The sequence below is a fragment of the Diadema setosum genome, chromosome 2 (assembly GCF_964275005.1).
Source record: "Diadema setosum chromosome 2, eeDiaSeto1, whole genome shotgun sequence".
Classification (NCBI taxonomy): domain Eukaryota; kingdom Metazoa; phylum Echinodermata; class Echinoidea; order Diadematoida; family Diadematidae; genus Diadema; species Diadema setosum.
In genome coordinates this window covers 24,908,623-25,035,807 of record NC_092686.1, presented here as the reverse complement: position 1 = coordinate 25,035,807, position 127,185 = coordinate 24,908,623, and the positions used below count along the sequence as shown (strand labels likewise).

At 38.5% G+C, this 127,185-nt stretch overlaps 4 protein-coding genes across 4 annotated transcripts; 3 read left to right on the top strand and 1 right to left on the bottom strand.

Moving 5' to 3' along the window:
- The first annotated feature begins 14,847 nt into the window (after window positions 1-14,847).
- On the top strand, window positions 14,848-44,971 carry LOC140241162 (uncharacterized). Its single transcript, XM_072320926.1, has 16 exons — window positions 14,848-15,050; window positions 18,519-18,869; window positions 20,264-20,653; window positions 21,150-21,536; window positions 23,821-24,192; window positions 26,537-26,653; window positions 27,324-27,437; window positions 28,205-28,318; window positions 29,129-29,242; window positions 29,653-29,766; window positions 32,073-32,189; window positions 33,637-33,753; window positions 36,393-36,509; window positions 40,695-40,811; window positions 42,331-42,896; window positions 44,480-44,971. Exons 1-16 carry the CDS (start codon window positions 14,975-14,977, stop codon window positions 44,600-44,602), a joined length of 3,306 nt encoding a protein of 1,101 aa, XP_072177027.1. The 5' UTR covers window positions 14,848-14,974; the 3' UTR covers window positions 44,603-44,971.
- A 4,669-nt stretch (window positions 44,972-49,640) lies between these two features.
- On the bottom strand, window positions 49,641-82,039 carry LOC140243483 (transient receptor potential cation channel subfamily V member 5-like). The gene is made up of 14 exons (XM_072323158.1): window positions 81,713-82,039; window positions 66,039-66,288; window positions 65,300-65,431; window positions 64,289-64,530; window positions 63,560-63,785; window positions 58,598-58,713; window positions 56,934-57,107; window positions 56,091-56,201; window positions 54,890-55,041; window positions 54,314-54,423; window positions 53,919-54,007; window positions 52,842-53,006; window positions 52,107-52,373; window positions 49,641-51,196 (listed from the first exon to the last, which is right to left on the bottom strand). Exons 1-14 carry the CDS (start codon window positions 82,037-82,039, stop codon window positions 51,062-51,064), a joined length of 2,496 nt encoding a protein of 831 aa, XP_072179259.1. The 3' UTR covers window positions 49,641-51,061.
- A 4,357-nt stretch (window positions 82,040-86,396) lies between these two features.
- Window positions 86,397-100,451, top strand: LOC140243473 (solute carrier family 15 member 4-like). The gene is made up of 8 exons (XM_072323148.1): window positions 86,397-86,889; window positions 89,824-90,031; window positions 90,989-91,164; window positions 91,868-92,319; window positions 93,728-93,914; window positions 94,638-94,841; window positions 98,101-98,232; window positions 100,231-100,451. The coding sequence occupies exons 1-8, from the start codon at window positions 86,397-86,399 to the stop codon at window positions 100,449-100,451; spliced, it is 2,073 nt and encodes a 690-aa protein (XP_072179249.1).
- Window positions 100,452-105,969: 5,518 nt separating this feature from the next.
- LOC140243467 (uncharacterized) lies at window positions 105,970-123,027 on the top strand. The gene is made up of 8 exons (XM_072323145.1): window positions 105,970-106,474; window positions 108,267-108,474; window positions 110,510-110,685; window positions 113,512-113,963; window positions 115,205-115,391; window positions 119,348-119,551; window positions 121,352-121,483; window positions 122,804-123,027. The coding sequence occupies exons 1-8, from the start codon at window positions 105,970-105,972 to the stop codon at window positions 123,025-123,027; spliced, it is 2,088 nt and encodes a 695-aa protein (XP_072179246.1).
- The last annotated feature ends 4,158 nt before the right edge of the window (window positions 123,028-127,185 follow it).

Genomic DNA, 127,185 nt, shown 5'->3' with positions numbered 1-127,185 from the left:
TTTGATGGTCTTTTTAGTTAGAGAAATAGGAAACAATCAAATCTATTTGGTGTATGGTGCACATTTATTATGGTGGTTGATAATCCCAATGTACAAGAAAATGTTGCTGGTACTAGAAGATAGAAATCTTAAATTATCACTGGTGTACCAATATTGTTTGAGAAATTTCCCTTATATGATCACAGTCTCTTAGGCAAATTCATTAAGAAAGGTTGTAATTTTCTTGTTTGAACAGAAAGATGGCGATGATGCAAAGCAGGGTCTATGACCCTGGGATAGGGGTGGTGAATGTTGTCTCAAAGGATAGACTCTAGATAGTCTAATAATTGTTGTTACCCAGATTGTTGTTAGAATTCTAGTTAGTGTTGTCTAGAATCTAGTATTGCTCTCGTTTTGAGACATTTGAGACTCTGACATTTTTCAGAGAAGTGTGAACTTAGAATATTTTTTTTTTTGGTGTCAGCACTTAGAATTTTTCAGAGAAGTGTGACTTGGAATATTTGACAGTGTCAGCACTTCGACATTTTCTGAGAAGTGTGAACTTAGAATATTTTACGATGATAGAACTTAGACATTTCCGGAGGAGTGTGAACTTAGAATTTTTACGGTGGTAGAACTTAGACATTTTCAGAGGAGTGTCAACTTAGAATATTTTGAGGTGATAGAACTTAGACATTTTCAGAGAAGTGTGAACCTAGAATATTTTGAGGTGATAGCACTTTGACATTTTCGGTGAAGTGTAAACTCAGTGTATTTTATGGCGATGGCACTTCGACATTTTCAGAAAAGTGGCAACTTAGAATATTCTACGGCGATAGCACTGAGACTTTTTTTGAGCAGTGTGAACTTAGAGTATTTTACAATAATTGGATGTGAAGTGGACTCTAGGTAGTTTAACATCTTATGAAGACGTGACGTGGTATACTATAGTACATGTAGTGCTCTTTTTTGAATACCGTATAGGTTACATATGTTGTGATGATGTTTGCAGTATCAGAGACTGGGTTCGAGATGAAAGAAAAGTTTGATGCTTAGCTGAAGGTTGAGTCTCAATGATGCTGAAGGGTTTAGCTGCAATCTGGCGATTGATGTCCTGTGATGTGATTATGGCAAACTGGAATTCTTTCCTTTCTCCCCCCCCCCTTTTTTTTTTTTTTTTTGCTAATTGTGTTTCTGTCCTTTCACCCATTACTATTAATGAATTAGTGTTAAAATCGATTGTGCCTAGGGCAGGCCTGACTAGTGCACAGTGACGGTCAAGGTGCTGAATTAATCTCAGAAGATGGTTATTTGAAAGCGGTGTTTGTGTCTCACCAGTGATAGGTAGTTTACTTCTGAGTGTGACCCACTTGACGTCATATGCTACCACCGAGATACCTAATTTGCAGGGTCTGACACCGACAGAGTGAGTGCAGAACTTGCAGGAACCGTCGTTGATAGGGTTTAGATATGTATCTGTGGAGTGTGTGCTGTGTTAAAATCCCGGCAGGGTGAGATCCGGATGGTGTCATGAGACTAGCAGAAAGACGTGTGTTATTTATTCTTGTTATTTGCGTATTTTATTGAGCCGTGCTTTATAAAGTCCTGAGAAACCAAGGAAGACTGCTTGCAGTCTGCAGATTTGGAGACAAATGCCAGGAACCGAGCAAAGTAACATCTAGAATGATGGACCAGTAATTCAATGTAACTAAACGACACTTTAACCAAAAATCAATGAAAGTAACCTTCTAATCTAAGTTCACACACAGTGTGGTGTGTCCTGGTAAATTATTATCTAAGTATGTAAGCAAAGAAATAAGACCTTATGCACTCATACTTCTCCAAATGGTGATAAATAATCATAAGAAATGGGGTGATACAGGGTACAAAATATTGGTAATAGATTTTATAAAAATGGATACGATTTTAGTGTAAGGGTTTGAGCTGTACAATACTGTGTTATATGAAAAGTGTACAGAGTATAGATATGTAACCACATCAATGCAGTCGAATGTACATAGAAGTTATGGAATTAAATGTTCAATTTTGTTGTGAATTCAATTCCTGCTGGGACAGTTTTTGGAGGAAGTCAAGCATTGTGTAATGAATGACTGAAGGTATGTTTAGTGATCTTTGGTTGCAGTTGTGATGTGTCTACATAATCTAAGAGTAGCAGTAACCATAATCTTAGAAAGTAGAACAAGACCATTATCATCCCACGACCGCGTCCACATGCTGTGGACAAACGAACCAGTCATCGACGCTCGAGCCAATCTAAGTGATCAGTTTGATAAGAAGCTTGTTACTGAGAGCGTAGAAGGGATTAGTTAGGATACGCTGTAGGAATGCCAGAATTGTGTGTGCCGCGATTTAGAAGTGAATTCTACTGTACATGACACTTAGGCTTGCTGAACTTATGCTTGAGAGTGATTGTGAATGCTTATACCCCGGTCACACAGCACTCCACGTCCAAATCACGTACAGAAAGTTTTGAAAATCTGGTGAACGTGGTCGTCAGTGGTAATTTTTGGTCAATTTTGGTTTGGCCGAGCTTTTGTACGGGGTATGGCCGTCGGCGGCTGCTCCACTGCTGAAACACTGCCTAAGCACGGTTAACCACGTCCAGCCACGTGTATGTACGCGGAAAAAATCCATTTGTCAGTGATAAGCCGCTAAACACACGCTATTTCCCGGGATACCAACGCGTAACACGCTTTAAGATGACCGTGCTCTGCCCGTGACAGACCGCTAAACTTTAGCGTCTTACCGCGTCTCCCCAAGCTTCTATCACTGCTGGAACACGGATTATCACGTGCGTTGCACGTGTGTTGCACGTCTTTACCACGTGTGCCGCCCGTGGTTGTCCGCGGAATAAAATTTTGAGCAGTTCAAAACTTTTTACCGCGTCCGATGCCGTTCCGATTTTTCCCCGCGTCCTGCCACTTCTACAAATCAACCGTAGCTCGTCTTAAACTCGACATCAACGCGAACAACATCGTCTACTTCACGGGAGACCACTTTTTGACGTGTTTTGGCCGTGATTAAGCCGTAAAGCGCGGTGTAACCGGGGCTTTAGAATGCCAGTCTGACGGTGTGTTTGAAACGCGACTGGTACGGAGAACCTGTTGTTGTGTGGAGTATTATGTGGTGTACTTAGTAATGCGTAGCTTCTATACTCTGGTAATGATCGAAACGTGCACAGCTGACTCGTGGTTTCTCAGTTATGTTTGTGCGCATCCTAGCTGCGCAGGTTGGTCAGTGATGAGATACTTCCTTATCGAGCTGAGCTGAGCTGCGAGCTGCGTGCTGCGATACTAGTAGTAGATCGAGCTAGAATGTATTGTAGTACGTACGGATATTGTACCCGACAGATTCCCACCGCGGCCGCGCTGGGTGGCCTCGCTCGGCGCTACATACTACACACAGTTCATCGGCCCGAGCCGCACACTGTATAATACATGGTCCTGGTAGCACAGCACTGATCGGCAGAATCGGGAAGCTTGAAGGTGGAACTGAGCTGTTTCCATTTCCATTCCGTAGATCTGTTTTGTGACATGCAGGTCATTTATCTGTTCATCAACATGATCAAGTCGATTACTACCTTGTCGGGGACTACAACTAGACTACAGGTGTTAAAAAACACATATGGCACACTTTTTATCTTTAGGTTTAACAAAAAAAAAAAATGCAGTATCTCTGTAAAATCTAAATCAGATCTAAACTTGACATTACTAATATTTCTTTCAATTTTGGTTACAAATACAAGGTCACGAAACTATTACCCGACATGTATTTAGTACTTATACCATTCAGATATTAATTTTGATTACGAAATCTAGTGTAACAAAAGAAAATTAAAAGAATTATTTTTTTTTTCCGGGGGAGGGGTACTCAAGGTACATCGCTATATAGTTCACTACATACTAACTACTGCAACAACCAACAAATGCAATCTACAATCAACGCTATTATGATCAGATTTTTTTCCCCTTTGGAGGACAGACAGTAATGTAAAAACTCCCATTTCCTTACATTTCTTCTTCTTCGTCTAGTATCACTTTATGCACAGTTACAGCAAATGGGTGAATGAAAAAGAGTAACAAACACGCACATGAACCTTCATTTCAGAATATTTTCCGACCTCTCACTGCAAAAAAAAAAACACAATTTTTTTTTATTTTTTTTTTAATACATGGGGTTTTCAGTGTTATACAGCATGAGATTCATGAACCCATCCTATCAGGGTATCTCTGCATTGGTTCCTGACCAGATTTTGGGGTCTCACAACGATTTCTGTCGCACGGAGGCGCTGCTAGCACAAAATCGAGCACACGAACCCCCCATTTTGACAATTGTTCTGCATTAAGTAACCCCTCTACTACAATTTGATCAAGTTTCATGAAAATGACATGGGTTTTGAATGTACAGCATGACATTCAGGATAGGTTTATAACCAGATTTTGGGATCCCTTCTCCTAGGGTGATTACTGTCATAAAAATAATGGGGGTGCTGCCAGCACAACAAAGGAGCACAGGAATCCCCCATTTTTATTGTGTTATATTATCACTCATTTGAATATTTTTCTGCATTTAGTAGCCCTTATGACTGATAATAATAAATATCATTTATAAAGCGCTTATAAAAAATTACAATGTTTATAAGCGCTGAGCGTCTCGAAGAAAAAAATTAGAAAAGAGAAATTCAGCCATAGAGTAGATACAATTATTGTAGTACGATGAAACACGATACAAAATACATAGAATACACATTGTAAATTATAACTTAAAGAACGAACGTAGCATATATATATGTATATATATATAAATCAATATAAATTACATGTCATGCGAGAACAGATGAGTTTTCAGTAATGTTTTGAAGGAGTCTACTGTAGGAGCTTCACGGACGTGGATGGGTAAGTTGTTCCAGAGTGTAGGTGCAATAACACTGAAGGCACGGTTGCCATAACGAGTACGGGTGCGCGGTGCCGGTGTGAGTTGAAGGTGTGCAGTGGACTGAGAACGAAGGCGTCTGGTTGTTGAGGAAGAAGATATAGTCCGGAGGGAAACCAGATGATGAAGGTAGGATATGGTGCTAGGTTGTGGACAATCTTGTACGTGAGGAGTAGAACTTTGAAGATGATGCGGTTGTGAATTTGTAGCCAGTGCAGTGATCTGATGACAGGTGTGATATGTTCATGTTTCTTCGTGCGTGTGATGAGACGTGCAGCAGTGTTCTGGATGCGTTGTAGCGGAGCAAGACAGGAGGGAGGAAGACCAGCTAGGAGGCTGTTGCAATAGCCCATGTGTGAAGACACAAATGCATGTACGGCACCAGCTTTTCTGTAGTTGACTCATTAAGGAATCTCCCTGTTTTCCCAATCTTAGCAATACCAAAGGAAGCCGATCTGCAGACATTTCGAATGTGATTAGTAAGAGTAAGATGCTTATCAAGAGTAACACCGATATCCCTCACACAGTCAGAGGAAGGATGCATTATCCAGCCAAATCCACAGAAGGTTGAAATCCTGGTTGCCTAAACTGGGATGAGATGAATAACAACTCAGTTTTGGCTTCATTCAGTTTGAGATGGTTACGGGAAGACCATGACTTAATGTCTAGGAAACAATCATGAAGTTTCTGCATGGAAGCAGCCCGATGGTTGTCATCAGCGTTCATTATGACATACAACCGAGTGTCGTCCGCGTAAACTGCGTGCTGCACTCCATGGTGTGAACCAATGATGTGGCTCAACGGACCAGTGTAAAGGGAGAACAACAATGGTCCTACGACGGAACCCTGCGGGACGCCCCAATGAAGAGGAAACTTAGTGACCTGGATTCCGTTCCGTTCACAACGATCTTCTGACTGCGATCAGTGAGGTAAGATTCGATCCAGCGAAGCACAGATCCATCCATCCCATAATGCTCTCTCCAGGCAGTTGGTGAGGTTGGTGTGGTCAATAGTATCGAAAGCCGACGAGTAATCCAAAAGAATGAGGGCAGCTTCTTGTCAACCCTTGTCAACCCTTGTCAATGGCAAGAAGAAGATAATTTACTATCTTTACCAAGGCAGTCTCAGTAGAGTTACACTTTCGGTACGCTGACTGATGTTGAGGAAACAGATTGTTTGTCTCAAGGTATGGTTTGAGTTGAGCTGACACACATATTATGATTTGAGTTGAGCTGACACAATCTTCTCGAGAACCTTGCTAATAAATGGCAAATTTGCGACCGGCCTATAATCATTTAAGTAATTCTGAATAGCTCCTTGCAATCCGCAGAAGCAATCACACCAGTCCAATGTTTTGACTAATTGGATTCCTTCAGGGCTGCATAGTATGATTTATATTGCTGGCGATAGATGTCTTTATCAACTGAAAGGCCAGATTTCTGCATCTTACGCTCGGCGTACCGTCTGTTCTGCTTAACTTTTCTTAATTCCTGCGTGTTGTCACAGTCTTATTCTGTAAGGGCGCATGTTTGTCCAAGAGTGTAGTCATTGTATGATTGTAAAGATCCGCAGCATCAGAAGGACACATAGCTGCCGAAGATGATAAAGCGGACTCACGAATATCCTGCTTGAATGATGATACAATCTGTATATCAATATCTCGAAGCCTTCTGAAAGATACGTGTTTCGCACTGTTCCGGTGCCCCATCATGTTGACAATGATGACGATCGCAGAATGATCCGAAGGGAGACCAGTTTGAATTTGGTCAAGTTTCATAAAAATGACATGGGTTTTGAATGTACAGCATACTTTTTTTGAAGCTTCTCCTTTGGCCCACCCCAAACAGGGCGCTGCTTGCTCAAGAGTGAGAGTGTAAACCCCAACTTTAAAATTTTTCCTCGTTTGGGGTACCTTTTTCTGCAATTCTTGCAATTTTGGAGAAAATAAAGTGGATTTTGAAAGAATTGTGGGGATTTAAATTTGCCATTGCAGATTTTGTTGCATATCATGGCTTTAATCTTGTAACGCTATCATTTTGTACTGAATAGCAGAATAACATATTATGCGTGAAAGTCCCGTAGAAGAAAAACAAGCACACGAACCTGTGGTTTTTATTTGCATATTTGGGCTTTGGATGGAAGGTTTGAAGAAAATGACATGGACTTCACTTCATCTGTGAAACGTCCTTAAATGTCCACAATAGCAATCCCAACAGTCACGATTATGCACACAGACACTAAATATTGAATTATCAACTCACCTAAAGACTCATTAGTATGCTGAAGGCTTGAATGATGAGATTGATAGTAACGTAACAAAGAAGTCTTGTTGAAACAGGAGCGACATACGGGGGACTGCGAAGTACCTGCGTTACAGCTGCGAAGTACCTGCGTGGGAGTTGCCTGCGAGGTGCTGCCGCTAAGGGTTTCCTACTGGTGTTCTGCGTGTACCACTGCGGGCAATTACCCCCGCGACTCACCCGGCATGCCAGGAACGAGTTTTGAGCATGCTCAAGGCCTTGTCACACCGTCCTTGGGGAAGCCTTGCGGGGATAAATGTTTGCTACCCGGACCTCCCAGCAGTTGGTACGCACCTGACAGTACCTAGCGCGTATCTCGCCAGGAGTTGCCCGGAGGTGCGCACGCAAGTCCGATTTACGCGCAACCAAGTTTTGAGCATGACTAAAACTTTTTCCGGGTGAGTCGCGGGGATTGCCCGCAGAGGTCCACGCGGAACGCCAGTAGGACGCCCTTAGCGGCAGCACCTCTCAGGCAACTCCCACGCAGGTACTTCGCAGCTGTAACGCAGGTACTTCGCAGTCTCCGTATGCGGCCAAGAAAATGACATTCGGTGGGACTTCTGCCATTCCTTCAGAGGGATTCCTTCACCGAGTTGTCAGCCCTCACTCGCCACCCATGCGTCTGTTACGCAGGTCACACGGAAGTAGAACGTAAGTAGCACGGGTCCAGCATGCATATGAGACGCATGCGAAGCTTGCCTAAATCCTTGTCCGCCTGCGAAAATTGTTCTGGGTGCTGGAAAATCCCCACACGCAACAAGCCCGCCTAGCTTGCCCGGAAAGGTGTGACAGGGCCTAAACTTGGCTGCGGTTGAATAGGACTTGCATGAGCAACTCCGGGTAACTACGGGTGAGATACTTGCTAGGTACTGTCATGCAACCTTGCTGTCATGTGCGGGTCAACTGCGGGGACCTCCGGGTAGTAAAAATTGTGCTTTGCAAGTCGCACGCAAGGCTTGCCCGAAAAGGTTTGACACGGCCTTTAACAATGGCCTAGTAGGACTGTTTGGCGGTCAAGTCAGTTATCTCATTTGCATGTACGCACTTTCAACCAATAACACATATAGTGTGATAGTGGCATTCAGGATCGATTAGGCACTTATAAAAGGAGCTTTTCAATTGGCCAGTGTTTATTATGAATAGATTCTAGTTATTCTCTCTCTCTCTCCCTCTCTCCCCCTCTCTTCGTAGATCTGCTGACAAATAAGGAAGTTATGTTGTTGGCAACGTGTGGTTTACCTCAACAAACCTGGTGGCAGCATTACCTTCGAGCGAGAGATATTTGATGTGATTTGATTGATTTAGCTATCTTTACTTAGATCTATATAGCCATGCTACTTGTTTGGTGGCAGAAAGGAAAATCTTGGAAATCACCACCCCACGTTGGTACATGCTTACGACTACCGTTACAGTGCGAACCTCTTTTCACAAGATATTTTACATGATTTATATGATAAAGCCTCTCTCCACCATCCAAGAAAGAAATGTGAGTGCCTTGCAATGTAAATGCAATGGGAAAAAAAATGGCAGAGCATTTTGGAAGATCGGTGCAACTTGTAAGCTTCCTGAAGGTAGGGGCTGAAATGTGTTTGATATCTAGTTTTGTTTCGACGTTCTCCAAGATGCTGCCTAAAAAGAATTAAAAAAAATGCACCTTCCCTTCGACTCAGCATAATTTGCATGTTCCCTCGCCATGCCTTTTGTTAGTCACATTGATATGACAGAAAAATGCAAGTTTTGCTGAGTCGAGAGGAAGGTGCATTCCAATGTCTTTTGTTAAACATTTCAGTACTTTAGCAATGATTGACAGATGATGTCATTTCAAGGATATTAATATTGATTGGTTTGGAAGGATTTTTTGTGGGCGTTCCCAAGTAATCTGAAGAAAAATAGAAGAAAAAAATCGTTAAAAATATCCGGAATGTTTCTAGATATTTGTTTTACCGCAAAAGTGATGTTGAGGGCATCATAAATCAACAGTAATCAACATGCATTTGGATTTCAGGGCCCCTTTAAATGTTTGAATTGATAATGAAGCAAATAAAAACTGATTTATTAAAACTTTCGTACTCTGTCAAATGTCATTAACATTTATGCACAGATTATGCCAAAAAATAATACTGTATGAGTTATATGTGTATCCAAATATAACATATAACGCCTCGTCAGTCGATAGATTGTGTTTAGAAAGGTTAGCACTGCTTGTGAACAGTCACATAACAATGGGGATATATGCACGTACTCATTATGTGCATGTTGGTGTGCGTACGTTAATATAATGTAATTGTAACATTATGAGCGTTGTCTCTTCGTTCAGTTTTTGTCAACTCACGTTCATTTATTCAAAAGAAAAATGAAACTTATTCGTGTCTGTGCTTTTATTCGTCTCTTTGTTTGTTTGCTTGCTTGTTGTGTTTGTCATTGTCAGGCAGATCTGGTATTTTGCTAATGAATATATCAGCGTATCATAGTTGAGTGTAAGAATATTGTTACATTGTCTAATATGAATATTTCCTCCCCGAAGAAGACCTTTGGTGTCGTGCACTTTTATGGTTAACTTTCCTAATGAGTAAACCTTAGACTCGGAATACGGTTGCATGCATTGATTACTGCCATGTCTGGTAGTCATGGGGTGGGCTTTCTAATAGGCGTAGGCGTTCTAATTGTTAAGAACAGCCTCCGTTTTAACAGGTGTAATTATGCGTATAACGCTGTGTTGTGTTTGTGAACGGTTTTAGAATTCCTAATTTCGTTTTTGTAGGCCCGTCTGTTTGCCCTCTATTTTTGATAATTCAACTGGAAATGAAATATTTCTTTCAAGATCTTTGTAATACAAAACTATAAAGAAAATTAAGTTTTTTGCATCATAGTTGTGATACAGTACAGATATAGGATATAAAATTACATATACAATACATACATTTTGTTCTGGTCTGTTCTTGATTACTCCCAATCTTCATTTTGATACGAAGAGACGCCATTTCCATGGAGACCTGTAATTCCTAAAAGCTGTAAGGTTTCGTTGGTTTTCTTCATTTTTTTTTTTGTCTGTTCTTTTACATCAGTAATACCGGCATAGTATGGCTGTTAAAGTACAACTTTACAAGTAACTTTACAAGTAATATTTCCCCCTTTTTTATACCCAAAGTGGATTAAATTAAAGCAGCAACATTAGTAGAACACATCTGTGAAATTTTGAGGAAAATCGGACAATCGATGCAAATTTTGGTGTTGGAACCGCTGGATGAGGAGACTACTGGAGATTATGACGCATGTATGGACAACAATAAATATAAAGAAAACGAAGGGAATTCCACAAAAATAAATTTTTCATGAAAATTACACATTCCATCAACTTGATACTGACATATGTTGAGGGTAGCAATTATTCCCCCTGCTTGCTGAAAGCGATTAGTCAAATGCTCTTTCATAATGCCAGAAAAGTGATTTTTTTGGAATTTTCTTTTTATTTTCTTTATATTGTCCAATAACGTCATAGCCTCATAAACTCTTGAGTTTTTAACATGCATAATGATTTTACAATATATTAATTGCAATTTTTCTATCAAAGGGTTATTTCCAAACCCCATATTTTGCAACCACACAGGAGTATTGGAACAACAAGAGAATAAAAAAAGGTATATTTGAATATCAATTGGCAATTGGCAAGTTTAATTTTCTAGATTTACTCAAGAGAGCATGCACTTCCCTTGTTGCTTGATCGAAAAGGAATTTTTTAGCCTTATCAAAGTTTCCATTGTAAGTAAATATAATACCCAGATACTTATACTTAAACACAAATTCTATCTTTTCATTCAAGAAAGTAAATTCAGGAATGTTTCTAATTTTTCCCTTGAGAATACTATTTTTTTATATATTAACTGTTGGATCCCAGATCGCACAGTAGATTGCAAAAACGTTCAATGCGTTTTGCAACTCATCTTTACTTTCAGCTAAGACTATCATCTGCATATAACAATTAACGTATTGGACTGTAAATAAATGACAATGTCATCAAAGTCAATTTTCTTCTCAATTAATTCAGACAAAGTTGTGAGAACCAATTACTTATAAGCAAGTTCAGATTCAAGATCATTTAAATGCAGTCCAAAAAGAAACGGAGAAAGATTATCTCCATGTCTAACACCTACTTGGGAGGGAAAAATTTGTGAAATAAATCCACTGGGGTGCTTAACACAGGATCTGATTTATTATACAGAGTGGCAATCGTGTTTAAAATCTTACCATTAATTCCATTCCTATAAAACTTTAATATGCGCCAGAGCTTATTTCTACTTATTTAATCACAGGCTTTTGTTAAGTCTATAAAGGCACAATATAGTTTTGTATTCTTTTATCAAATGATATCAATAACGCTTTTCAAAGAAAACATATTCTCAGTTGGTGAATATCTTTGCTAAGTTAATCGATCATTTAAAAGTATAGTGAACAATTTACCAATGCAACTTAAAATTGAAATGCCTCGATAATTACAGGGATCATCAGCAGAATTACAGGGATCATCAGCAGATCAACTGTTTTTATACCCTGGGGGTAATACCAATACCCCCTACATCAGGCACTATGCCAGCACTGCTTACAATACTGAATAGTTTCACAAGAACAGATTCATTTTTTTTTTTTTGTTTATTACAATCCGTTTTCGATTTTAAAGAGGGGTTCATTACGATACTTATTTCTCATTTTATAAGAAGTGTCATGAAACAAAGGTTGTATAAACTTATTACTAACTTTTGTATTCACTTCATTCCCAGTGTGCGAGTAGCAATTAGAATCCTTGGCAGAATTTATCAATAAATTGTTAATAGACTCAACTGCTGCATTAATATCTATCATATTAACTTCTTCCATGTTATTAATAAGCTTATATCAAGGTTCTGCTCAACAGAGCATAATATCATCTTAACTCATTCTAATTTTATGATCAGGTGTTAATCTAGGTCGCACAATTTTATGGGCCTTCCTCAGGCTCATTTGCAAGAGTTCAAAGTCGCCACTACATCTACAGTAGCATTCTTGGCGGCATGTTCATAAGAATTACAATTAAAAGTAAACATATAAGATTATGAGCATCAGAATTAAGTGAATCAAAATCAGGTATTTTGAAACTGGAGATTTTACAAAATCTCCGGAGACACAATAAAATAATCCACACCAATAGATTCCTTGCAGATAAACCATCCCAGACAGTCACCCCTAGTTCTGCCATTGGCAATGAACAAATTCATATTTTTACATAACTAAATCAACCTATGACCTGTACTCGTTTGTTCTTTTATGCATACTATTTCTTCTAGTTTGAATGACAAGAGTGTGCAAATTTGCAATGCTATTCAAATAAACCAGTTCGGAGTAAGCTCATCGACACATTGGTCCGAATGATCTTCCCTTTTTCTCAGTCGGTTAGGGGCACTTCAATCGTTTTAGAGCAACATAATGCATAAACTTTACATAACAATTTATGGAAATCATTGATCCTGTTCAAACAAAGAATGAACTTACGTAGACCAGATGACCAGAATGATCCGTCAATTACATCCATTTCATTATTTTGCATTGAATGCATTAACAATCTTTTTCTATTGATATTGCCAAATACCACTTTTGTCAAAGTGTTTGTTGTCAAGTGGATGTCCTGGCAAGAAGCATTTATAAGGATTACATGAATAATCATTACATTACAAATGCTTCTCCCAGTGAATTTAAAAACCCACATGCCTTTTGGTACGTATGACCTTTCTTCTGCTTATGCATTATGTCGCTCTGAAAACGAATGAAGTGCCCCTAACCGACTGAGAAGAAGAAAGGTCATTGGTATCAATGTGCCATGAGATAAAACTCCGAACTGGCTTATTGTATTCGTATAATGGAAATCACAGAAGAAAATGAATTACCAATTAACGCAAATAGACATCGTACTATACAGAACATTTCATACAATGATTCATGCACATGCATGTGATACTCATGTTAATGATTTCGACTTATGGCTGCTGCATGTATATTCCTAGTAGTTTCTTAAAGGTATTAGCCCACATTTGTAAACCTGCAGCAATTGGTCTCATAGTTAGCATGGAGTTTGGGTATGATTGCAGTTCCAATTAGTCCATTACTTTCATAAAAATAAATGAAAATGCACCGTAATCCGTATGCATGCGTATAACGCTCGCTAGCTCCGGTCCACGTACGTGTTACATGTACAATGTACGTAGCTATAGCCCGCGCTCGTAATTCGATTTTGGGTCGGGTTGACTCGGTTTGAAAATTGATTTTAAAACGATGATTTTTCTCTCTTTTATCGAATGGTATAGACAAAGAGCGACAGGTGAGGTATGTTACTGTTATAACTTGTACTTGAAGTCATATTGGACCTGTTTTATGCAGTTTTGATTTTCGTGGGTTTGCAAATGTGGGCTAGTACATTTAACAATAACGACAAATGGATTGTAATTCCTCATGCGCTTGGAAACACGGTACATTTCGCAATATTTTGTCATAAGCCGTATACTATAACTGTAAATTGTACTATTGAATGGTGCGTCAATTTGTTTTCCTGTGTTTTTGACCCTGTACGTGTTGGTTGATAAGGAGGAAAAAACCCTAGATAACTCCCATCCCCACATTCACGCCACGCACACGCCAAAAAAAAAAAAGAAAAAGAAAAGAAATGGTAATCAATTAAATTGATTAATATACACGTTCCACGAAAATGCGTTTTTTATGACTGTAATATCAAGCATGCTACCAGTAAAGTGAAGTGTTTTCATCGTGTCTAAGTGCTATAATCTGTTTGTTGACCAGCATCACAAGAAAGACTATAAGTGTATGAGGGGGGTTAAAGGGAAATTCCCCTTCCACGAAGTTCCATGCACGCACTCATCAATAACTTCAAATGCCACGGACTTTGAGCATTTCAATTTTTTAACGCCCTCTCTAGTGAGACCATAATAAACAATAAAGCAGTTACCTTCGTCCGTTCTCCCTTGTAACTCTCTCAAATATTGCATGTAATGTACGGCCATTTATTTTTTTATTTGTTTTGACGAAAGATAGCGTTATTTATGATGATGTCCTCTCTGATAGGAGCTTGAAAAAATCTAAACGAATTATAATCAGCAGTTAGACTTTAAACATCCTGTTTCACTGTTAGAACACGCACGGTGAACCAAATTCGTTTCAATAATTTGTAGATTTAACGGAATAGTAAGTTCAAGCAAACAAATCCCATTACATTTGGCAATCACAATTGTGTAGAGGTTGATTATATCAGGGACATTGCGGAAATTGTCACCAAAAAGAAAGAGAGAGAGGAAAAGAAATCGGTATAAAGATGAGAATTATGTACACTAAACGATATTTCAAAATCCCCAATGTGATGACGTCATTGATCGGTCATTGAGGCAGCGGTGGATGGCTTCCACTATGTTTACTATGTACACTGCCATAAGGGGCGAATCGTATAAACTGTCATCAGCCCCAGCTACAAACATTGAGGACAATATTGTCCCTAATACTTTGATTTGCCCTCTGCCTTACATCCTCACGCAGTAAAAACCCCCCTCATCAACCCTCGACACTATCCCATATGGTCTGTGTTTCCCATCAGTGGAAGTTGAGGCGAATCAGTCACGAGTAATGTTGGTGTCGTCAAACGGCTGAGAGTGCATGCTTACCCTCCGTCACAAAATGGTGGAACTTTACTGTGCTTGACGCATCGGGCAATGGAGCTAAGAATCGTCGACAAAAGCCTGCTCGTGCGAGCCCAATTAATCCTGTGTGTCCTCCACATCTTATTTTGTAAGTATAGACATCGAAGAAGACTGATGTAAATTCATCTCATTCATCCAGTCGAAGTACAAGACTGATATTTGAATTTAAAAAGAAACTGGAAATAAAGTCGCCAGAAGAAGTGAATTGATAATTCGTCCCACCATGTGACTTTATTTTCGGGTTTTTTATTCAAATGATTATCGACGTCAATGAAGATTCCTGTCTTTCTGATCAAAATTAAGATCTCATGAGTTAATATGATTCGCACAACTTTAAATGGTCTTTGAACATGAAATATTGCAACTCGTCTTGATCAACATAGGCCTACCGGTTGAGGTAGCACCCGGCCCTTTCTTTCTGTTCGAAGTGTCGAAAGAAGAACTGAAGTGGAATTTTCTTGAAATGAAGGAAGTTCTCAATTTTGTGCGTGAGTGTGTTGATGGAAATGTGCAATATCTTAAAGGTCTTGTTTACCTTTGGGAGCAGCGATTTAAAAAAAAAATCAAGATATCATATTTAATTTTGTTTTGATGCATAAATATGTGTAGGTCTGTTGTATCAAAAAACATTCTACCATATAACATTTTCACAATAAAGCTTACAATATAAGGAGATATCAGTATTTTTCTCAATAAACCATAGCTGTAAACGGTTTAATCTGGAAACATTTTATTATAACTATTGTTCACATGTTGTGTATTTAACAATACTTAACATCGATTATACGGATTCAAATTTTTACAGTAGTTGTTTCTATACTCAACTCGCATTTTAGAACTATTTTAAATCACTAATGCTGGGTTTTTGTTTCATCCGCAAATGGGAAATTATGCCTTTAAACTGATCCATTGTGACAGGGCTTCTCTAATGAAAATGAATAGACATCAGTGACATTATTCGTCAGGGTCGAAAACCATTAAAACGGTATACGGTAGCTTAGCGATGTCATAAACAATTTCTGTTTGTAAGCATTTCTATTTAGGTTTTGTGGAAACTTGATAAATGAAATGACATGACATTGACAGTGTCATACTCTCGGGTGACCACAACTGTCAAAACTTTCCAGTTGCATTTCGTTTTCACTTATCTTTCTCCTGTCTTTGAATGGTGATATCAACGAGTATAGTATCACTTACAAACATACAGAATTTTATATTCGGTATAGATAGTCGAGGACACACATACACACAAACCAGTTGTATAATTGCCATATTTTGAATTGTTGATTTTCTTTCTCTTATTCTCAGATCGATTTCCTGTTCTTTTTGGGGAATATATTTCTATTGGGATTTAGATCTAAACAATTTCGTGCCCTTTTATAAAGCTTTGAATTGATTGGAGGATCGGATAAGTGCTGAATGATCATTCAAGTCTTTCAAGATGTTTCCATGGCAATATTAATGTGACGAGTCCCTTTATATCAAACTTGAATCAACACCTTAAGGTCAAAAGAATCGATATCATGAAATCGATGGTGCAAAACAAACAAACAAACAACATTTCTGTCATCCTCTATAAGCGTTGATTTCAAGTGAGAATTTTTAACCATTTTATTGAAACTTATCTGCCAAAAATGATGATCAATTTAAGTATGTGACTAACGAATCACAAGTGAATGGCTTGCAAATTGTGACGCTGGATATTAGCTCTCCAAGCTTCTATATTTTAATAGTCCTTTTACATAATTCTTTCGTGTATGTATGTGTTGTGAATTCGAAATCAGATTATTCAGGATTTCTCTCTCTCTCTCTCTCTCTCTCTTTCTTTCATTGCCCTCATCAAGGCGTATGGTCAACGGATTGTATTTTTTCAGCATCATAATATACCGCTGTTTATTAGACGGGGGGGGGGGGCGCAAATAAAATGGTGCCACTTCCGGGTTTAATCAGCTGAAAAGCAAAACAAAAAACAAAAGAAAAAACAAAAGAGCCTCCCATGCAATTTTCGTTCCTCGTGCCACTTCCGGGTTTTATCGGGGAAAAAAAGGGGTGGAGGTTTCAGAACGCAATTTTCTATATTCATTTGTTTTATTGTAATAAAAATTGAAGGGGGTTGCGCTTCTGATGCGCCCGCCCTCCCCCGCTTGGATCCACCACTGGTCAGGGAATTTCTTAAACTGTTATGACTGATGTAACCTGAAAGATGTGTACTTATACATTGAACTTATGGGAAGCATACAGTTTGAGAAGTCTGTAAACCAGTATACTGAACTTCGAATGTTATTGAGTTGGATGACATATTCTGGGAAACAGGTCGCGCCTTCCAGAGATGTGGTTGAAAAAAAGAGTAAAGAATAGTGTAAAATATCTAATATTGTTATAAACAATAGCAAAATCACGTCATTTTTTTTTTTCGCTGTCAGTCGGTTACAATTTCCACTTTCGCGCCTTTTTTTTTTTCCTGGGACATGAAACCATTCTCTGAAATTTTGAAATACTTGTGACTTTCATCATGCATGTCATGAGTTCAAGTTGACTCTGATGAGAAGAGTCGAATAACCATAAAAGTTTTAAAAAAAAAGTTCTCAAAATCTGTGAGAAAATGGATCGGTCTTAAAAGAAATATGAAGTTAACAGGTTTCTGATAAACGGTGATACCTGCGACTGTAGCTACACATCAAAATTGATTCGAACTTTGTTGATAATTCAGGAACCATTACACGTAGAACTCTCTTCCTTAGCACGGATGCTTAATTTCTTTGCCTTTGCGACTTTTTATGGGGAAGACAACTTCTTTCAAGTTATTTGAAAGAAATTGTTTTGAGGCCATGACCTCACCACTTTCCTATCAAACTTGCACATCTTGTGACGGTTACCAATATTGTTTTTTGTATTGTTTCTTTGTTTGTTTTCTTTCATTTGAGCACGAGAAAAATGCCCTCGATCAGCCAGGTAAGGCTCTTTTTCAGAGAGGCCGTGAATACAATGTCTCAACTCCAACAAAAGCAAACACAAAAATGCAACAGAACAATGAGCAAATCAGTCAAGTAAAATTAAGAACAAAACACCCATATGATGATTACATACAGCAATATTACAGAAAGCTAACAGTTAACAGAAGGCGTAGACAAACGTTCACTAAACATCAAATGCTACAGAGAAGGTAAAACCGGCACAGTGAAGCGTAAACATGGTAAATGCAAGCTAGAATTGCACTAGCTTTGTAGACCTTGCACTTCAGAGGCAAAGTACCTCATAACCATGTTTTCTTTTTATTAAAAAGAAAGACTTTGAAAGTGTGTTCTTTCGGGAGATAATCCACTATCTACTTTCGGGAGATAATCCACTATCAGAGCATTGTAGATGGCTTTTGTATGTTTGTCGAATTCTTTTTTTTTTTAATTCGTTCTGTTGGTATTATTATACTGGAGCGAGGTTTCACTAAATATGATTTGCTGACAGGTTGATTTTTTCCGTAGATCTAAATGACTAACCATAATGTCTTGCCTCTCCGTCGGTATAATATTTTCTTCGTTGTCCATGCATTCACCTACAGACGATCAGGGGAGCGCGAATGCATGTGGGAGCAACATAACCCTCGGTCCAACGCATAGTCACGAGAACATTGTGTACGATGGGTCGAACTCTTGCACCAGCTGTTCTTGGAGTATATCCTCGACTTTTTCCGGGATCGTTCGGGCAACTTTCGTCTCCCTTCGCATTCCCGGTAATGACGAGATGGAGATTCGAGAAATGGCGAGAGACAAGTCTGTAGTTGTCATCTCCAACATCTTCATCCTGCTTGATCCCGTCTTTGTGACCCTGCCCAATACGATGACTTTGACGTTTGCTAAGTGTGGCGGGAGCAGCCGCCAAACATCTATGGAAGTGGATTTCCATTACTTAGGTATGTACTTCACTAAAAATCAGTTGTATTGTACTTATAGTATATAAAAGCGAGTCATATCAATCGTGAAATATACAGATATATTTCATGGCACGTGATGGCAATTGAAATTTGAACGGTGTCAAGCCATACGCAAATGAATGCTTCACCAAATATTTGGATTTGTAAGATTTATGCGTTTACAAAGGTATCCCATCGAAAGGAAGGCGTTATCCAATGTGTCTTGGTCGATGGTGTATGTTTCGTGGGCATGTCCACATTACTTTCCATCCCCTAGCTACACTGTATGTATGATCTTTGTCCTCCTGGAACACTGGCCACGCACACTCACAGACACACAGACACACATACACACACACACACACACACACACACACACACACCATTCTTCAAAAGTTATCTTATGTTCTCCGTGGGCATGTCCACATTACTTTCCATGCCCTAGTATATAATAAACACTGTATAATCTTTATCCTCCTGGAACATTTGTCCATCATGGGCACTAACACACACGCACATGCATCATTCTTCAGAAGTTATCTTATGCTCTCCGAGTTCTCTTTATGTATCCTAATTACGTTCTGTATAATCCCAAAGAGAGTCAAAGTGTTGTTTTTTGTTTTGTTTTGGAAGGCTGTTTTTATTAAGTCAGTTTGATGAAGTATAATAATGAAAAGATGTTCTTTTCGAGAAAATCTAAAATGTGTTCCATTTAAGACATAAAATAGAAGAAAAAGAATATACAATTACAAGACCACAACTTCGAGTATTATTCAACTGAAATATTATCTCAAGTGTTTCTAATAGTCGCATGCATTCTAAATTCTGTTAATAGGATTATCAAGACATAAGGAAGTGATACAATTGACCCAAGTTGTCGTGGTTCTTTTTTTTTTAATCGAAAAGGAAGTTTAGTGGTGATAATGACTAAATTTGTAGTTTAATGGAAATGCGTGAGACCGGCCACCATCACATTACATTCTCTTCGATACATAATGTTCTGTTTACCTTAGTCTCTGTTGTCAAAAGAAGTGTAACTTATATGTTTTGTCGAAAAAATGAAATAAACTTCGAATTGAATTGAATTGAATTAATACAATGCATCACCCTTCTGTGAGAACATAGGCCCGATGAAAATTTTGAAATGATATGCCTTTCTTCGTTTAGGTCCGGTGCTGCTTATTCCTATATGTACCATCCTGTTTGCATGATTTTCCTCCATAGGTAATTTAAACATAGTGTGGAGTTACTTTAACTCTTGTTTTTTTCCTTCTTATTTAAAATATCAATTACATACTGTAGGGAAATATGTCAAATTCCAGATCACAGTGTCTCCATACTGCACGTGTACTGCGCAAAGCATGTCCTCATCAATGAACTAATTTCCTTTACAGATGACGTACTTGTTGCAGTTTCGGACGATCGTTTGCTGGCCGGTGGAGGTACGTTCTCGCTCTCAGCATCTCTTCCCTCCCTGATGCTGCACAGCACCGACCTCTCCTCTGTAACCACAGCCGACATCGATCTCAACTGGTATTTCTTTGCTCCAAACCCGACCGATTGGCTTAGGATCGACCTTATCAGCATGGACGCCGGCAGTGGCCCGCAAATTAATATCTATGACACGAACGACGACGCTGGGACTTGGGTCAGCATGACCGGAAGTCTTCCTTCGACCACTACCACCACCTGGTACTCTTACGGCGAATTGGTGTGGTTACATTATTGGGTCAGAAGTGTGCATACCCTCGGTACTGGCATGGTCGTCAACATTTCCCTTGCCGGTGAGTCTCAGCAAATAGTTTATTACTGCCAACTGCAGTTTTACTATTACTATAACCCACTCTTACAGACTATCATGCACATTCTTTAAAAAAAAAAATATTTTCGTCTTCAGATTATTTTCTTGGCATATTTTCATTTGGTTAAGGCATATAACCACATGATTATTGGTGAAGCTTTGCTGATGACGCTTTTTTTTTCAAGATGCAATAAATTTATCTTGTATAAGATGCCGATGAAGTTGAGATGGGTTTATTTGGGGGTGTCCCGAACGAAATCTATGCTCTGCAGACAAAAGGTTGTAATAAATGTTAAAAAAAAAAAAAACCAAGAAGCACAGAAATGACATCTATTTACCTTTATTTCATGTTGCCAAGTGGATGTATTAATGATATGTCCATTACTAACAGCGTCAAAAGCTATTATTCATTAACAATTACATTAATTGACAACAATTACTATATATTTTACAGAAATATGTGTTTGCCTCATTAACAGACTCATTTTCTCTAAGCAACAATGGAAGCGTCCTGCCCTCCTGCAACCCAGAAATAACGCTCGAGGAATCCCGGTCACTGAAGATCGCTACACCTTTCTTCGGCCATACGGTCTCTGACGTCAGATACCAGTGCATCATGAAATTCCGCAGCAACAGCGCGCAGCGCGCAAAACTCGAGTTTCTGGCCTACGAACACGATGGGGATATGAGCGTGTACACTACGGAAGGCGAGGAGACTATTATTCTTGCGACCATCGACAATGCAGTCATAGCCACGGATTATCAATTTCCATTGACGTCGATCTCACCGAATGGAGAGCTGACGGTCAATATTAAGAGCAGGAATGACCTAGAGACAGGAGTGTTAATGGAAGGAAGCGCAACAGGTAAAAGAAAAAAACAATCATGGTCATTATTGCCTTCATGTTGTTATCATATATATTGTCATTGCTGACATATCCTGACTACACACAAATCACTTAACACACACACACCCACACACACACTTATCAATCAATAACAACCATTTTTTGTGTTGCTTTCTTATGGGTAATATAACCAATTTCTCTTGAATGTTTGGTACGCCTTCATAAGAAATATTCATGCAAATATTTAAACTAATAAAAATAGGCTTTTGTTTAGTCACACGCTTCAAAACACTCATGTAAATAATAATAATTATATATGCTGAAACTTGTCTGGTATTCTTATGCATCTGGCCTCGTATTCTTGTGAAACTTGTCACATATTCTGATTACGTTATTAGAAATGGCTGCATCCATACTACCACTATAGATATCAATATGCGCGTGAATTTCAAAAGCATTCTGCTTGATTATGATATTCGTAAGTACTGAACTATTAACTGTTACCTTATGTTGTCGTTTGTTTTGTTGTTGTTGTTGTTTTGTTAACGGCACGTTCCCTGAGTGATTTTTTCCAACCACTCATAATACATAATACATACATGATACTTATTCGTGTATTCGCATAACGTATCATCACCACGGTTTTGGTTTTTCCGTTAGTTTAACTTGAAGTTGTTAATCTTTGCACTTTTCGCCCCCGGAATATATTCTGAGGTAAAGTGAAAATGCTATTCTCAAATAGGATGCTAGCATCGAAATATATCGCATAAAACGATTGAAAGGATAGTTTGTCTCTCTCTCTCTCTCTTTCTTTCTCTCTCTCTTTCTGGAGTAACTATTAATTTTAAATATAATTTACCACCTTAATAACATGCTAATTAAGTGCATTGATTTGTTGTTATCAGAAATCATATATCATCGAATCATTTAATGAAAGATAAGTTTCTAAGCTTTACTTTTAACTATTGAAAACAGTATAAAATAAAGCAATCCTATAAAGATGACTACCCTTGTGTTAAGTTGTTATTTGATACAAAACCAAACATGTAATTAATCTTTGCTTATGCGAAGGAAATTGCCGAATAGCACTATTTCATTTCATTTCATTTATTTCCACAGTAAAAAAACAAAGGTAAAAACAGAAACATTGGATTACATTGGAATGTACTCTCAAGAAAAAAAAAAGATACTACACGTATCGAGAGAAAAAAAAAAATGAAATTCAAAGAGAGGATGTGGAGGAGCCAGCTGAGGCCATTGCCTTTCTACGGCTGAGCTCCCACTTGAAATTGTATATATAAGCCTATACATTTTAAAATGTACTGAAGAGAAAATGAGAGAATCTATGGCGGGAAAATGACTGACACTGCAGCAAATGTATAACTATTTGATTTTGTGTTTGCCCTTGTGCTTTCGTTTCTTTGTTTACTTTCCTTTCAGTGATATTGCTCATGCAGAACAATGTAAAGAGTAAGCTCTTTTGGGGGGATTCCTATCTCCTATCAAAACTTCAGCAAAGAAATCTGTGAATTAGAACTTCGACTGTCTCTACGACAGTTTCGGCTCCGTATCTTGGGTTTCCCTGCCAATGTCATTGTTATTGTTGTTGTTGTTGTTGTTGTTTTGTTGTTTGTTTGTTTTTTGGTCTTAACAATATTGCGTTTTAGAAGCAATCATTTTCGCCAAATCCGCTCATGCATCGAAATATCATGATTCATTTTTCTTTTTTTAAATTTTCGGAGAGTACCTGATTTGGCAACCGGTTTCGCATTGCGCATTGTGATTCATCGACTGCGCATCCATTTTTGGCAATGGTTATTCAACTTCGTCTTAACCTATCGCCAGCTTATTCTGAATATCAAAATTCGCATATACGCAAATAAGTTCATGGTAGGAGCTTTCAAAGTAAATCTGTATCCATTAAAAAAGTACACTACTTGTACTGTGTTTCAAATTGAATGTTAAAAACGTCTATATGATATTGACACATGAAGAAGAAAATAGTTATTATGCAGATTGATGATTTAAAAGATATAACTATCAAAACGAAAATAAAGATACAAAATGAAGAGAGCAAACACATTATGATGATCATGATGAGAATAACGATTCATTTTGAAGGTCACGTAAGATGTTGAATGAAGTAAGAAAGATGTTCAAATGCAGCAAAAAGAAAATCATTCACTTCTGTATAGTGACAATACAGAATAATGATTACTCAATAGTAATGCGCTTTTTTCCTCATTCAAATAATAGTCACTACACGCCACATTTCGCGTTTCCTTTTCGTGTATACACGAAGGGCAATTTTTACCAGACAGTGTGCCAATCCCGTCCCTCGGTATCTCGGCCACCCTAAAAGACAGCTCGACCACGGCAGTGCTCACCACACCTGGTTACCCCTCGCTACCAACGGGAGAGATCAATGTGAAATGGATCATGGACAACGTCGACACTCTCGCCGACATCGAGCTGGTGTTCGTCGATTTCGACATCAGAGATCAGGACGAACTGATCGTCTCCATCATGGAGTCGCCGAATCCAGTTTGGCAAGGAGGGGGATCAACATTACCGGCGAACATCGTGCAAAATACGCGTCGTATGACCATAGAACTTGTTTCAAATTGTGAAACAGCTTTAAGAGGAATACATTTCAATGCAACGAGCGTATTACGTAAGTTTCCAAAAGATGCCGGAAATGTCACATTATCAATGTGGATTTCACAAAGATGCATTTTCTGCTCCCAACTTATTCTTGTTTTCACACTTTTCACAAGTTAGCGTGACTTCATATGCTTCTTTGGCAACAGTAAACATAGAACTGGGGCAACCAGTCGTTCACTGATTTCCATAAAAACTTGAAAAATATACATTACAAACCATTGAACAGTCTTGTTCCTAGCAATAATAAAATTACATATAATAATACTTTTTTGGGGATCACGAGTAGTTACAGAATAGAGTTACAGAATATTCTAATGGGTTTTACAGGTTGTAAAACGTGTATACCATAACAACCCATCGCTGTAGTCACCACACGTCAACCCTCATTATCTTTCTCTGTAGATATCATTGCATTCAATCGTAATTTTGTCATTATACTGTTCTGTTTAAAATCAAGCATTAACCTTCTACATGTATTGTAAGTTGCATAATTGCACTCTAATGGTATACGTTAACCCTAATTTATGTTCCCGGCGACAACTGCAGTCCCATTCGCTCAAAACGTAGTGCGCCGTGGGTAAATGGGATATTCTCCTGTTTTTCCTTTCTCGTATTCTAGTCTTGTTCGTTCCAGTCCTCGCTCCGGTGAACATAGCTATCAGACGCTGCTCTCACGGCGTCCGGTAAAGCAAAGCTAAACTGCATAATATTTTCGGTCGCTTTCCACTCATCGGACCGCCTCCAAGTTTTGTTACGGCCTATAACGTGAAGTCGCGTTTTGTTGCGTTAACTCATTATATCACTGCCTGCAAGGTTTCTTGTTAGAACCGGGACTGCCGTAACATTTTTTTTTTTTTTTTTTTGGGGGGGGGGGGGGGACAGTGTAAAAATCTGACACGGCATCCACGGCAAGCACGAACTGACGTTTGTCTATTCCGTTCCACCGCATTGTCTTCGAAAAGTCCATCCCGTTTTGTCCATGGATATAACGTATATCCATGCTCAAAAGTATGGAACGAAAGCAGTGTCATCTGTAATGACTACTTGAGTGTTAAGATGATACTTTTTTTTTTTGCGTGCCATTGCTATAAACATTGCTTTGCAAATGTACTACATTCAATAGAAAATATCAACACACTTTATCGTGGGAAATTCTGCTTACTGGGAAGAAAAATTGCCTCTGCCCAAGGCAAAGGGTATAGTATGAACGGTTGTGTTACCATTGATTGCTGACGGAAAAATACCTCTCGGGTAAACTGTGGGGATTATTTTTAAATCTAAAATGACTTCGCACTGTAAACCTTGTCCTTGTCAGTAATTTTGCAGTACATTTTTTTTTTTTTCAGTATTGTAAAATCTACTTTTCCAACTCATGCAGAATGTTTCATGTAGGCAGGTTGAGCTATTACAGATAACAGTACTCATTATCGTGATTACTCTTCATCAACTACTACAGAAGTGTGGACTGATATCTGTTATTTCGCTATTTACATAAAGATCGCAGCTATTGGTTGAAAGAGGAAGTTGGGTGCGAAGAGAATGTTTGTGTACCAGCCATATTCATGCCGCTGATACTTGAACTTTGTACATCATGAGGTGTCACACGTGAAATGGCTCGTTCACAAGACTGAGGTAATTTTAAGAATATTGTTCTGTGCCACAAAGCAAGACAACCTCCTACGTAAGAAAGGACAACCATGCATGACGACTAGGATTTTGTAAACCTCCTTGATTTGGGGAATTAGCGACTTTGCTCTCTATAATGTGATAAAGTATAGCACTCCCGCAACCTTTAGCGGATCAAATTTGGCGATTAGTCTGATCTATATAATGGGAACAATTTGCAAAGATGCAATCATCTATAGTTGTATCCCGATGGTGGGAAATCAAAATGCTTAGATAGTGTGCGAAGTTGGAAATACACAGATTAAAGAAAAATGTTGGCCGAGCTACAGAGACGGAAGTATTAATCATTTTGCGCTTATGGTGGGCTCCATAGAAAGGAGGCCCTCCAAAATAATTGTTTTGATGAATTTTCTTGGCAGATTTTGAATGTAAACTTGAAAGAAAAAAAAGTAAGTGTGTGACACAAATTTAGGTCTTTTTTTTGTAGCCAATATAATCATGGAAAGAGGGAAAGTCATTATAGATATCAGTTTGAAAGGAGCATATACGTTCGAATCCTGCATAACCGGAAAGAGATTTTGTTTCATATCTTCTTCTTCTTCTTTTTTATTGGCTTGCGCATATATATATATATATATACACATATATATATATATATATATATATATATATATACGTCTTTCAGTATACAATATGTGCGTTGATTATGTGCTTCCTTTTTTACGCAGGCTCTGCTAGTTGCGCTGATGCACCTTGTCAAAATGGAGCAACCTGTCAGGATGTTGCTCCCGGTGTAATTAAGTGCAGTTGCCCTGCGGGGTATGAAGGGGACACATGCAGCTTTTGTAAGTGTAATGTAAAGCTTGTTTTCACTTTATCTATCACAACTATCATAAATTGGCTTCTGTGAAGGAGCTTTCTTCTGTTTAGCTCGCATCACCATGTCTCTAGACCAAATATATTATCATTTTACACTTTGAACAGCGTGAATAATTATCGGTAGGAAGAATGACCTGCATATTCTAGATTAGCCTCTTGGTCATATACAATTCCAATTCATATTTTGGGGGTTATGTTTAGAGTGCTCAAACTTGAATTTGAAGTCATGATTTTTTTAAAGTAAAGTGAGAAATATGATTATGCATATAAGTCTTTTCGAATTTTTGGTTTCATATACTCTTGCATTTGTCATTCATTGTTGCGTCTGATTACCATTCTGAATTTGACAATGTATTTACTTTTTGTTCCTTGATATCAATAAAAGAAGTGCGTCTTCTAAAATGCCTCCCTTAACCTGATCATAATAAGTGCATCTTCTAAAATGCCTCCCTTAACCTGATCATAATGAATAATCGAAAGCAACAACACTGCATAAAGATACTTCGTGAGGTTACGAAGATGTAACTCTTTTATCTAAGTGACAGTGGGGCGAAGGTATTCATGAATAAAACACTTTTTTCCCCTTTCTAAAGTAAACTTTTCATTGTGTCATTGTGTGTACGTTTATCATTTTAGTGCAAGATGCATGTTTGTCAGAGCCGTGCCAAAATGGCGCTACTTGCACCACGTTCGAGACTGGATATAGGTGCACTTGTGTTGATGGCTACACCGGGAATGACTGCGACTCAGGTACTGTACATTAATCTTGTGCTTACTTACGATGATTGGTATTTCCAATTTCAGTGACTTACTTCAGTTATCTTTGGTAATGGCGCATTTGATTTCCGAGGTTGTGATGAATAGAACCTGAGGGATCGTCCAGTTTCTTTGCAGAACAACACATTCCGCTTCTATAGAAAGTCAAGATACTTAATCAAACGTAGTAAATTTATCTCCGTATGTAGTAAACGTAGGAAATTTATCAGGAATACCAGTTCCGTTAATTAGATTCTAAAATTTACTTGCAATTACCTTCGAAAAAATGTTAACCTCATGTGCCAACATGACTGCGCTCTCGGGAAAAAGTGATATTCCGACTTGCATAATTTCGCAGTGTCTAGATTTAAGTTTTTTGTAACTGGAGATGTTGTAATTCTCATATTCTCAGCCACACAGATTACACTGCATCACGAGTGTTGTCGATACCTCAGAAAAACATAAGGAGCTTATACGAAAGACAAAAAAAAAAACCACCAAAAACAAAATCGGGAGGACGAAAAAAAAAAATCCGAAGTTCTTAAGATATTTTAAAAGTGCATTTTTTAAGGAAAATGAGATATTTATCTTATCTATGAACGTTTCCTCATATGCAAGTATTGCATCGGTCAGAATATTTTCCCACTGTGCTATATATATATTAGATTTCAATATACACGAAATTGAAAATAAAATTTTTCTCTAAGTGTTGTTTCAAAGATTCATCATTTGTGTGTGCGTTTATCCATTGTTATAAACAGATATCAACGAGTGTGAAATGGACGTCTGTCTAAATGGCGGCACTTGTATCAACGTGGACGGGGGATTCAGCTGCTCTTGCACACAGGGGTTCTCAGGCGATACCTGTGAAACTGGTATGACACAAGAGACAAAAACGAAAATGTCAGCATAGAACTATGATTATGCTTCAGCACATGTTAAGGAGATGAATTTGTTGTCCTTAAAGTCGAAGGGTTTTTGACTGTCTTTCATATCTCCCACCGACGCTTAGGATGCTACTATGAAGATTTTAGTTGCTGATTCCAACGACATCTACTCGCATTAACAAGGAAGTAAATTGGAAATTTGTGACGCGGGTAGAACTCCTCTGCAATGTAATTGCTATAATGTTCAGAAAAAAAAATCTATTCTAACATGGCAGCCATTATCATTTAGGCCTATGTACAGAAATTCACAAAGTTAACAAGTTATTTATTCGTCATTTATTCGGTGATTTATCTATCTAGAATTGATCATTTAACATGCATGTATAACACGTCTACCTAAGTGAAATGCCCTCTACCAACCCCTATCCCACCCCGAAGATCGATCGTGCTTTATCCATTATTACTATTATTACAGATTGCGGCTTGAAAGTAATTTGAGGGCGCACACTGCACCCTATGTTATTTGCGATCCATCGGTATCTATGACTTAAATATTGATTACCATTTCATCTGTATCAACATTTTATAACAGGAAAGTTATTTTTCCCATACTCTGAAAGCCAATTCCGCTGGCATTAAATGAAGCAACGAACACGGCATAGGGCAAATTAAAACGCATTTTTGGGGAAAAAATAGTTTGACTTGCAGCTCTTCTTTACCATCCATTTTGCGCTCAAATAGTTAACCTAATATTTTCCCTGCCTTTTTTTTTTTACTTTCATCTTTTTTCTATTACAGACATCGACGAATGTGCTACAGTCACCTGTCAAAATGGTGGTACATGTAGCAACTCTTTTGGGAGCTTTACATGTTTTTGTGTTCCAGGATTCATTGGTACCTTCTGCGAGGAAGGTAATTGCAGCTCAGGGAACTTCTGCTGTATAGAATGCGATGCCGACTTCTTTGATTTGAAATGGTATTAAGTGCACAAAGCAGTATCCAAAACTTAAAGTATCAGATGCCAGTTGTATATCTTTGATTTTGAAATTAAATTGTAGGTATAACTCTTTAATGACATCAGTGGTATGAAATGCAATGAAGATTACATTGATACCAGGTTTGTAACCTGCGTAGCACGGTTAAACTGTGATGAGCCCATATACTCCAAAAGAATCTACAAATTACACACGTATTCAAAACGAACAAGGGAAAGAAATCTCTCTCTCTCTCTCCCTGTCCATCTAAATCTATCTCTCTATCTATCAATCTGTATTTATTTGTCAGACTGAATGTCTTTTTTTTTTCTTCTTTGTAATAATTAGATGTAGACGAATGTGATACCGATATCTGTGACAATGGGGGAATATGTAACAACACAAAAGGAAGCTACAGGTGCATATGCCCCAAGGAGTACCAAGGAGATAACTGCGAAAATGGTACGTACTTCATGCGAGTGGGGAAACTCCCTATAAGATAGTCATAAAAGTATAATTATGATGGAATGCATTTGTTTGGTATTTTGAAAACCGCCAGAGTAAATAGTGACAATTTCTACTGAATTCGAAGAATACAGTTCTATATAGTCCGTTATAGACTGACTTTACAAATGATACAGTTATACAACTTGATGTCAACCTTTAACATTATTGTGTTCAGGTATAATTATGGTTAACGTGAAGCGAAAAATACACTTCGTACTTAATTGATATATATCCCAACATTATATAGAATGCACGTTGACATTGTTGGTAATGCAGTCCCAAACGTCCATAGCCTTATTAGCTAATGTTACCGCTGACTGATTATTGGTCTTTAGCAATGTGTATAGGCAGGTATATATGTAGGCCTACTGAAAAAGGCTCACCATGAATGCATTGCCTATGTACACTGTAATAAGCATTGCTCGGGCGCAAGATTTTTTGAGCTGTAAAGGGGGTATCTCACTGAGCGGCGAACGTTTGCGAATGTAGCGAATTTGGGAATTCGCCATGGTTCGTAAACGGTTGCAAAAGGTTCGTTAACATTCGCAAGAAAGTTCGCAAACGGTTTTTATTGTCGCAAACAGTTTTTCTTGTCGCAAAGAAATTTTGAACATGTTCAAAATTTCTTTGCGAACCTTTGCGAATTTGTATTTTCGCTAACAGTTGCAAACATTCGCAAACATTCGCAAAACACTCGTAAGAATTCGCAAACGGTCGTAATACGGTGTCGCTAACATTTTTATATGATTCGCCACTGCTTGCGAACAAGTAACCACATGGTTCCTATACAAAAGCTTCTGAAACAGACAAGGTTCCATTCTAAGAAAGTTCTTGAAGCTCTTGACATCTCCATCATGATTGTAATATTGCTTCAAAAGCTTTTCATATTGACTAAAGTCTGTCCTCTGCAACAAGCACTCTCTGAATCTCTTTCTTTTCTTCTTCCTTTCTTGTTTTTCTTTATTTTATTTCTCTTATGCTGCACAACTCAGCAGAAAGAGTGAAAGAAAGAGTGAAAATGTTCACTCTTGAAGGAGTGAATTACAGAAAAGAGTGAGTTTTGAGTGAAATTGGAGTGAATTTTGAGTGAAAATATCTATTTTCACTCATTTTGGAGTGACCTCAGGGATCACTCGAAAATCTTGGAGTGATCCCTGAGGTCACTCAAAAATGGGGGAAAATGAACATTTTCACTCCAAAATCACTCTAATTTAACTTGAAACTCACTCTTTTCTGTTATTCACTTCTTCAAGAGTGAACATTTTCACTCTTTCTTTTTTAGAGAGAATAGCTGTAGCAGCAGCCTGACAAAGCAGCTCTTCAAGGATAGCAACACCTTGAGCCTCTTCTTGGCAGAAATTTATTTCCATATCCTGGAAATCCATCTTGAACGGTTGTCACAAGAGATCTGAATTCAGTGGAAGGTTTTATGCCGTTTTATGGGTCTTACTATACACAATCGCCTGGTACTTTTCTAGGTCCAAGAACATTCGCAAAATTGTCGCAAATGATTTGCAAACAGTTGCTTAATTTGCAAAACTGTCGCTAACATTTGCAAAATTGTCGCTAACATTTGCAAAATTGTCGCTAACATTTGCTAACATTCGCTAATAGTCGCCACCTGTGTTCGCAAACACTTTCGCAAACATTCGCTAAAGTGTTGCTAATTGTCGCTAAACATCGCTAAAAGTCGCTAACTGTCGCTAATGGCAGAAGCGAACTTTGATTTTTCGCAAACATTCGTCAGAAAAGTTGGCGAATCTCAAATTCGCTACGTTCGCAAACGTTCGCCGCTCAGTGAGATACCAGCTTAAGTGCTGTTGGTAATGTTGGTGATGATCATGATGATGACAGAATAATCATAATAAGAATAACAAAATATACGTAAATGCGTTTGGACATCTCTGATCTTAAACTGTTCTTTACAGGGGGGGGGGGGGGCAGGAAAAGGGAAAGGAAGATGACGTCGAAAAATCGCCAAATGAGCAAATTGTATAATTCATGAGGATGTTCGATGATTGGATAAGAGAAAACAACTAAAAGTCACAATTAATTGTAATAAATTTGTTGTGAAGGCAATAGAATGAGGGCTGACTTTAAAGATCAAGAAAAAAGAAATACACACAAGATGTCAATAAGATGTCGATCAAAATTCATGATAGTTGGTCCAAGGGCAACAAGTGCACACTGCGCCATACGTAGTGTTGCTGTATAGCGATGTTGCATCCATTATGAATAACTTCCTTGGACTATTTCTACAGACGTCAACGAATGTGAAACACCCATCTGCCAACACGATGGTGAATGTATCAATTCTATTGGAAATTTTACATGTGATTGTGCCTCGACGGGATTCGAAGGACGGCTCTGTCAGGAAGGTACGTTAAATGATTATATCGTCCAGTTTCCTTTTATACTGCACGTGATCTGTCATCGAACATTTCTCTTATTTTCGAATGTCTATCAATCTAATTCAATGCAGTTAGTTTGTTCATCCCTCTGTTATTTTACACATCATACCCATTCACCATCATCAAACCCTTAATCAGAACTTTTTGGAGCCAACTTATTGATACACACAGTTCTCGCCGAAGGTTATTTTCTTGATGCTAAATGAGTATTCATATATATATATATATATATATATATATATATATATATATATATATATATATGTATATATGTACTATATAATGTACATAAGTACTGATCGGTGATTGGACGTATAGTGCAGTCACATGACTAATGCAGCGAAGTTCGTAATCGTTCTGATTATTACGAGGAGTGATATCACGGCAGATATTATTCTATATAGAATTTGACTGGTTGTCGATGAGGCTAGAATGAAACAATATGTATTTATGTAGATTATTATACTTCATAACAAAAACTGCCTTCACCTAGCTGAACCTTCACCCCTCTGAATAATATCTTTCTTTCATTTAAAAACTGCCTTGTCTGCTGCTGTAATATAAGTCTTGAAAGTCACTTAATAGGAGTTATATTTCCCCTTGAGACAATTATTTTAGTAATCTCTTGGTGGGGAAAGTAACTTCGGCGGGGATTTCATGGAAATTACACCATTAAAAAAAAAAGAGAGAAAAAGCCCTATCCCCTTCTTTCTGGCACACAAGTTGGAAAGGCTCTCCAGCCAAGCTGATTCTCATTGCTCCAACCCTGCAGTCTATGCAATCTACCCTATGAGGGTAATTGACCCCTTCACCTATTATAATGTATTTCAAGTAAGACAGGCTACTAGGATTTGGAGACGAGAAAAAAAGTGACTCACCATTGTGAGATGCATATTGTAACTATGATAATGATGATGATAATAATAATGATTATAATAATAATAATAATTATTATTATTATTGTTATTATAATTATCATCATCATCATCATTGTTATGAATTAAAAAAAAGAACATGACATACAAATTGCTGTACAAGGACAGAACAAGCACACAGATCAAGAGGAATTGGGGGAATGGGGTAGCATGTGGATAAGGGCTCACGGCAGTAAAGTGCTTTTATATTCATGCAATTTTTATTGCACAAAATGACTGAAGTAAAACGAACAAAACATACGAACACACACACACGTACACCAACACGCTTTTATATTTATATATCTAGATATATATATATAGATAGATTAATATATATATATAGATAGATAGATAGATAGATAGATAGATAGATAGATAAATAGATGCATTGATGAATATTATTAGATAGATAACAAGGTTATCTATACAACGTACATCTTCTAAATTTTTCTTTTTCAATATTTTTTTTTCGTTTCTTCGTTTGTCCTTTATCCCAGATGTAAATGAATGTGATGACGATGTGTGTCTAAACGGAGGGATATGCACCAACACGGTAGGCAGCTTTTCCTGCCAATGTGCGTATGGATATGCTGGCGACACGTGCCAATATCAAGGTAAACAATATTTCTAGCTATCACAAGTCTACATGTGATAATGTAACTCATATCCCCCTTCCCTTTTTGTTTTTGTTTTTTTTTTTTGGGGGGGGGGGAGTACCTAAGTATATATAGTTCTGAATGCATTACAAGAATGTAATACACTGCAAATAGTGCTATAGACAGTGTAGTAAAAGGTGACGTTTTCATATATATCACTCTCTTTATAGGCCCTATGTATATAACATGAATAATATATATATATATATATATATATATATATATATATATATATATATATATAATATGAATTGGTAATGAATTTTTGGCCAATGGAAGCATGCATTTATTTTTTTCGGCGTCCTTCTTCAGGAGTCTAGACAAGACACCTGAAGAAGGCGTAGGACGCCGAAAATTTGAGTCGAATAAAATCATGCTTTATTGGCCAAAAATGCATTACCAGTTTGTTTCTTCAGTTCTTCGTGGAGCCAATGCGTGAAATCTCAACACACACATACACACACACACACACACACGCATACATAAACATATATATATATATATATATATATACATATATATATATATATATATATATATACATATATACATCTAACATGTTAATCTTAAGATTTACAAACACTGAAAGTATTGTATTTGTGCTGACCCTAGTGATAATGTGAATGTCCGTGGTCAGTTTAAATTCATCATCCAACATTGATAACATTAAATTAAAGGAACATTCTTTTTTTTCATCTTTATTACATTTCCAATACGGCAATGATGAGAGAACAAAACCAGCCCTGACTTTCAGAAGACTTGCAACAGAATCTGTGACTGTGTGATCGCGCCGCCCACAATCCTGGTATAGCCTTGAATAAACCGACATCCCCCTCCCCCCCCCCCCCCCCACAGCATCACAAACTATTCAAAGTATAATCGATTTGATTTGATTCATACTAACCCGTTTCCACTTTGTGTTCACAAAAGTGCAGAAACAGTTATAAGAGTTATATTATTACTGTACAATAGCATTTTTTCATATCATTTGTCATGTCATCATCATTTTGAATATCATTTTGCAAAAATGGTAATACGAAATGGTCATAATAACAAAAGTGACAAAGTATATATCAAAATGGTTTCAACAAAACAAAACAAAAAACAACTGATAAAGCCAAAGCTGAAGCTCTGCTTATGACAGAAAGATTTTAATTGTTTTTTCTCATCATTTTGTTTCATTTGTGTATGTATTACCTTACACGTTGATTAAATCAATGTTTTTGTGCATAAGATTGACTTGCTGAGATTACATATTTTAACCCATGTATAAATTAAACAAAAAACAAGCAAACAAGGATAGGAATCTCCTAGTAGATTGATAGTATATAGTGCGATCTCCCAATATCACAAAACTGTATTTTGTGCGAGACTGGCCGCATGTATATTTGCATCTATCTATCCTATATATTTGCAGTTACATTATAGAATTTCATGCATACACATACATGCACACACACGCACACACATACATACACACACGTTTCTTAGACAGATCTATCCCACTTTAATACCTGCCTCTTTTCAGGAAGATTCGTTTGTTGCGATCCGTCCCGCGATGCGTTACATCAACATGTTTGCAGTGCTCGTGAATTGCGATGAGTGTGGTTCCCCACAGCAGTCAGATTTACTCAAAACCGAATATCTATATTGTTTCTATATAGGCCTCTGTCTCACTGACTGCAGTTTTTTTATGGGCCTCAAATATTTGCACCGCTCTTCATGTGAAGAAACCCTGAGTATACTCTAGACATCTCAAGTCCGAATTAAAACAAAGCAAAAATAAAATCTAAACTTTGTAATGTGCAACGGTAATGGTCATGTGCAAATGTCACGACACTTATGCGGCACTACACTTGTCATGTTTTCAGTCACTGGCTGGTAATGGCTGGCACTAACGATTTCTTACAACAGATCAAGCATGTACTTTAGAGGGTTGCTTGTATAGTTTTTAGTTGAGATGAGGATTCAGATTTTGTTTTGCGAGATAATTAGAAACCATTCATATGAAATATTAGAGCATGCACTTCCAAAAGGAATCTAAAATTTGTTTGATGTAAAGCCGGTTTTGAAATGGCTGAGATATCCAGAACCAAAGTTGTACTTTCGGATATCTCATCCATTCCAGAACCGATTTTCATCAAATAAACTTTTAATCCCTCTCAGAATCTTACGCTCTTTAACATTTCATATAAGTGAATTCTAATTTTATAAAAGTTCTAATCGGAGCCCCCCATCTCTGCCAAAACTATACCATCTCTTTAATGATTTTTTTCTTTCTTTTTTTCAGTATATATGAGTCTAAGTGTCTTGACAACTAGTTGGCATTTGTTGCTTCTTTTTATATAATTAGATAATGATAATGATAATGAATAACATTTATATAGCGCTTAATACTGATGTTTCTAAGCGCAGATAGATATTGATTAAACCATGTTGAATAACTAGATCAGACTTACATGACATGAATATATCAGTTTGGCATTTTAAGATCATCCTGATTATCGAATATTTTTTCAAAAACTGTGAAGCTTTCTCATCGTTCATCACATAGTAATGCTACAGCCCCTTTCCCCTTTCGTGACTGTGACTAACAGACTTTAACGAATGCGACTTGGGCGTGTGTCTGAACGGAGCTACCTGTATCAACTACATCGGAGACTACGAATGTATTTGTGCCGCGGGATTTACCGGACGTAACTGTGAAGAAGAAGGTAATGCAATCTTGTAATTGTGGTCAAAACAACGTCACTCGAAATGTAATGCATACATAACTGTATTCAGAGGACGGCAAGGCTCACCTGAAATAGAACTATTCCTCCCATTGCACCACTTCACAGAATTCAAAATACAGCTGCCAGACTTTTGTCTCTTACAGAAAGATCTGATCGCATTTTTCGTGGTCCTCATACTTGTACCCGTTCTAGAAATGGTGCATTATCTTCCATTCATCCATCGCGTTGGCACATACACCTTTTTCATATTCAAAACGTTGAAAGTGTAGACAAGTTTATATCATTCCTTCAAAATTCATCTTTTTAATCCATTGTTCACAATATTTTGTGTCTATATATTATATGTGTATATATATATATATATATATATATATGTATATATATGTGTATATATATATATATATATATATATATATATATATTGTAGTTGCTCCGCGTATTGGCAGTACTAGAAATAGCAATAATAATATCACAACAGAGGAATGCATTTAATGCCAATCTTGATTTTAATTAAAAATTTTTAATTAAAATCAAGATTGGCATTTAATGCATTCCTCTGTTGTGACATTATTATTGCTATATATATATATATATATTTCATTCATTCATTCATTTCATTTATTTTATTTCCAACAACATTTTCATACACAAAATAACACAACATTAATGCAATGTAGTAACAAAGAAAAATACGTGAAGTTGACAATACTACGCATCACAAAAGCAAAGTAAACAATGAAAATTGAATTGAAACTAAAGTTGCAGGAAATGGAGGAGACATGCTAAAAAGCTAAGCTTGCATTTTGCAGTCTCCTCGTGGACAAAAAGACTAAATAACATCAAAAAGCAATTAGCTAGACATAATATAAAAGGTGTACAACACATACAGACCTATACATGCAAACAAACAAGCAAACGGACAAACAAACACAAGCAACCTCTCTTGTAAAGAGAAAGAGAGAGAGAGAAAAACAAAACACAGTAAAGGAAAAAGAGGAAAAGAGGAAATTATTTTGAAAGAAGAAACAGAAAGAGACAAGAGGACAGGGAAAGGCGAGAAAGGAGAAGAGATGAAAGGTCTATACCAGCACACGCGAGGCACATGATGCGGTGGATCACCGAGGTATATGTACATAATGTAGGAAAGGAATAGATAAAAGAAAAGAATGTTCGTATAACGAATATAAAAGAGAGATCAAAATTAAGGCTAATTAAAATATAACTCATTCAACTATGTAAGAATTTATGAACAACTTCTTCAGTTTAAATGTGAATGTGTTTAAACTTAGATATTGTTTCATACAATTATCAAGAGTGTTCCAAAATTTGGGGCCAGTAAAGGAAAATAGGAAAATTTAGCAAACATAGTCCTAGTTAATGGCAAATGAAATGAGTTGGATTGCCGGGTAGGATAAAAATGAACAGATCTATTTTCAGTGAACATGGACTCAAACACAAATGGGTGAGAATTATTGGTAAGTTTGTACATAAATTGTCCTAGGTGTAAAAAATACAAATCCTTAACTATTAAGATTTTGTTTTCATGAAATAACACATCAGTATGACTTCTCCACGATTCATTGCAAATAATACGAAGAGCTTTTTTTCTGTAACAAATGTAGTCTTTCCAAATGAGAAGAATGTGTGTTTCCCCAGGCGAGTATACCCTGATTCAAATAAGGTAAAATCAGAGATGAATATAACATTAAAAGAACATTTTTGGGTAAACAAAATTTAACTTTATTTATAACACCTATATTTCTTGAAATAATACGGCTTATGGAATCAATATGTAGATTCCAAGTGAGTTTACGGTCAATAATCAAACCTAAGAATTTGATTGAAGAAACTTCTTCGATAACTGTGTCATTCAGATATACATTCCTAGGTACATTTTCCGAAGAGTTGCTAGAAATCATACACTTAGTTTTTTTAATGTTTATGGACAATTTATTTGCTCTTATCCATTGAAGTAATTTATCCAATTCAACATTTAAAATATCAATTAACATATTAGGATCAGAATGTGACAAAAAAACATTAGAATCATCAGCAAATAATAGAAAGGTAAGAATACTTGATGAATTCGGCATGTCGTTAATGTAAAGGATAAATAAAAGAGTTCCAAGCAAACTTCCTTGAGGCACTCCACAATTAACATTTTGCATGACAGATGTATGCCATTAACATAAACAAATTGCTTACGGTTAGAAAGGTAACTCCTGAACCACTCCAAGGCCTTTTCTCGGATACCATAATGTGATAATTTATAAAGAAGTATATTGCGGTCAATGGTATCAAAGGCCTTGGAGTAGTCCAGGAAAACGCCGATTGTATGATGAAATTGATCAATAGCTTTTGAAACTTTATCTAAAAAGGTAAGTATTGCGTGGGATGTGTTGTGGTTTTACCGGAAACCAAACTGATAATCTGAAATTATTTTAGAAATAATTATTTATATAAATTATATATTATTTTATGAATTATTTTAATTAAAATCAAGATTGGCATTTAATGCATACCTCTGTTGTGACATTATCATTGCTATATAAATAAATATATATATATGTATATATATAAGTTATATATATATTTGTGTGTGTGTATATACACTCAGCAAATAAAGTACGCACTTTTTCAAGGCTACATTTTAAAATGGTGTATTTACCATGTTAAAGGTAATTCAATTGGCAGTCAACCTGGTACGTCAATAAACAGGGAAACTTTACGCATGAGTGAACACATAAAAGAATAAAATAAAGAAATTATGACCATTTTGGCAGCTTTTGCGGCTTACTCCCTGTGTCATTTGAAGTTCGATTCGACGGAAAATTCTTATTCCCCCTTTATTTTCCCACTTTGTTTTTGTTTGAGGATATAAAGGGATACAAGGGAACGAAAACTTATGTTTGCTATTTCATGCATGTCTCTCATTGTGTTTGATTGATCTTTTGTAATCTTTGCTAACTTGAAGGGCATTTGCAAATGTAATGACAAAATGCCAAATTTTGTAATTTTTAGTTTTGTGTCTTGGAGGATAAAAACAAATGTGTTCACTCATGCGTAAAATTTCTCCTTAAATTACCCTACCAGGTTGAGAGCCAATTAAATAACCTTTAATATGGTATATGACACAACGATTTTTATCAAAATCTTCTATGACAAATATGTATTGGGGAAAGTGTTTACTTTCTTTCTTTCTTTCTTTTTTTTGCTGAGTGTATATATATATGTGTATATATCACGATATTGGTAATTTTATCATGTATTTTAATTAAAATTCTTTGTATCGTAGATGCATGCGGTATTAAGTCCTATATAGTGTTATCTATAATGATAATAATCATCATCATTATCATCATCATCGTCTTCGTCGTCATCATCATCATCATTCACGTTGCCACTGTTGACTGGCTGGTGTGCGGAGAGGTTACGGAGAAATTACTATAGAAAATGAGACAGAAGAGTTCTCATATCCAGGCCTATATATGCGCTATGTCCTCAGGAATGCCAGTAGGTCTGAATAAATCACATTACTGTGATACAACAGAAAATGCTATACTAATTACTATTATTATAGTTACAAGGAGCAATATATATATATATATATATATATATATATATATATATATATATATATTTATATGGGACTGCAAACTACAAACGCTGCTTTTTAGCAGTCCAAATTCATTTCAAACAAATTTGTTTCCAATGTAATTATATTTGTATCTCAGTTCATAGTTTGTTGTTCATTACATTGTTGTCCTGATTTTGTGTTATGTGTATTCAAACATTCTTTTATCTAAATCTTGTTGGGAAGGAAATAGATAACTTTAACTTTAACTTGAAGTTTTATCTCTGATAAAGTCGATATATAGTTTTGGGATCAAAACAATCACATCTCTGCATTGCCCCGAGAATTTTTCATATTTTGCCTAGTTAGATGTTAAGTAAACGGCATCATTCCTGTTATCTAAAATAAGCCTTCCCTGAATTGGTTATTCATTTTGCACTAGTCAGGCGTTATTAATTTTGTAATTACGTTAGTACTATCTCATAGTATTTAAAAACTGTGAGCATTCTTTTTGTTAATATAGAATGACAAAATAATGCAACATCTTTAAATTCTTTTCCTGTTCTTACTGTGAAACGGTTGACTAACAGATATTAACGAATGCAGCTTGGGTGTGTGTCTGAACGGAGCCACCTGTATCAACTTCATCGGGGACTACGAATGTATTTGTGCTGCGGGATTTACCGGAAATAACTGTGATGAAGAAGGTAATGAAATCTTAGCTTTATGGTCACAACAGCGACACTTGGAAAGTAGTGTATAAGTGTGTTCAGCATTGTTCAGAGGGAGGCAAAGATTACCTGAAATTAGACTATTCCTCCCATCCCCATTGCCACTTGAAATGTCAATGGCACTGTAGATGCGTGGTGATGAGATGGTGGAACAGAAGAGAATGCACTGCAGAAAATGAGACAGAAAAGTTCTCAGATCGAGGCCTAGACGCCATGTCCTATAAGGAATGTCAGTGGTTCTGAATAGATTACAACACTGTGATACGACGGAAAGTGCTCTAAACTATTATAGTTACAACATCAATTAGACATTGAGGAGAACTGTAAACTACAAGCTCTGCTTCTTAGCAGTCCCCGCCTTCATCAACTTTATTTCGGATTTTGTCATAAAATCTACAACATATATTTTGCATTTGAGGTTCAGTTTCATTTTATTTGGGATAGGCTTTCTTTGTTGTACTGATTTCTTATCGTTTACGTGTATTCAAACGTTTCACTGTATCTAAATTTGTTTAGGATAAAATAAATAACTTGAACGTGATGTCTTTTTTTTTTTTACTGGTGTAGTTGTTAGAATTTTGCGATGACAACTGTAACATCCCTCCTTATCAGTGTAATTATTTCCATGCATGTGTATGCAAAACGTAGAGAAGGGCTTACTTATTTCACGACCATGACGACCGATTGACTGGCGTCGTATAAAAGAAAAGAAAATCATTCAAAAATGACTTTTAGATGATGTCTGAGGTTAATACTCTGCAGTTTAAGCATTCACCTTTTATTCTATTTCTTCTCTCCCTCTCTAGCTCTCTCTCTCTCTCTCTCTCTCTTCAGTTTCTCAATCTGTCCCTCTTCTCCCTGCTTTATCTCTCCTCATTGAAGTGCCGAACTACAATCAAGTAAAACATGAAAATATTTTTGTATTTATCTATATGCATTAACAGTCAATGTGAAATTTACATTATCAAAAATGTCAGATGATGTTTCTGGTGTGTAGAATGTACACATTCTACGTGTTCCGACAACGGAGATTGCATCGCCACATCGGACAGTTTTGAATGCGTGCAAGTGGAGAAAATTTGTAAGAGTGAAAGTAAAGACGGTTTGAGTGGCAAATCTAATCTGACTCGTAGTTCAAAAAAAGTGATTTTAATGGTATGTATTTTCTATCAAATAAATGGATGTCAATGGCTACGTTTCAGCATGAATCGTATAGGCCCTATGTTTACCAAAAATATGCATAAAATTGTCGTTGATTTTCGTAAAGAGAATCAATCTATTTTTTTTTCTTATACCTATGTCATAAATGAGTCTCTGAGTTGGGGCAGGGGCTTGAACTTTAACTCCCCTCAAACACACGCACACTCTCACACACACACACACACACACACAGAGTTCCCTTCTTAAAGAAAAAACAAACACACAAATGTATAACAGGTTCAATGGAAGGACCGTTGTACGCTTACATTTTGTCTCTTGTATTTTACATTCTCAGTGCCTAATTCAGCAGGCCTAGGTGACACGGCTATTATAGCTCTGAGTGTCAGTCTTGTCATCGTGGTCATCGTCTTCGTCGTCATTTGCTTGTTGATCCACCGTAACAACAAGAAGAACAAGATGCCAGCTCTGCAGTCGCGATGTTCAGCCATCTCCCAGGGTCAATGCAGAGAGCAATCATACGTCGAACCGAACCCTCCACCTCTGTTTGATCACACATACCATATCGAGCAAGTCGAGATGAGACCACGCTCCGATAGGCACCGCTCCGATATCACGTATTTTGAGCCTGACGAGCTCCAGCCTGCTCATCCCTCATACCCGCCACCCCCTTATACCGCTATCGATCAACCACCGTCAGAAGAACAGGACTATCATTACTATGCTCAACTTGCTCAGAATGCCAGCGCAGGTGCCCCGACGTACGCCACCGCAATAGAAACAGGTGCAACAGGACCTGCTCGCGATGCGTTTACCCACCCTCCGTGTGTACTTCCCGAAAGCGACCACAGATACCAATCACTACGTTTTCCCAGCACCAGAATTGAAACGCCATGTGGACAGGTACGTTGGAGTACATCCTAAGAATCATAATGCGTCGACTGTGTATAAAAGAAAAAAAAAGGGGGGCTTGAATGCAATATTGCTGTGACAAAAAATCACAGGAATGGTCATGATACTATTTTGATTGTCATTCTTTAGTTTCTTATTCGTCGTATTACGTTATCATTACATTCTGTACTTTTTTTTTTAAATTGGAGGGGGGGGGGGTACTAAAATCCCCCTCGACTCTACACCGGCTGGTGTCATAAGCAATGATATCTCTTATTTCTACACACAAATTCAATAAACTACTTCCCCAATAATCAAACTTCTTGTTTGCCGCAATCAGTATGATGATAATGACGGTGAAAATAATAATGTTGATGAAAACAAAGATCACGAATGGTATGTTAACTCAAAGAATAATATAACAGTATTCAAAGTCCAGCTATTGTTTTGTATGGCATGTAGGTACCCTATACGGCCTGGCATATAACACCAGCCTCGGTTGTTCAAAAAATTGATAGCACTGATAGTTATGATAGGACAATGAAGAGAACGGCAATAAACCATGCAGTTCAATAACATAACATTCATATTTTATGCCCACTCTATAAAAAACAAACAACCAGAATGCATTAAAAAGCTCAAAAGGAATACACTTGAAAAAATAAACGTTCCAAATATATATATATACAAATTGCAACATACAAACGTTATGTTCTCAAATATGCATTAATATTTACCAAAGTTTCTTTGTGACTGTTTGAAAGAAAATTGGTCTTTTTTCCAATCTCACAATTGAGGCAGTCAAATCACATTTATATCCTTAGTTTTCTTTAAGAATTTTCACGCACAACAATAAAATATTTTGGTCTAAAACTCTGCAATTGTCTTAAGGAGGAATTGGGAAAATGCTTTTTTCTTTCTTGCTAAAAGCAAAAAAAAAAAAAAAATTAACGCAAAAATAATTCATTAGTACAACTTTTAACCACATTATGCGAATTTGTCCTCTGTTGTTTTTGCTAATATTGTTTCTCATGTCATTTGTATCCATTTACTAATCATATTTTGTAAACTTAGGATAAGCCATTGGCTGGTCTTTGTTTGTTCCCGACAAATGTTATTATCCTGTTTTCACCTAGGAGCTTTAAATAGGTTTTTATACAGATTTACCTGCTATACCTTTACATCAGCTGTGACTCCTTTTGTTCCAGTTTTGACAGCTTTTATCAATAATAAACTTGAACTTGAGCATTCTTTAACTTGATCACAGCTGTAAACCGGCTTGTTTGTTAATGACTTTCATTCCTCTGTCACTGCTGTGTTTTGTTTTGTTTTGTTTTGTTTTGGTTTGGTTTGGTTTATTTTGTTTTCAATGCAGATTTCTAATGGCACTGGTGATCACCACCCTTACATGACCATGAACCCAATCCAAAAGTGAAGGGAGTTTCTCGCTTCCAGATGCTCTCTGCAAAAACCAGACCATACAAAAAACAAAGAACACAATCATAAATTTGAATATATTGGTTGACCAGCCGGTCTATTTAAGGCTTTCACACTTCCGCCGTTGCTTTGTTTAGTTGTGTTTGTACCAACTGCAGGATTCGGAGACCACGTTCAATGACCAAGATGAAAGCCTCGACTATGTAACAATGAACTCAGTACCTCCCCCTACGACCCCAACTGAGAGGGACGACCGCATGGTAACTACTACCCACCGGTGACATCACTATCATCTAGCTACCACCTGAAGATCTAATTGTGCGGTATCCTAATAATTATGTACTATTTGATTGACACATTGTATGACTGACAGCGTTTCACCGACTTGCGAGATATAATCATCTCTCTATACAGTGTAACAAAGTTGAACTTGTTAGGCTTCTGAATATACATAAACTCCATATGTCGCAGTGAAAAAAAAAAAGTTTTCCCTCGTCGAATTTGATTTTACTTTATCACTTTCTACATCACTGTTTTTGTGATAATTCAAAGATAACTTGAGACCAAAATACAACGGAATTTCTATCAGAATGATATAGAAATACCTTATCGTGGCATAACCGTGAGTCCCCAGATAGGCTATAATCCATATCTCACTCAAGAACTTTCCAATCAAGGTTGTTTTTTTTTTAACTCTTGAAAGTTGATTAAAATATATAGCATTTCTGATCATCATATCCGAGGACTTGAAATTAATTTGAACACACTTACCTGCCGGCAACCTTCGAAAGATAACACCTACCCTTTAACTTGACTTTATTTAATGCGCACACTGTGGGAATTATTCTCGCAGACTTATTGTCAGGTTACACACCTGGGACATTCATACCGAGTAAACGCAGACTTTTTTCACATTTTTTTTTTCATAATACAACGTTTTTCCCGACCTTTTAGGAGTACTCAGGAGCGTTCATAGCATATAGGCATATAGATTCCAGTTTCTTTGTAGTTAAAAACCAGTAGCCTTGTGACATGCAACAATATGTTGTATAGTTTACAGCATCGAGCATAATCTTAAAAAACGTATAGTTTGTCTCCGGGCACATTGGAATGCAGCATTAAAAACTGCGTTTGATTTCTCCATTGCTACTGTAGTAGTGTAGCGGATGAGTGGCAGAGCATTTTGGAAGATCGGTGCAACTTGTACTGAAGGAGCTGAAATGTGTTTGACATTTAATTTTGTTTCGACGTTCTCCAAGATGCTGCCTAAAAATAAACATACACACACACACACACACACAGTTTACGAATAAGTGAGTCTCAGTAAGTCAAAGTATAACTTCCTTCATGCAAATATCACTCCTCTTTGAGCTCTTTCCACGCTATAAGAAAGAGAATCGGACGTAGTCGACAGTAGCCACAAGATTTTTGTGGTGTGTTTTAACAGAGAAGGGAAAACAAAGTGAATATAAACGAAGTTTAAGTGTGAATCTAATGTTGATAAGATGAATGTTGAAACCTGTAACTTTACGTGCTGATAATAGGATGGTTCAAAAGCCAAACTGTTTCTAAACGTTTGTGTTGATAATGATGAAGCAAATAAAAAAGTGATTTACTTTCGTACTTTGTCAAAGCTCACTAACATATAACAAACAGATTCTAATACACAGATTCTGTCATATGCTGTATAAGTTATGTATCCGTATTTAACACAAACGCCTCATCAGTCGATAGAATTCGTTTTGGAAGGTAAGCACTGCGTGTGAATAGTCACATAACAACGGGAATAAGTATGCACGTATTCATTATGTCAATGTTGATGTGCGTACAGTACGTTTATGTATTTATGTGTGTTTTGTCTCTTCGTTTAGTTTTTGTCAACTAATGTTCATTCTATTCAAAAGAAGAAGGAAACTTAAGTGTGTTTGTGTGTTTGTTTGTCTCTTCGCTTGTATTACTTGTTGAGATTTTTGCACTGTGTCCGGGTCGCGATTCGCTTCCGGCGAGCTTCCGGCGAGCTTCCGGCGAAGCTAATCGGGCTTGTTACGTGTAGGGATTTTCTAGCATACCGGACATTCCTGAGGGCGGAAAAGGATTTGAGCGAGTCAGCGCATGTGTCTTACTAGTCCCGATACGGGACTCTTTTCTTTTTTCTCACTCTCTTATACGCCCTCATTGGCGGTAGCGCGAAGTCTTCTTGATCGCGACAGTCCACGCATCGCGCGAGTCCACAAATTGCTGCCCCCGGGACAACTCGTACCACGGAGGAGTTTCCACTGTTAATTCAAACAACCCTCCTTAGTTGTTATTCACAAGGTCAAATATGAAACAAGGTGACATCCGGTTACCGTGACAAATACTTGTTTATTACGCTAACACACTGATGTTTCCAATATGAAATTCCAGGCAATTCTTCAGTTACGGACTTCCAGTTACTGAGCTTCACTTTAGATAACGACCTTCCGTTCAGAGGCACCTTCAGTTCATAACGGACCTTCAGATAACAATCTGAAAATTAATACACAAAAACAAGGTTTTACCCCGGGGGGGGGGGGGGGGGTCTCTCCTTATACTACACGCCCTCAACGACGGTACTTCCGCGTGATGCTAGCAGCTAGTGTGCACGCCGAATACGAAGGCAGTCCAGGCAGTGGACTAGTGTCTTACTTGCGAGTATACTGTGTGACCTTTGTACCAGTCGCGTGGGGGCTGACAACTCAGTGAAGGAATTCCTCTAATGGAATGGCTGAAATCCCACAGAATTTCATTATCTTGGCTGCATACGGGACTGCGAAGTACCTGCGTGGGAGTTGCCTGGGAAGTGCGGCCGCCAAGGGTCTCCTACTGGCGTTCTGCGTGGACCTCTACGGGCATTCCCGCGACTCACCCGGAAAAAGTTTTGGTCATGCTCAAAACTTGGCTGCAGTTAAATCGGACTTGCGTGAGCACCTCCGGGCAACTACGCGCTTGATACCGTCAGGTGCGGACCAACTGCGGAGAGCTCCGGGGAGTAAATTTGTTTCCCCGCAAGTCAAGCCGCAAAACTTCCCCCGTACGGTATGACAAGGCATGAATGAAAACTGCAAACATTCTTGTTCGCCCGCTCAAAATCTTCTACGTGCTGGAAACTACCTCCTCGTCACAAGCCCGCGTAGCTTGCCCGGAATGGTGTGACACGGCCTTAAACAAGGTTGCGGGTAAAAATATTTGCGTGCGCACCTCCGGGCGACTACGGTTGAGATACATGCTATAGGTACCGTCATGTGCGGATCATCTACGGGGACCTCCGGGTAGTCAAAAATGCTCTTTGCAAGTCGCACGCAAGGCTTGCCCGGAAAGGTGTGACACGGCCTTTAAGAACAGCCTCAGTTTTTACAGGACGGGTGTAATTATGCGTATAACACTTGGCTGTGTTTGTGAACGGTTTTAGAATTCCTAATTTCGTTCGTCTTTTTGTAGACCTGTCTGTTTGCCCTCTTTTTGGAATAATTCAACTGGAACTGAATTATTTCTTTCAAGATCTTTATAACACAAATCAATAAAGATAATTAACTACTCTAGATCACATGTTGTGCTACAATACAGACAGAAGATATACATACATACATATAATCTTTTGGTCTGTTCTTGGTTATTCTCAATCTTCATGTTGAAACAAAGAAACGACATTTTCATGGAGACCTGCAATTCCTAAAACCTGTAACGTTTCGTAGGTTTCATCCTTGTTCTTTTTTTTTTTTGTCTGGTATGACTGCCTGAGATTTGAAATCAATACATAGGTCTTTTGTATGTGTACGTATTGTGCATTATGACAATGTATTGTTTATTTTTGAGAAACATGAAAGCAAAATAAACGGAATTAAAACTGAAACTGAATATGATATTCAAGGAAATCATCAAATGAATGGATTAGATGCGGTATGTGAGGTGAGTCTGTTACATAATGTAGTGTTTACGTCCAGAACGGGAGACAAGTAACCTTACAATTTAGTGGTAATAACAATAATAATTCACAATATTTGTAGGGCGCATTATCACATTCATAAAATGTTAGTAGTGACACTAGCAAGTGTCATAGATTTCACCTTTTGGTGAAATTTTCACACACAAAAAAAAAAAATGGAGGAAATGACATCGATGAAATCATTACGTTATATGCGTGAAGTCGCTCTCTTTTTCATGGTCTTTTTCATGATCTAGTTCATGGGTGGTATATATCTTTAAGTTTTATAATGGGGCCATTCAAAATAGTTCTATGAACTTTTTCATGCTAAATTATTTGTCAAATTCTTTAAAAAGTATAAACAATGACAACCCCAATTGAACATTGGTTTAAGGTTTTCGTTGTTCTTTGTTTTATTTTATTCAGTTAACAAGAGAGCGAACTTACAAAGTTACAGACAAAACTAAACTTGACACGACTGTCACTTGACATTTTACAAAGTTTTTCATGTCTGTTTTGTTTTTAAAGAAAGCGTTGATGAAATCAATTTCTAAATGAGGATGATGATGATTGGAATCATGGGTACTCAGCGAGTTGGTGGAGAGTGCTGAAGACGGTGCATAACACACATGGTGGAAACTTTGAAAAGGAAAATAGTGTAGCTGTCTCGCGTGGCGTTCTAGAGACAATTTAAAATCATTTCATTTACATTATTGATCTTAGTTAAAATTTGATACATATGTCATGATAACCAACATTATTGTAGTAGGCCCTACATCGACGTAAATAAGCACTGAATTGATCAGTGTTTTTGCAGTAGCCATGATAAAAAAAAAAAATCATGGGCGTACACACTCAAGCAGGATTCGAATCTACGACCTCCTAATTTGAATTATTGTAGTAGCTCAGGTAACGTGATCTCTTAAACAGGCCACGTCAGAAGATGCGGCACAGATTATAATCATTACCGTGAATTCTTACCCCAGAAATGTCAGCAATGTTCCTCGAAATACACGCAGTAAAGACCAAATCTCGCAAATTCTGGAGACAATTAAGCGGGAAAAAACATTTTGGACATGATATATCTAATTTTAGTATTCATATCTTCAGGCATCTACAGAGAAAAGAAACAAGAAATATGGAAATAAAGACACTCTTGACAATCCTAATCAAATTGAAGTTTGCTCTGTGCTTTGTTTTGCTTTATTTTGGAATATCGAGCTGACAACCAAGTAGACTATTATCATATAAATACACGGGGTTAATGCAATAAGCGGTAGGAAAATAAAAACCAGATATCAACACCTGCGCTAATTTCCAATACCACCATCGTTTTTTTTTTTTTTTTTTGTTGGGTTTTTTTTTTTAGTGCATTTGTGTGTATAGATTTTCTTTCTTTCCTTTGTGTGTTTTTAATGTGGATGTGGAAAAGGACACTCTGGCCATCTCCCAATGGCACAATTATAATCATAACGCACTATCACATAGTACTGTTGGTATAATGATATTGCATTCTGTATAATCATCACCATCATGATAGCCTGTCATAATTATTGTCTGTAGGCCTATCATAACATTCAAATTTCGGTTCTCCACACAAGTTTCTGTAATACAGGAAAAATTGTTAAGATATTTACAAAGTTGCGGCGCGATCACATGATCATCGTGATCACACCCTATTATCATCAAGGAGAAGAACGGTGTCGAATTATCACCGCTTTTGAGAAACTCTAATCTACGCCCCGAACCTTGAAATCACCAAACCTATCCTAAAGTTAAAACCAGACTTTCAATATCACGAATATGAAATAAGTTCAGTTGCCTTGGATGTGACTCCTCCTTCATGTATACATGTATAATATCCAGTAATGAAAATGTATCAAATCCCTAAATCAAGAACTACCAAAAATAGAATTGTTGGGTAAATCGGACAAATGTTAATATCGGCAACCCCGTTTTCACTGCAATGATGCCGTGATCCACAGCTTGACCCACGCGCGGAAGATCTCCATGTGGTCGCGTCGCACATCACGACGGTCATTATGAATATTGGTTCGACGAGTCGAATCATGAGCCTACTACACATGGATATTTATCGCTCGTTAATCAATTCATGCAGCTGTTTCTGACAAGTGTCACAAAAACATTTTAAACATGCTTTCCTGCTTTGATCTCACCATCACCATCGACAGCCAGCCTGGATATAAACAAGACGTGCTTTGAGAAATCTGAAAAGTACATGTGCAGAAGATTCTTCGGTAATTCTCTTAAATCAAGAAAATGCATGTGCAGTTGCAATGTACAATCTTATTTGCGAAATGCGTGTACTTTACAAGGGAAAGCAAATATTTTTGGCAGGTTGATTACGATTTGTAATATAATCTTCCCATTTTTCGCACATATAGTTTCAGAGTAAACAGTGACAGTAACCATTATAAGCAACGTTACATGCCTGGGCACAAGTGCCCACTTCAGTGAATTACCAATTTTGTGACAGGAAAATTGCCATATTTTCAGGTTTGCTGCTCTCTATCATCGGTGTTTATTCAAATGCAGCCGAGTCTGAAAAAGCACCTCAGGTAAATAAGACCAAAATGAGGGAAAAGGTTCTTTTGTCAGTGACGATGCGCAATTACACAATCGTCATTGTCCAAACATCTGAATGTACTTTTTTAAACACTGTTTAAGGCGCACATAATCAGGTGTGATGATGGGATAAAAAAAGACCTTCGTTTTTAGTCCATGTGTGTAGTAGGTCCACGGTCGAATGTTGCAAGAGCTGTGCAAGATCTAAACCCTACGTCCCCTTTTGTTGTAAGTCGATGAGCTTTTTCGTGAGAATGGCCCGGCAGCTGACCCCCTTTCCTGTTTTTGGTCCGTGAATGGAAAGAGACAGCACGTCCTTGCCTCGGCGAAGTAGTGACACATCCTCCTCGATTTCGATGCTGCGGGATATCACAAAATCAGACGAGGAAAATGAAAGGTAGATTGCAAGTAAGACGAGAAATTGCAAGTGAAGACGGTAGATCCTGAAAAGTTCAAATGTTTCTTCTCGCATGTTCAGTTCCAATTAGAATTTAGATTTTTTGTTATACTATATTGCTCCGAGGCCGTCATCCCAGTCCAGAACACTGCTTATTTATGACCACTAAAATTGTACCTCAAAAATAAATATTCATACTCGTGTGTATATGTTATTTCCTTTATGTACCCGTATGACGATATCATGTAATGAGTAAGATACGTTATCTCTGATTATCTCAGATCATTTTTATATTTAGAGTGTTTTTAAGCTATTACAGTTTTTTATTTGTGCAAGTGGGCAAATAAAAAAAAATGAAACTGAAAAGAAGGATGCACATGGTTTTGTGCATCTCGATAATGCTGCTACAACGTCAGTCGTGACCTTCATATACCAAGTATAAACACGTTTATATATAAATGATTCAAACACATGTGAATATGGCATTCTTACGTGTGAAGACATCATGGCATTCGCACGTACACGTATACTACCGCATGCATAAATCACATGTGTTGCAAAATGGAGACAGTGTTATAAGTATTTTCGTCATATCCAGAATACTGCACTGATGTTGACATGTTTTAGGTCAGTGAATCATTACGTAATTAAGTTTATTGCGCCTATATGTTTTTTGATGATTTCTTTGAATCAGAATATAATATCACAACACAAAAATATTCCCTCTGAAACTTAACTCACTCTTTAACTCTGTGTATGTACATGGCGGAGATCCACCATTGTCTACCTAGAACGTGGTCACCCGTCCTCCAAAAGATTTTTTTTCTTTCGCAAGTAATTTTTTCTAAGTACCCCTAACTTCAATCACACTTAACTGTTGCTGGTCTTTGCTGTACGAAGCCCATGAACGGCGGCGCATGTTCACTGTCGGGGTGCCCGGCGGCTCCTTGCTCACGCTGAGGAGGGTCGGTGGAGACAGGCTCCTGGAGAAGTTGGTCTTGGTCGCAGTATCCAAGTTGGTGGCCTGTGGCTGGTCAAACGTGATGGATGCCGAGTACTCCTTCTGGTAGCAGGCGAGTTGCTTAGGGCCGAGAGAGCGCTCCACTTGCACGATGATCATGGCCCACTGAAATATTATTCAAATAAAAAAAAAAATGAGAAAATCAATTCCACGAAAACCGTTGCTTCATTCAAGTCATTCCTCAAAACGTAAGAGTGAATCATGCTAAACAATCATTCACAAGTCAAGCTTGTATATGGAGTAATAAGAATAATGACGGTGAAAACTTCAATAAGTGTCCAAATTTTTGTGATATTATTTTCATTGTCATTATTATTATTATCAGTAGTAGTAGCAGTAGTAGTATCGCTGGAGGATTTGCCTATCATTAGCTTCTTGTTGTTGTTTTGGAGGTCAAAATTGTATGCAAATTAGAATCAAACAAGAATTATTGCATTGTCCTCACGTTTTAGACACCAAAATAATCTAATATGTGATACTACAAAACGATGTTGGACGCTGTGGTGCGAATTCAATTCAGTGGGAGTGAAGAGAGGTTGGGGGTCACAGAGATGTAGCCATGTCATAATCTACCTGTCGTTTCCATTCCATCAAAGCCCTGGCCATGATCTCCGAGTAGGTCTTCGCCATCATCGCGATCAGCATGTTGAGAAGCAGGATCGGGACCAGGATGGCAAACAGGACCATCAGAATGCCCGCCACCACAGGTTGCTTAGCAACGCTGATGGTGTTGACCACCTGAAAATAGTCATTAAAAGAGTATTTTTTACATCTCTTTCTTTACATTCTTCTTTAACTATTGAGTTGCTTTTTAGTGGATCGCTATTTTCCATAATTGAAGTTATTTTCCGAAAGCTCATGAAGTATACATGCTTTGTTCCTCGTAATTATTGTACATATGTTGTTGTGTATGATTTATTTCGTATATTACATGAATCTTTTGTAAAGGTTTGGACAATATCATTTCATGACATGTATACTTTGTATCATGTTTTGATTTTCGTTGATTGGAAATAAACTATGATTGAATTAAATTGAATTGAGTTCTTTATACGTACACTGATCTATACATCTAATGCCTAAAACTATGAAAATGAATAGGTTTCAAAATCAGACAGGTTGTACGTGTGTAGGGAAGCGTGTATTGAATTTTCTTTGAAGTCGTTTGGGACACAAGTCATTTATGACCATTTTTAGGCAGATACTAAGTGATTTGATATCAATTATATGTTGACTTTTGATGAGTGTGAATAGGGACGCAAATCACACATTCCGGAAATGATAGATCACAACATCTATCTCGGATGTTTAATTAAGCAATTTCCAAGTCTGTGCTGGGAAGCCCCATTCGTAGTGCTCAGCAGGGGTCACCCTGATGTACACTGGACTGGAATAATATTTATTGGATGTGGGTTGGGGGGGGGGTTAATGTGCCATACGAGTGTCAAAATAGTGTGAACATGCCAATATGACATTTTATTGTTTCAATGCGTGATAGTGCGATAGACATCGATTTGCTCACTCTCCTAGGAGCTAGAACTTAAGCGCAGGATAATTCTGACAAGTAAGTCGTTGATTCGGACAAGTAAGTGAGCAATTGTCTTGGCAATCATAAAGTATAAAGTATACGGAGGTTGAAATTGTGCTCACCCCATATCTGCCAAACGTCATGCAGAAAGTTGTTGCCATGGAATCGAACCAGTTGTTGAATTCTTCTGTGTTACTTGCAATGTGGAAAACTTTGAATACAGACAAAAGAACAAAGCCATAGACATTCGACAACCACTCCCCATACAGGTCCACATAATTGGCATAAGGTGTTTAATTTGTGCAAAATGTTTCATTTAGAAACTGCGAGTCAACTCTACACCTTAAAAAAAAAAAGCGTTTTGACGTTAAATGAAGCTTATCAATCTGCAGTCTGAATAGTTTGATTGTATGGAGAATATTTTAGGCTTTCGAGGATCGACGGATTACAAATTGATACACAAGTCAGCAAGTGATGCAATTGCAATTATCTTAAGACACATCTACTCTTTGCTTACCTGCAGAAAACATGGAAACGAATGTAACGTAAAGGATGGAGAACTTGGCGATATCGCCGATGCACATTCGTCCGAACATAACAACCAGGGGACCCAGGTTGCGATTAGCTCTGGAATGGTTACAAAAATAAAAACAGCAACAACCAAACAACAAGCATCCTGAACTGAAGATTACAATAATGAAGAACAAAATTCACTGCATAGGTTCGTCTTGGAGGAGGGGGTAAATCATAGAAATAAGACCTTTACAAGGATGATATCTGGCCGAAATCTTTACCTTGTATAAATACTACATGTATTAGATTGATAACTCGCAAAATGACGATGTGTCTGTAGAAACGGATTCACTGCGTTGCTCTGTATTGGTACCAAATACCTCTACATAGAAATAAATTGTGTAGAACGAATGTTTATATAGGTTTCGTCTGAGGAAGACATCCTTTTGCGGGATAGTTTGACCTTTTCACTCTTGAACAACAAGAACAGCAACAACCAACAACCAACAACAACAACCAACAACAACAACAACAACAACAACATCCAACATCCAACAATAACTACATGTAGTGTACTCACCGACAGAAGTAGAGCAAGTACATCCATGACAACGGGCTAGCCATGACAATGAGGGCGTCCTCCTCCAGTTGGTAGCAGAGAATTCTGAGCGGGACGCAGAGTAAGAAGAGGATGGTGGCGATGAACATGAAGCCTTTCTCCGGCAGCTCGATCTGTTGAAAACAGTCCAATAGATCTGGCTAGTCATAATACACATTCAGGGCTACACCATGCATAAATAGCTTATATACACTAACGGACATGTGGACGGACGAATTGAAGCTGACCGACAGACAGGTAACGTAAAGATTGTCGTTGTTTTGTTCTCATCATAGTAATATATATAATAATAAAATCTATCAAGATTACAAGCACAAAGAAAATTTATGCACAGAGATAAAATAAAAAAAAGCAGTGAGATCCATGGCTCGAATCCCTCGACCAGCAACCATTTTTTGCGCCCCTCTGGTTGTGCCCTTTAAGCACTTTATGTAAAATGTCAAATGAAATTATATCGAATCTCCCTGTGTTTCCCTTATATAAGCCAGTTCGTGATTAGCTCATGTACACCTTGGTACAAATGACCTTTAATTTTTGTCAGTTGGTTAGGCACATCACTCGTTTTCAAACGGTGTAATTTGTAAGCTGCCCAACATAACAATTTATGGAATTCGTGTTCAAAGTATGAACTTGTGTTTAGACCAGGTGACCAGAATAGTCCGTCAGTTGACACTTTAGCAGGCATCTAATTCATTGTTTCGTATTGACTGCAACAACAGCCGTTTTCTTTTGATATTGCCAAATACCTGGCTTGCTGTCAGGTGGATGTGCTGGCAAGCACTATTTAGATAAGGATCACATGAATAATCATCATTATTACAGATGCTTATCCCAGTGAATTAATAAACCAAAGTGCCTGTTGGTACAAATGACCTTCTTCTGCTCATGCGCAAAGTGGAATTACGAACTGGTCTATTGTTTTCTGTTCGTGGCGTCACGAACTCTAGTAGTCTTCTCACCCAGCGATGACTGCACGGAAGTTTTAAACATCCATAACTTTTGAACGGATTGTCCGACTTTCGTCAAACTTACGCTAATATGTTCTGCTAATATTGTTGTATTCACTCATATTTCACATGTATATTTCAGTTAAGGGATTGATGCTTGACAGTTTAGGGAGAATGCAATCATGACGAAACAAGGAATATGCAAATTATCTCACCAGCGTCTTTGCATAACTCCGAAGCGATCGTCTAGAATGAATTTCGACACCAAACTCCACTGTCCTCCATACGCAAATCAGTATAACGACACATTCGGCTACGTATCGTGTCTGAAAGAAAGAGAGGGCACAACTCAACGGGATACTTATCATGAATCGTACTTATCAATTCTATACATCGTTTGGCAAATACGATGATTGCAATCAATATGATGATAATGATAATAGGAATAATGATAAGAATTATGATATTACTGCTGATATTTATATCAATCAGAGGGATCATATCTTGAGGATGACATTGAAAATGATGGAACTGACTCAAGCAGCACACACTGTTTCTTTATAAAGGGTGCGTCAAATTGTCCCGAAATTGACACAAGATAGCCATACCATGCATACGAATATGGAATGTTCAATGTCGCACGATGTTGGCCCGGAACCTGGTTAAAAGTAAATCAACAGCAGAAGCAAATACGATACTTATACAGAAGATTCGCACAATGACACCCGAAACACACTGCAGGTTACACGAAGATGTGAATCTTTATCATAAGATTAACCTTAATATATAATTATATCACAAGATCTTTAGGCTATTTTTGACTTGTCAAAGATAAATGTGCCGCACCTCACGAAGTTACTGCCGGATACTGAAAAACTCATCGACTTGAGATAAAAATGTCCCAATTTTTATACGATCAAAGCCAAATTTGAACATTTCCTTTATCGGGTATCCATTATCGCTCAATTTCGTGACAGTGTGACGCTTGCATTGGTGATTCTATTCATGCTCGCTGGGATTTTCGGATTGGAAGAAACATAAAGACTACGTAGTCTCACCACGAGCAGTTTGGTGAAAACACCGCTGCGGCTATCTTGGCAGTTTCGACTGTGAAACGGGCGTCTTTCGACGTGAATTTGGGCGCCTGTAAGGTTCGGCCTCCGGACAATGGCAACCGTCGATAGGGCAAGAAGCTGCATCACAGTTACTATGAATTTCAGTAGCAACCGTTGCTTCATACAGGAAAAGGGATCAAAATCAGGTAGAAATATGACAGAAATAATACAAAATGTAAGTATTCATTTGCCATGTTTCCGTTTTATATTATACAACAAAGAAGCAATTTCGTACATGAAATTGGACATTCTATTCAATGTTTATGAAAAGTCATGTCAAATTTTAGTATCTGCTGTATCAGTAGGCTAGGAGGGGCCCAGTCTCGTCGATTGTGCAAAATTAAAACGTTTGATATACATTTGACTTGTATTCCAAGTCTTCGATTACGTCTAATGACGTCATTTTGAAACATTTATAATCTTACAACCTGTTTTGCGACTCACACACACACACACACACACACACACACACACACACATATATATATATATATATATATATATATATATATATATATATATATATTTCACAAATTAAAATTCAAGATTTTCACATTTTATCACCCTCCACTGACACAATGCCATTATTGACACAACCAATAAACAGCTTAATCATTTCTATGCCAATGAGTCAAGTGTGCACACATTTCGCACACAAACCTATGGAAAGGTAATAAATGTGTCGTGCAGAGGGTTAAAGAGCATTTAACGCAGCTCACCCGCATCTACACACAATCACACTATTATTATAAACAAGCAGGAAAAATTATTTTTAGAATGGGAAGAGGATGCAGATTTAATATTGATAGCTTGTAGGTGAGAATTCTTAGTCTGAACTTCTACACATCATTATGCACGGTAGTGTCGCGGAACCGATGATCAATCGATAATACTTGCCGTCGACTGAATTTCAGATGATTCAATGTTATTTTTTCTATACCCTTATACTTCATACACTGCACTGCCACAGGCGCAATGCATCCGTTCCTCATTCGGCATACTGTACATCGATCAAGAAGACCCCGGCCAGTCGAGATCTATGCCTCTAATTGAGTTCTTTCCCACGTTTCAGCATAGTCCATTACGGTATAGTCTACCATGTATTTGTTTGAATTTACATTCATGTTTGCTCAGAGTAATGCAAAGGAAAAAAGAAAACACTCTCACCAAGGTTACATCTAAACTAACGTGTCACTCACTTGGTTAGAAATAAAAATGCGGAGAAATTTCATTCAAAATTTCTCACTTTCTTGGATAACAATCGTGACGATGCAATAAAAAATGATAACTGCCAAGCATCACACTCGCTAGACTTTTGAAAATTGCTTTTCCTCAATATACTGTGAACTTTCTATCTATTTCCCTTACATACATGATCATGATGATGATTAATTTGCCATAGTATTAATAGGCAGAAAAAGTAATAATGATAACGATTCAACATCTGATAACTGTCATTATCATTGTAATCATCATGGTTGTCATCTATCATATGTCGTTATGTCATATATTTTGCTTGACATCTGCCCGAGGATGATGTAAAATTTCACTGTTCCACCTGCCAAATATGTAGATGGAGACCAGAGGAGTGTGGTTGCCATGGTTACCTTGCCATACCGCTTCCACTTTTCCTGGAGAAGATAGTCAACGACTGGAACTTCCAACATTTTCAGATGCTGCGCCTGTCCGCACCGCACGATGGTCATTAAGGCTGAACTCTCGTCTGGAGGTCGTCACAGACAAACGAACAAACAAAAGACGAAAAAGAACAATGAGTTGAAGAGGGACAAACAAATCCTCTCTTTTATTATAAACGTGCCCGCGAGTCATCCTCGGGGGCGAGTGGTGTTGTATTTGGAAGCGATAGCATGTGTGTGTGTGTGTATGTGTGCGTGTGTGTGTGTGTGTATGTGTGCGTGTGTGTGTGTGAGAGAGAGGGTTTTTGTGTGTGTCTTTGTGTGTATGTGTGTGTGTGTATGTTTTCATTTATTTATGTTTTAAACCACTGACCTTTCTATCCTTAAAGATGGGGGCTCAAGGGCAATTCGGACCAAAAACAAAAAACAAAAAACAAAAACAAAACAAAAACGATTACGTCATAATGATCATGATGTCCAATGGAACACTGTTTATGAGCTTTATGGAGTACCGTAGATCCTGGCAAATGGAACCATGTTTTAAGTTTGCACATGGTTGTTGTTCAGCATCTAGAGTAATTTATGCTGCTTGTTGGTAGCTTTGTTTTGAACCATTATGTTTGCTAATTTCGCACTTGGATTATTTGAACTGATTCAGTGTTTCTCCTGTTCAGCATGTTCAATGTTTCTCCTGTTTGTTTCGTCTTGTTGTAAATTATTTTTGTGCTAAGTATTTGTAATCAATTATTCTTATAGAATCTTTTGAGTGGTTCACAATATACAGGCATGCTTTTTAGTGGACCTTTCCGTTCTTTTTTCCCCTCTAAACATGACTTTGCATTTTGCCGATGGTATGCATGAATATCTTTATTAATCGTTAACTATGATTCATCTTATACGCACAGTCGAATGTATGCCTACGATATAATCCCTGATTTATTCTGTGTTATGCTTGGTTGGAAAAAAATGAAAACGGAGGATGTTTTATGGAAATCTAACCGAGTATACGACATTCCGTTGTAAATATTAACATGTGATACTGATAGCAACTACCTAATATGCAAATTAGATGAGTGGATGATGTCACAACCACATATCACGTGTCTTGTATTGACCTATACATCGTAGCTATGCTGCCTTATACGTGGAAACAGTCGTAGTTTTAAATCATGGCCCAAAGTATTTTTTAATGAAATACATCTTGTGAATAAACCCATTGGGGAGTTAGGGGTTGGTCACATAATTATCACACTGCTACTTTTCATACCGCTGTGACAAGCCACATCGCTTTTCGGTTGATTAGCGAACGTAAGCGCTCTTCGAGACCAGTACCCCTGCTTGTTTCTTTGTTTTCGTAATTGCTTAAGAAAAATAAGTACAATGGAAATTTGGGATAAAAGCCACTGCCTTGCCACAATAAGGGGAAATCCTGAACACTAATGAGCTGTCACTGTGTGTCACATTAGCCTCATGCCACCCCCCCCCCCCCGGGTGGGTGGTGGTGTGCATGTGATGGAGTGTGTGTATAGGGTGTGTTTGTGTTGAGCGTGTGTGTGTGTGTTTTGGCACCGGTGCATTCCGTCTCATGAGCAATCTTTCTCTATCTCTCTCCCTTCCCTCTCCCGCCCCCTTCTCTCTAATCTAAACGCCTATCAGTCAGGCAACATTTTCATTGCGAGCTTACCCAGCAACTAATCCATTAGTCCTAATGAAGTTCAACTTCGGTGCAGAGTAATGCGGTACCACAACAGACACACCCTGACTCGTTCAGAGCGGAGCCTGTGGCATACTTCGTTACGAGTCGTTGTTTCAAGCCACTTTCATTACCTCGTATAATGGATTACCCACACCCAACGTCCAGTCACGGTATCGTGGAAATTGGAAAGCTCCGGAACCATTTAAGTGCAGTAATCGACGACCAATGACAAAATAATGCCCCAGCATAACAGCAGCAACAAAAAGTGAAAGGATAGTGGGGGTGATGTCTGTTCCAAATGACTGAACTTTTGTTTATCATATACGGAGTGTTTGGGTAATTTTTGCTGCAGTAATCGGGGGCGGATCCAGGAATTCCGTAAAGAGGGGGCACCTTTACGATTTTTTTCTTTTTATTTCTTTTGTTTTAGCACACAAAAAAACCCAAATAATAAAGGGGGCTCGCCCGCTGCACCTCTGCCTGAATCCGCCACTGGTAATTATCATGCCGTCTTCATTAGATTGTAAACTCTAGATTTTGCTGCCTTATGTAAGGCATGTCCTATCCTGCATGTATTGAGAGAACATAAACCTATGGTAAAATGCACTGAATCTGCGCAATATCGAAGTTGTAAAATTTGCTAACTTGGGGGAAAGACACGGGAACATTACTCTTCTAAAATATGTTGTCAATGAAGGAATCAGTTATAAATCTAGCATATAAGAGGGTTTTGAAAATTCGGCAACATAATCATTGTGGTTAAATGCTGAACAACGGAGAGTTTATGAACAGATGAAAGAACTGTTTTCTTTGAATGTTAGCAATTATTATGCGCCAGATAACTTTATACATTTGGTGGGGCAAATATGGTACAACATATTGGGCTATTATACATGATGATGTATGGGTTTCTGCTGACACATGCAGTAATGAGTTTTCTTTCTTTCTTTTTGTTGTCATAATGGCGTAGCTGTTTGATAAAACCGTAAAGGCAAATGCTCCGGCCACTTTTATCTGTCCATATGGCTGGCTGCTGAGGAAATTACTTCTCCTTGTTCTGTCTGTGTACATTATCGCAGCAAGGAATGGCAAAGAGGACATCAAGAATGAGAATGACAGTCAAAATGAAGAGATCGAATCATCTGACATAATTGGGTCGTGTCCTCTAGCAAGGGGGGGGGGGGAGGGTCCAGTCCAACCAGGCAAGAAGACCGACAAGATGTTTCAGTCATACTTAATGACAATGGTTAGACATTGTATTTACTGCTCTCTTGTTCTTTCTTTCTCTTTTTCTTCTCAACGAAGAAAAATGATCAATAATTGTGATGCATCATACATTATCATCCAACTTGTGTATGTTCCTGTAAGAGTTAATCTTTCTTGAAATCTTATTTTGATTTCTGCCTTAAATATTTCCATTTTACAGCAAATTTGTATAAGTTTTGATTTATGTATTTGTTCTTTCATTGTTCCCGTTGTTATAAGTGTTCACGGCTTTGCTGAAAATCAGTTTATAACTGGAAGCAGGATTTGATGAAATAATTGAAATAGATCAACAAACAAACAAGCAAACAAATTAATGAGAGCTGTCGGTCAGGTTTGCTCTTTTGGTCGAGTTAGACTCTTCATAATCCGTTTTGATTTGATTTTCTCGTTATTTGAAGTTGGAAAAGTTTTTTTCTCTCTCTCACTCTCTTGCATTCAAAATGAAAGAGAAATGACTTTCAACAGATATTGAGCTATTTGTTTTTATTCAGATATTGAGCGTAGCACTGTCCTGATCGCTTTCAATACCCTTTTCGTATATAAAACTCCAGTGAACGCGAGTGCTTTATAAGTGATTAATAATTTTCCTCGTTCTTCCTGAATTCTCACGAGGCTTGTCATGGAAATAATAATGTTTATCCGTAGGCAAGTTCTTTCGGTGGAGAGTACAGCGGTGGAGTAGCTGAAGAGGTAGCCTGAAGAGCGAGAATGACAAGAAGTTAATTTATAGCGTAGCTGGCAGCATCAACGCAACATGTTCTGAGTGACAAACGCGCGACGAGTTAAGCGTTGAGGCTGACGACAGGAGGTAATCAACCACGACCAATTTCTTTGACGTTTGTGCTTGGTTTGCTTCTAAAGAGATGAGTTATCGCAATTTTCATATAGCGTGTTATCTATGTTTGTTTTTTTTTTTCCTCTGGTAGCGTTCTCGCAAAAACATCTTTCATCATTGTGTTTGATCCTCTTCTCAGAATACAGCCACGAATAGGAGCTGAAAAAAGTGATTTTCTTTAAATCCAGTTATCCATTTCGACTGATACCCACTAATCATATTAGAATAAAATAGATTAGAGTAGAATAGAATAGAATAGAATAGAATAGAATGGAATAGAATAGAATAGAATAGAATAGAATAGAATAGAATAGAATAGAATGGAATAGAATAGAATAGAATAGAATAGAATAGAATATAAAATAGAACAGAATAGAATAATAGAGAATTAAATAGAATCGACCCTTGAACTCTTCCTCCTTTGCCCTTTCCTCTGTCTTCCTTTGTCTTCCTGTCCCCTTCTGGCCTCTGACCTCCTGTTTATTCTTTCCATGCGTATGTAAGAGATCAGTTTTGTTTCTGTCTGTGTGTGCATTTTTGTGCGTACTCGTTTTATAAATGTTCTGTTTCCCGAGGATTATGTCAAATTGTCTCGTTGCATTATTACTATAATTTTCACGACTCACGAGGGGTCTGCATTCTACAAGCTTGGCTTTTTAGTAGTCCCCTCCATTTCCGACCTTTTCTTTGTTATGATTCAGTCACATTTTGTCCATGTATTTCTTCAACTAGTATGTTTATTGATTCATGTAAACAAATGACGTATATCTAAATTTCATTTGGAAATGTAAAAGTTACATTGTACTTAATTTGTTTATATGATATTGTCATATTATATGCTTTGGCCGGAAATGAAATAAAAATGAAATGAAATGAAATAGAATAGGAATAGAATAGAATAGAATAGAATAGAATAGAATAGAATAGAATAGAATCAGAGAACAATCGATTGGATAGTCGAGATGTGTGTGATTGCATCAGTCGATACCAAAATTTGCAAATAGAAGCCTTGAATTTCTGTAACTACATTCTCTTTTTACCCGATTGTCCAGAAAATTGACTGGTCTGAATTGCTACAACAGATCAACTTTGCGTATGTAATGGAGTGTTCCTGCAACAAAGTTTGTCTTCCTACCTAGTTGTCCGTTGGGTCTAATGGAGTCGAGACCAGGTAGGGGGTAGGCCACGTAGGAGAGGGGCCCGTAGCTCCACTGCGTCTGACTTCCTAGATCCAGAAGTCTGTCGAAGAGACCACAGCGGCCGAGACGGAACGAGAGCTCGAGCGGGGTGAGTCCCGCCTCGTTCCGCATCTCTATACTGGCGGGCATGATGCTGTGGCGTACCACGTGACTAAGCATATCCTGTAGGAGATGTTAGACAGTTTGTGACTGACTCATCGAAATTCCCTGATTTATCTGTATGATTTCCATCTGCTATAGGCTAAGACGGCAATCCATTGGTAGGACCTACTTGTTAAAACAAGGATATATACGTATGAGGAAATGTTGTGGCTCAGTGGATATAAGACTACGGTGTTACTGTCGGGGGTTCGTGGTTCGAATCTCCCGATAGCAGCAGCGGTTGTGCCCCTAGGCAAGACAATTTGTCTCAATACCAAGTCCTTCGGATTGGACTTAATGCCATCAGCCCCATGATATTCGCTAAGAAGAACCTATTGCTTCCTTGGCGGCCATTTTAAACGATATACTTCTGTTCAATAATTCAATTCCAAATTAATCCTGTGAAGCTAGGCAAACTTTCGACAAGGAGGAGGCAGAACATGATAATTAATCATCAAGATGGATCATCAGTCGTCCAAAATTAGACTCAGCGTTTAATTCTTCTATCGATGGTGACGTCTTACCAGTTGGTTGTTGATGACCACCATGTGCAGCACGGTGTTGCCGTAGGAGTCCTGGTCGTTTGGGTTCACGTAGCCCCTCGAGGCCACCTCTCCTCGTCGCTCCACCCGCACGCTCTCTTCGATTAGGAAGTCGTAGATGACCTTGTTGCCGAGACTTGCGGCGAATGCCAGGGGGAACTCTCCGTAGTAGGCCTGTCCCCTGCCGTCGTCATCACCGACTTCTTTGTCTTTGCCAGACTCTCCTGTGGCAACAAGCGCGACAAATATGCAAAGAATAAAGACTGTTTTACATCAATTTTATCGAAACCGCTACAGTTGTGTTTGTTTGCTTATTCGTGAAAGTCCACTTCCAGTCTTTTTTTTTTTTCAATGTAAAAATATCCGCACTACAAGCCTCGTCACACCGAGCACGGTAACGGCAATGGTCCGGTTTTTAGCTATGGTGCGCCGAAAGAAACCATATCTGGTTCTGTTAAAGAAAAAATCAGTAAATCGGTACAAAATCACTAAAATTTCTATTCTTATGTCAAAATCAAGATTAACAAAATCATCAGTTGAAAATGTTTGTTGTAACAAAATAATATATGAAAACAAAACAAACAAACAAACAAGGACAATGCCGTTGCTGTGCTCGGTGTGCCGAGGAGGTACGAGGTTTGAGTGATGAATCTATTGACAATCGACCAAGTAAGAAACCAACGGGGATTAGTTCTGTGTAAAATTTATAGCCCTAGCTACCGCCGCCGGTGTCATTCTCAATCATGGGAAAAGCTTGAACGCCTCCTTCCCTCCAAGCGTACGTGTCTCAGCTCAAGTAAAGTGTTCTGAGGTGTTTTTAGGTGGGTCATAATATCTGCCCCTCTTCCATTTTTGTCTTCCTTCCATCCCAAGCGTCATGTCGAGCAGCAATCAGTTAACACCTTGGAATCACGTGGAAAAGACATTGGTAAAGAGTTTTCTCGTCAGTGTGACGGCTTCCTTGCTAAGACATTCAACAGATATCTTTCTTACCTTCGATGAGTATCTTGGTCGGCCGGAAGAACCTGCCTGTTGCGCGCTGCTGAAGATTTGCCCCGCACCGGCAGAGTAGCTTCACCGAGTTCAGATCCCCGTTGACTATTGCAAGATGAAGTGACGACTCGCCTAGTTTTAGAGAAGATTTTTGTTTGTTTGTTTGTTTGTTTGTTTTTTCGTTACCTGTCGCTACTAGAATGCTTGCATTTGAACAGAAATACAATGCAATGATTATGTCACATAATGTATATTGCATTATAAGCAATGAGAAATTGACGGGACAAATAAAGCCTTCCATACAGAGGAATGTGTTGATGAAATTCACCCTTCATTTTTACTGCGATGGTCATTGAGACAAGTATATGAGCCATCCTTCATGTTGCCCAATGTTCAGCACGCCTGTCTCCAGCATTTTTATACACTTTCATACACTTAAATGTTTTGGTTTGTTTTTTAAGCCTTCTTTATTAATTGCACAGTTATAAATCCCGTTTATTGTAAATTGTAATGCCTATATGCACTTCATATTCTGTAAGAATTCATATTCACATGTTTCTGTGGGAGATGGAAGATGAATGAATGAAATGAACGAATGTACAGGTCTTCATTTACCACCATTACCACCACATCCTATTTCAGGTTGGATTTTTAGGGAAAACAATTATAAAATCTACCAACCCCATTGAAGAGAGTAACTCTTCCACAGATTGCCCGTTGTTTGAGGTCTGGAGCTTACCATAGTACTCAAACCCCTCGTAGACGTCGAGGCAGAGCTTGGGATAGAGATGAAGGAGATGTTCTGCGATGGCGATGTGCACCTCGGTGTTGTTGAGGTAGCACAGATGGAGGATGGTCTCCCCCACCTCGCCCCGCTGCCGGATGTCCCAGCACGTCTCGTGCTCCTCGAAGGGGAAGTCGAACTCGGCCAGGAACCAGCGGTCGAGCTCGCGGAGCAGATCCTTGCTGGTCGTGCGATAAGAATCGATCTGGTCATAAGAATATTACAATGTAAATAAGACGTCAGAGAACGCTACATGTATTCACAACACCAAATTTGAAGGCCCTCTTGCTCAATATCAAATTTCAACTCAATCATAAACTACCTGAAATCAAAACTGACAGGAATAAAACGGAAACGTTGAATGGAATGGTTGAATTCAGTCATTCGTTAATTTCTTTTGATCTTCATATTAGTGACAATGTTAATGATAAAATTTTGGAACATTCTCATTGTGGTTCCCACCACTATTTTTTGTTAGAAAATATGGGGAGCAACACATATAATTATGTATCATCATGGTGAAATAAAAAAAAAATGACTCGAGGTGGAAATGGCTTCAGTGTTTATTTGTACATTGATTATGCAGGTATGCATACTAATGACAGTTGTCAGCGACATGCCCCTGATCACTTCTCGCTGTTCTTCGTATGCTAATACCCATCGTATCAGATATGGATTCACCCAAGGCGGTTTGACCAATGAGAACAAGCGAAGTCATGTCGTCTGCTATTTAATGCGTCCCTCGGTTTATCCCCGTCTTTCTGCATCACATAATATGTCGTTTCTCGAGAGGATAAGGCTCTGTCGAAGGAGGTATTCATAAACACACATTACAGGTCTTACCCTAACGTACAAGCAGCGTGACTCATCTTTCGTCTTCGTCGTATTTTGGTTTTGGGGTTGTTGGTTGTTGTTGTTGTTTTTTTATTCATGGCTGGATTTATCTCCTGGATCGAATAGCAGTCGCCCTCCTCTTTATAAGACGAGTGTGTTTTCCACTCGACTGCTCGAGGTAAAGCTTTTAACTTGCCAAGGAAGACTGTCTATACACCCATTTTTCTGTGCTCTGTTCATTCCTGCCAGGTAGGTATCACACACCTCCTAGTTTTATTCAAGCCATGTGATGAATTAGATTACAAAACACAGACACACACACCCAAAACTAGCTATGAAAAAAGGGCACAAAAAGTCCATTCAGTATGTTTTAGAGGACAATTTGTATACGACAGTGTTGCCAAAGATGAGGGTATATTTCTTTAACCAAATGAAAACAATAAAACATCAACATGTCTGTATGCACTTGGCGTTCATACCAACCTTGCAGCAGGAATTAAACAGAATGACCTTGCATGTAGCCTTAACTTGAATTTTCCTCGCATCTTTCTTTCTTTATAATGGTAGTATTATGTTCTGTTAATCCTATTTTTTTTAATCTCTCATTCTATACCGCATTTACACGCTATCTCTTGAGTGAATTCTGGTTTATTTTTGTTAAATACTTACACTTATGGTTCTTTATTATGTCATTGTTGTTTGAAAAATCATTAGATGTAGAAATAAAACATAAAATAACATAATTGACTCATCGATGATTAATGTCCAACTTGCGAACAAAATGCAATAAATTTCTCCGGAAGGAATTTTTGAATAGTGACGAGTAATGAAAAATTGCTAAACTAATTCTGATTATCCTGAAACTGCATTGTGTATGTGCTTATGTTTATGTTTTTATACAATGTGTGTTTGTGGGGGTGAGAGTGTCTTTACCCGTATATTTTCATCAGGTATTTATTGCTCCATTAATTAAACAGGAGAGAAGAAAAAAGAGTCACGCAAGAGCGTAATATAAACCTCAGAGGTGCTTGTTAAAATGGGAAGAACTGAAATGAATACAGTCTTGACAGTGTACCATGATAAGAATCGATCACCGTACACGGTACGAATCGATCACCGTATTGTGATTGTACATCATCCTTTCGGTAACTTTGGAAAGGATGGTGTGATCATGACGTAATGGAGGAGGGATGGGCCTAATGAAACCGGTTAGTGATCGTTCTTGAGAGCTGAAGTGTCCTCGCTCGATCCACGTATCACACTCATCACAGATTCTCGCTTTAAGAATGCTGACATTAGTTTGTGCGCAAATGAGCGATGAGCTAAATGGCTCCATTACAGACGAGAGCCGGAGCTCTCTCTCTCTCTATAACCCTCCATAGACAGATAAAGAGTAGTAAGTTGTCTGAAGATAGCTCTTAAAAATCCAAAATGTCGTGTACAGGGTATCAGCTCATTCTATACCACGTCAGCTGATGACATCATTACAGGGACATCAGAACTCGTCAAACCTCCTTTAACTTCAATAGTATCGAAGCTGCATTTTCGAGTCTCCTGGAGATAAAATGCCATAATATTCGATTTTAGATTATTCATATCCCAATTTTGTTCCTGTATGACTGCATGTTTAATTTACTGCAACTGATACAATGTATAAAGTGCTATTTTATGTACAAATTTTGACATAGTTTATGGGGTGTGGGCAAAAGGCCTACGGGTCATGGTGATTAAGTTTTCCTTTTCTTGCCCTCTGGAAGCGTTGTTTTCTGTGTCACATTTTGTTTTTTCTCATTTGTGCTTTGTCGCTGTGTTATAATTCATTTTATCGTTGTTATGCTGAATCAAATGTGTTTTGTGTTTACCCATTTACACATGAAATGCCGAACAAATAATAACAATAACAATGATGATGATGATTATGATGATGATGATGATGATGATAATAATAATAATAATAATAATAATAATAATAATAATAATAATAATAATAATAATAATAACAATAATAATGAACAAAGTGTTATTCAACCGGACATTCAGATGATTATGCCATTGCTTCCTGTCATAACTGTGGGTGAATTATGGAATCAATTTACATAGAATAATCCTCATCTGCACCAAATACATGGATGTTTGTGATTATGTATTAAATGGTGATTACGATTATCATTAATATCATTATAATTTCTTATCATCATTATCATCATTATTACTAGTGTTGCTGTTGTTAGCATTATCATCATCTATATCATTTTTATCGAAATCTTATCATCTGATATTATTTCATTTCCATTATTTTCATTAGTTCAGTTCAGTTCAGTTCGAATTTATTTCTGCATTTTTTTTTCAAGGAAATCATATATGAAAATGACAATACCTGTGTCTGACAACAGAATAGGAAAAAATTACGTTACATTCATAGTATGATAATCACAATCTTTAAAGGTTAAGCATAACGACAATGAGACCAGATGAATCGACGATACACTTGTTTCCAGCACAGTTATCATAATTGTTATTGTTATCTTTCATGGTCTAAGGTTCGCATTAATGGGCTCATTTGAAGGACACCAATAAACCTTGAAATTATGGCGGTCTCGTGGAAAATATCTCATCCCCTTAGGCATTTTAGCAGTAAGCCCTACTGCTTAAACAAGAATTAAGGGGAAACCACAGTTTCGTCTTCATGTAGCTTATCAGAAGACACTGACTTTTTTGTTGTTGTTCTCGAAGACATAGGTCATACGGAACGATTAAACAATGCAGATGAACGCCAGGTCCTTTAAACCAAATTGGAATTGTATCCACCGACACTGCAATCGAACTAGCTCGAGCCACTTTAACTGACGTATCGTATGCCGGCTAGCCCGCGGCAACTGTCGTTAGCAATTCCGACTCTGGACATTTCACTTGAGTTTATGAGATTGTGGGCACGCAATGCGAACGCATGCGAGATGGAGGGAGCGACGCGTTCACAAATCATAATAAGTGTCTTACACAAATGTAAAAACAAAGCATGAATAAACAATAACAAACGAGGAAAAAAAAGCATAAGAAACATCAAACGAACCACGACGTTCTAGGATCTAAGGAAAATGAGAAGATAATAAAAACAGAAACCAGATAATAAAACAGAAACTATAAGAAGATAATGAAAACAGAAAAGATAGATTAGAATATCTGGAAACTTAGTGATAAACTGGTAGTAAGGACCAGCAATACATCTGCGATATTAAATGTCTTACTGTTTGGTGATAAAACGTTTTAGTTATTACGCATAACACTTTAAACACAAAATTATGAAAATCCACTTTCTTTATACTTATATAAGTCTACCGACAGTTTGAATTATTGTGTCGATGAAAATATCTTCTATGGCGTGGTATTGAAAGATATTAAGAAAAAGACATAATTCCAGAAAAGATTGGGTCAAATGACAGCAAGTGATACCTCACCTCTCATCCCCCCCCCCCATTACCCTATAAACTAGTCACCTGCTATACATTTCTTTGCCATGCGTCGCATATGTCAAGCACTTGTCAAGGGGATATCTTTTTTTTTTTTTATAGAATGCGCAATGATGAAGAAAATGAATGTGTACACCATGCACACTCTGTCATTCATACACACACACAAAGAAACAAACGAAAAAAAAAGTAAAAACCCTTTGAGAGGTCTAAAATGATGAGTCTTAAAATTTCATACAGTCACACACTGCAAATCTGTGCACATTTTGGTCACTTGTAATTTTCAGGATCACGCTCGTCAAAGATAATGGGATTATAATCACGTGCAAGATGCACCCCAACCTGACGGAACAAGTGCAATGTTTTGGAGCTATTCCCGCCCATCGAAATAAAAACAAACAAACAAACAAACAAACAAAACAACAAACAGAATTCAAGTCGTTGAGGCCTCTGAATCGAAAATAGCAGCCGTCTAACCTGAGTGTGCGTGCATGTGTGTGTGCGCGCATATATAACAAAATATTAGATTATGTGTGTGTGTGTGTGTGTGTGTGTGTGTGTGTGTGTGTGTGTGTGCGCGCGCGTGTTTTCGTATAATACCTTCTCCTCCGTCCTACTGGGAGTGTATCATTTCTCCATTTTAATCAGCCGCCAATCATTCGAGGCGTGAAATCATGGCGGTCCTCCCCGAAAAGACACGTCCGGCCCATTTTAAATTATGAATAGTGTTCCGGCATTTTGCTCCCAGGAGTCCATGAAGAGTAATCGTACGCCATCAATATCTCCTGGAACGTAATTATTCTCATATAATATGCAGTCACAGATGGAAAATTATTCAATCGCACCTCAATATCTCATCTTATTTGCCACTATATATATATATCTTGCCACTACATATTTTCCCTTTTGTTATGAGTATATAGGAGTTGATGTAGGGATAGGGATCACAGTGAAAACCATTCATTGTTAATGGTGATAATTTGATCATAACGAAAAATGTACCAAAACCTGCAGCCTCGATGTGCAATGTACTCATGTACAGTGTTCATGTTGTTAAAGGACAAGTTCACCTTCATAGACATGTGAGTTTTGTGAATGCATCACACTCAGCGAAAGTTTGAAGAAAATCGGACAATCCGTTCAAAAGTTATGAATTTTTGAAGTTTCTGCTCAGTCACGGCTGGAAGAGAAGACTACTATAACTTGTGATGTCACGATTGTGTACAACGATATTATCAAGAAAGAATAAAGAAAATTCAACCCATTTTCACTTTTCTCGCGTAACAAAAGAACACTTGACTTCTCCCTTTCAGAAAGCAAGGGGAATAATATTACCCTTCACATACGTCAGTAACATGTCGAAGAAATGGGCACTTTATTCAAAAAGTAAAGTTTTGTGAAATTCTCTTTTCATTTTCCTTATATCGTTGTACGCATGTGACATCATACACTATGGTAGTCTTCTCATCCAGCAGTGACTGCGCAGTTACTTAAAAAATTCATAACTTTTGAACGGATTGTCCGATTTTCCCCCAAACTTTCTCTAATGTGCTCTACTAATATTGTTACCTTCACTTAAGCAACATGTATATGAAGGTGGACTTGTCCTTTAATGCCTTTAATTGGTGACTTGGGATCAGACAAATCGATGCAAAATTCAGTGCCTTCGTCTCTCTTCCAATTGGCACGCGGCAATCATCATTATCATCAGTTTCTGCATCATGCAAAGCTGCATGATCGACATGCGAGGCTAATGACAGTAAAATACGGTATTTATACACACAGTAAATGCATTATACGTATGGCAGGCAGTCATAAAAGATGGGTTGGAGCACCATATTAGTACACTTCTTTTCACAGATGGTAGCCCTTGCATGGTAGCCATGTATTTCATTAATAATGTGTTGCCCCTGGTGTGCTTGTATATGAATGGCAACAGACAATCAAACGAAGAAACAACTCATCCGCTACAGGTCTTCCCCAATACAATGAAATTCTCCGAACGCTGCGTTCTGAAGCTTATTCATGTTATTACCTTCCCCTCCTAGCTCCCCCCCCCCCCCCTCATAAGACTGCATGCCTAGTGACACCCACAAATGCCTAGGCATGCAGTGATAGTGAAATCGATCAGTGGGTATAAGGATACATTTTTTTCTAGGAGATTCTAGAACCGAAACAAAACTGGAACACGAATGAAGAACTGATTACACATATTAATTTATATAAGGGGATTATTGCGTCACAACCCTCGTGGGGGATTAGCTCCTCTCTAGCCTTTGCCAAAAGCCCCCCCCCCCCCCACCTGTAGTGATTGCAAGATCGCAAGTAAAGAACCATTATGACGAGAGACTAGTCAAGATACCAGGGAGAGGCAAGACTCAGCAAGTTTGGTCTGAAATTTTATACCTTACGCTTTTGAATCCCAAAATCTTGCTACTAGCATTTGATAGCAAAAATCGAGATCGTCAACCGTCGAAAGAACCCCGTGCATAAACACTTCGTGACAGTCGGTGGGCGAATCGAGCAATTTTATTAGTCTAGGTGACAAACTGAGTTATTCAGTGACTAAATTAATTGGAAAGAGAGATGCCGGGTCAGGCTTTCTTCCGATCTTGAAGAATAATCATAATCGCAGATCTCAAAAGGCCCTCGCTCTAACCCACTATCTAACTGTTCGCTCACGACTGCCACTGCTGTGGTAATTCAATTCAATTCAATTCAACTTTGTTTTCATTTCTATTAAATAAAGAGGGAAAATTATATATAATGCATGAGCCGAACATATTTGTAATAATTTCAAAAACGTAAATTAACAAAATACATGTGATCATGAGTGACAACATAATTGTATTTCTTAAGGTATATACATATCATGCATGGTAAAAAAATTAAATAAGGATGGGAATGGAAATGGAAATGGAGGGTCCCACCAAAAAGCAAAGCTTGTACGAGATGAGACCCTAAGAAAATACACAAGAGAACGAATAATGACTTATAATGAAACTACAAACTACAAACAAACAGCATGACAGCGTGAGGGGCCGCGAAAAAGGCTAGCCCGATCCTCCCAGGTAACGCATCACTTTCCTCGATAATTGCAATTTGTTGATGAGCAAACGAAACATTATTTTGATTACCTAGGTGGAAGCGCAAGGTTAAATGCATATCGCACTGAGCATGCTCCTTGTTTTCTCCACACGAATTTGTAATATCATATGAACATAAATTTGAAAATCTATCTTTTTTAAATAAAACAGCCATAAACTTGGTCGTCCGGTATGTGTATAACAACAACAACAACAACAACAACAACAACAACTACTACTACTACTACTACTACTACTACTACTACTACTACTACTACTACATGATTATGGACCCAAATCGTTAATACGCCTTCAGCTAGCTGCCTCTGTTGATTATCGAATCGGGTGAAACTAGACCAAACACATTAGAACAGATGAATTCTGGAGGGAATAACAATTAGTGCTGGATATAATATGTTCCTAAATAATTTACCGGTGATATCACCACAAGCGAGAAAAAGAGAGATAATTATAGAAAAACGGGGGGGGGGGCCCTTCTCATGATAATTTCCGAAAGTGAAGGTCTCATCCCTGGTTCTTCAGGTGAAGCATAGCCAAAATAATTATGAAAATGACAGTCAAAGTACATTGACGCTTAGTAACAATTTAAGCCTACTACAAAATATACCTATACAGAAGGACATCATATAGTTTGGTACAACAAGCAAATAGGTTTGAACACTTCCATTGGTGTTATATCATTGTAAGCAACAGTATACAGTAAATGCACTCCGCTTTGAACAGCACTTTTAAACGACTACGTCTTGCTGTTAAGGGAGTTGCCATGGCAGCGGCTCGGCATGAACCAATGAGCAGTGAGTTGTTGTGGGTTTTTTTTTTTCTCCGCCACACGGAGACTCCCTTGACAGAAATTAGAACACATTGCACAGCTTTCTATGGAAGTTGTTACGTTTAGCACGTTATGTGCGTGTGTTGTTAGTGATGACTTTGTGCGTTAGTGTTCATGCAGATACAAAATGGCTGATGTTCGTTATTCCAAAGGTTCGTTAATCCAAAAATGAAATAAGGTTTGTTGATCGGAAGGTTCGTTAATCCGAAAACAAAACCAAAATAGTAAAGGTGGTGCTAACGAACCTTAGCAATAACAAATTGTAACCATGAGATCTTTAGAATTAACCCAGTGGCATGAGTGCACATTTATGGCAGGGGGTACATTGTATAATAAATACCTTCAAGTCATTGAACTCAACGTAAATTGCCAGATGTCTGACATGTCATCATGTGACCCTTTTTTTTTCACTTTCAAAAAATACATTTCTTCTATTCAATATGCTGTAAGCAGGTAAGTAGTTTGCGATGAACCTGCACGCGTCGTAGACATCTGATTGCAGCTGTACGTGCAAATTGAAGAGGGGATTGTGTAATGCGATGTCAAGCTCTTGGACGTGAATTCATGATTTCAAATCATACCCTGTGCTTACATCCTTGGACAGGGCATGTTATCCACAATGTATATTCACGAATGATAATGATAATGGCAGAGACTCGAGGAGAATATAGTGCTAGTGCTTTATAGGCTAAACTAGAGAAACATAAGACCATGCTTATCATTATGTTGATTATCATAAGGTTATCATAAGGTTTGTTTCATTTTCATCTGAGAAGATGGCTGGATAGCCCATCACATTCAGCTGTATAGCTTGTTTTTCATGGGGTCTAGTTGAATGTAAGGCGGGACCATTTCAAGGGTTAACACCTTGCCCTTTGCGATGAATAAATGGATTTTTTTTTTTTTTTGCGTAAGTTGTGATCTCCACTTTATACGAGGGACAGAGTGTTATGATTACACACAGCATTTCTCATCAGTGGGACCTGAGAATCGAATCGGGGTCCTTTGGATCGTGAGACAGACGCGCTACCGACTGAGCTAACTCACCGCCCATTAAAAAAAAAAAAAAAAAAAAAAAAAAAAAAAAAAAAAAAAAAAAAAAAATCAAACTATGAATATAGGATATATGTTCTGTTTTTTTCTGACAGTTTTTGCGATATCGTCACATACAGTTGCACGACGTGAACGGTACACGAGATCAAAATACGTCAGTCGGCACCAGCTCTGAATAGTGCCTTGTCTTGTGTTTGGCAGATCGTGGCTCAGTCGATAGTGAATTATCGTGAGTGTCGATTCATGACATTCATGGATGTCCACCTATTTGATGGGAACGACCACGGCAGCATGCTACACATTACACATGCTCCATCGATTAGTCCAGTGTATACATTCTCAAATATCACAAACAATGAACGTTCCGAGTAACACGTGTGAACATTGGGCTGCAGCTCCATGGTTTGATCAGGGAGGTGGTTTGAAACACGCAGCACGCAGAGGCAGTCTATAGAAGAAGGGGGAAATTGGAGGAGCAAGAGAAGAAAATAAAATAGGAATAAAAGAAACGTAAGAAGGAGAAAAGAAAGAGAGTAAAACATCCTCTTCAGTATACTATAGTGAGGTGTAAGATTTGGAAGGGATGCCGTCTTCGTTATACAAATAAATAAAAAAAAAAAACTACAGGGAGCAGCGCATGATGGCGGCATAATATCATGTCTGTGACATCAAGTAGAATTACAGTTGGAAGATTCCCAAGTAGCATGCATATAAAATGAAAGTCTGTATCCATTAGGGCTATTAGTTCGCTGTACAATTCAGGGCGAGATTCATTATGTTTGTTTTTACAACGCTTCCTCGTAATGTGCTGCACTTCAAATCCAGTAGTTTGAGCCACAAAATCGAAGAATGTGAGTTCCTCTGTAGAGCAATCATCAATAAATGTCCGGCCATAAAGCAGGTGTATTATGCAATTCGGGAACGCGATTTATGTATGCCATTACAAATCTTTCCTGAGTATATTGGATTTACCGACATGTGCCCAAAGCCACTCTCCTTGAACTGCTATGCCATCAAATCGGCTATAGGACTGGTCCAGACGAACTATCTTTAACTTAAGCACTCCCAATGTATGAAATGTCAATAATGATAAAAGTGAAAACATCCTGGTGTCATTCTTAAGGCATGTAAGGGTTGTAATTTACTCAGCGTTCAAGTGGTTACCAGTAGCCTTTGAGGATTGATTTGAGCAAATTTATGAAAAAAGAATGTCTGCAACTCACAATGTCGATATAAAGTAACGACATTAAAAAACAAATCATTTATAACTACATGAACTGTGCCTCGTTGTTTCAGAGAAATATTGTAGTACAGCACGATCAGGCGAAGTTTCATCAACGCATTACACTTAAGTTGGACCTTCTTGCCCTCTTCAAGTATCACCACTGCAACAGAAAATATGGGAACTTGTAAATCACATAGCTATTACCCATGGGTACAGAGACTTCGAAATAAGTACTTGCGTCGGTCAATGAATAGCGTGAGATCGTATTATCCAGTAGATACTATTCTCTGTACATCCGTATAACAGTATCGATCCCTCGAGGCAAGTAAAAAGAGACGAAGGCTACCCTTCCATATGCATGGTTAAGTTCAAATAGGACGTTTCATGAATAAATTCCGGACTGGATACGCACCCATTTAACCCGATCCCTATCACGAGCCCTCATCCCCTCCCGGCCCTCCCCTCCCGCTTCCCCACAACCCCCTCCCCATCAAGTCCGCTCCTATTGCTCGGCGTTAATTCAAATAATGGCTCTCCAGTCACATCGCCCTTTACGTAAGTCAGAAACGTGTCCGACATTAAGTACGCCGAGAGAAAAAAAAAAAGAGCCATGATAAAGAGATAACTGGACGCCTAGTGATTTCCCGCTGATAGTCAAAAGGTCTGACAACTGTTTAGGTAGCTGATATAGAGGGTAGAATTAGGCTGCTACAGTTTTTTTTTGTTTTTTTTTCCTGGGGAATGACTTTGAAAATGCACGTAGTTTGCTACGATTTGTAAGCATTGATGGTATATCAGCAAGCGAAAAAATGCCTTAGTACATGAGGGTTACTGAACCATTTTTAATCATTCCTAAAAATCAGTTTAAGTCTATGAAGCATTATTAGTTTAAATGAAAGATAAACCTACAACAGGAGAAACAAAAACAACAGAAATTTAAGAGTCATTCTATGCCTAGTGATATCGCTGGTGGCGGACCTAATTTGATATGAAGCAAGGAGAAACTTGCGGTAAAACTGTCAAACATTATCTAACACAGTTTGGATGGATTTGACATAAATTCTTTATCTCCTGCGAGAAAACAATGACGATTTTGCCTAAAAGTATAGGTAATCTGTAGGTATAGTTGTACAGTAGGCCCTATACGATGAGAACACAAGGGGGCCATATTGAAATCTGAAGATAAAGTGATAAATGCTGCATCAATATAGAATCATACACTTAATCTGGAATTATCGGTAACTTGTTTGTATGCAGTATTATCAACAGCAGTATGAGCTAGTTGTATTAAACGGTGAAGACCATCCTGAAAATTAGTTTGTGTAAATATAACCAGAAACAGAAGAGCTGCAGAAACAGGACGGTGAATGTTTTAGCAAATTATGATCACAACCAAGAAAGTTATGATTTTTGTTTTAAGTTGGGATCAATCAAACTCAAACTGAGAATTTGTAATGTAGCATGTGAACTCACCTTCCATTTTCTCTGTGAGAAAAAAAAAATGGATGAAATCTCTCTTTTTTATCATTATTGATGACAGAAAATGTCTGTTGCATGCAGAGATTGTATGAAATAATATTCATGATGACTGAGTTAAGTGTGCATGTATAGATTGAAAATTCACTTGATGGAAAAATGAGGATTTCATATTTTTTGTAGTATAGAGCAAATGGTGGTGGTGGTGGGGGGGGGGGGATGATCTCGCATGTGATAGCACAGTCCAAGACAAAGTAATCTGCACATGAGAAAAAAAAAACAATTTGTCGTCAGTTGGCGAACACGACGAGGGTACATACATGTAGAAAGAAAAAGATGCAAGGAACACGTCGTGGTGATGAATTGCTGCACGCCATGTGATTGGCTGTCATCATCATTAGATAGAGTGTCATTATGAGGACTGGGTTATAGCCAGGGGAAAAACAAACATTCACACGCACACACATACACATACACTCTCTACAATACTTGATTTTACGGACGATGTCTTCGAGATTGTGTTGATCTTGTCTTGATTATATGTTGATCTTGACCTGATTTGTGTAATACAAAGTGAGGAAAGCTAGGTCATGTTCCTACATACAGCCAACTGGGAATTATTGCCTTGTATAAAATATGATATAGAAGCATAACTATAGGATGAAGAGACATTGCAGATATTGCGAAACCTCATGATTAATTGTTCGCGGTTTGAATAAAACAACACACTCTAATCTGTACAATCTTTTCATCATTCGTGTCCTTTCTTGATACCCTCGCGATGTCGGAAGACACTACAGGGTCTACATTGAGAGCAATAAAATAACATTCGACGACAGAAGGTGGGCACGCCAACAGGATATTTGAGAACTGTATGCACACTTTAGTGTATTCTGGAAAGTGACAGAGAGTGCACACAGGACACACACACACACACACACACATACACATAAGAAAGTCATGTGTGTGTTTAGAGACAGCCTTTGATCTTGACAATTTTGCTCTCTACTGGAGAGCAAAGTGCCATATACATTCATTTGAATTCGTTTGACCATTTAGACCAACCTTTTATCGGGAAATGTCATTTCGGTAGAAGGTAGCTACAGATGTAGAGAGAGATATGAAAAAAAAACAACATCTTGTAATTGCGAGGATTTCTGCACGTTCTGTTCCGATAGTTTATCGACGTCATAGAAAATTATTCAGAAAATGGACATCCCTTCCTTGGTCATACGTGCTGTGTCAACCGGTGTCTTGGTGTATATCTGAAGAGGGAATTCCAGTAATTATGAATTATTTTTCAAGTATGATAACAATCTTTATTAATTGCGCATTAAGTCATTTTCTCATTTTGTTTTATTTCATTTCCAACACATACGACTACAACATTTGAATACACATACTAATAATACAACAAAGCAATGAAAAAGCATACATGTGTATTCAAATGTTGTAATCGTTTGTGTTGGAAATGAAATAAAACGATTCAATGAAAAGCAACAATGCAACGAAAACAACAAATGTGTATTCAAATGTCGTAATCGTATGTGTTGGAAATGAAATGAAACGAAATGAGAATGAGAAAAGATTTTCGAAAATTTTCGAAATCAGGATGTTTGGTGTTTAAAGCTTTGCTATTGTCTCAGTGTTTCATATTCTACAGATACATCTGTACTAACTTGGCAATTTACTTGGTATGCCAATATAAGGCGTTGGGGAGGTATTCTTACAGAAAAAAAGACGTGACGGCTGTTTAATAGTCCGGCATGTGGTCTCAGATGATTCTACAGGGTTACGCAGAACCCCGAAACATCACGAGCCGATTGCGCAATTACAGAATCAGTCGAGATATCTCGTTACTGCTGTCCATCTTTCTTGAGAGCTCTGATTGCAAACAATAATGGTAAACTCGCTACACCAGAGGTTCACTTAGCAATTTTCGGTAGTAGCGTGTGCCAATTAGTGTGTATACTTTTTCCCTGTTATTGTCAAATGGAGATTGCAAACATTGGGTTGATTACATTTGCCATTATCTTATTCCTTTTGTGTGCATTTCGTCGCTCTCAAACGCACTGTTGAAGATGAAACAAAACCAAATAAAAGAACTAAAGACATTCCTGCATTGTGGGGGGGGGGGGGGAGGGGGTTGCAAGGAAAGTATAATGTGTACTGCAGAATTGTTTTCCTCACCCCGGATAGAAAAATAAATAATTACATGAATACAGGAAATAGACCTTACTGTTAGCAGGAACATTCTAGTGAAATCCCACATCGTATATCATAAATGCCTGCCTAACCACTGTCAACGTAAGATCTGGTCTTACAGCTCAGAAGGATTTGGCATAAAATAGTAGGTAGATAATAATGTTGTGGATCAATGATATACTAAGCTTTGACTATTATGTAATTTCCCGTATATTAAAGATGTATCTGTGGGACATTTTCACGAAGCGTTTGGTCAGATTTTTTTTTTTTTTTTGCAAACTGCTGTAATACCGAAATCCTTACATCTGATTGGCTGAGAGCAAATATTTCAAGAAAAATATCAGATAAACGATACATGAAATGCCCCCCCCCCCCCCATTACCTTGAGTGTATACTCATTCTATCACGTGTCTATAGAGGTTTGCACACACCTAATTGTCGACGGAAAGAGTGAAAGAGAATCAAATGACTGAGAAAATGTCTTTGTCAACTCCCCACGGGATTACGACAACGTACGATGGGCAGAAATTGATAAAAAAAAAAATGTTGGTCTGTATTTCATGCACACACACACGCACACACACACACACACACACACATTAACACATAGGCCTATATTATCACGAAGAAGATAATCAAACACGCATTATACATGTAAATATATTATACCGACTCATAATACAGACTTTCCTCCACTAATCGCTTTTACAAAATAATGTCTCCAAGTTTAATGCATGCGTTCCCATTGCAAGATATGGGCGATACCAGCAAAATTTTGAAGAGAATTTCACTGGGCCTTTACGGAAAAGCAATAAGATTGAAAGTTTTTATTGTCCACAAAAATCTCATCCTGTGGATACCGACTATTCGCACATCGATCTCCGTTCTCCGATCGCCAGAACAAGTATAGATGCAAAAGCTCGCTTATCTTCTCTCACTTTTGATCCAAAATAGGGGTTTACATTTTAGTATTATTGTGGCATAAGTTAGGAGTCATAATTTGTGATATTCGGGATTTGGGGTTATGCAAGTTTCCTGTCGTTTAATCTTGTAGAAGTCTATGTCTCGCAAAAGTAATGATGTTCAGTCTGTAATTTTATTCACCCCCTCTTATTGTCTTTTCAAATTAATTTAAATTTAAATTATAATTTTATCTAAATTTAAATTTTTAATCATTCACAAGTCAGCCTCTGGCTGCGATGACTTGACAGAACAAGCCATACATTCTTTCCCTTTTTTTACATTATTACTATTTTACAAGGGGAATAAGGGTTGTGAAAAGGGGAGCATGTGCGTTAGGTTTTGAAAGTATTGAAAATGTAAAAAAAAAAAATGAAAAATACATAACTGACATAACATCTGCATGCAATTTGCTTCAAATCGAAAAATAGCTTATTTCCTATCAATGATTCTTGGAGATAAGGAGGTCTTACCGTATCGACATTTCTCAGAGTTTTCCAGAAGCGGGCATACTCTAGCTTCGTCAGCATCTTACCGGCGCCGCGGTTGCAGAGACAGCGCTCGAACTTCCTCACCAGAAGCTTGCGAAACTCCTCGTCGCTCTTCCGTTGCTCGTAGTGGTCGATTAAGGTGCCGATGCCCCCAAGGTACACATGGTTGTACATGGGGTTGGTCTGGTGTCCGATGTTCTGCCGACGCCATGCCACCGAGTCGGCCCGGGAATGGAAGGCGTTGGCGATGGCCGTGTGCACCCGGAGATTAAATCTGTGGAACAGTCCATGCTTTGAGCGATTATTCATTTCTCAGTCTGAATCCGTCACAAATTTCCTCGTCACAAAAAAAAAAAAACAATCGTCACGGATCTCAGCTGTTACGAGCAGCGAATACAAGTTTTCGTTAGTATCGTGACGTAAGAATCATCTTCCATCGGTCGCCCTGCAGTATACCCCTTCGTTTTTGCGATAACCATCCAAGCTATAATAATTCACGATGTACTCCGGTGAAAAGCCCGTTTACGCGTCTAAATGACGGCTTGTTCTCGAGAAAAGTCAGTTTCAATCAAGCACACCGCATTAACCCCGAGCCGGAAATCGAGCTATCTTCCATTAGCGAGCTTGCCCGATTGGTCATCTGCTCACCTTCGTGGGGCAGAGCTCTTCCATCCCCTGATGCACCGGAGATGTGAAATTACGAGAGCGGCGCACTCACATCGCCTGAAGTTCGCTCGTTTGCTCGTCACACTTACGTGAGCAGGATGATGGGGGACCATCAGAGTTCATACAATACACCTGGCAATTTTTCCACGCTTATCTTGCCTACACGCTTATAATCATTATAATTTAGTTCGAAAGCGAATTGTGAAACCTTGGTTATTGCATCATATCACTATAATAAAATAGATCATCGTTATTATGTGGTCTTCAAATAATTATTGTGATTAAAGTTGATCATTTTATACGATGATCACTATTATCAATTTTCGTGACTATAGTGGCTGTTGTCGTTATGATTAAACAGATTACTATAGTAATAGCAATGATTGTGAACTGACAGTAGATGATAATAATCTTTACCCGTGTCACTAATTATGATAAACGCACACTGTGATAGCGCCATTCCTAACAGCCATAGTTCTACATGCGAAATGCATTTAGTGAATAAAACACATACTAGCACAACTAAAATGTTGTTTTAAGATATCATATATTGCGACGTAATGTTATGTCCCAATAATCTTCAAGCAACAAGAATGTTAGATTATGAAACAAAGTGTGCGTCACACCAAAGACGAATGAGTGTTTTAGGTTTTGCAAGCGTGAAAAAGTTGTGTGTTTACTTCACGAGCCTCGGGAAGGAAATATAGTGTGACGTATGGCATGATAAGAAGGTAGATCATTTCATTTAACTAAATTTTGTTTATTTCATCAAGGGAAAACTGTCAATTAATATTAATCAGAGCTGAAAAGCAACAGCAGCAGCAAAACAACAAGAAATTCAAGGAAATTTGCATTATGTAGAGGGATGCGTAAGTCGTCCTATGGTTATGTGTAGACATATGAAGTTACAGCTTGGGTCTATCATGTCTATCAGTGTAACAGATTATTTTTGTTCCAATAACTAGTGCTATTAGTTCCTATGTAGAGAGCTCTATAGAATCATTAAAATACGGAAATCGCTTTCCCTTCCTCCCCTCCCACAAACAAATATCAATAAAGAAAAGTTCGAGAGGAAATTAACCCCCTTAGTTTGCACATAAAGGGGGGCGGGGTGATATGTTCAAGTATGCGACTTAAAAGTTTAGTGACCAGGAATAAGTATGATGAAACACAATGTACCTGTAACAAGCCACCGAACACGGCTTACTCGTAAGATATGATTATACGCATATACATTGATATAATGATCATAAAGCCAAACGCCAAAGGAGTACAATGTTCCGTTTCGTCTATACCCATTTTTGCCTACATTTCACTACCAAAAAAGATATGCCTTGTTCAGTGCCATTCAAAGGGGCATAATTATTTCCTCAGTAGTCGTCCTCTTTCCGTTTAAATGCCAATGAGTTGTTATTTCTAGTCACAAGGTGGGGGGGGGGGGCTGTGGAGGTAGTTTCTCGTCAAGCATAATATTATGGCATAGGCATTTTACCAATCGATCTTGCTGGTAGCAGCTTTAACCGGTCAGTTATCTGATCTCATCTTCATCAAGGGTCTTGAAAGTGCAATCCCATTATCAGTTCCAATGTTTAAATCAACAACATCATCAACAACAACAACAACAACAAGGTTCATTGCGGCTAAAGATTGGCGGTTGATTATATCTGGCAAAGATGTGCATAACTTTGAGTACCCCAAAGTATTTATTGCACACTTGATGGATGAAAACTGACGATAAGGAAAGTTGACATTAAGGTAGCTATGCTTGTCGTCAATATTTCTTTCATATCGTAGATTGAGTTGCCAAAATGTAAACGTATAGTCTTCATATCAAACAGAGAAATCGACACTTCTTTACCGGGTATCTTTAGCAGGATTATGCAGTTGCGGTTATCATACTTTCATGCCTACTTTTTACATCTTCCGTTGTCATGGTAATTATCTATTCATTCTATCTATTCTCATTGTCACTACTGTCTCTCTCACTTTCGTTCAATGTTGGCATCCCTTTGACATTAAACTCGACATCCTCGATATGCGTCAGCAATACTGCCATATCATTTACACACTACCAGCACAATTTCCAGAAAGTTAGTGCAGTCAGTGTGCCAGTCGACATGAAGCACAGAGCATAATTATCATATTGATGGATGTCAGCGCTTATTTAGAGTTCAGGTTCAGCAAACACACACACACGCACACGCACGCACACACCACACACAAAATGTCGTCAAACTTGGCTTTCCTTTGTTTGCATGGAAATGCAGTGGTTGCTTGTTTGTAACCATTTAGGCTATGAAATATGACTCTTCAAGAGTCATAACAACATTTCTGTCTGAACCGTCTATATCAAACTTGTGCCAAATTCTCATATTCATGTAATAGGACGCTGACGAGGCCAAATTACTGTCTCCCGTTTATCACTTGGATATAGGGAAAATTGAGTGTATTCAAATCAATTTTATTTGACTCTGTGAGGAAATTAATGATCGTTTCAGTGAGTGTTTGCTCTCATACCTTCGTTTGTCCACAATGTCAATGTCACCGGTAACATGTACGACCTTACTGCTGAGAATTAACAGTAAGAAACATTGTCAGAAAGTGCCTTTCTGGTAGCTACGTAAAGCTTACATTGTATTTTAACCGGCTAACATAAATATCCCTAAGTGTCCTGCAATTCTTGGACTTAACGAAAACTGCAAATTTTGCAAGGACTTTATTGAACTATGTGACTCTTTGAGATGTTAAAGGGATGGTATAGTTTTGGTTGAGATAGGGGTTCAGGTTTTTTTAACTTTTTGCAAGATAGTAGGAAACAACCTATAGATTTAATATTAAAGATCATTCAATTCTGAGAGAAATTTAAAGTCTATTTGACGAAAATTGGTTTTAAAATAGATCTCCTATGAAAAGGTGGGCCAACTTTTTATTAGGACCACTTTTTCACTTCATATATATAATATATACAGCCGTTTCAAAATCGATTTCCATCAAATAAACTTTTAATTCCTTTTAGAATTGTATGCTCTTTAATATTTTATGTAGGCTAAGTAGTTTCTGATCATTTCGCAAAAAGTTAAAACCAGCGTTCCCACCTCAACCAAAACTATACCATCCCTTTAATTCAGTTAACAATCATTTTCAACATTATTGAGTAAACATCATGTATTTTTGCTTTACAATCTATTATCATTGTAATTTCGACATATTTAGAACATGTGCATTTTTTTTAATCAGCATTATATGGCTTATATATTTGTATTTTTTGTTTAAAATGAAACGAAATGTATGTTGAGATTGAAATAGTGAAATCTAGAATTTGCAAATACTGTAGACACAAAGGAAAAGGAAATTAAATGACGTCACGTTCTTATTAAACGTAACACTCATCAACTATAAGCAATAAAGAAGAAAAAAAACATGAGTTACAAGAACAGAGTTTGTTTTTCTTCGTCGCCATTTTATAATACTACTTTTCATTATTTCTATACTTAATGGGGTTTTTTTTTTTCGTCTGCTTTCGTCGTCAGTCATTTTCTCTTTAATTCAATTCGCCCTATAGTGAGAAGCGGTGAGTGAAACTACTAGTGCCTACTGTCGGTCTTCAAAATTGACAAGACATTTGGAAAAGAATTAAGAGCAGTGCACTCTGCCGCGAATCAAATGATAGTTTGTAGCAATAAAAAGTAATAGCTTTTAATGTGCGTGTAGGTATTTGTTTACATTTAGGGAAGATACGTACCATGGATAGGACGTCTAATATCAACTGAACCCTATGCAACCAGTACTTCTGCTTGACGGCAGGAACAAGGAACGTCCTTTGAAAGTGCTCAGCAAGACCTCTCCAGGCTAGATTACACTTCCGTTTGCTTTATTTCGAAACAGGCGCCTATAAAGTGTTTCCTAACTTCATAAATAGATCTTTATTGGTCGGAATAACAAACATACGGATAAACTATTATACAAACCCATAACAAGCAAAAGAGCAAACTTAGACAGTATGTCTTCCGATCTGACGTCTTCCACGAAGTCTAATTCTGCGCCACCAACATCGTCTCAGGCGAAGGAAGCAACCAACACCGCGGATAACAGTGTTTCAGCTACAGCCGAGGATGCGGTCTCTGAAGTCGTTAGTATTGTGGATGAAGACGCTCCACCAGTCGTAGGGGGCTTCTTCTCCGACATGGCGTCGCACCTCGGGGACTTGGTAGATGGTACAGACGGCAATGCACCGGTTCCGAAGGAGGTTGTATACAACACCTTCTTCATCGTCTTGGGGGCGTTTTCCGCCCAACTCATCTTTTTCTCCGTGGCCACCAACCTCACCTTATTCTCCAAGGAATTCCTCCACTATGGCTATTCCGAAGCCCAAACCACTGAGATCATTATCTTCGCCATCAACATCCTCCTCTTCCCCATCATTGGACTGATATCTGACTCGTGCACGGGGCCGTACTCAGTAATGCACGTGGGTGGTGTATCTTGCTTATTGGGTAAGTGGTGTCTTAGCTCTAGTGCAGTGTGCAGTGTGTTCAAACCACAAACTGAAGAGGCAAAAACAGCAACTAACATAGAACGCATAAGGAATAAGAAGCAGAGAATTAAGCAGAAGAATATGTAAGGGATAGGAGGAAGAACAGAAAGAAAAAAAAATGAGATATTAGAAGAGAGACGCAGGAAAGACTTTGGTGGCCCCTAAAAGTATGTATATATACGCAAACAGTTATTTTCATCAACAAGGCAAGTGCCAAATTGTGTCTCGCCCATTCGCGTACAAGGAATTAATATTTTTTTATAACTCCCAGAAGTTAATTGACCTGCTTATGACCTTTGACCTTGTGGTGACCTTCAACACCCCAAGGGACATTTACCACAAACGGACAAAGGGATCAAAAGTAATGAGTCATAATCGAAATGCGCCATAAAATTTCAATTTCAATTTCAATTTCAATTTTATTTCCATTTCCATTGAATAAGCAGGGAAAATTATATACATATTTACAGAACATATTTGTAACAATTTCAAAGAAAACGAACAAGTGGTCACGAGTAACAACAGAAATTCCTTTCTAAGGTATATACATATACATGATACAAAGATTAGAATGGAAATGGAGGGTCCCACTAAAAAGCAAAGCTTGTAGGGTATGGGACCCTCGGAAAATACGTACACAAAATCAAAGAAACCAATGTCAACTGACATGAAATTAACTTAGAAAGGAAAAAAAAGAAAGAAAAAAAAAGGAAAAAGAAGAAAAGAGGGGAAATGAGACTATGGTACAACACACGCCATCGTGGACACAAGCATACTGTACTTCATGATGTAAATGCATTGATAAAACGATAAAACGCTCCCTGGTTTGATATTGCGATTGATTGGGTGCATATACCAGTATGAATGCATATGAACGGATATAAAAAAAGAGAAAGAGAATAGACTCACTGTTGTCTGGTACAATAAAAGAAATATCTGTGGAAAATTTATGTTAAACAGATTATTTTCTTTAAAAGATGATTTCTGTGTGATATCTTAATACTTGTAAAAAAGATGACTTGATTGAGACAATAAAACCGAACCTCATTTGTTTGTATATCATAAGATTTCAATAGAAAGAATTCAAAGTTTGTGCTGTTACTATGTCGTTGGGAAGTGAGTTCCAATACTTTGGCCCATCGTAGATGAAGGTTTGCTGAGCCAGCAAAGTCCTAAAAAATGGCAAATGAAATTCATTGGATTGTCTTGTAGGATAATTATGAACGGATTGATTTTTGAAAACATTGATTCAAATATAATTATATGGAAGATTATTTTTATTGTGATTATACATAAATTGTCCTAAATTAAACAAATACAAATCTTTAATTTTAAATGTTTTATTTTCAAAAAATAACGGATTAGTATGAGACAAATATGCAGTGTGACATATAATACGCAGTGACTTCTTTTGTAGCAGAAGTAATTTATCTAAAAGAGTTTGATACTTCCCTATACAAGAATACCGTAATTTAGATAAGGCAATATGAGGGATGAATATAATGTAAGCAGGGACGACAAAGGAAGACAAAATTTAATCTTGTTGATTATACATGTACCAACATTTCGTGAAATAATCTTACATATACTTAACTACAAATAATCTTACAAAAACTTAACATTGGGCCCTAAAAATTTGTTGACACCTTTCTGTGACCTTTGACCTTGTGATTACCTTTAACTCCCCAAGGACCGTCAAAGTTTGGTCACAAACGGACATAGGGATCAAAAGTTACGAGCCATAATCAAAACACGCCCTAAAAAATAACATTGGGCCCTAAAAGTTTTTACCCCTGTCTGTGACCTTTGACCTTGTGACGACCTTCACCTCCCCAAGGGACATCTTCCATCCAAGTTTGGTCACAAACGGACAAAGGATCAAAAGTTATGAGCCATAAACGAAATGCGCCCTAAAAACTTAACATTGGGCCCTAAAAGTTCGTTGACCCCTGTCTGTGACCTTTGACCTTGTGGTAACCTTCAACTTCCCAAGAGACATCTACCATCACCCAAGTTTGATTGCCATTGTAGCAACATGTGTCGAGTTACGTGTGATAAGAGAGTCTTGCAAGTAAACTTTAACGTATAACCTCAAATGACCTTTGACCTTATCCTGTGACCTCCAACAGCACAATAAAATGAAGGTACCCCCAGTGCATCTATGACCCAAGTTAGGTTGTAATCCAAGCAACTTATGTGAAGTTATTTGTCAAAAGAGAGTCTTGCAGGTAAACGTTAACATAGAAAAGAGAGTCTTGCACATTCTCTTTAATATATGACCTCAAATGACCTTTGATATCATCACCTGACCTCCGACAACACCATAACATGAAGATACCCCTAGTGCTTCTAACACCCAAGTGTGGCTGCCATTGCTGTAACAGTTGCCAAGTTATGCATCATAAGAGAGTCTTGCAGGTAAACTTTAACATTTTGTGACGGACGGACGACGGACGGACGCCATTTGGATCCCTTAGTCTCGCCTTCACCTCCGGTGGGCGAGACAAAAAGTCAGGAAACAATAGTAGTTGTAATTTTCTGACTAAGTGTCATTAGAGTGAAATTTTTCGCGTGACGGCGATTAGACCATGCACTCTTCTCTCGTCCTTCTTTTGCTCTTTTGTGTACATATTTGTTACTGACCGTCTCTTCATATAAAAAAGGGACAAAACTTAACCGAGTGACACCCTCTGATGGACAAAGACAGAAACAATATGGATGAAAACAAAGGAGCCACTTCTTCGTACTTTACACTACATGAAGTTTTAAAGATAAGATGACATTCCTCACCATGTCTGCTCTATCTACGCTACACATTGACCGATCAACTTGGTTGATAACAAGTCGACCACCCTGACCAATCTCCTGGTTCTACTTTTCTCTGCGTCCACAGGTACCTGCATTTTTCCTCTGATTACCTTCGACTGGGCTCAATATGGTCCGCAGTACGGTCTACCCATATATCAGAGGCAAATCTATTACTTCATCGGCCGGCTCCTGATTGGCCTGGGAGTCGTGGCCATCAACACAACGGCACCTCCGTTTGCTGCCTCACAGGTTGAGCAGTACGGTGATGCCGTCTTGCAAACATTTTTCCACATGTAAGAGGTTTTTTTTTTTTTTCTTTTGTCGTACGCTGTATTTTTAAAACTGAACTAAGGTTCATTGTTCCGACGGCTCTTTATTTTGAAACAAACAAATTCCTCATACCAAGATGTCCTGTTGTCCGAAAATGAAATAACGTTCTCTGAAATCGTTGCTAATCGCAACATCTGCGGCGTTAATTCAAAGGTTCTTTATTCCTAAGGTTTTTAGTCTAAAAGTAAAAGTACAAAAAAAAAAATTACAAAGTAAAAAAAAAAAAAAAGTGCGTACTGAGGAGCCTTCGGAATTGCATGCATTATTTCGTTTACGGATCAACTTGATTTTCGAACCTCCAAAATAACAAACCTTTTTCCATTTTGAGATTTTTAACTATCCTTCGGAATTACTTACCTTTCTTCAATTGTGGATTAACAAACCTTCGGGAGAACGAATAATTATCAACTGCATCACCACACACTGGCAATTCACACTACACTGACTTTTTATATCCACTAGTGTATACCCGCGGGCGGATCCAGAAATTCCGTAAAGAAGGGGCGCCTTTACAAAATTAAAGGGGGCGGACGCACCCCTCCCCCCCCCCCCCGCATTTTTTTCTTTTTTTATATTTTGTTTTAGCATAAAAATAAAGGGGGCGCGCCCGGTGCGCCCCCCCCCCCCGGATCCGCCACTGTATACCAATAAGAGGGGACAGAAATACTCGGTCATTGTTATGTTCCTATTAATTTGTGAGTTTTATTTTTCCTTTTGGCCAACCTTGACCGGATACAATGAAAAAGAATGACTAAATTCAAATTTTCTGCGACTGACAAAATTCAGTGTAAAACATAATGTTTTGTTTTGTTTTGTTTTTTCTGGCTGAATATTTCGAAATAATGACTTAATTAAATAAATAAATTAGCACGAGTTGACGGTCTGGAACTTAGACTAATTTTGCTCGTTCTCTTCTGTAGTCTCTACAGCGCGCTACAGCTTGCTCCTCTGATTGCCTACACCAGCCTGACGTTCGTTCAAACCAAAGTCTCCTTCTTCGTCGGCTTCGTCATCGTCGTCATCGTCAACCTCGGAATCATGGCATTCTTCGTTTACGCCAAGAATTATTACAAGACGACCCATCAAGCTGTCTGCAGTGAGTGTATAGCCGTGATAACCTGCCACATTGAGGGGCTTTAACCAGTTTTAATATGGAAGCAAATCTTTTGATATTTAAAGAACACGAAAGTTGGATGTTTCTCTCTGAAAATAAGACGACGCTATGAATAGATTCCTAAATCACAAAACACTGTGTCCGGCTCACCAACAAGATGTAAAATTAACGTTGATATTCATATTTCTGTGGGGTTTTTTTTCTCCGATTGTGAAAAGTTACGACATGTTTCGTCAGTCCACTCCTTTGGTATTTCAAAGCAGCTTAGCCTTTCGAAGTTATTGTCTGAACAACAACAACAACAACAACAAGATTAACCATAGGGTAACAAAACGGGTACATGACTGGTTCCATTTATCATTGTTTCAATTGCATGATGTAACTCAAACCAAACGTTATTTTTATCTGTGTTCAATCTGTATGTTATTATTGCGTAAGAGACAACGTGACAGAGTGTTAAAACTCACAGCATCACGTAGGCCTACACACATTTTTATTTCAGTTCCTCCAAAACGAATTGACCAGTAGCATTCTGTTAACTAGTATACCCGTCAGCAAATTTGTATGACGTTACTAATCTGTAAAGGAAAGTGGTAGATATTGCAGTCATCGAAATTTGTTATACGCTTTTGCATAATCAAGCATTGCAGTATAACTAAGTGGATTTGTTTCTCGCTGAGGACAGGTACCACACCAGCTGTAACGGTCGCCAAAGTGGCACAGAAAACAGCTACCGGCTCACTCAAGTCTACATGTGGCAATCTCTGTTCCTGGATCCGAGACAAGATCTCATGTACTTCCTGCCCGAGCTGTTTGTCATCCACCGTTCTCGATGATATGGAAGTCGTTGTCGACGAGACCATCCCTCTAATCGGCGTCCACGATCCTGGTCCAACAACCGCGTCGAACGACGGCGGTATCACCACAGACACATCACAACCGGTACCAGCACTATTGGCCGCACCCCCACCAACTCCATCTCCTGAGACCCCACCCAAGTACTATGGCAGGATCAATGTGCAAGATTTTGCTAGTGTCAGCGGCATTTCAGAAGATATGGTGATATCCAGTCTGAAAATCTTATACGCCTCTCTCCTGCTCTCGGCCCTTCTACCTTACGGTATCCTACGTTACCAGGTAATCCGATGGGTACTTGGTTTGGCTATAGTACATCATCCCGATTTCAAACTTTTTTCTTCTTTTTTTTTTAACAGGAAATGTCGTATTACTGAAGTCTGTAAGCCAACGAACTACCGCATGTAATCCATTTTATGCTCCATTTGAAGACTTCAGTTTAGATTCAGCATTGAAAATTTATAGCCTTTCCATGAATGACTTCGAAAGTTTCTAAATCCTTAAAAGAAAACAAAGTCCAGTTATAAACATGAATTGCGTGGAAAGTGGCAATATTAGTAGAAAAATCAGTGAAAATTTAAGGTAAAATGGATAATCTGGACAAAAGTTATGAACTTTTAAAGTTTCGGTTGAGTCATTCTTGGATAAAGAACCTATACTACATTATTTCATTGTGGACAATGAAAATAATTCGTTTCGTAAGGAGAATTAAAAAAAAACACGTTCCATCGACCTGTTATGCGATATGTTAGGGTAATATAATTTTCCATGCTTTTGGAAAGAGATTTGTTGTATACTGTTTAATTTTCAATTCAATTCAATTTAAGTTCATATTTCTCAATGAAGGAATGTACATCAAATAGAATTTTGTTATGATAAAAAATGTATTATTATAAAATAAAGTGAATCGCAATATCCGGCTGGGATGCACAGTAAATTATTGTAAACATATACAACATGGCGGTCAATTTTCCTAAGTTTGGCTCTATTCCTATAAATGCTAAAGAAATATGATGGAACCTACTTAAAAGCCAGCTTGTTAAGCGTAGGTCCTGTACAGAGTATATAAAAAAACAGATGAAGAGCACGGGTGCAACATCTAGGACCAAAATATAGAAAACAAAAATTAAAGGCAAGGATATCCGAGGATATAACACATTCTTCTCAAAATACAGACAGTGGAAACAAATAACCAAATTCTGCAGAAGTATGAACAGTTGTTTTAGCGATGCTATGATGTAGTAATACGACTTTGACACATTTTCATTAAAGTTAACTGATGCGTTCTACTGATATTGCTGCTTTTTCACTCAACAAATATTCATGTTTTGAATTTTAGGGCTTTGGTTTCCTTCAAGATGCCTTCTAATCGCTTTAAACATTTTAAACTTTACACAGATGGTTTTAGCAATTAAGGATGTACTATAAAACAATTGTTTAAGCTAAGACCAATGATCTAGTTGTGCCGTGAACACAAACATTCTCTCCGGTTCTTTCCCTCCTCTCTCCTACTCTTTATTTACTTTTCTTTTTTCCATGAAAACTTGTTTAAAGTGCCACGTCTTTACCGTTCTTCTACTTTTTGATTTGCAGCCATATTGCATTTCATTCCATCTGTTGAAGACGACTGAAACATGAACTGGGGTTACAGTTTAGATTTGCATATCATATTATCTTCTTAATATTTTAGACATCGTCCTCCTTCTTGGAGCAAGCCCAACATCTCAGACCACAGATTTTCGGCCGCACCATTTCTCCCGACATCGTGAGCTCCATCCTGCCGGCAGTCGGGGTAGCTCTGGCACCCATTGTCAATGTCTACGTCTACCCGTACCTCAGCGAGCGCCTCGTTTCAACCACGCTGTCCTTCCGAACATGTGAGTCCACAGACTGAAGCATGCAGTCAATATTGTTTTTGGAGGCCCTGTTCGGTGTTAACTGAAAATAACGAATTATGTAACAGGCATGCTACTGCATAATAATATGATGAATGTAATGATGACGAGGATTATGACAACGACGACGACGATGTGACGATGCTGAGGATGATGATGGTCATGGTATAATGACGATGATGATAATGATGGTGATGATAATGATGATTGTAATGATGATGATAATGATGATGATGATGATAATAATGATGAAGAAAACAATATTTAGTCTGCTTTTTAGCAGCCCCTCAATTTTCATTTCCATCAAGTCCTTAATGAAACAAAATGTATTTCTACTGATCATGTGACATTATATGTTACAAGTATATACCATCATGTATATTGTTTGCAAATGAAAATAAAGTATCAATGAATGAATTAATGGAGGAAACTTCGTCTTTAGAACGTCGGCGATTTGATTTGGTCAAATAGATTATTTCCAACCAGAGATTGTGTTTCTGAAGGGAGGCCAGAAATCATCCAACATTTACACCAGAGGTACGTTGGTTAATGGACGAGAAAGCTTGAGTTGGACATATTCTGTATTGAACATAGTGACGGCACACGGTCGTAAGTTATATTGGTTTGTCCCCTTATAGCATTCACTGAATTGCATGTGCCTTTAGCTCGAAGTAACTTGTCTCCTGTTCGTTTGCTTTGCACCAGTCTGGGGCCTCGTGTGCGCCACGCTGTCGGTTTTATTTGCAGCTGCCGTAGAGAGCGCTCGGCTGAACATCATTGCCGATGGAGGGAGCTCGGTAATCACAAGCGCAGATGGCATCGAGTATGTCGTGTCCGATCTGTCTCTGGTCTACATCATTCCACAGTACCTACTCATGGCCTTAGCCGACGTTCTCATATACATTGCAGGTTTGTGTGCTTGTTCCCTTTGATAGATAAAGCTAGAGGCAAACAATTATTCGTAAACGTCATTTAGAGCTAAAAAAAAGAAGGAAATAACAGGAAATTATGGAAATGAGAGATGTTAGCCAAATCAGGACACAGACTGGTACCCACTAAGAAAAATCGTTTCAACTTTGCACCTTGAAAGGTGCAGACCAATGACACAGTAAGAACACATGTACTGGTGCAACTTTGCACGTTTCAGACGAGAAAAGGCGCAAAGTTGTACATTTAAAGTGCTCCCGTTGTGACACTGGTTTGAAAGGTGCAAAGTTGCACCCGTAAAGGTGCTTCCAGTGTGTCATTGGTAAAGGTGCAAAGTTTAATCTGATTATAAAGTTAGAGTGTGGCTATTATAGAATACGGAGAGCTTTTCTTGGGGAAATTGGCTTGCATTGGTTTCTTGACGTTGACTTGTGTGATTAATCTAAATGAATTATGACGAAGGCTCTTGAAATGACAACCTCATGTCTACTACAGGCGACCTCTTCGGAGGCGGCTACAAAATATATATTTCTCATCAACGACAACAATATAGGAAAGGAAAGAGTTCGAAAAATATTCGAAAGAAAGAACGTAACATATCCGCACCACAGATGGAGGCAATATAGCTTGAGAAGAACAGCTGCAGACTATATATTGAGCTATCAGTGTAGACGTAGCTCTTATCCTTTTATTCCTCTTTGCGAGTTCGGAATCTAAGCTATCTAAGGCCGACTTTGTTACAGTATATCAGAGTTTACAAAGTAAAGTCCCAGTCACATAGACATGCCGGCTCACCCCGGATCTGATCAGGGGTGATCCGGGGAGAGATCCGTGTTGACGCCTTGGGCATCCTTGGAGGACCGTGTAGACCTGGGGACATCCGGGAGGCCAACACGGCAACTTTTGGAGGTCAAAAATATCCGGCGTCATCCTTGGACTGCCGCGTTGGCTGAGCAATCCGGGATAGTCCGTGTGGCTGCGGTGTAGTTGCCGTAAAGGTCCGTGTGGCTGCCCGATGGAACGATCGTGTAGGCGCCGTGAGTATCCTTGGCAGTCCAAAGACAGTCACGGATTATCAAGGCAGCTACCCGGACCTACACGCCAGCCACACGGCATTTACACGGATCATCACATTCAAAAACGGTATTACAGGGATGAACACGGATCTACATGGTCCCTATGTGACGAGAACGAGAAGATTGATGAAAATCTAAAATCAGCTCGCTTTATATGGCAGATTTTCGTCTACCGGCATACGTGGTCCATGTAGCTGTCGTTGGTCCATGTACCCACATAGCAGACTGACGTCGAAAAGACGTCTTAATTTGGTCGCAACTGGTAAAACTGGTCGCACGTCATAGAATGACCGGAAAATGACGTGATTTCAACGTCTCTTTGCAACGTATATATCACGTCATGTTAGGGACCTCGTAATGACGTAAAGCTTACGTCAGTTTTCCGTCATGTGTTTCACCAATTGTTAGTGACGTATTAATGACGTAAAATTTACGTCAATTTTGCTACGTATTTTTCGCGTCAAATTAACGACGTATTAATGACGTAAGATCTAAGTTGCTTTGCGACTTATTTGCACGTCAAGAAAACGACGTAATAGTTACGTCAAATCTACTTTGTTTTGCGACGAATTCCTGACGTCATATAAGCAACGTATTGATAACGTGAAATCTACGTTGGTTTTGCGACGCATTTATGACGTCATATAAGCGACGTACAGAAGACGTAAATCTAGGTCAGTTTTGCGTGTATTCTTCACGTCATATTAACACCGTATAACTGCCGTAAAATCTACGTCACTTTGCAACGTATTTTTGACGTTATATTAGCGACTAATTGATAATATAAAGTTTACGTCAGTTTTGCGACGTACTTACGACGTCATATAATTAACGTATTACTACACGTAAAATTTACGTCAATTCAGGACATATTTATGCCGTCATATTAACACCGAATAAATGACGACAAATTTACGTTGCTCTTTAAGGTGTTTTTCACGTCATCCTAGCGACGTATTCCCTGATACTAGAGACACGTCAGAATGACGTCAATTAGAAGTCATTATAGTCGTCTTTTTGGCATAAATAATCACAGAAGATCGACACCATTTAGACGTCTAATAAGCTGACGTCAAAAAAAAAAATCGCATTTCTACTCATATGGAAGACATCTAAAAGACGTCATATCTGTGACGTCTTTTTGACGTCTTGGTGCTTATACAATGACTCCGAAAAGACGTATAAATTTCTGATTTAAAGACAAGATCTGACGTCAAAAATCGTCTTTTTGATGAAAATAAACAAAATGGACGTCATATAGATGTCTTAAGCTGACGTGTATTTTTGATGAAGTAGAAGTAGTCCAAAAGACGTCATATTTGGTGGTCATATTATAGAAAATTCTTAATGACGTGTAAATTGCGTGTGAACGACGTGATATTTTGTCTTTCAAGTAGTAATCTAAACATCATTAAGGTGTCATTGTACGACCAGCTAGACGTCAGACAGACGTCGCAAATATGACGTCTTTTTGACGTCTTCCATTTGAGCAAAGATACATTTTGGCGTCAGTCTAAGGCGTTTAAATGACGTCCATTATCTTTGTTTATTTACGTCGTTAAGACGACATATTAGACGTCTTTCTGACGTCTAAATATGACGTCTTTTTTACATCTTCCATTTGAGCAAGATGACGTAATTTTGTCGACAGTTTACGACGTCTTTCTGACGACAGCGCTGACGTGAAATAGACGTCGTTCTGACATGTCTCTGCTATCAGGGTAGCTGCCATGTTGGTCCGTGTAGACGCTCTTCCGGCAAGGACCGTGTAGTCGCCGGATGGGTCCGGCATGGTCCGTGTAAGCGCCATGTAGATGCCGTGTAGATGCCGTGCTGGGCCGGCCTCATCCGTGTAGCTGCCGTGTTGATACCGTGTGTACAGTCATCAACGCTCGTCGAGACTCCATCTAGGGCAAAACTATCCCGAAATTCCGCGGATCATTTCCGGCATGATCCGGGGATTGCCGTGTAGATCCTTGAGGATCAGTGTTTATATGTGACTGGGGCTTACGAATGAAATAAATATAGACGAGGTATGAGGCAACTCTATGATGTGTCATCTCTCCATTCCTCTCCACTCCCCCTCTCTCTGTGACTCTCAATCTCTTACCCCCTCCCCCTCCCCCTCTCGCTCTCTCTCTCTCTCTCTCTCTCTCTCAATCCAGGACTCGAGTTCGCCTTCAAAAAGTCGCTGCAGCTCCTCCCGGCTACCTTGACCGGTATCTTTTTCTTTTACTTCACCTTGGGTCACTTGGTTGGAATTCTTCTGGTTCCCGCCATAAACGCGCTTACAGCAGGTATGTTCTGTTTGTTTGGTCTGTCCGGTTTTTATTCCAGGGGGTGTTTCATCAACGTTTGTCAGCGATGAAACACCCCCTGGTGTAGATATAACTGAGTTATGCATTTCATTTGAGGCCATCGAATTGTCACAGCTGTCACCTATGCAGCAGAACAAGCAACTGAAATGACGTAGTGAGAGAGAATAAGATGTATGTGATGATAGAAAAAATGGCTGTGACAAGGACATAGATCCAGCGCAAAAAACAAACAAACAAACAAACAAAATCAAGTGGTTTCCATTAAGTCGCCTACCAGCCACTGGCCAGTTGCCGACCTTTTCACAACCAAACCTTTCTGCGAGCAGTCGCCTATTCATCATTAGGTTTTTTGTTGTTAGCAAAACGTCCGAAAGGAACTTTCCGACCGGTCGTCCTATTAATGGTTTATCGACCGGTCGGCAATCCGTCTGCATCCAGTTACCGATCATATCTTTTGGTGTTTGGTCGCAGATTGGTTTGTTGATGATCACCAGTATTTTTTGGTAGCTGGAGGTCGGCTATCAGTCTTCTCGTGTGCGGGACCAGGCTGTAAACTTATTCGTAACGAATTGTTCATATAAACAAATGATTCATACCATATCAAACTGTTAGAAACATAATTTGCTGCCACTTAATCCATGATAAAGACATGTGCTATAATATGATAGCTCGTAATTCTTTCTAATTTTTAACAGGAAAGGGGAAACACATACACAATTTTTTTTTTAAAGTGAACCTCAAGTACTTTCCATCGGTATTTTGTAAAGTGTTGAACGTACCAATGCGATCGAAGTATCCATTCTATCTGTCAAAGTAGGCTAAGAAAGTCAAGACACGGCGAAGCGAATATTATGTGTGTTTACTACCCCAAGCTATAAAACAAACGACATCAAGCTAAACAGAGCTTATTGTGAACATAAAAACATACGACAGCAGGAGCGCAGCTCTGACAACTACCTGCAGCTTGAAACATAATCATTTTGGGACTACTGACGATGTAGGAAAAGAGCACATTTTTAACTACAATACAATTATTATTACGCAGTATGACTGACTGCTAATTCATCTCCAGTTCAATACCTACTATACACTCTATCTGCATTCTGCGAAAGGATGAGCACGTGTGAAAAGCTCTCTCTTTTTTTCAGAACAATAGCACAAAGAAATATTTCGAGGTACACTTAGCTTCGAGGTACACTCGAACAAATAGTTGTAAACGCACATCTTTTATAGAGGTATAAAGTTGCATAATAGTCTTCCCATTTGTATTCGTAACTGCCCAACAATTGTAACATTTAAGCGATTATTGTTAAACAAGTAGACTGAATAAGACTTGATGGTGTCTATTTTATGAACAATTCAAAGATTTTTCATGTATGATGTTTGTATAATTAATGATTATTTTGATTTGTATATCGATTTTTAATTTGAATGAGAAGATAATATTGAATATCATTATTGTTATTACAAGACGATATTACCCCCTTTCCTCCCACTTTTTTTCTATATTTTTTTTTTCTTCTTCTTCTTTTTCTTCTTCTTCTTCTGGTCCCCATGGAAGACCAGTGACTTGTATATATCAGTGTCGCTGAATATGGGTTTTCCAGCCGTTTTCCACTATCTCATCTATCACTTTGTCTTTGTTATTATTGTTTCGGTTCGCTGTTTGTAAACTCATACTCGTACTGTTTAATGATATTAATTTTCTCTTGTTTGTATAGATTGTATAACATTGCATTTCTGTAAACTCTGTATATTTGTAAAGATATTTCATTTGTATGCTTTTTATGACGGGAAATAAAACCAAACCAAACCAAACTTATATTAATACAAAGACAACCATCGGCTAACTTAAGCTTTTTTTTTTTTCTTGCATGTGTTCTCTCTGTTTTCATTTTTGTTGTCATTCATTATCATTTTCCGAATGATGTCATCATTAAGCTCGTTTCTTCTCATTATCACCGCCAATGTTTACAGGGAATGAGTGGTATCCACCTGATATCAACAACGGCCACCTCGCCTACTACTTTCTGGTTTTGGCGGCCATCAACACGGTCAATACCGTTGTACTCTACGTGCTTTTTAAGGGATTTGACTACGTCAACGGTCAGGTGGATGAATCTGCGGACGATGGTGGCACCACCGCCAACAACACCGCAACACAGCCGCAACAACCACAGACGGCAGTGACGTCATAGTCAGATACGATACCATTCTCGACACTACGTATCGATAATAACTTCCATGATTTTGTCGCGACTGTACTTGGAAGAGGCTATGACAGTGTGGTGTATACATTATTGAATAACTAAGAGAGAGCCAGTGGGATATTTGCCGTTTCGTTCACTTAGCCTTTTGGATGCCAAGCTTTTGACCTTTTCGTGGGTCGGATCTTCTTCAAGACTTGAGTTGTGATATGGCAGTGGAAGGAGTCGAGTTTGATGGTGCCCAACCGACACAAGACGCTTCCAACCAGACCCAACTCACTCCCACCTGCCCACCATGCCCACTACCACAAATCCAGCCCTGAAGAAGACCAGTAAAAAAGGTCGAAAGCGAATAAGTAAGGATTATGATGTTCGATATTGTAATAAGTCATAGCCCAGCTCGATTTTATGTAATATATTGGACTAAACTACAAAATGTATGTCATTCGGGTTAACAGACTCACTTTTTTTTATCTTATCTGGGAGTGCAATATTTTCTCTAACTACTGTCAATCTTTGGCAGATTGAACCAAACCGAAATCGAGATGATAGCAGGTTTTCTGGACCATATTTTTTTTTTCTTGACAGGCACTGCTTTCACTGTGAAATATAACATGTTTTCACTGACACTACTGCACGGTGCTCCTTAGTGACCCTAATGTTCGTTAAAATCATCCCTTCTCTCTTTTCTATGAAACTGCTCCTCCTAACTCTACCGTATTTCAATCACGATTTGAATGAGTTGGGATTGCTTTTACAAGTTATGTATCGATCATCTTAAAGCTAAGTGCTACTCTTTATGTACGTATAAGAAAAGTGGAAAATCATTTTGGCCTACTTATTTGTGCGTCTTGAGCTGGGCGGTCACATCATGGTCTTATCTACTAATAGGGTATTATGCTCTTCAGTGTGATCACTACTCTTCCTGAGAGCCTTGCCGTTATTGCTTTCCCATCATTCCCTGTGCCGAGAGAGATGCTGCTGGGGAAAACAAAAGCAAACAAACAAACAAACATCTTATCCTAAAGATGCAGGCACCAGGCAGGACATAAGCTAGGGAATTCCGTTTAAAATTCAAGAGTCTTTTATTCTTATTTGTTATGATTTTGTTTAGTGCAACACTTGGAGCCGCCAAAATGTCGAGAATGCCGAAAGCTTAATGAAATAATGTAGGAGAGTCGCGTCACGTCACGTCACTGGATGTATCGGCCTTCGGCCTGCTGCGAAGGGAGTTGCCATGGCAGCGGCTCGGCATGAACCAATGAGCAGTAATTCTTTGTTGTTTTTTTTTTTCTCTCCGCCACATGGAGACTCCAATGTCAGAAATTAAAACATATTGCAAAGCTTTATATGGCTGTGAAAGTTGTTACGTTTAGCACGTTATGTGCGTGTGTTTTTATGCCTCCGCCACGAAGTGGTGCCGGAGGCATTATGTTTTCGGGTTGTCCGTCCGTCCGTCCGTCCGTCCGTCCGTCCTTCCGTCCGTCCGTAATGAATTTTGTGGACAAGGTAACTATCGAAACCTGTTGAGGTATCCTAATGAAACTTGGCATGTATGTGTATTAGGGGGTGAAGTTGTGCCTATCAACTTTTGGGTGCACATGCTCAAGGTCAAAGGTCAAAAGGTCAAGGTCAAATACATAAAATTTCACTATTTCCACCATATCTATTGAATGCCTGAAGATATTTTCTTGAAACTTAGTGTATACATGTTTTACCCAATTAAGATTCTCTGGTGAAAGTTTGGGTCATGAGGTCAAAGGTCAAAGGTCAAAAGGTCAGGGTCAAATACATAAAATTTCACTATTTCCACCATATCTATTGAATGCCTGAAGAGATTTTCTTGAAACTTAGTGTATACATGTATTACCCAATTAAGATTCTCTGGTGACAGTTTGGGTCATGAGGTCAAAGGTCAAAGGTCAAAAGGTCAAGTAAAAATATTAAAACTTCTTTTTTTTTTCTCCGTACCTTGGAAAATTGTTCAAGGTATCTTCATGGAACATAGTATATACATGTACTGACTGGAAGTGATTATCTAGAGAATGTAGGATTCATGGGGTCAAAGGTCAGGGGTCAAAGGTCAAGTGCAAGACTTCAAAATGTTACTATTACCCTCATATTTATGCAATGCCAGCAGGGTTATTTTTTTACACTTGGTGTATGCGTGTGTAACCTAATAGAAATTCTCTGAAAGTTTTTTTTTTTCTCTTTTTGCCTCAAAGGTCAAAAGGTCAAAGATCAAGTGAAAGTACTGAACTAACTTTTTCCTCCATATCTCGGAAGTGGCTCAAGTTACCTTGAAACTTAGTACATATTATGCATGTTCTACCTGAAAGTAATTATCTTATGAATTTTAGGGTCAAGGGCCAGATGAAAATGGTAACAATTTACTATTCAATTCAGAAATTGCACTTTTTCTCCACACCTGTACCTTGAAAATTACTCAATGCCTAAATGTATGAATGGGTCAAAGTCAAGTTAAAGTCCTTAAATCCCTAGATACATGCTCTCCTATTCATCCAATTAAACCTACGTCAAGGAAGGTGAACATTCAACACATTTGTGACAAACTTGTCATTCCAATATTTTGCCAATTTTGTGAAAATGTAATCACACAGTGTTCACATGTACTATCTAGACCTATTGGGAAAATCATGCATTATGGCGGAGGCATACCAGTCGCCAAAGCGACATTTCTAGTTAGTGATGAATCTGTGTTAGTTTCCATGCAGATACAAAATGGCTGAAGTTCGTTATTCCGAAAATGATCGTTGATCGGAAGGTTCGTTAATCCAAAACAAAACTAAGATAATACAGGTGGTAGTAACGAAAATTAGCAATAACGATTTGCAGTGGGGGTCCAGAAAGGGGCGGAATGAGCGCACACTTCCTTTTTTTTTTACAAAAAAAAATGAAAATAAACAATGGGGGGGGGCGTGCGCCCCGCCTTCACTTTACGGATTTCCTGGATCCGCCCCTGAATTTATTGCAGGGAGTACATTATACAGCCTAATAAATACTTTTAAGTCACTGAACTCAACGTAAATTGCCAGATGTCTGACGTTTAATCTTGTGACTTTTTTTTTTCGCTTTCACAACATACATTTCTTATATTCATATGCTGTAAGCAGGTTAAGTAGTTTGCAATGATTCTGCACGCTTCATAGACATCTGATTGCAGCTGTACATGCAAATTGAAGAGGGATTGTGTAATGTGGGATAATGTGGAATTGCAGGGAGTACATCATACAGCCTAATAAATACTTTCAAGTCACTGAACTCAACGTAAATTGCCAGATGTCTGACGTTTAATCTTGTGACTTTTTTTTTCGCTTTCACAACATACATTTCTTATATTCATATGCTGTAAGCAGGTTAAGTAGTTTGCAATGATTCTGCACGCTTCGTAGACATCTGATTGCAGCTGTACATGCAAATTGAAGAGGGATTGTGTAATGCGTCGTCAAGCTCTTAGACGTGAATTCATGATTTCAAATCATACCCTGTGCTTACATCCTTGCGCAGGGCATGTTATCCAATATGTATTTACACGAATGATAATGGTAAAGGCAGATACTCGAGGAGAACAGAGTGGTAGTGCTTTATAGTGTAACCTACAGAATTATGAGACCATACTTATCATTATGTTGATTTTCATGCAATTCTGGAACGGGATTTATGTATGCCATTACAAATCTTTCCTGAGTATATTGGATTTACCAACATGTGCCCAAAGCCACTCTCCTTGAACTATATGCCATCAAATCGGCTATAGGACTGGTGCAGACGAACTATCTTTCATTTAAGTACTCCCAATGCATGAAATGTCAATAATGATCAAAGTGAAAACATCCTGGTGTCATTCTTAAGGCATGTGAGGGTTGTAATTTACTCAGCGTTCAAGTGGTTAGCAGTAGCCTTTGAGGCCTGATTTGAGGAAAATTTATGAAAAAGAAATGTCTACAACTCACAATGTCGATAAAAAGTAATGACAATAAAAATATATATATATATTTATAACTACATGAACTACGCCTCGTTGTTTCAAAGAAATACTGTGGTACAGTACACTTACTACTATCACGACTGTATATTTAAATAGCTAGATAATAGGCTCAGAGCAACGTATACATAAGTATTTAGACCAACCTTTTATTGAGAAATGTCATGTCGATAGAAGGTAACTACAGATGTAGATATATGAATATATATATATATATATATATATATATATATATATGAAAAACAACAACAACAACAACAACAACAACAACAACTTGTAATTGCGAGGATTTCGGCACGTTCTGTTCCGACAGTTTAACGACGTCATAGAAAACTATTCCAAAAATGGACATCCCTTACATGGTCATGATGGTCATACGTGCTGTATCAAGTGGTGTCTTGGTGTATATCTGAAGAGGAAACTCCAGTAATTATGAATTATTTTTCAAGTGTGATAACAATCTTTATTCATTGCGCATTAAGTCCTTTTCTCATTTTTTAATTTCATTTCAAAAACATATGACTACAACAATTGAATTCACATGCTGATAATGCAACAAAGCAATGAAAAACAACAAATGTGTATTCTAATGTTGTATTCATATCTGTTGGAAATGAAACGGTGCCATGAAAAACAACAATCATGACAATGCAACGAAAATAACAAAATTTAATGTGTATTCAAATGGTGAAATTATGTCTTGTTGGAAATGAAATAAAACGAATGAGAATGACTTGACAGAACAAGCCACACATTTTCTCCCTTTTCTCTGTCATAGGATCGAAAGCTCAGGCACCTTAATTTATATTTAATAATGAAAACCAATGAACGTACACATTGTAATGAAATGATAGTTGAGATTGAAATATTGAAATCTAGAAATCGCAAATATTTGTATACAGGCCTAATGACGACAACGACAGCAAGAAAGCTGATTACTATAATAATAAATGATGATCATCATCGTAATCAAAATAAGGGTGGCATTAATGAGAACAGATTAGATTAGTGATTATAACGATCACAATAAGAACCAGAATTTTAATTTTTGTTCTCTAATTTAGTTTGCCCTAGTGAAGAGTGGTGAGTAAAACTACCTGTGCCTTCTGTCAGACTCCAATGACAAAACGTTTGGAAGAGAAGTCCGATGCTTCCTGTTGCGAATTAAATGATAGCTCCTGCGACTGGCAATAAATATTTATAGCTTTTAACGTGCATGTAGGCTGGTAGGTATTTGTTTACTTTCAGTTAAGATAACAATGTATAGCACATTCATAATCAGCAACCAGCACAGTACAATCTCTCCTTGACGGCCGAAATAAGGGGCGTCTCTTAGTGCTCAGCAAGACATATCTCCAGGCTAGATAACAATTCCGTTTGCTTCGCTTCAGAACAGGCGCATATAGTGTTTCCTCACTTCATAAATGAATCTTTATTGGTCGGAATAACAAACGTACGAATAAACTATTATATGAACCCATAACAAGAGCAAACTTAGACATCATGTCTTCGGAAAACCCTTCATCCGATCTGACGTCTTCCACGTCTAATCCTGCGCCACCAACGTCGTCTCAGGCGAATGAAACAACCAACGTAACGGATAACAGCGTTTCAGCTACATCCGAGGATGCAGTCTCTGAAGTCGTTAGTGTCGCGGATGAAAATGAACCACCAGAGGTACAGGGATTCTTCTCCGACATGGCGTCGCAAATTGGGGACCTGGTAGATGGTACAGACGGCAATGCATCGGTTCCGAAGGAAGTTGTATTCAACACCTTCTTCGTCGTCTTGGGGGCGTTTTCCGCCCAACTTATCTTTTTCTCCGTGGCCACCAACCTCACCTTATTCTCTAAGGAATTCCTCCACTATGGCTATTCCGAAGCCCAAACCACTGAGATCATTGTCTTCGCCATCAACATCCTCCTCTTCCCCATCATTGGACTGATATCTGACTCGTGCACGGGGCCGTACTCAGTAATGCACGTTGGTGGCTTATCTTGCCTATTGGGTAAGTATACACATTACTTAAGAAACACAGTTTTAGCTCCAGTGCCGTGTGTTTCAAGCGAGCATGGATTATTCTGAGTGCTCAAACCATCCACAAACTTAAAAGTTAAAACAACAACTAAAATACGACGCAAAAAGAAAACGAAGCAGAGAAGGAAGGAGATCGCAAAAGAGGATATAAAGGATAGGAGGAAGCAGAGAGAAAAAAAAAAAAAAAGATTGAGGTGGCCCCTACAGTGTATACGCAAACAGCAATTTTCATCAAAAGGTCAGGAAACAATCATATTATGTCGGTGTCACTTCCTGACTAGGTGTCATTGGCGTGGAATCATTAGTTTCTCGTGACGATAATTTGACCATGCGCTCTTCTCCAGTCATTCTTTTGCTCATTTTGGTATATTTGTTACTGAACGTCTCCTCAAATTAGAAAAAAAAAAACCACTAGAAATGTCGCTAAGGCGACTGGTATGCCTCCGCCATAATGCATGATTCTCCTAATAGGTCTATAGTACATGTGGACAATGTGTGATTACATTTTCACAAAATTGGCAAAATATTAAAATGGCAAGTTTGTCATAAATATGTTGAATGTTCACCTTCCTTGACCTAGGTTTAATTGGATGAATAGGAGAGCATGTATTTGGGGATTTAAGGACCTTAACTTGACTTTGACCCATTCATAGGTTTATGCATTGAGTAATTTTCAAGGTATGGAGAAAAAGTGCAATTTCTGTTTTGAAAAGTACATTGTTACCATTTTCATCTGGCCTTTGACCCTAAAATTGATAGGATAATCACTGCTAGGCAGAACATGCATAAATATGTAGTAAGTTTCAAGATAACTTGAGCCACTTCCGAGATATGGAGGAAAAAGTTAGTTCAGCACTTTCCCTTGATCTTTGACCTTTTGACCTTTGAGGCAAAAAAAAAAAGAAAAAAAAAGAAAGTTTCCAGAGAATCTCTATTAGGTTATACATGCATACACCAAGTGTAAAAAAAAAAAAATCCTGCTGGCATTGCATAAATATAAGGGAAAAAGTAAGATTTTGAAGTGTTGCCCTTGACCTTTGTCCCCTGACCTTTGACCCCATGAACCCTAAATTCTCTAGATAATCACTGCCAGTCAGTACATGTATACATATTATGTTCCATGAAGATACCTTGAACAATTTCCAAGTTTTAATATTTATACTTGACCTTTTGACCTTTGACCTCATGACCCCAAACTTTCACCAGAGAATCATAATTGGGTAATACATGTATACACTAAGTTTCAAGAAAATATCTTCCAGCATTGCATAGATATGGTGGAAATGGTGAAATTTTACGCATTTGACCTTGACATTTGACCTTTGACCTTGAGCATGTGCACCTAAAAGTTGATAGGCACAACTTCACCCCCTAATTCACATACATGCTAAGTTTCATTAGGATACCTCAAAAGGTTTTTTAGTTACGCTGTCCACAAAATTCATTACGGACGGACGGACGGACAACCCGAAAACATAATGCCTCCGGCACCACTTCGTGGCGGAGGCATAAAAAAACCGGGACAGAACTTAACCGAGGGAAACCCTCGGATGTACAAAGACAGAAACAAAATGGATGAACACAAAGTAGCCACTTCTTTGTACTTTACACTACATGAAGTTTTAAAGATAAAATATGACATTTTTCCCTTCACCATGTCTGCTCTATCTACGCTATAGGCCTACACATTGACCGATCAAGTTGGTTGATAACATGACCACCCTGACCAATCTCATGGTTTTACTTTCCTCTTCCGTCTACAGGTACCTGCATTTTTCCGCTGATTACCTTCGACTGGTCTCAATATGGTCCGCAGTATGGTCTACCCATATATCAGAGGCAAATCTATTACTTCATTGGTCGGCTCCTGATCGGCCTGGGAGTCGTGGCCATCAACACGACGGCACCTCCTTTCGCTGCCTCACAAGTTGAGCCGTACGGTGATTCCGTCTTGGAAACATTTTTCCACATGTAAGATTTTTTCTCTTTTTTTTTTTTTTTTTGCTTTTGTTGTACACTGTATTTTTAAAAGCTGCACATCAACTTCACAGGGATAAAAGACTCATAATTATCATGTACCAGTCGTAGAAGCAAAGCTGGTTTGGATGAGTGGTACCGCCATTGGGAGCAATGTTTTATGGCTTTAACAAATGTTCGAGTTATCACTTTTGATGCATTATTATTATGTAGGTCCACTATATCACAAAACATCCTACATATAAAAATTTTGCAATAAAGCCTAAAACATAAGGAGATATCACTATTTTTTCTCAATAAACCGTACCTTATTATCATTGTTCACATTTTGTATCTTCAACAATACTTATCATTGATTACACTGATTAGCATTATTACATCAGTTGTTTCTGTCCCAAACTCAAATTTTAGAAGTACTTTGAAAAATTAAAGCTTTGTTGCATCTGAAAGGAAAATAATGCATGGCTGGAGGAACGGGGGGGGGGGGGGGGAAGGGAGGCTCGGGCCCCGACACTTTTTTTTGCACCATACAAAGGAATACATAAGGTGTCACCACTTTGGGCCACCCACCCCTCCCCCCCCCCCCCTCCCCCCACATTTTTTTTTTTTCTTTTTTTTTTTTGCTTGTCAGCTGAAGAAACCCGGAAGTGGGCCCTGTAACGCCTATAACGTCCATGACAGGAACGAGTCTGTTCTGAATTTGGTACAGTTTGTAACGACAAGCAATATCACATCTGACTATACATGACTAACACCCCTTCGAGAGCCACATGTGATGCTTGGATTATTTGCTGTGAAAGCAGCGATCTTATTCAAAAAAGCGTAATTCAAAAATAGGTTTGAAAATGAATATTTACAGGCAGGTAGATCATGCAACTTGCCCAAATCATTCCTGCGGAAACCGATACACAGGCATTACAGGCCATGAAGAGAATTCGGGAAGCTTGCCCCACTATATGGATGGGCTGAGCCTACAATTAACATTATTACCTATATAATATGTTTTAACTTTAACAATGATCGTCAAAGCGGCAAATAAAGGCCTACTTTTGCTTACTCTTTGTATTCAAAGTGGTTTGTAGGACGTTGCATAGGCAACAGAATATCCATCATTTGCTAGCCCTAATAGTAATGTATAGTGTACTCTTGCTAAGATTATGCCGAAAAAAAAAGCTACAAAAATTGAATTTGTGTGTGAGAATAAAGCTGCAATATCAATATTGGCGCCATTGATCATGAACCACTGCAATACGGTTGGCGACAACTTGTGTTTATCAAACTCACATTTCACAGGCTACATTGATAAAGGCACTCGAAAGAGTTCAAAAATTTTGTTAAGAGTTGCAATGTTCTTATTCCGAAGATTGTTTAATCCAAAACCGAACTAAGGTTTGTTATTTTTGAAACAAACAAATTCCCCATACCAAGATGTCCGGTTGTCCGAAAATGAAATAAGTTTCTCTAAAATCGTTGCTTATCGGAAAATCCGTGGCGTTAATTCAAAAGTTCTCTATTCCTAAGGTTCTTTTTATAGTCCAAAAGTGAAAAAGTATTTAAAAAAAAGTTGCGTGCGTACTAAGCAGCCTTCGGAATTACAAACCTAAATTCGTTTACGGATAAACTTGATTTTCGAACCTTCGGAATAACGAAAATTTTTTAATTTTTAGATTTTTAACTATCCTTCCGAATATATAACTAACCTTTCTTCATTTTTGGATTAACGAATCTTTGCGAGAACGAATAATAATCAACCACATCACCACACACTGACTTTTTATGTCCACTATGAATACCAATAAGAGGGGATAGAAATGCTCAGTCATTGTTATGTTCCTATTAACTTGCGAGTTTGATTTTTCCTTCTGGCCAACTTTGACCGGAAAAAAAAATGACTAACTTCACATTGTAAATCATAATGTTATTCTGGCTGAATATTTCGATAAAATGAATCAATTAAATCAATAAATTAGCACGAGCTGGAGGTCTGGAACTTGGACTAATCTTGCTCCTTCTTTTTTTTTTTTTGTAGACTCTACAGCGCGCTGCAGTTTGCTCCTCTGATTGCCTACACCAGCCTGACGTTCGTTCAAACAAGAGTCTCCTTCTTCGTCGGCTTCGTCATCGTCGTCATCGTCAACCTCGGAATCATGGCATTCTTCGTTTACGCCAAGAATTATTACAAGACGACGCATCAAGCTGTCTGCAGTGAGTGCAACCGTGATAACCTACCAGATTGAGGGGCTTTAACCAATTTTAACATTGAAGCAAAACTTTTGATATCCCTCCCCCCCCCCAAAAAAAAAAAAAAAAAAAAATCCAAAGTCAGATGTTTCTCTACCTCCATGAAAATAATACGCCGCTATGAATAGATTCTTAAATCACAAAACACTGTGTCCGACCCACCACCACAATGTAAAATTACAGTTGATATTCATTTTTGTTTTTCTTCGAATTGTGAAAAGTTACGACATGTTTCTTCAGTCCACTCCTTTTGTATTTCAAAGCAGCTTAGCCTTTCGAAGTTATTGCCTGAATAACAACAACAAAAAGATAAACCATAGGGTAACAAAACACATTACCTGACTGGTTCCATTTATCATTGTTTCGATTGCATGGTATAACTCAAACCAAACGTTATCTTTATCTTTGTTCAATCTGTGTGTAATTATTGTGTAAGAGACAACGTGACAGAGTGTGAAAACTTCCCCGCTTGGTCACTTCGACGCTGGTTAAACCTCCCTCAATCATGAACATGAACCGACACCATTGACTACCAGTGGCGGATCGGGCGGGGGGGGGGGGGGACCGGGCGCGCCCCCTTAATTTCCAAAGCAGAAAATATAGCTACAAACGGCAGTTTTTGGACAGTAAAATGTCAAAATTTTCAAGCTCGCTCACTCCGCTCGGTCGCATTTAATTATTATGCAGTTCTCCTGATGTTGTTGCCAGTAATTGCCGGTAGTTACGCCCGATGCATGCCCCCCCCCCCCTTAATTTCCAAAGTGAAAAAAAAATATAGCCACAAGCAACAGTTTTTGAACTGTAAAATGTCAAAAGTTTCAGGCTCGCTCGCATTTAATTGTTATGCAATACTCCCGATGTTGCTGCCAGTACTTGACAGTAGTTGCGCCCGGTGCACCCCCCCCCCCTTTGTTTCTAAAGCGAAAAAATATAGCAACAATCGGCAGTTTTAGACTGTAAGATGTCAAAATTTTCAAGCTCGCTCTGTCGCATTAAATTGTTATGCAATTCTCCTGATGTTCCTGCCAGTAATTGCCAGCAGTTGCTCCCGGTGCGCCCCCCCCCCCCTCCTTAATTTCCAAAGTGGAAAAATATAGCTACAAACTGCAGTTTTTGGACTGTGAAATGTCAAATTTTTCAAGCTTGCTCACATTTAATTGTTATGCAATTCTCCTGATGTTGCAGCCAAAAATTGCCAGCAGTTGCGCCCAGTGCGCCAACCCCCCTTAATTTCCAGAGCGGAAAACATATACCTACAATCAGCAGTTTTTGAACTGTATAATGTCAGAATTTTCCAGCTCGCTCTGTCGCATTAAATTGTTATGCAATACTCCTGATATTGCTGCCAGTAATTTCCAGCAGTTGCGCCCGGTGCACCCCCCCCCCCCCCCCTTAATTTCCAAAGCGAAAAAATAAAGCAACAATCGGCAGTGTTTGGACTGTAAAATGTCAACATTTTCAAGCTCGCTCTGTCGCATTTAATTGTTATGCAGTATACTCCTGATGTTGCTGCCAGTAATTTCCAGCAGTTGCGCCCGGTGCACCCCCCCCCTTAATTTCCAAAGCGGAAAAAATATACAACAATCGGCAGTTTTTGGACTGTAAAATGTCAAATTTTTAAAGCTCGCTCTGTCGTATTTAATTGTTATGCAATTCTCCTGATGTTGCAGCCAGAAATTGCCAGCAGTTGCGACCGGTGCGCCAACCCCCCTTTATTTCCAGAACGAAAAAAATATACCTACAATCGGCAGTTTTTGAACTATAAAATGTCAAAATTTTCAAGCCCGCTCTCTCGCATTTAATTGTTATGCAATTCTCGTGATGTTCCTGCCAGTAATTGCCAGCAGTTGCTCCCGGTGAGCCCCCCCCCCCCCCCTCCTTAATTTCCCAAAGTGGAAAATATAACTACAAACGGCAGTTTTGGGACTGTAAAATGTCAAAGTTTTCAAGCTCGCTCGCTCCGCTCGCTCGCATTTAATTGTTATGCAATTCTCCTGACTGATGTTGCTGACAGTAATTGCTAGCAGTTGCGCTCGGTGTGCCTAGCAATTAAATCGCTTCGCTCGCTCGCATTTAATTGTTACGCAATTCTTTTGATGTTGCTACCAGTACTTTGTCGTTTCACATCGTCAGTCCATAATCAATGTAAGGAAAACTGTTAACATAACAGACATTGCGCCGACAAGAAAGAAAGGAGTTTTTGCACATGGAACTTATACTTTTCGGGGAAGATAATTGGGTAAAAATGATAACATACTGTATGTATTTAAGGCACATGAAAATAGCATGTTCTTCGCTCGTGCTCGATCGCTACGCTCCCTCGCTTTGCGCCCCCTGACTATACATACAGTAATAGGAAGAGTTCTATTCGTGGCAATGTTGCTCATTGCGCTGTGGAATATATCACATTCCGTTAGATTAAATGGGTTAGTCAAATACCGGTTAATGATTGGCTGAACACAGTCGCGTGATGGAGGAACATTTTTGCAATGTTCTCCCATGGGAAAACAATTCACGTAACAAATGACAGAAGGACCCGCACACACACACACACATACACACGCATGCACGCACAAGCACACACACACGCTCAAAATTACTTTTCCACGAGAGCCCCCCCCCCCCCAAATGTCTTGACCCACTCTATCAAACTGCCAGTCAGCAAATTTGTATGACGTTACTAACCTGTAAAGGAAAGTGGTAGATATTGCAGTTATCGAAATTTGTTATACGCTTTTGCATAATAAAGCATCGCAGTAACCAAGTGGATTTGTTTCTCGCTGAGGGCAGGTACCACACCAGCTGTAACGGTCGCCAAAGTGGCACATAAAACACTTATCGGCTCACTCAAGTCTACGTGTGGCAATCTTTGTTCCTGGATCCGAGACAAGATCTCATGTACTTACTGCCAGAGCTGTTTGTCATCCACCGTTGTCGATGATATTGAAGTCGACGTCGACGAGACCATCCCTCTGATCGGTGCCCTTGATCCTGGTCCAACAACCGCGTCGAACGACGGCGGTATCACCGCAGACACATCACAACCGGGACCAGCACTATTGGCCGCACCCCCACCAACTCCCCCTCCGGAGACCCCACCCAAGTACTTTGGCAGGATCAATGTGCAGAACTTTGCTAGTGTCAGCGGTATTTCGGAAGATAAGGTGATATCCAGTCTGAAAATCTTATACGCCTCTCTCCTGCTCTCGGCCCTTCTACCTTACGGTATCCTACGTTACCAGGTATATTCCGATGGACACTTAGTTCTTGGATATAATGTCTTTCTATGAATGACTTTGAATAGTTCAAATCCTTAAAAGAAACCAAAGCGAAAGCAGCAACATCAGTAGGAAACATCAGTGAAATTTTAAGGAAAATATAATCGATTAAAAATAAACTTTCGATTCCGTCATCCCCGGGTAGGAGCCTACTATATTATTCCATTATGGACAGTGATATGAATTGAATTTATCAAACAAGGAGAATTAAAAAAATAATAATAATTTCCATGAAAATACACGTTTCATCGACCTGTTACTGTCAGGGTAATATCAGTCTCCCTACTTTTTGAACGAGGTTGGTCGCATATTCTTGCACTTTGCCAGAAAAATTGAAATATGTCGCATTTTCGTTATTATTGTTGTCTTTTATGACGTCAGAAAATGAAGTAGACTCCTTATCTAGCGATGACGGCACCGAAACTGTACAAAAATCGATGGTCATTTTTTTTTTTCATGTTTTACTGATGTCTTCTAATATTTTTGCTACTTTTTCACTAAACCAATGTTTACATTGCAAACATTCTAAACTTTACACGGATGGTTTTAGCAGTAAAGGATGTACTATAAAACATGTTGTTTCCAAGCTAAGACCACAAGCATTCTCTCCGGCTCTTTCCCTCCTCTCCTCTATACTCTTTATTTACTTTCTCTGTTCCACGAAAAGTGTTTAAAGTGCCACGTATTTACCGATCTTTCCCTTTTTTGTAAACATTTGCAGCCATATTCCATTTCATTCCGTATGTCGAAGCTGACTGAAACATAAACTAGGGTTACAGTTTAGATTTGCTTATCATATTATCTTCTTAATGTTTTGGGGCGCAGTGGCATAGTGGATAAGACTCCCGACTCCCAATTGGATCGACCCAGGTGTACAAATAGGTACCTGGCAACGGTAGGGTAATAATAATGGCAAGGCACTCTGGTAGAGCAGTGGCAACACTGAAGAGGTTATCCTGGGTAAATAAGACATTATTATTATTATTATTATTATTATTATTATTATCATCATCATTATTATTATTATTGTCTCTGTCTTCACAAGATATCACTTGGAGATCAATATCACGTCGAGTTCCATCCTGGAACCTGAGTCTGCTAGTGCTTTTCTAAGGAATTATTATTATTATTATTATTATTATTATTATTATTATTATTATTATTATTATTATCATTATTATTATCATTATAATTATTATCATTAGACATCGTCCTCGTTCCTGGAGCAAGCCCAACATCTCAGACCAGAGATTCTCGGCCACTTCATTTCTCCCGGCATCGTGAGCTCCATCCTGCCGGCAGTCGGGGTGGCTCTGGCACCTATCGTCAACGTTTACGTCTACCCATACCTCAGCGCGCGCCTCGTTTCAACCACGCTGTCCTTCCGAACATGTGAGTCCAAAGACTGAAGCATGTATGACACTCATTATCATATTTGGAGGCCCTGTACGGTTTTAACTGAAAATATACCACCAAATTCTGTAAGACGCATGCTACTGCATAATAATAATGAATGTAATGATGATGATGGCGAGGATTATGACAAAAACGACGACGATGTGACGATGATGATGATGGTGGTGAATATGATGACGATGATAATGATGGTGATGATAATGATGATTATGATGATGATGATGGTGATGGTGATGATAATGATGATTGCGATGATAATGATGATAATGATGATAATGATGATAAAGAAGACAGTTAGGAAACGTCTGTTAAGGTCTTAAAGTGTAACTCAATGCCTAGGCTTCTAAAAATGTGTCTCGCGTATAGAGCATCACCTGTGGTTTTGGATACGTTTATGGGCCAGTTCTTTCTGTTGTCTCCTCACTCATCACTCACTTTTATATTTGCCATGCTTTTAGAATAGAACAAGTAACATTCATTCTGCATGCTTATGTTTCAACATTTTATTCTTAATGAATATCATTATTTTCTTCCCTAAACTCTTGTCATTATGTATGAAGTGTGCTTATTTTTTAAGAGGCATTATAGATGAAGAGGTGAATGACAGATGGGGACATGAGAGAGTAAATGGCATTGAGAGGGGGAGGAATGACACGTATGTGTGAAAAACATCACAACTCCATCATACTGGAAACCTACATTTAAGAAGTGAAAATTGCCATCTTTTCATAATTTGGTTTTGTACCTTATCTGATTATGTATACCTTGATGTATGTGAGTATTAGTGTATTGTTAATGCGTGAGGTGCGAGTGTCTTGTATGACCTTAATCAGCAATATTGTACTAGTACATGTACAAACTTGTACAATAGTTTTTGATATACCAAATTTTGATTCTCACAGTGAGTTGTAAAATGATTCTACATTTAATAATCACAATAGGCATGATCATTTCTGTATGCAGGATATTTTATGGGGTGCATGTTTTCGAGTACAATCATGCGAAATAAACAACACATTACGTGGAGCAGACTATTACCTTCAATAATTATACACGTCACCAACACGAAGCTGCTGATGCTTTCAGGGCCCTATATGAGCTATTCTTTTCATTTCAGTTATTGTTGTTTCTGTATGGTACAATTAATCAGATCACTTTCGAAACATACTTATCGATTCCTCATTAATTATGGCTAACTGTGCACATGAGAGATAAGAAAATAATCATGAAAGAAAGCAGAGATAAAATAAAAGGAAAGGTGGAAGCGTGAGGAATAAAGTTTGCATTTCCTGATAAAATTGTGAATTTTATCATACAAGCAGTTTACACCTCACCGATCAGAGAAAAAAAAACATAACAAAAATATTTTTAAAAAGTCATGAAATCACTTTTCTACGCTGCACCAATGGCCACCATGTAGGATTGCAAAGTGAAAACCATAGAGGACCTTTCTCATCTTGGGATGTAATGCAACCAGGAATGTGTTATAGGCAAAAATTGTGAAAATTAAAGCCCATAAGGGGGCTATTGATTACTGACACACCAGCAAAACCGTTAAAGTGTTTATGTAACAATATGCTAGGTGTTGAATTACTCTGGGGATGCTACCTGCCTTGTAAAGTAAAGATTTTTCAAGAAGATGTTGAAATTATGAACATTACACCCCCCCCTTCGGCATCCGCTCACCCGTCATATTAAATAAAAAAAAAATACATTCATATATTCACTTTCTAATATAAAACATTGCATCAGCTCTGTTACTTATGGTTCTGAAGAAGATTTGTATTTTGTTCAAACAGTCCCTTATACATGTTGAGACCTTTGGACTTGGTGACCCTTCAAACGAAGTGGGATTCTACTACCCAAGGGATGCTACACATTTGGTGGAAATGAACATGTTATTGTCATAATTATATTTTTCAAGAAGATGCTGATAATATGAACATTACGCCTCCCCCTACCAGGACACGCGTGGATACCGCCATAATCTAACATGAAACTTCCAACGTTTTATAACCATGTCTTCATAGCATTTGCCTAGCTCTATTACTTTTGGTTCTATATAATGAAGAAGGTATAGAAAAAAAAAATCCATAATTTCTTAGATATTTATCTGCGCATTTGATAATGCAACATATTTTGGTAATGGAAGTAATGTACAATTTTTTTTTCTCCTTTAAGTCATGTACCTTGTAATTTGATCTTTTCATAGATTTCGCTGAAAATAATTTTGATTCATATGTGAAAATGTTGAAGGAAATAAGTCTTACAAACAAAGTAAGAAATACAATAAATCGTATTTTTTCTCTTTATTGTTCATTTTTCTCTTGCTCTTGATCTTGTTTCTTACGTATTGAACATATAAATCATTTATGTCTGCGTCCCCTTCCTATCTGAAGTAGGCATCTTATCGTAGTATTGTCCGTGCTCGTGTGTCTATGTGGTGTGCTGCATTGTGTAGTAATATTGTTTCCATTCCTTAGTTCTTTCTGCAAAACAGCAATTTTGAATTTTGTTTCTTTCTCTTCCTTTCTACAGTTACCCTTCAATCTATTTTCTTTTGAAATGTTGCACTCTGAGGAGTACACATCAAGCTAATTGCATTCTAGTGAACCCCTACGTTCTTCAATACATGAAATGTTAGTTCCTTTTCCTTTTTTGTAGTTTATATTCGTTAAAGATTTCATTTATATCACGTTGACGAACAAATGAATAAGATTGAATTGAACTGAAATGAACGCGCCTGATAATGACAAATGTATAAAATTGTTTGCGGGCACAAACGGGCACAAACCCTTGTTGGTCGTAAAGGAGTCTACGCCAAGACTGCTTCAAGTACCACTGGCACTGAGCCTCTCTCCCATGGGAGATGGACACAATCTTGAAAATATGTGTGCGCGACCTCATCCGCATCGCTCTTACCAGGGAACATGATCACCTCCCTGCTCTGGCACATTTTCAAAAGCCTAGGTATCGAGTTACACTTAAAGGGCTTTTTACACTTGCAAATTTTTGCTTAGTCCCGTACCAACGGTGGGGCTAAAGGGGGGGGGGGGGGCTTAGCCCCACCGTTGGTACGGGACTAAGCAAAAATTTGCAAGTGTAAAAAGCCGGTACCAACGGTGGGGCTAAAGGGGGGGGGGGGCCTTAGCCCCACCGTTGGTACCGGACTTTCCTTAGCCCACTTTCTGTTTACACTTGTTTTTGCCAAAGTGAGCTAGCCCCACCGATAATCCCCTACTATCTGGCCCTGCAAAAAAGCAGGGTTAGCACCGCAATTGCGGTGCCAAGCAAGCGACTATAAAAAGAACGAAGAAATAATCCGGGGCTAAGCGAAGGAGACGAAGTCCGACCCCCACTGACCAATCAGAAACGAGGTAATCAAGTGCTACCGCTGCGTGCGTGTGTTTGTACAGTGCACAGCGTAATCATGAATATTCATGTGTTTTGGAAAGTACGGGACTAAGAAATACGAGTGTAAAAAGGTCAGTTTTCTCTTTAGTCCAGGACAAGAGCTTGGTACGGGATTTATTGGCGAGTGTAAAAAGCTGAAAAAAAAATGTTACGGGATTAACGATAGTCCTGGGTCAGAGAAAGTACGGGATTAAGAAACACAAGTGTAAAAAGGGCTTTTAAGACCGTAACAAACGTCGTATTGGTACGTCGGCAATTTGACTTGGTCAAATAGATTATTTCCAACTAGAGATCGTGTTTCTGAAGGGAGACCAGAAATCATCAATAACTTCTACACCAGAGCTACGTTGGGTAATGGACGAGAAAGCTTGAGTTGGACATGTTAATCTGCATTGGACATGGTGACGGTACACGGTCGTAAGTTGTCGTAAGTTACATGTATTTTTGTTAGTCCCCTTATAGCATATGCCTTTACCTTGGAGTAACTTCTCTCCTGTTCGTTTCATGCTTTGGATCAGTCTGGGGCCTCGTGTGCGCCACGCTGTCGGTTTTGTTTGCAGCTGCCGTAGAGAGCGCTCGGCTGAACATCACTGCCGATGGAGGGAGTTCGGTAATCACAAGCGCAGATGGCACCGAGTCTGTTGTGTCCGATCTGTCCCTGATCTACATCATTCCACAGTACCTACTCATGGCCTTAGCCGACGTTCTCGTATACATTTCAGGTTGGTATGCTTGTTCCCTTTGATAGATAAAGCTAGATAGAGGTAGACAATTTTTTCAGTAACGTCATTTAGAGCAAGAAAAAAAAGGGGGGGTAGCGGGAAATATAAAAATAAGTGACGTCGGCCAAATCAGGAAGAAAATGATCGATAAAACTGACATGGTACACACTTAGAAAAATCGTTTCAATTTTGCACCTTTGAAGGTGCTGACCAAAGACACAGTAGGAACACCTGTACTGGTGCAACTTTGCACGTTTCAGACGAGAAAAGGTGCAAAGTTGTACATTTAAAGTGCTCCCGTTGTGACACTGGTTTGAATGGTGCAAAGGTGCACCGATAAAGGTGCTTCCAAGGGGGTCATTGGTACAGCTGCAATGTTTAATCTGTTTATGAAATTAGAATGTGGCTATCATACAATACGAAGAGCTTTTCTTGGGGAAAGTGGTTTGCATTGGTTTCTTGACGTTGACTTGTGTGATTAATCTTAATGAATTATGACGATGGCTCTTGAAATGACGTCACAATATTATGTCTAATACAGGCGACCTCTTCGGAGGCAGCCATGAACTATATATTTCTTATCAACGGCAGCAATATAGGAAAGGAAGGAGTTTGAAAAATATTCGAAAGAAAGAGCATAACATATCCGCATCACAGATGGAGGCACTGTAGCTTGAGAACAACTATATACTATCTATTGAGCTATCAGAATATACGCAGCTCTTATCCTTTTCTTCCTCTTTGCGAGTTCGGACTCTGAGCTATGCTTGCGAATCTACGCTGTCAAGGCCGACTTTGTTATAGAATATTAGAGTTTACAAAGTAAAGCCCCAGTCACATAAACATACCGGATCACCCTGGATTTGATCAGAGGTGAAATGGGGAGAGATCTGTGTTGACGTCGTGGGTATTCTTGGAGGACCGTGTAGGTCCGTGTAGATCTGGAGACATCCGGGAGGCCAACACGGCAACTTTTGGAGGTCAAAAGCATCCGGCGTCATTCGGGGACTGCCGTGTTAGCCGAGTAATCCGGGATGCCCGTGAGGCTGCGGTGTAGTTGCCGTAAAGGTCCGTATGGCTGCCTGGAACGATCGTGTATGTGCCCTGAGTATCCTTGGCAGTCCAAAGACAGTCAAGGATCACCAAGGCAGCTACACGGACCTACACAGCAGCCACACGGCAGTTACAAGGACCATCACATTTAAACACGGTATTACAGGGATGGACACGAATCTACGTGATCCCTACGAGACGAGAACAAGAAGGTTGAGGAAAATCTAAAATCAGCTCGCTTTTTATGGCAGATGTTCGTCTACCGGCATACGTGGTGCGTGTAGCTGCCGTTGATCCACGTAGCTGCCATGATGGTCCGTGTACGGTGTAGACGCCCTGATTGTCCGTGTAGACGCTCTTCCAGCATGGGCCGTGTAGTTGCCGAGTGGGTCCGGCATGGTCCGTGTAAGCGCCGTGTAGATGCCGTGCTGGGCCGGCCTTTATCCATGTAGCTGCCGTGTTGTGTACAGTCATCAACGCTCGTCGAGACTCCATCTAGGGCAAAACTATCCCGAAACTCCCCGGATCATTGCCGGCATGATCCGTGGATTGCCGTGTAGATCCTTGAGGATAAGTGTTTATATGTGACTGGAGCTTACGAATAAAATAAATATAGACGAGGTATGAAGCAAGTCTATGATGTGTCATCTCTCCATTCCTCTCCCCTCCCCCTCTCTCTGTGACTCTCAATCTCTTACCCACCCCCCCCCTCTCTCTCCCTCTCTCTCTCTCTCTCTCTCAATCCAGGACTCGAGTTCGCCTTCAAACAGTCGCTACAGCTCTTCCCGGCTACCTTGACCGGTATCTTCTTCTTTTACTTCACCTTGGGTCACTTGGTTGGAATTCTTCTGGTCCCCGCCATAAACGCGCTTACAGCAGGTATATTCTATTAGTTTGGTCTGTCCGGTTTTTATTCCAAGTGTGGGGTAAGCCTTGTATCTCAATTGAGGCCATCGAATTTTCAAAGCTGTCACCTATGCAGCAGAACAAGCAACTGAACTGACGTAGTGAGCAAGAATAAGATGTATAAGATGACCAAAAAGATGGCTATGACAAGAACATAGATCCAGTGGGAAAAATCAAATGGTTTCCATTAAGTCGCCGACCAACCACTGGCCAGTTGCCGACCTTTCACAACCAAACCTCTCTGCGAGCAGTCGCCTATTCAACATATTTATTTTCATTTTTTTTTTTATAGCAAAACGTCCGCATGGTACTTGCCGACCGATTGTCCTGATAATGATTTATCGACCGGTCGGCAATCCGTCTGCATCAAGTTGCCGATCATATTTTTTGGTGTTTGGTCGCAGATTGGTTTGTTGATGGTCATCAGTATTTTTTGGTAGCTGGAGGTCCATAAGTCTTTCATCAGTCTTCCCGTATGCTGGACCATGCTCTAAACTCATTCGTAACGTATTGTTCGTAAAAAGAAATGATTCATACCATATCAAACTGTTAGCAAACATGTTCATTTACTGCCACTAAATCTATGAGAAAGACATGTGCTATTATGATAGCTCGTAATTCTTTATAATTTTTAACAGAAAGGGGGAAACACATACACAATATTATTAAAAAAAAAAGTGAACCTCAAGTACTTTCCATCAGTATTTTGTAAAGTGTTGAACGTACCAATGCGATATCGAAGCATCGATTCTATCTGTCAAAGTAGGCTAAGAAAGTCAAGACACGGCGAAGCGAATATGTGTGCTTACTACCCCAAGCTATAAAGCATACAACATCAAACTAAAAAGAGCTTATTGCAAACATAAAAATGTACGACAGCAGGAGCGAAGCTCTGACAACTACCTGTAGCTTGAAACATAATCATTTTGGGACTACTGACGATGTAGGAAAAGAGCACATCTTAAACTACAATACAACAATTATGACGTAGTATGACTGACTGCTAATTTCATCTCCAGTTCAATACCTACTATAGACTTTCTCTGCATTCTACGAAAGGATGAGCACGTGTGGAAAGCTGTCCTTTCTTCTTCTTTTTTTTTTCAGTACAATCGCACAAAGAAATTTTTCGAGGTACACAGAGACAACCATCGGTTAACTTTAGCTTTTTTTCTTGCATGTGTTCTCGCCGTTTTCATTTTTGTTGTCATCGTTTAATATTATCATTATCAGTTTCCAATTTACATCATCATTAAGCTCGTTTCTTCTCATTATCACCACCAATACTTCCAGGGGATGAGTGGTATCCACCCGATATCAACAACGGCCACCTCGCCTACTATTTTCTGGTTTTGGCGGCCATCAACATCGTCAATACCGTTGTACTCTACGTGCTATATAAGGGATTTGACTACGTCAACGGTCAGGTGGACGAATCTGCCGACGATGGTGGCACCACCGCCAACAACAACACCGCAACGCAGCCGCAACAACCGCAGACGACAGTGACGTCATAGTCAGATACGATACCATTCTCGATGCTATGTATCGATAACTTCCGTGATTTTGTCGCGACGGTACTTGGAAGAGGCTATGATAGTGCGGTGTATACATACACAATTGAATAACTAACAGCCAGTGGGACGCTGCCGTTTTGTTCACGTATCCTTTTGGATGCCAAGCTTTTGACCTTTTCGTGGGTAGGATCTTTTTCAAGGCTTGAGTTGTGATATATGGAAGTGGAAGGAGTCGGGATTGGTGGTGCCCAACTGACACAATTAAGACGCTGCCAGCAAGACCCAACTCATTCCCCCAAGCCCACTACCACAAATAAGAATCCAGCTCTGAAGCAGACCAGTAAACCGGTCGAAAACGAGTATGTTAGGACGAAAATATGATGTGATAATGACAACAATATGTGATAGCCCAGCTCAAACCCACAATATTCGCAGATTAGGATTTTCTGTGATTGACTAAACTATGTCATTTGGGTTGACAGACTCATTGTTTTTTTTGTTTTTTTTTTTAAGTTTGTCTTATCTGGGAGTGTAATCTTTTCTCTACCTATGGTCAATCTTCGGCAGATTGAACCAAACCGAAATCGAGATGTTGGCAGAGTTTCTATACCACTATTTTTTTTTTCTTGACAGGCAATGCTTTCACTGTGAAACATAGTACTTAGGACAGGGGTGGAGCTTTCCTAAATATCTCCCTAAATTTCTTTCTTAAGTGCATTCTTTCTCAGTCAGAAATTTGCATACTCCGCCACCTTCCTAAGTTTCTTCCTAAGTTTAGGGGGGGGGGGGGGGGAAACTCAGGAACAGACTTAGCAAGAAACTTGGGAAGATTATCAGAATACCACTTATAGGAAAAAATCCTGACTTAGGAAGAAATTTCCTCCTAGGAAGGATTTCAGAATACCACCCTAGAATACTAACTTCTTCTTCCTCCTCCTCCTTCTTCTTCTTCTTCTGATGATGATGATTAAGTCTGCCTCCTTCAATAGGCTGAAGATTCTTGCAGACTGTGCTATTTACATTATAATACAGTTTATTTACAGATGTTTACACGCACATAGAAAATTCGAAAAAATGACTAGCCACTGTGATCAACCGTTAGTCGGTTTCGGAATGATCCCAAAGATGGCGCTGAAACAATTTCTGACGACAGGGAATTCCAGTTCCTTACAGTTTTGGGAAAGAACGAATGGCAATGCGACTCGGTTCTCGAGTATGGTACCTGATAGGAATGTGGTTGCGAGGCTCTCGTCAACTGAGTAACCTGTTTGATACTATTGTCCTGTGCTGAAAGAGGAGTAAGAGTATTGTGTATTTTGTACATACTATAGTAATTAGCCTGTCATTTTCTCTGCGCTGTTCCAGAGTGATCCAATCAAGTTCTTGCAGCATTTTGGTGACACTTAAGGTGTTATGGTAGCGATTTAAAGTGAATCTCGCAGCTCTTTTCTAGACCATTTCCACTTTGTGGATTAGGTTCTTGGAAGGTGGGTCCCAAACTATGGAAGCATACTCAACAATTGGTCGAACCAACGTTTTGTAAGCTGTGGCTTTAACATCAGAAGATTTTATGCGAAGATTGCGAGAAGATTTTATGCGAAGATTGCGTCTTAGAAATGCAAGGACGTTATTGGCTTTATTGACAGTATTGTTGATGTGTTGGGTCCACCTCAAATCAGAAGTGATGGTTACACCCAAGTACTTCACGGATTCAACAGATTCAAGAGGGGCGTTATTCAGACGATACACGTGTTGCACCTTTCTTCTTTTCCTTGATACTGTCAAAACCTTACACTTATCTGTGTTCAAAACCATCATCCATTTTATTTCGCCCAGTCACCAATTTTGTTTAGGTCCTCTGGAAGATTTTGCGTGTGATGTTGATTGTCAAAGGTCATGTAGGAAATTGCATCATCGGCAAAAAGGCGAACCTTTGACGCTAGACTATCAGGCAAGTCATTAATGTAAAGCAGAAAGAGACAAGGTCCAAGAACCGACCCTTGAGGCACTCCAGATCCTACCGCTATTGGAGAAGATTTAATACCATCCAAAACGACCCTCTGACTTCTTCCATTGAGAAAGCTTTGAATCGATTTCAGATTTTTCCCCTGATACCGTAGTAGTCCAGTTTACGTAAAAGCCGCTCATGTCCAACCTTGTCAAAAGCTTTTGAGAAATCCATGATTGTAACATCGCCCTTCATCCAAGTTTTGTGTAGATTACTCGTAAAACCTAGTAATTGTTGTCCACGTGACATGTTCTTACGGAAGCCAGAAATCAGAAGTCAGAAATTTGCATACTCCCGCCCCCTTCCTAAGTTTCTTCTTAAGTTTAGGAAAAAACTTAGGAAAAAATGCTGACTTGGGAAGAAATTTCTTCCCAAAAAGGATTTCAGAATACCACCCAAGCATGGGGTGTTTATTGGGCAAGAATATACTGGAAAATTAAATTTACATTTCACACACATTAAACATCCCACGCTTGAAATGCAACACTTTGATGCGATTCACTTTACGTTGTAATCTATGCATTAAATTCAAAGTTATGGTACATATTGGAAGTGTAGCAAGGAGGAAATTTAAGCACCCCATACGTGTGTAACTGTCCTAATTATTGGCAAATAAATAATTTTTGAATATTTGACTCTCTCGTATGCGGGACCTCTATTCAATGTCCTTACCGAGGGACAGAGTGTTTTTCCTCTTACATTGCAAACAGACACCCACATTCTATTCGGGTCATCTTCAATATTGTACACAAGGAGTTGTAAGTACGTGTACATGTATGCACAACACATGATGAACAGAACATTAGTTTATGTATGATCCGATGGAGATATTTTATTGATACAATTTGGGATTTATATGTCATGCTCGGTTGAATAGGAACAAAATACAGTATGTGACTGGTCAGCCATACAGTAAGAAATTTCCAAAGAACTCCAACTTTCAAAAATAGTTCCATTAAATGTTAAATTCAATTCGTCAAACAAATAAATATACTTTGTGATATCTACATTAGATACAAGTAAACAACCATTCTCATTCGAGTCCGTTATTTGATCAAAGAATAGGTTAAAAGAAAAAAAAATGTCCCCAAGAAGCAAGGATTCATAACATGCAGTTAAGACTTAAACACTAATCACAAAACTACAAATATAACCACAACAAGGGTTTCCAATAAAACCAAGTCAATTTCAAAGAAGACATTCATATGAAGTGGATTGACAACACATTATTCCACTCTCCTATGAAATCATCTGAATCTCTACAGGCCTAGAGTTTCGACAAGAAACCGAAAGAAAGATAATATCTATATACAAAATGGGACAGTTACTTTATTTGGCAGTCTCAATCAACAATTACAGACACAATGTGACTTCAAAGTGAGCACGACTCTTTTTTTTTTTCACCTGACTCAACATACAGTATTCATTTCTGAGGTTTTTGATAATATAACCTTTGCCAGTACAGTAGCAAACGATGCTACGGAAGGTAAAAGGAATTTCTTTGTTCAAAGATTTGGGGAGGGGGTTGAATCTGTGCTTGTGTAGGCTGCATGTAACATTTGTTCAGTCTACTTAAAAAAGTCATTCATCATTGTACAATGTATGTCAATGGCTTATTCATAAATTTGGAATACACGTTCAGTGAACAGTAACAAATCTGTTATATCTGTTCCTAATTACAATTCATTGTATTATGCAAATCAAACACACAAATAATAATGCATGTTAATAATTAATCATCAGCTAGAATTCTATTTCATACCACAGAACACAAATTATACTATTACATGTACACTACATGATACAACTGTCCTACATAACGTAATGATGGTGCTATAAGAAATGATGAATCCTGCTGGAAATGTGATCAGCAGAACTACATTTAAATTCACAGAACAAGACAAAACGATTTGATACATGTCAAGATGGACATTTTTTTTTTTTTTTTTTTTTTTTGGTGGGGGGGGGGGTGGAAATATCATTACCTTACAAATGTCATATCTCTAGAAACAGATTATTTCTTGTTTTATCTAGTACCCTGCATCTTCTTTATCAAAAGAGCAGAAAGGGCATCATGGCAAAAAGACAATTAAAGGGATCATATAGTTTTGGTTGAGACCTACCTTCAGGTTTCTAACATTTTTAGATGA

Excerpts from the sequence above, each read along its gene's own strand:
- LOC140241162 (XM_072320926.1), top strand. The coding sequence starts at position 14,975 with ATGGAGCTAAGAATCGTCGACAAAAGCCTGCTCGTGCGAGCCCAATTA. Across the intron at positions 24,193-26,536 it reads CAATGCAACGAGCGTATTAC|GCTCTGCTAGTTGCGCTGAT; the intron begins GTAAGTTTCCAA and ends TTTTTTACGCAG. Across the intron at positions 29,243-29,652 it reads TGGTACCTTCTGCGAGGAAG|ATGTAGACGAATGTGATACC; the intron begins GTAATTGCAGCT and ends TGTAATAATTAG.
- LOC140243483 (XM_072323158.1), bottom strand. The coding sequence starts at position 82,039 with ATGAATAATCGCTCAAAGCATGGACTGTTCCACAGATTTAATCTCCGG. Across the intron at positions 58,714-63,559 it reads TAGACCCAACGGACAACTAG|ACGAGAGTTCAGCCTTAATG; the intron begins GTAGGAAGACAA and ends GACGACCTCCAG. Across the intron at positions 57,108-58,597 it reads AGTGGAAGCGGTATGGCAAG|CAACGGTTGCTACTGAAATT; the intron begins GTAACCATGGCA and ends TCCTGTATGAAG.
- LOC140243473 (XM_072323148.1), top strand. The coding sequence starts at position 86,397 with ATGTCTTCCGATCTGACGTCTTCCACGAAGTCTAATTCTGCGCCACCA. Across the intron at positions 90,032-90,988 it reads TTGCAAACATTTTTCCACAT|TCTCTACAGCGCGCTACAGC; the intron begins GTAAGAGGTTTT and ends TCTCTTCTGTAG. Across the intron at positions 98,233-100,230 it reads CATAAACGCGCTTACAGCAG|GGAATGAGTGGTATCCACCT; the intron begins GTATGTTCTGTT and ends CAATGTTTACAG.
- LOC140243467 (XM_072323145.1), top strand. The coding sequence starts at position 105,970 with ATGTCTTCGGAAAACCCTTCATCCGATCTGACGTCTTCCACGTCTAAT. Across the intron at positions 110,686-113,511 it reads GACGCATCAAGCTGTCTGCA|GTACCACACCAGCTGTAACG; the intron begins GTGAGTGCAACC and ends CGCTGAGGGCAG. Across the intron at positions 115,392-119,347 it reads CACGCTGTCCTTCCGAACAT|TCTGGGGCCTCGTGTGCGCC; the intron begins GTGAGTCCAAAG and ends GCTTTGGATCAG.